Genomic DNA, 143037 nt, shown 5'->3' on the forward strand with positions numbered 1-143037 from the left:
AAATACTCATAAGAATAAATGCATGCTTATTAGCAAATGATCATTCACCCGTCAACCAAAATCATCACCATTGGGAAACGGGGGGCTGCGGGGAGAAGAGCTTCAGAGTAAGTTTTGTCCAATGACTAGAGGGTGTTGAGAGCTGGGTGGTAACTTGGAAGATACCAAAGTATCACCATATATTAGAAAAGGAAAGGATTCTTGGAAAACAGCTGTGGAATGAAAAATTCTGAGATCTGAAGGGGCACAGATTTCTGTAAAGCAGCATCCTTGAGTTTCTTTCCTATGATTCCATCATCCCTTTCCCATGACCCGTTTCTTATAACAAAATAGCATGGTGAGTGTTATGGCTTTTAAAAATGTTACACATGTGTTCCTGGACATTTATTTCTGGTTCAAAAATCAAAATGTACAAACGAGCAGGCAGTGGGCCCTGCCGTCCTCTCGCCCCGCCCCCGCCCAGAGACACCCCAGGCATGTTCAAGCCGAGCGTCCCCCCCCCCCCCCCCCTAGTCTCGCTCCTCTTTTCATACACACAGAAGGCAGTGCGGTGTAAACATCGTTCTGCCCCTTGCTTTAACAATGCAACAACGTGTCTCCCCTCGCTGTTCAACAGGCCTCCAGGTTCCTTTTCTAGAGCTCCCTGGTAATTGCATTGCAAGGGGAGGATGGCATTAATTTAACCTGTCCTGCCTGGTGGTTCGCTAGGTTGTTTCCAGTCTGTTGCCACTACCAGCCTCTCTGCCCTGAATAAGCCCCTATATTTATCCTTGTGTGCCCTGCCAAGGACAGGAGAGGACAGTGAGCCTGCATCTTAGGATGCCACTGAGCAGGGCTTTAGCAAGCCCCCAGCCCTACGGCCAGGAAGTCAAGATCAGGGGACATGAGCACAGAAAGAGTTGCTGTTCATTTTTTCCATTTCAAGCAAATGCCTCTCCGGGCCTCAGTCTTTAGGATAAAAAAAAAAAAGAAAAAGAGAAAAAGGTAATTAAATTAGAGCCACACACCCTGAGACTGGGTTCTCACAGTGAATTATGGAATTTTTTTTAGAAAGAGAGAGGGAGGTGAGGTACTGAATTTATCTTGCTCGATTTAAAGTTCATCTCCGGGCTCTGATTTGGGTGCTGGCGTGCACAGGCAGCGTGACTGCGGTGGCATTTACGGGCCTGCCCCGGTCCATCCGTGTGCGGGCTGCTGTCACCTCCAGGCTGCCGCCCTGCCTCCTGGCCCGGGAGCCTTGCCAGGGCCCAGGACGGTCTTATGGGGCTTGTGGAAGGACGCGGGGGCTCCCGGGTCAGGCCTGAGCGGGGGGCCGTGACTCAGAAGCAGCGACGCGGCAGCCTGGCTCGGGCGCTAATGGAGCCTGGCTCGGCTCTGAAATCCTCTCATTAAAACACCAGGCATGTCCGAACCAGGGACACTGCTGGGCCCCACGAGGCTTTTGTCCGTGTCTGGAGACATTTTGGGTTGTCACGACTGCTGGGGGGGCGGGTTGCTGCTGGCCTCGAGTGGGCAGGGGCCAGGGATGCGGCTGAGCGCCCCGCAGGGCCCACGACGCCCCCAGCAGAGGACCATCCAGCCGAGGTGTCACAGCGTGGCCGCAGCAAGCGTGCCCTGCCCCCTGCTGAGGCCGATCCTCGTGCCCCGAGAGCAGGAGGCGGCCGGCCCCCGGGGACCCCAAGAGGCCCATCGCCTAAGCCTCCTTGCTGCGCAAACGTCCACAGTCCCCCCAGAGGGAGACTATAGGGGAGCAGCAGTAGCTCCAGATTCTCCTCCGAGCTCTGAGAGCTTTTCTAGGACAAGGTTCCTTTATGTTCCTCTAATATCACGCAAGAAGGATTGCTCTCCTCACTTTCCAGATAGACATATTTTCCGGAGAGCTGTTCCTGACAGCTCGTTAGGGAGAGAACTGGATCAGAATTGATAAGTCCTGAATCGCTTTTTTATTTTTACAAAATGGAAACAGCTTTTCTTCTGATTATAAAAATGATGCATACACATTGTTTTGTTTTGTTTTTAAAGTTCAAACAGTACGGAAAAACATAAGGAAGAAAAATAAAAGAATTACCCAAATCTTTTCACCAGGAGATAAATAAACGTCGCCATTTCAGCACTTATCTTTCCAGCTCTTTCTCTGCGCGTGGGGAGGCACACGTTTTACCTCAGCCACGGGCCTCTTAACATTTTGGACGCTCAGTTCTCTGAGTGGGGGTGTCCTGTGCAGCACCCCCGCCTCCACCCTTCAGATGCCAGCTCTTAAAGTTGTGACAAGGGAAAATGTCCTCGGACATTGCCAGAAGTCCCCTGGGGGACAAAATCAGTCCAGTTGTGACCCCCTGCCGGGCACAGCATCGTGGGCCTACTGTTTTGTGTAAACGCAATGTTTGGGGAGACAGAAAAGAGCCAATATGTGCCTTTTGTGGCCTTTGGTTCTCCGAGTCAGAGTTGGGGGATCAAGGGAAGGCTTTGCTCAACCTCTCAGAGCCTCCGTTTCCACGTCTGCAAACTGGGGGCGCTGAGGGGACCTCTGTTTGCGGGTCGTCCGGCCTGTCCCTGCAGCACCACGTGCCAGGCAGGAGGCCAGCGCTGGCGGTGGGGACACCGGCCCTCTGTGTGCCGGCCCTGTGCTGCTGCGAGGGGGGCTGCAGGCCAGCGGGGAGGAGGGCGGGCTGAGCGGGCGCCGGGGTGACTCACACCAGACCCGAGACACGCGGGCGCTTCGTGAGCAGAGCGTCGTGCGCGTCTGTTGGTGGGCTTTGTTTTTTAATTCAATTCAGTTGGAAAACAGATAAGCATGCTAGGTTTTTTTTTCCTTTTCGTGTAAACTTTGGTTTCTTTGGAGCTTCGGATATTAAGAAAACAAACACACAAAAAAGACAAAAAGACAAATGTGTGCGATCCGTTGGAGGTTTAGCAAATTGGTTTATTCTGTGGTGGGGGAAATTAGGGTTGATGATTCACAATGCAGGTTTCTCTGTGTTGGAGGTTTTAAAAGCAAACTATGGTTTAAGAACTTGTGAAAAGGAGGGGGCTGGCAGCCTCGCGGCCCCCTCCCACCACGGCAGTGTCCGTGTGCTCGCCGGCGTCCGGGGTGAAGCCAGGCCCTGGGTCTGCGGCCCTTCCTTTCCCTCTCTGGACTCTGTGGCCTCATCTGTGAAATGATAATCTGATTTTTGTCCTCGACATCACTGGCTCTGAGGCCAATTCTCTAATTCTTAGAGACCCACAAAGCCTGGCAGATGTGGTCCCCGCTGCCCACTCACCACTTTGCTGTCCACTCGAGCCACCTGGCCTTCCTCGGGTCCCACCTGCTCCCCAGGCCCCCGGCCACAGGACCTTTGCTCACGCCCCCTTCGCCTGGTGCGCGCCCCGCCATCCACAGACCTTAGCCGGGCATCGCTTCCTGGGGCAGGCCGTGTGCTGCAGCGCTTATTCTAGTCGCCCTCTCCCATCAGGCTGCACGGCCTGATCCTGAGGGCTGGGAGCCGCCCCTCTGCTCATGTCGGCACCGCCTTGTCCCGCACACCACAAGCCCCCTCAGCTGCCACTTGGCAGGAAGGAGGGGGACCCTGCCCTCTTTTTAAAAGTGTTTGTTGTTGTTTTTCACTTTCCACCCCGGTGTCCATGTGCACCTGCTCTCTGCTGCCTCCCTCCTCCTAGTCTGGGGCCCAGGACCACTGCCCCGCTGTGGACGGTGGAGTTGCCTCCGGGAAGCCCCCTGCCTGGTGGCCCAGGTGGGCTGCCACCAGCCCGCCCCCGGGAGGAGCGATGACTCAGCGCGGCCGGGCTTGAGTGACCACGCGGCCCCTTCCCAGGGAGCCAGCGTCCGCCCAGCGCGGAGAAACATTGTGAGGCTTAACTTAGACTAAAAAGCAAATGAGCCCTAATTCTGGTGAGTCACCCTCAGAGAGGGCGCTCTGCGGGAGGGGGCGTGGGCCGCAGGGAGGTCAGCTGCGCGCTCGGCCAAGGGCCAGGGCAGGGGCTGCGTGTCAGGCCTGGGGACCCCGAAGCCGGGGCGGAGGGCGGGTGAGGGGCCGGGCCCCTCGGGGCTGCAGCACACTCGGCCTCACCGTTTCGGGGGGATTCTGAGCGAGGCTGGGGACTTGGCCCGGAGCCCCTCAGCTCCCTGGTTTAACAAACGGGGTGCAAAGATCCAGGACACCCCAAACTCATCACTGCCTGCAGCAGCCGCCCCTGGCCTCCAGGTGCCATGGCTCTGGCGGGGACGCCTGCAGCAGCCGCCCCTGGCCTCCAGGGACAGGCTTAAGAAGGAACTGTCCCCAAGGCAACCTGCGCTGTGTGCCACTTCAGTGGCTCTTCCCTGCCTGGGGAAACCCAAGAGGAGGGAGGGGAGCTGCAGGTGGCCCCACCCGTGCCTGCAGCCCCAGCTCTCCCGTCCTCCCACCTCCACACAACACCGCAGGCTTCCAGGGGGCCCCCGGGCTTCTCCCCTGGGCCTTCCCATGTGCCGCTCCCTCCTCGTGGGTGCTTTCTTTCTGCCTTGCCACTTACCTACCTCTTTCTCATCCTTTGAGTTTCCACTCAGAGGCCACCTCTTCCAGGAAGCCCGCCCTGATTCGTCTGGTCACTCTGCTATTCTGCAGTAGGGTCTGTCTCAGGCTTGGGCGGTAAACTCCACAAGGGCAGGCTCAGAGTGATCTTGCGTCCCCTGTGTCTCCCCAGGGCTGAGAATGAGGCTATGTGTGGCAGGAGGTGCACGTGCCTCTTGGCAACCTGGGCGGGACTTAGCAGGAATGGGCGGGGACTTGCCGCAGGGACGAGGTCGTCACACTGGGGGCACCCTGGGCTTCTGGGCCTCTTCCAGCCCTTTCTGGGACTCTGCCCAGGAGGCTGGTCCACAGCAGAGCTGAGCAGGGGGGGGGCCCTTTCAGCCGCCCCCACCCCAGCCCCGCACCCCTCGGGCTGCCTGCGGCACCAGGCCGCCCATCGTGGCCCCTCCAGCCAGCAGGCTGTGCCCTGCTCCCACCTGGCCGCGTGGACCACCTTGCCCTGGGCCGGCATCATAGCCAGGTGCGAAGGAACAGGTGGCCCCTGTTCGCAGGCGACTGCAAAGGCCTGGGCAGGCACGTTCTTCTTTTCCCAGGGGTGGCACTGGCCAAATTCACCACCGATTACAACATCCTGCCTGCTAAGAAAGTGAAGAATTTTGGGGGCACATGGAGGAGATACTTTGGGGCAGACGGGGCCTTCCCTGGATCTCTTTCCTCCAAGAGAGTGCTCTGGGTTTTCTTCAAATTGTAGAGACCATCGCCAAGAAGAGGAAGGCCTGGTCCGGACAGACTCCGGGTCTGCGGGATGAAGCTCTGCCCCCCACCCCATCTTGAGCCCCCGCACTGCCCCCTCCCCGGGAGCAGGGCTTTCTCCTCCCATGGCCTGGAGCCTCCACCTCCCCTCTCCCTTGACCAAGCAAACTCTTCCTCGTTCAACCTGGGCAAGCAACACCTGCCCCGAGAAGCCTAACCTGCTCCCTGCTCCCTGCCAGTCCCAGCAGCCAGCCCCCGGACCTTCCCTGCTCCCTTGGAGAACAATTTGCAGTTTTGCCTTCCTAAATGTGCTCTCTCTCCCCCACTGGGCTGGAAACTTCCAGAGGTCTCCAGCCAGAGCTGGGGTGGGGAGAGGGGTAAGGAAAAGGAGGGAAGGAGAGGGAGAGAGATGGAGAGATGGGGATGGGGGGAGAGGGGAGGAAGGCTGGCGGCCCCAGCCTCCCATCCCTGCCCCTTCTTGCAGGATGGCTTTGTAGCTCAGAGACCCAGAGGTGGGAGGTGGACTCAGCAGGCCCCCAGGTAGGTCCCCAGGGGGGCCGGTTCATTCACCAGCGGCCTGGAGTGGGGCTGGGGTGTCTCCAGTACCATCGGGTTCCACGGAGGCTGCTCCGACCTCCGCCAAGCCTATGCCTGGCTCTCCGGGGGAGTGGGGGAGACCCAGAATAGGGCAAGCTCAGTGTGAACCCTAGAGAAGCACCAGGAATTCCCCGGAAGCTCCGGCTGGAGGCAGCTCTTCTCCTCGGCGAGCCCTCCTGGGGCCCTGAGGCTCGCGGGCTCTGTCCTCCCCACCCCCTCTGCATTCAGGAAGCAGCCTCCAAAGCCAGCACACATTGAGGAGAGAAAGGTAAGGACAGGAAGTGTCTCTGTCAGAGGTCACCAGAGCACAGGGGCCAGCGGTGAGGGTCCAAGTGCCTAGAAAGGGGCTGATGATGAGGGCTCAGCTCCCAGGGTCGTGGGGGGTGGCAGGTCTGTGTCTGGGGGCAGCTCAGAGGCTAGACGGCCTGTGAGGCCTCAAGCTCAGGCAGGGGCAGAGGGCAGAGTCTCTTCCGAGAAGAATTCCTTCTTCCGGGAAGCCTCCGGCCTTTGCTTTTAAGGCCAGCCACACGCCTGAGGGGGAAGTCCTCAACGTATATTTGACAAAGAAGAGCTACTAATTCCACCTACAAAATGGCTTTGCAGCGACCTCAGGGAAGGCATTAGAAATGAACAGCTGGACACCCCGGCCACGTGGGCCACAGAATCAGCTGTCACAGGGAGGGGCCCAGGGGCAGGTGGAGGGTCTGAGCTTAGCCAGGAGACCCCCGGCCTGACCTTGGCTGTGTGACCTTTTGAGGCCAGGCTGCACTCGCAGGGAGATTTGACTCGACTGATGGACCCACACTGGACCTCGCCATGAACGAGCATCCATCCTGCATTCACAGGCCTTGGTTTTCCCTCGTGTCCATTCCATCCCATGACCCTATCCAGAGCCCACGTCATATCTAATCGTATGTCTTCTCAGGCATGTGGCCGCTCCTTGGACTTTGTTTTTGATGCAATTCTTCTATGTCATAAATTTGTCTCTTCTCCCACCATTTATTGATTTCTTCAGTTATTTGTATCAGTATGGACTCATTCACACTCTGAGTTATAATCCGGTCCTGCTTCATTTTGTTGCTCAAGGTTGTTCCAGTTTGGTCACTGGGTGCTCTTTTGGAGGACTCCTGTGTCCCTTTGCTATACCCCTAAAGTTTTGTGTTTTTTGTACATTTCCTTATTTTCTGGGACTATAGAATGCCCAAGACTCATCTTGTATATACCTGGCACCAGTCCCCAAATTAGCTACTTTTCCCAAGGCATCCTGGTTCCTTTCATTGGAGAATGGTATTTAGAAACCAAGATCTGGGTGCTGAGGGTGCTTGTTGCTACTGGTGTCACTGCTTCCAGGACCTCCAGGCAGACAGAACTGGGAAGTACCTGTATATACACACTTCAGCCATTATTCCTCCATCTGTATATTGGTGTCTCTGCTACGCTACGCATGAGCTTGCACTGATGCCGACGAACCCAATGCCACATGACCCCTCATGTTGATTATTTGTGTTCCCAGGCCTAGAACAGTGTCTGGCCCTCCAGGCCCTCAAGGTCCTCTCTCACTCCTCCTGTTGCTTTCTCCTGACTGCCTCCCCACCTGAAGGACTGAGCGTGAAACCTCAGCTGCCTCTGAAGCCCCACCCTTGGCTCACCACCTGACAGATCCTCCTTCCTGCCCTATCTCCCCCAGATGGTTGAGAAAAGTTTCCAAGTGGACACCATCTGTCTGGAATTTTGGAGGTTAAGGAAAGGAGGGGGCGGTGGGCCGAGGGAAGCCTAGGATGGGGGATGATAGCCGTGAGGAAGAACCCAGGGAGAAGGGCAGGGTGCAGGTTCAGGGGAGGCCCACCTTACTGGAGCCACTATGGAAGCAAAAATCCTCCCATTGCCAGAATTTTCTTTACATTTCAGCTGCCCCAAATCAGTAATATCTACTGTTTAAAGAAGTCAAAGGGTGATGTGCTAAATATATATTTAGCCAGGGAGGTCAAGTTAAAATTTGTGAAAGGTAATTGCACACCAGTGGTCCTCAACCAAGGGTGGTTTGTAGAAACCCAGGGGACATCTGGCAATGTCTGGAGAGGTTTTTGGTTGACACGACAGGGCATGAAAAGTGGGTGCTACTGGCATCTCATGGTAGGGAAGCCAGGGGAGCTGCTCAACACTCTGCTAGGCACTGGTGAGCCCCCATAGCGAGGTACCTGGCCCATTGTGTAGAGGCTGGGGTGCTGGTGTACACAGACGCCGACGGAAGGGAACCTCTGTGGAGGGAGGCCTCTGCCTCTCTTTCCACGCCCACCCCTGACCCTCATCCATTTTCCCAGTGAACTTGGCACTTTCTATCAATAATGTAATTTGCTTCCTTGTTTCTGTTCTTTTCCCCAGTGGAAAAGAAACTCCCCGGCAGGGATTCTTGCCTGTTTTGTGCATGGAGGAACCCAGATCACCAACTCAGAGTCTGGTACATAGCAGACGCTCAGTACAGCTTTGCTGAATCAATGGAGAGTGAGAAAGGGAGACAGGAGTGGGGCGGAAGCCATCAGAAGGAAGGTCAGCCTTGGGAAGGCCAGTCACGCGTCTTCCTGAGACGGGAGATATGGGGATACAGGTGAGAGGTATGAGTGAGTTATTACAGGCAAGGCAAAGCTGGGAGCAGGGCTGGGGGGCGGGCAGCGAGAGAGGCTGGGCCTCGAGGAAACACTGGAGCTTTGAGCAGTGACATGGTGGACAGGAGAGGGAGTTGGCTATGGGGCAGACAGGCCCCCCGCCCCGGGCTGGGTATGTGAAGGGGGCAGGATGGGGGCAGGGTGGCCCTTCCATTACTGCCTGGCTGTAATGTGTGCACTTGAGGCCAGGAGGCACCGATGGGATGGGAGCAGGTTGGCAGGCACCTAGGAGGCCAGGGCACATGGGACCTCCAGGAAGGATGGGCCAGAGGGGCAAGAGCTGGGAGGAAGGAGAGGGGAGCAGAGGGCCACGGTGGGTACAGCACTTCACCACCAAAATCCCAAGCCCACCGAGAGCTGCACCAAGCACGCCCCCCCAACCCCTCCCCCAGAGCGGGAGGCAGAGTGGGAAGGATCACACAGAAAGGGGGAGACCAGGTTGTTGGTCTCACTGCAGAATGGAGCAGGGAGGCTCCTGTGTCCTCGGTACCCCATCCTCACTGCCCACAAAGACTGAGCAGAGCCCAAAGCCTCCTGGCCCTTTCCTGCTACTGCTGTGTTGGATGCTGACAGAGCCTCACTCTTAGCTCTCATTTCTTGGCTGGAGGCAGTGCCCTTGGCCCCCTTACCCCATGCGCCCAAGGCCTGCCTGGGACCTTGATTTGGGGGGAGCCACCCAAGCCTGGCTGACATAATTCATGGGGCCCAGACTGAGGGGAAGGGCAGCGGTTTCCTGTCCAGCCACCTCCCCGAGCCCGGGGCTCACAAGCACTTCCAATGGCACACTTCCAGAACAGAGCCCCCGGGGCCTGGCCCCTTCCTGCAGGGCTGGGCACCACGCGGCTCCCTGCCAGCCCCAGCCCAGCCCAGAGCAAGGCCTCAGCATTCCTGGAAGCCCGCCTAGAGCGTGCATGCACGTGTGCAGCCCCGGGGTGGGCAGGGACTGGCCCTTCACCAGGTTCCCAAGGGGCTCGTTTTGCTGAAATGTGAAGGTGTCTTAGCCTTGCTGGGCTCAGGACCAGCTCCAGGCGTCTTACCCACCCTCCCCTCCCCCTGCCCAGGTGCTCCCTCTAGGCGTCATCTGTTGGAAGGAAGCCACTTCACTTTGGCAACACTTAGTTGCCTTTTTCAGGTCCTGGAGTGTCTTTGAATCTTTCTGTTCCCCCTGACTATCTACATACCCACCCACCTCCATGCCCACCACCCACCCTCCATCCATCCATCCATTCGACCATCCATCCATCCTCCATCCATCTATCCATCCGCCCATCCACCCACTCCCCCACCCACCCACCCATCCATCCACCCACACACCCATCCATCCATCCACCCACCCATCCACCCAACCATGTGGCAATTACGTGAGTGCCCTCCCTGTACTAATTATATGAGAAAGACACCCCCTGCCCTTTGGAGGTTTACTAGTGGGGGTGACGGGCATTAAGAAAATAAGTAGGTAATTCCATGCTGTGATGAATGCTGTGAAGGAAAAGACCAAGCTATAATGAGAAGTACAGAGGGCACCTGACTGGGTCCAGGGTGGTGGCCGAGGGTGTCAGGTTTCCAGAGGGGTCCCCAGAGCAGCAACCCTGAGCAGCACACTGAGAAAGTCAAGTGAGCAACGACTCTAGCCAGCACTGAACTAGGCAATATGAAGCTTGAATAAAAGAGGAAGACATCATCCACTCATTCTACACCTGTTTATTAAGCACCCACCTACTGTGCACCAAGCAGGGAGAACACCTAGAGAGCGTAATAAGGCAGCGATGGTGCTTGCCCACTGGAACTCCCAGTCTAGAAGAGGTGGGCAAAAAAGAAGTCATCCAGCCAAGAGATCAAGAAAACCAGGGGTGTGCAGGCAGGGGGCTTCCCTGAGGAAGCAGCAGGTGGGGTAGGAAGGGCCAGCCAGGGTGAGTGGGAAGGAGGGGGACCCTAAGGAGCAGGCACGCAGCCTGGGCACATGAAAGGCCTGTGGGACCAAGGGGGTCCTTGAAGGCCAAGGTTGGGAGGGCTCCATATTTCAAAGGGTCATGGGCAGCCTCTGGAGGTTTGCAGCAGAGGAACGACACGGTCTGGTTCTCCCTCGACACCCCCGGCCACCACGCAGGGAGCGAGGCCGTGAGTGAGGGCACTGGGCAGGGCTGACCTGCCCCTCCTGCCGATGCCCCTCTGCCTCAGGTCTGCCCACCTGGCCAGAGGCAGCGACTTCTCAGAGCCCTTCAGGAAAGCCTCCACCCAACCCTCTGAATCAAGCACAACAGGGTTGAGGGGGGCCCTCCGGAAGGGTCCTTCTCTTCATCGTCATCTCCTGCAGAAGGCCATGCCCAGAGTGCCTCCTCCCCAACTTGGTACATTTGACCTGGGACCTCTCACCGCCCTCTCTCCTGCCACAGTACGCCCCACCCCTGCCCAGCCCCATCAGGGGCCTTTGGAGGACCCCAGACAAACAATGTATATGCCCCAGACACTGGCCGTCGCCCTTTCAACTCCGAGTCTTCCAGACCTCCTCGTGGACCTCCTGGCCCCGGGGCGCTCGAAGCCTGCCCTCAGCGGCCTGGGTGCCCTGGCAGCACCCTGGCAGCGCATGGCAGCATGGCTGACTTGGAAGCAATGGCTCTTGAACGCGCTGTCGGGGGCCTTGGCAGCAGGCTCGGGGCACTGTGGAAAGAGCTGCCTCACAGCTCGGCCTCGGTCATACGCGCTGACAGCCGTCCTCGACATTCCATCTTCCGAAGGCTCTCCTCTGAAGGCCCCGACTGCCGCCTTGACTCGAGTGGCGGGGTCGGGCTCACAATGCCCTTCTGTGTGCAGCCCTGGGAGGGCCGGGCAGTCCACGAACGACTGCCCACCTCAAGTGTTGCAATGACAGAAAACCCTGCCCAGTCCTGAACAAAGCTGCAAATCAAGGAGCTTCCGCTTCATTCCTGAGCAAAGCAACAGGCTAGTTCTTCGTGGTGGCGGAGATAGAGCTGGGAGGAGGGCCCGGCTTCCATCCCAGGTCCGAGTTTCTTCTCTGATGTCCCCAGTGCTGACCCTACAGTCAGGTGACCCTACAGTCAGGTCAATATAACCGATTTTGAAGGGCTGAGGCTGGCAGGACTGGCCAATGGGCATCGTGAGCATGAGTCTGGACATTCTGCCCCAGAATGTCCGCTGTGGCATAAAGAACCAGTGAGAACCCATGAACTCAGCCGAGCTGGAGGTCGCCATCTTCGGGGAGAAGACAATGCGGGCGGGTGGGGAAGAGCAGCTGTGCTCCCGGGCCTGGGGACCATGCTGCTGTTTCGTGTTTCTCCCGGGGGGAGGAAGGCCACTGCCTGGCCCTACTGCCCGAGGGGTGGGTGCATGGACCCACGGCCACCTCAACCGAGTCACTGCGCTCAACAGGTGCATTGATTATGCAGCAGTACAAAGTGTATGGCTCTATGACTGTTCTGTTGTTATTTTTTTTATTTTTTATTTTTTTAACAACAGATGGTTTTGAGTTTCCCACCTATCACCCAACATGACATGGCTTGGTGGTAAACTGGTACAATAAATCCTCTCAGTTCAAAGGTGGCTTTGGGGTGATGGGGTCATCAATATGAATTAATCAAGCCATTTCAAAGAAGCCCAGCTGTGACTTCAAAGTACGTAAATAAACCTAGTTTACACAAAACTAGATCTGTGCAACTCTAATTGGCACGTGCAGATAAAATTATACAGAAACGCTTATGAGCAGCTGGCTTCTCATGGAGATGAAGACCAGTTCTTACCCTGGGGCTGGTCCATGAAAATAGACTTGTTAGCAAACCACACCTCCAGAGAGAAATGATTAAACTTCCACCCAGAAGAGCCCGAAGCATGACAAATTTCAAATCGAGGAGTTGGTGTGGATGACGCTCAGCTGTACCACGTAGAGGTAGAACTTCAAAGATGATACTGAGCTACTGAAGGCTCCACAGGCACTCAGAAGGCAGGAAGGCTTCGAGTAGGAAGAGGCGGTGGAGGGGTATATAAACTAGACAGACACACACACAGAGGGCAACACCCCAAAGTCACACTGAGATGACATGGCCTTCAGTGCGGTGTCTTTCTTCCAATGGCCAAAGCAGCCAGCCATAGCACTTAGATGTATGTGCAGTCTTTACGGTGCTGTGTGGTATTGATTTAAGAGGAAAGCAGTCATGGTGTGGAAAACGTGGCCCCTTTCCTGAGGAAGGCAAGCACACTGTTTGCAAGAAGGGTTTGAAGGCCCAGTCCTCAAGGCCTTCTTGGGTGAACCTGGGTCAATCGCCTGGCCAGACTCCTCTTCAGGGAGCTCAGCCAGGCAAGAACCGAGCAGAAGTCGCGCTTAGGGAAGTCTTCTCTGAAATCCTGCCTGCCTGGCCAGGGCAAGGAGATGGCCCCATGATCCTGTGCAGCAGGGCCAGGGAGAGGAGAACAAAAGGAACAGGGAGGGGACTGGCTTAGTGCTTCAGGTCACCACGAAGTGACAGACCTGGTGGAAATTCATTTATCTCTGGCCCCAATCTTTATTAGGGACAAATGAAATCCAGGCCCACAATGTTAAAGGACATACTGTGATGACACAGCAAATTAGACACCTGGGAAGGGGTTACCTGAAACAAGAGGTGGCCCAGGGCAAAGGAGGGGATATAAACCTGCACCCCCACCGCCAAGGCCCCGTCAGTCAGCACATCACTGTGGCTGCGCCACCTAGTGGTGAGGGGCTTGGGCACTGGGCACCACCACTTGAGGCTCTGGACTGCCAACCACCCAGTCAACGTCGGACAATGGCTGGGCTCCAGCTGGGGCCCCAGGAACCCCAGGGGAGCCCTGCACGGTGCACCAGGGAGTACCAGCCACCCGCTGCACCCTGCCTGGGACTGGAGAAGTGGCCTGAGGCGCTGCTCTCTCTCTGGGTCCCATTACCTCACTGGCAAAATAAAACGGGAAAAGCAGCAACACCCCACCTACTCCACTGAGATGTCCAGAGGATGCAGATGAGTTCATCTGTCCAGAAGTGCGCGCACCAGGCAGGGAGGGGTCCCTTAGAGGGCCACATGCTGCCAGCGCTGGCCGTCAGCGAACGGGGCGCTCTGCCCAGCTGGTCTCTCCAGAGCCTTTCACAGCCTGCTCTAAACGTGACCACGCCCCCCACCTCCGCCGGGGACACCTCCCCACCCACCCCCAGGACAGTGCTCTCAGCTGCCACATGGAGCTGTGTCGTTCTCCAGGCAGTGAAGAACCAGCTCTGACTATAGGCTGAGACCCGAGTGACGGAGGAAGATTCCAGAAGTACCAGGGACCCTTCTCCACACTGTCAAGGAAGAGGCCCCAGAGAAAATGTCTCTCCTACACTCTACCACCTCAGGCAGACCCCAGCTCCCCAAGAGCTCAAGTCCCCAATCCAATTAGAGTCACCTCTCAGCCCTTCCCCTCTCCCTCTTCACACCTGCACGCCTCCATCAGCAAGTCCTGCCCACCTCCCCCATATCCCAAATGCACCTCCTGCTGCCCGCATGGGAACACCCCTCACCTGGACCAACCGGCCTCCTGCTGCTCCTCTTGCTTCAATAACCCCTTCTCCGTCCAGCAGCCAGAGGGAACCTGAGAAACGCACGTTCTGACCATGGCACCCCCTGCTAGGACCCATCAGTGCTTCTCACTGCCCTTGGAAGAGCACAATACAGCAAGTTCCTACCTCCTTGTCCACCACAGCTCTCCCCAGCCCACTTCCTGCAGCCCGCTGCCTTCCTGCTTTTTCTAGTGCTTTCTCCCTGCATTGCTACACGGCGGGCTCCCAACTGGGCCCAACCACCACCTGGGGATACCTGCGCCCTCATCTCCTCAGAAGCCTGAGAGGGCAGCGGTTTGGAAGGTGACTTTGGAACCCAAAAGCCGAGTTCAAATCCAGGTTCTGCCACACTCCAGCTGATCTGTGTGTGCCTCGGTTTCTCCGTAGGGTGAAGACTAAACGAATTAATGTATTTCATTACCAGAGACACAAGGAATAAGAGCGAATGAGCACATCAGGAGGTGGAAGGGTGCCTCTTTGCCCAGGGGACTGACTCTGAGGGGGGCTGTGTGTGAAAAGCTCGTCCAGATGTTCTCCCTGATGCCCACAGCAAATGGTTCTCATCTCTTCAAAAGAGGAAGGGGACCTCCCAGGCCTTCACGCAGGCGGCCCTGAGGCATGGAGGCCTCCGCCCAGTCACTGCTGCCAAAGGTTCTTCCCAAGGGACAGCACAAGCCAGAGCACATGCTGAGCTGCAGAGGAAGAGGCAGAAATTCTGAATAGGAATAAGAATTAACTCCGGGGCTGTCTAACACCCCCCCCACTTAGGGCTCCCAGAGGCTCTGCCCCACCACAGCCCCTCTCCCCCATTCCTGTACTCGTGCTGGAAACCGACGCCTGGGTTTCAGATGGGCCCCTGGCCTCCCTGAAGCCTTCCAAAGCAACCCCCCCACCGAGGCCACGGGAGGCCCAGCAGACATAGATGTGGGTGTCCCCACGGAGACTGCCCTATCCCGGCTGAGTTTCTGTCCATGTTACTAAGGGGCCCCAGGAAGGAAGGCAGTCAGCCACCCCAGCACCCTGGGCTGGCTGAGGCTGGGGAAAGCTCACTGTCTCCTTCCCTCTGCCTCCCCCTTCCCCAGCTGGGCCACGCAGTGCTCATCCATGAGCTCAGGGTGTCCAGACCAATGTCACGGCAAAGTCAAGGAGGGCCCAGCCAGCATTCCAGTTGCTGGGCCTCTGCCTAATTCTGATGACCCTCATTCCTTCTACGATAATAATAGCTCCACTTTATAGCAGAGAGAACAAGTGCAAATGCCTCCCAAGGCCAGGCCCGACTCAGAGCTGAGTGAAGGGGCCAGGTGCCTAGCAGGCGCGGTGGCGGGTTTGCTGCCCACCAACAGGGGGCAGCCGCCCCTCACCTACCGGGGCAGTCCGCGGGCCCCAGCTGGCCAGAGCTTCTGAAAGGCCAAGAGAAGTTGAATATCCAGAGTTTCTTGTGATATCTCCCAATTTCTAAATGTTGGCAGCTCTCGTAATCCAGATAGAAAAGAAAATATTCTGTACAGCTGAAACAAAACATGTCTCTTTGTGGGCCGGGGCCTGGGTGGGCAGTTTGCAACCTCTCTCCTATAATAGCGGTGTTTTAAAAACAAACGTTCACTGGTCATCACGGCGGCTACCATTTAGTGACTCTTTTCTATGTTAGATGTTCCTTGTCTCGCTTAACCTTCCCTGGACACCCTGAGCCCAACAGCTGGGAGGACACTGGGCCTTAGCTGACAAATGAGGTTTTTTCTAGTGGGTGGGAAGTGGGCACTGAGGTTGGTGCTCAGTCCTGTTTGGTGCCAACCAGGGATCTTAACCACAGGCCTCCCCCTGCCACCCAGGCCTCTGAGCTGGAGGCTAGGCCTGGGCTGTCCAGCCCTGTCAGTGGTACTTCTGTCCACTTCCATCTGCCCCTGTCCCTAGCACCTGCTAAGATCGCTCACCTACCTCCTCTTTGCCGCCTGCCCCTGGCGCCTGCCACTAAGGCAGATGACCCTTCCCACCACCCTCTCTTTCCACTTGTACTTCACAGGTTGGACTTCATCCCTGGGCACTAATCCTACCCAGCGATCCTGACCATATCCAGATACGACTCCAAACGTCCTCCAAATCCCCCTGCCCCTCCATCCTGCTGCCAACTGAGTTTCCATTTGGCCCATGACATTTAAAAATATCTGTTCAACCCTGGCATATAGAACCCAATACCCCCAGCTGCTTAAATACCACCGCCTCTCTGGCCCCTGTGCGCCTGTGCTTCCAGTAAAAGCGTAAGCTGACCGAAGGACACTGGGGCCCTTGCAGCCCTCTACTCCAGTCACGCCAGCCTTAATTTGGCTCCTCTGTCAATGTGTTGTCAGCTCGCGCCCATTCCTGACCCTACAAGGAGAAGACGGGCACAGGCTCAGGGGGCTCTTGAGCAGCAGGGTGGGGCGCAGGCCATCCACGCGCCCATGAGCAGAGAGCACATGCCTGAAGCGTGGTGTGCCATCCGCCCAGCTGTCCTTCCCCTCGCCCCCGGCCCCCCACCCGCCGGCCTCATGGGCCTACTATTAATATAGTGGCAAAGAGGCCCAGCAGCTGGCCCCCGTCAGATCTTTCCACTCGACGGTGACAACTGATAGCACACTCCTTGGGGCCCTGTCCACTCCAAATGTGCATTCTTTTAGAAAGAGCAGCGCTGAGATCTGCCTGGTTGCTGCCTACCAAAAAATGCACCTGCTTCACTTTGGGAAATGGGGGAAGCTGCAATGATCAGTTTGGGGCGATGGGTCCAAAGATGGCTGATGGCTTTCGGAGATGCCTGGGGCTCACGGGAGTTAGGGTCTACCCCCTCACAAGGTCCTCAGCCTGCAGCTGAGTGAAAGCTCTCGGGTCACCCGGCTGACTGCCGCGGCAGGGGGCCGGGCCTAGGCCTCTCTCCTCTTCTCAGCTTCTCTTCCCAGGGTCTAGCACAGCTCCTGGCCCAAAGCTGTGACCAAGTAAATAGTGGTGAAATGAATTAAGACCTCACTGGGAAGAGAAGGGGAGAGTAGGCCCAAGTACCCTGATGTGCTCTCTTTGGGAGAGAAGGGTTTGGAAAAAGGAGATGACTTAAACATATCCCCAGAAGAACCCCAGGAAGTGTGGGTGGTTAGGTGCTACTGAGCCTCAAATCCAATGGCCAAAAAACACTAGGGGCGAAGTGCCATGACATGATTTCTAGGATGTGCTTTAAAATATCCCAGAGAAGTGGTGGGGGTGACAGAAGAACATGAGCAGCAGAAGCTGATGGCGACTGAAGCTGCACCGCAGGGTCCTTGGACTAGTCCTGCCTTGGTGTGCCTGGAAATTTCCGTAAGAGGTTTTTAAAAAATGCACATGAGAAAAATGGCCAGTCAGTACTTACTGAGGGCCTACGATAGGCCAGGACCTGCCTGGCACCTCTTGATCTGTACAACGAGGAGTGGGGAGTGATGCCCTGGGCCGTCGGTAGCAGCACAGCAGGACCTGGTCCCTGAGGCGGTGGGTTTGTTTAAACTGTCCCAGGCCACTGACCCATGGAGGCAGTCTGACCACACGCTTCTTTTGTCATTTATGATTTTAAAACACTCGCACGAAGCCCCATGACCCTCTACTCCACTCCCGAAGAGCCAGGCCTACCTCCTCTATTCAGCACGTCCTCTCCCCGGGCCTGCCTGCCCCACCAGGGGTTCCAAACACGGACCCCCGCATGCTCCTGTCCTTGCCTTAAACACTTCAGCTTCCTCACGTACCTATGGGCTTGGCTTTGCTTGCTGACCTTTATAAAGTTAAGTTTTCAACGGACATGGCTCCAAGAGGTGAGGGATCAGTTCCTCCAGTTTCCTCCTGGCCAGAACAGGGCTTCGGCACGTGCTGGCAGGAAGTCAGAAAGTGTCTTAGCTCATGCTCTCTGTTACGTGGGACAGTGCACCACTGAGGCCAAGGGCACGGGTTAAACTCTACACTGATAAGGCTGCTCCTTGGCTGCGCTGCAAACATAAACAAGTGTCAGCAAATGTCATGGTAAAGGCAGATCAAGACAACTACATCTGTCGATTTATTATTAGAAGGCAAATGTCAGGGAAAGAAAGAAAGAAAATATGCCCGAAGTAATTTATTCCTGTTGAAACTCAACAGGGTTTCAGCTGGTTGGAACCAGATACTTGCCACCACCCTTCGGCTAAGAATGGCAAAGCTAGACACTGGGATCAAAATCTGATCTGTCCCTTTGGTGGTAAATATTAGGCATTTACATTCATGTGCACTTTTTAAAACAGTGAAACAGAAACCAAGTAATATTGGTCATCTTTTGTCTAGCAGTGGTATGATTTCCCTTTTAAAAACAAACACGCTTATGTAGAAAAAAAAGAGTAAGAAAAGGAAGCGGTTCAGCACAGCCAGGTATGGGGCGCCGCACAACTCAAGAAGCGGGGGTATGCGAATAACTAAAGTTTCCGCAAAGGTGCCCTTGATATTTTTAAGGGAGGGTGATTTTTTTAAATTCCTTCGCTACCCCCCAGGCCAACAGCCCTGGTCAGCCATGTTGGCCGAGCTAGGCTCCGGGGGAAGCTGGCAGCTGCGTGCCCCGCAGGGCCTGCGCTGAGCAGCTGCAGGGATGAGGGGGTGTGGGAGGAGCCCAGGCCCCACTGCCGAGGGGAGCCCCCAAAAACCAGGGGCAGTGCTCACCGTGAGGGGCCCCTAGGAAAGGCTGCCCTTTCCTTTCTCCCGAGACAGCGCTTTTCCTTATCTTTCGGCACTGACGCCAGGAGGAAAGACAGACCACTTTCCAGGCGAATCGTTTACCCGATTTAACCAGCGATCTCCATCGCAGAACCGAAGTCAGCGTTCCAAAGAGCTGGAGATGGGAAGTTACTTTTCTTTTAAATGTGCTACAGAGTATTAATTAAAGAATCCTTTACAATTATGTTATTTCCATCTAATTTGCATAGTTATAATTATATATTTAATGAATAATCATGTATAAACAGTTATATATTCAATTCTTCATAATTATACAGTTATAATTACAAATAGTATCGATAGCATTGTTATTAATAATAAATAAGGAAACACCGCCTAGCCCTGCCGTTTCAGCAACCCCGCCAGGTAGGAGCACTGCCTCTCATGGTTGCAGATATCCAGGCCGGATGACAAATTAGCCTGGTCAGACACCATGGCTAACCCATCATGAGCAAGGTGGGGGGGGGCGGGGACAAATGCCCGGAGAACCTTCTTTAGATTGTGGCCACTCCTAATATAAACTGTCTACACCTGAGAGGAGGAGAGGGCTAACATTTGGGTTTAAAATGATGAAACGATGAGGGGAAGACACACATGGCCAACTTACCATCAGAGCACTGCAAAGACCTCTCGAATGGTCGTCGTCACTGGCAGTTTGCACTATTTTGTTTCTAAGAGAGTTCAGTCACCTTCATGAAGAACTGAAAGAAACCAGACAGAGGCCTGGAGTACATGGAGCCTCTCTCTTCCCATCTCTTCTTCCAGTTAGGTGTTCCCTCAACCTCTCTTGGTGGCAAATTTCTGAAATACATTTCACTAAAGTTCAACTTTTTTTCTTGACTGGTGAGAGAAAAGGGCAACGACGCTAAGGTCATGGGTTCCACAGATGCCAGCGCCACAAGCAGAGCAGGAGAGCAGACCCCAGCCCTCTCTCCCAGCTCACGGTGGGTCAGGACACGTGGTTAGCACCAGAGCTCCCTTGGTCGGAAGGGCTGGTCGTGGTGTTTCAATAGAGGATAGAGGGAAGCGGATGTGGCTCAACGGATAGAGCATCTGCCTACCATATGGGAGGCCCAGGGTTCAAACCCAGGGCCTCCTGACCTGTGTGGTGAGCTGGCCCACGCGCAGTACTGATACACACGAGGAGTGCCCTGCCACGCAGGGGTGTCCCCCGCGTAGGGGAGCCCCATGCGCAAGGAGTGCGCCCCGCGAGGAGAGCTGCCCTGAGCAAAAAAAGTGCAGCGTGCTCAGGAGTGGCACCGCACACACAGAGAGCTGATGCAGCAAGATGACACAGCAAAAAAAAAGAGACATAGTATTCCCGGTGCCACCGAGAAAGCAAGTGGACACAGAAGAACGCAGTGAATGGACACAGAGAGCAGACATATGGGGTGGGGGGAGAGAGGGTAGAGAAATAAATCTTTAATAAATAAATAAATAACACCTTAAAAAAAAATAGAGGCTAGAGAACAAATTGGCGCATGCTAACAGCAGGGTCACATGCATGGCCTTCTTTGAAGGGCAGTTTAGCCGAAGTGCTGTGTTCACCTACTACCTACTCCACTGCTTGCTAGTCAACCCTAGCGAAACGCTTGCAAACGTGCCCACGGAGGTATGTACCAGGAGCGACATACAGGGCTGTGTGTCGTTGGAACAGAGTGGAAATGACCTAAATTCATGTCGGTAGGGAAGGGACTGACGACTGTCCTCTCTTCAGACCACAGATGACAGGGTGGCAGTTAAACAGAAGGAGGCAGATCTCACACGAACCAACATGGGTCTCCAAGATATGCTGTTGAGTGAAAGAGCTGCAAAGTGATAGGTCCCTACTTGTGTTTTAAAAAAAAGACGTTTTCTATGGAAATCAGCCACTTGAACAAGCTGGCTACCTCTGGGGACCCGAGTGGTGGAATATGGAGACTAGAGTTGGTGGAGGGCCACCCAAGTGGGCTTTAGTCTTAGCTTTCTTTTGTGTGTATATATTTTAATTATATAATACATGAAATTCATCTATTACATGTGCAATTAAAAATAAATTTAAAAAGTAATGGCTGGGGAGAGGCTGCTCCCATGTCCTAAGTTTCACATGGTTGACCTCTTGAACAAGGAGTCTTGAGGAAAATGGAACTGTCTAAGCTAGAGCATCGGGGTGGGCTAGCTTTATGTAATAACTAGTGCTTTTGGAGTTGCCTGTGTTTTGGAATAACCAGCAAAAGAAGAGAGTATCGCCAAATTATATTGGCCTTAATCCTGGCCAAGCCCTTCCCGGCTGCCGTGCGGGCTTTGCCAGGTGTGACTGTTAAGGGCATGGTATGGTTCTATTTCTAGCATCCAAACCGCTTATAGCCAGCTCTTGCTCTGCTCTATCTTAAATAAGGAAGCTGTGGAATCTCAGTTCTAAAGTGATCAAGAAAAGAATGTGAAGCTGTGAACTGTCCATCTGGATGATGACCAAAAAATAGATCTGCTATCAAGGGGGTTGACATCTGAGCTCTTGGCTCATGTTCCACCACCACAGAAAGATTTTCCACTTGGTGTAGTGAGAAAGAGACTGAACTAGGATTCAGGATTAAAAAAAAAAAAGGTCTGAGAGCTGGTTTACCACTAACTAGCAGGTCCTACCAGTCTCTCCAAGCCTTAGTTTCTTTTCTTGTAAAGTGAAGGGATGAAGACTCGATGCCCTCAATCTCTTCCAGCTCTGGAATGACTTCTGTCCCCAAGGACTCTAGTTGGAAATGCCGGCTTAGGGTGCTCCTCTCTTGCACGCTCCCTGGCACTAGGTGCTTTACGTCCCCACTGCAGCCTTCTCTGTGGAGCTCTGGGCCCATAACACCTTCTGCCTGCTGGACACCTCCTCGTGGGCAGCCCAAAGGCACCTCCAACTCAACATGTCAAGGACTACTTGGGGTCTCCTCCCACCCTGCACCTGGACCACTTTCTGCCTTTCTCTAGCTCAGGGAAAGGATCCAATGCCATCTACTTCCATCTGGGTGCCACCCTTGGCACAGCCAATTCCCTGTATCCACGCTCCACCAAGCCTTGTCCGTCTGACCGCCTAAATAACTCTTGGAGCCACTCTCACTGTCGCCAATTTTCTGCATCTCTAGAAGCAACCACCTCCCTAGACAGAGGTACTATCATCTCCAGCTTCCTTTCCAAAATCCATTCCCCCAACTCAGTGGGCAGGAAGCTCTTCAAAAAAGACAGCTTGATTATGGCATGTCCTGGCCAGCAGAACTATGGCTTCCCGTTGTTCTAGAGACATTTTAAGACAACAGAAGAGTGCATTTCCTCTTGCCAGGCCTGCCAGGTCCTTCATGGCAGCCCCTGCCACCTCTCAGGACTCATCTCTCTGGGGACCCCAGCTCTGCCCGTCCTGTCAGCTGCTCTTCTGCACACAGCTCTTTCCAGCAGGGGGCCCGCGAACGCGCTATTCCTCTTCTTGGAGCAGCACCAACCCTGTGGCAACAAGCTCAAGTGCGCACAGATCATTCCCTCGCAGGAGTCTTCCCTGACATGCTCAAATCTAGGGCAGCTTCTCTGCTGCACGTTCTGAAAAACAAAAAAACATGTTTCTTTCCTACAGTGCCCTTAGCTCAGGTCCTCACGAAACCCTCCTCAATTTGATGACTCATTTCCAGATCCCCCCGAATGCACCTGGAGTGGGAGACAGGCTTAGCTCACCATCACATTTCCGGTGCCTAGCAGAGGGCAGGATCCACAGTGGTACCCAGTGCCTCTTTGCAGCTCAAACTCTTCTTGCTTCTAAGACCTTCCATCAAGAGGTCACTAAGAGATAACTGGAAATCCATACAGAAAAACAACAACTTGATTGGCATCTCCAATTTTATTTTAGGCTCTTGTAACATTGCTCACCCACCTCTTGGCCTTTACCATCGCCATCACCGCCACCACCTTAACAGTTGTCATCGTCACTGCTACCACTACTGACAGCCATCACCAACTCAGCTACCGGCTTGCTATCTACTTACTACTGACCACTGCTGGGTACCTTCTCTACCCGTTCTCAGGTGACCACCTCTGCAGCCCTGGAAGGCAGGTACTGCCGCCTCTTTTGCAGCTGAGAAGACAGAGGCCAGACCAGCCAAGTCACTGGTCTGTTATGGAGCAGAGGGAGGCAAGATTTCCACCCAGGCCTGCCTGGCTCTGAAGTCAAGCTTCTCAGGAGCCTCGCACCCCGGGCTTCCCGCCGAGTCCCTCTCACAGGACCATTCTGACACCTTTAAAAATCCACCTAATTACTATGTGAGGAAAGACATTAGATAAAATCCCTTTAAAAACAGAAGCAAAATGAGGTACCTACATTTCATCCCTTTACTTTAATACAGTAATAAAGTTTTTTCTCTCTCACACATGTATGGGGAATGCAGCATGGCACAAATTAAGGATGAACAAATTAGAGAAAAATGAAAGAAATAAAAGGATCACTAACTAGGTGGCATGATTAACAAGAATCCAAAAGATTAAACCAAAAATTAGCTTAAATTTTTTAAAAGCCCACAATTGAAAGTATTAAAACAATAAAGTCCTAGATTTTGAAATTCCAAACAACGCTTACATTTTAAAAGAAATGTGGAGTACCAACATGAGGTGGCCAATTTTTTTTCCAGTCTGCTAAGGAAAGCCATTAAAAAAAAAAAAGAAACAAAAAAATTTTAAGGGGAGCGGATGTGGCTCAAGCAGTGAGCGCCTGCCTCCCACACGGGAGGTACAGGTTCAGATCCTGGTGCCTCCTAAAGGAAAGGAACGAGCAAAAACAAGCAAACAGACAAGGGCGCTGTCTTGGGGGACGGGGGCGGGTGAGGATTTTAACTCTAACTTCTTAAAAACAAAAATCCTCATTACCATCTGCTGTCGACATAAAGATAAATGACATTGAAATAGTAAAAGGTAGCAAGTTTATAAAGCCACAAAATCACGAATAGTCCCTTCCCTGAATAAATTAAACCCCATGAAAAACTACATCATCATTATTTTCCTGATTTCACTGTGGATTGTCATCTGGAAGTCATTGATTTAGTTCAACTCTCCCACGCAGGAATCCCATCTACAAAATCCTTGAGAAACACTCAGTGAGTGTTTGCTTGAACAGCCCAGGTTCCCTCACAAACCAGCCAATTCCAAAAGTAGCAGAAAATGGGAAAAATGCACAAAATCAATATCATCCCTATAAACATATAATAAACAGCTTGAAAATATAATGAAAAAAGGGGAGCCCATTCACAGCAGCAACAAAAATATCCAATACTGGGGAAATAACTTCAGATAGGATATATTAGAATTATATAAAGAAGACACAAATCCTTAACAGCAGAAATTAAAAGTAGCTCAAATAAATGAAGAGAGCAACCATATTTCTGGCTTGAGACTAAATGCAGAAAAGACAACAATATTTCTCAACTTAATTTATAGATGGAATGCAATTCTAGTCAAAATATCACCAAGGTCATTATAGAACTTGATAAAAATGGCTCTTAAATTCATACAGAAGAATAAATAGGCAAAACTATCAGAATTCCAAGACAGTATGGCACTTGCCCCAGCAGGTCTTCAGATGTAGTAGTCTAAAACCACAAGTGGGGAAGCTGGGAACCAATCACAGTGCAACCTGGGGACAGTGTCACCATTTAAGGGACTGGCCAAGACTGGACAGGAATAAACCAGCTATCACTAAAAATTTTAAAAATACATAAATCCACATTATGCCACAATACCCTGAGGACAGACAGATGTTTCTTACCTTATTATTTCAATTGTGGACAGGAGGTGTTAGGTTTTTTTATTTTTTATTTTAACTAATTAATATCAGAAATATGCATAGTGACAAGCAGTAAAAAAGCAAAAATTTCCTGACAGTGTTAAAAAAACAACTTCCCTAATTCCTATATATTGTTCAAGGTTCATTTCAAGTCCTAGAGGGCTTGTGGTCAAAAGCGCAGCTGGGCCTTTGGGTCCGCACTGTTCCCCCAGTGGTGAGCCTGAGTGTGAGCCTGAGTGTGAGCGCGCTGCTGGCTGGCAGGAGGGGAGGCGGGCGAGCACCCTCGCTCGCCCTCCTCCAGAGGCCCTGCCCAGCGCGGCCACCCCGCCACACCCCGGCCCCCTGGCTGGGGCAGCTTTCTAGGCCGATGTAGCGCTCAAAGGCCTTATGGGTCCCAACTCCTCGCTGGCCTCAACGCAAACGCGACCTGGGCGGCGGCGCTCGAGGTGTCTTCTCTCTGCTCTGCTTTCCCCTCTCCTCCAGCTTAGAGCTGGGAGGGGAAGTGAAAGCTGTTCTAACGGGAGGGAAATTCTAGACCAACACATGGAAGGACTCCGGACTTAGAGCGATTTGGGGCCAAAACAATGGGCAGGGGTGGGGGGGTCCGGAAGTCATTTCCGGAAGTCATTTTCGTTTTCTGGTGTCAGTCAGACCTGACCCGCCAACCTCCCAGCTTCCTGAGGTTTTGTTTATTGTGCAAGTTCCTCCCCACGGCCCCGTGAGGAGTCCTGTCAGCAGGCCTGAAGGGCACCTGGTCACCTCATAGCGCCATCTGACCCAGCACCTCAGGATTCTCGGGGACGGGAAGAAGGGGTGGAAAGAAACGTCTGGATGGAGGCCGCGCCGGCCTGCAAGGGCGGCAGAGGCGAGGTCAGCGGCGGCGCCCTTCGTGCGCCCCCCCCGCGCCCCCCCGCGACCCCCTGCGCCCCTCCCCCCGCGCCTCCCCTGCGCCCCCGTGGCCCCGGCTCCACTCCCCACACCTGCCGGGAAGCAGGGGGGAGCCCTCAGGCCCTAACAGCTGCCCGGGCGCCTAGGCGGAAAAACAAAGCCCCTGGAAAGTAAGCGCGAATACCCCAGAAGCCGCGTCACTCAACGCAGGCTGCCGCATGAGGCCGGTTTCCCCCAGTTATCTGGGTGGACTGATTACAGAGCCCAGATTCATTTGCCTGAAGATAATTGCCTCAATTCTCCACTTCACTCTGCACACATAGAAATAGTCCCAATCTGCCCGAGCCTCAGTGCCTAGACGTGGAAAATTGGTCTAATCATATTTTGAAGAGCTCACGCTGCAAGGGTTTCGCCGAGCGTGTGCCTGAACCGCAGCACCGCGGAGGCGCCCCCGCCCCGAGCCGCGCTCCCTCCCCCAGGTCTGAAGGGCTGAGTCAGAACCTCGGCAGATAGATGAGAGGAAAACAACTTGGAGGCTGTCTGTCAAGGCCGGGTGGGTGAAGGGAACGGTGGGATGACCGAGCGCTGGGCAGCGAGAAGGCCACGAGCTGGCGTGCACTCCTGCCGCTGAGTGGTCCTCGGCAATCAGCAGCGCTTCCGACCCCCGGCAGGAGTGGGCGGGCAGGGCACAGAGGGACAGCCGAGGCTAGGGCCATCTGGGCCCGGGGCACCTTTGGGCGCTGGGGTCTCAGCTGACCGCGGGAAAGAAGCAGACAAGGGCAGTGCCCAATACAAAGCAAGCGACTGGTCAGAGGCTGAAGGGCAGGGACCCCATGACAGCTAAGTGGGGTGGGGGGAGTAAAGCAGAGAAGGGGAGCATTGTCTCCCAGCCACCCTTGGCCTCACTGGGGGCCCTTTCAGGCCCTTCCTGTTGGGCCAGGAGCGTAGAAGCTGCCCCTCCCTTGGCAGAGGTGGGTAGGCAGGTGCCACGGCAGCGGCAGAACCCCACCAGAAGGCCAAGTGAAGGTAAAGGAAATGCAACTCCAAGAAGACAGCTCCTCACAATGTGCACACAGGAAGGCTGGGCATCCCTGGTCCCAGCTCATTTTCAAAACCAACGGCACAAATACGGTATTGTACTCTCGACAATGGCCTCGATGGAATCCAGCCATGCCAAAAAGATGATTATTTCCCCCTATTGTTTGCTGTTAGCTCTAGTTAGCATTCCCCCCAAATCACAAAATCAGGAGCTCGGGGTTTTCACCATTTCTACTGGTGAGAGCCAACTGATATCAGTGCAGTCTGAATAACAGCAAAATAGCCCTAGAGAAATGAGCCAAATGCTTTTGTACTGTATCCAGCCCCCTTTGGGGGAGGGTGGGGGCGGCAGGAGGGGCCCATGCCAAACTCTCAGTGGGGTTGAGTCTTTCTGGCTGATTGCCACAGTGAGGGGTGGGGAGCCCATCAAACTCCCTGAACTCTTCTACCCAAAGGAAAGTTTGAAAAGCTCTCCATCTCCAAAAACAGTCCTTTCCAATGATTGTCCAAAAGACATGTTCAAGAGCAATTACACCCACTCTTCCCAGCAGCACAGCCTTTCATTTTATGCCCCATCTTGGAAAATGTGTTGGTGTCCATGAGGCCCATGACAGCAGCCTGCTGGCCTTTTGCAGACCCAGGCTATTTATCCTTGACGACCCCAGAGAAACAAGCACAGCTTTGCACGTGCTAGGCAAGTGGGGACAGGCAGATTAAAAACAATCCTTTTTTAGACTCTGAAAAACTCAAAATTAGACCACACTAAACCTCTGTCGGAAGGCCATGGGATGAAGTCTACTGCTGATTCTAATCGAGGTTCCTGAATTTCCCAACCCCGTTTTACCAATCTGGCACGAAACTTCCTCTTTTGCACTCGCTGGCAGTCAGTGTTTTAGTATTTGGGGACATTTCACATTGTGGTGGGTCACAGGAGTTGTTCACCCTCAATTACTTCCATCTGCCCTCAATGCCAGAATAGTGTCTTGGTGACAGAAGCAACTTGATGTGTTACTGCTAAACAGTCAATTTCATTTTTAATTTCTGAGACAGCTCCAGGAGGGAAGGCAAAGAGGAGCAATATAATTAATAGATGGGACTTGGCTAATATCTGTGCCTCAAGAAGTTAGTTGTGGAGCAGAGGGCCTCGGTGCCCTGTGCTGGGTGGGAAAGTCCTCCAGCAGGCTGCTGGGTCCAGCCCCGCACACCTGTCTGCCCGTGTCTTGAAACTGCAGCCCAGACGTTTCTTCCACTCACACTTTCAAACGCTTCCAAAATAGAAGCCAAGTCAGAACACCATGCCCATCCATGTAGCCCTAAGGCCCTCTCCCACATCCCACAGATGCCTTTTATGGAACCAGACCCTGAGCTGAAAAGAGCACTGGCGGTCACCGCATTCCAGCTCTCCCTGGCCCCTTAGTCCATGGAAAACATCTCTAGCATGTGCTTGTCCTTCGTTTAACACCTCTTCTGACAAAGAGCTCACAACCTCCTGGCAGCCACTCCATCACAGAGTCCTAACTGTTAGAATATTCTGCCTGGAGCCGAGCTGAAACCTGCCATAGGTTCTAATTTTGCCCTCTGGAGCCATGTAAAATAAATCTGAAAGCCTGTTCCACATGACAGTCCTTTAAGGGCCTGAAGACAATCTTCTTCACAATTCATCCAAATAAAACCCTTATTGTATGATACTGTAATGAACTGGAAACTCTGCTTTCCTGTCCAACTGGTTTAGGAGCCTCCCTCTGGCAGAGCCCCGAAGGTAATGTATGGCCACACTTTATTTACCGGCAGGCAGACAGGGCCCCTTGTTCCTTAGCCTGGTAACAACCCAGGTCGTTCATCACCCACTTGCTCCTTTTTGAAATTCACTCTGCAGCAAGCACTTTTTAAAGTCATGCACGTAATGCATTTTAAAGAGCATTTTCTGCACAGATCCATTTGCTCGACCTCGGCACTAAGTGCGAGATGGAACAGTATTTCAGCAAGCTCCCCTGTTCCTCCCGAGCCTGCCTGAATGTACACTGAAATGTATTTGTAACTCTCCATGACTAGGGCTCTACAATGCAGTGCTTTCTTAAATGTCCGTTTGCTGATTAAAATGCATCTTGCAAAGAAAGTGCATTACTAATGCAGAATCTAGTCCAAAAGTATGTATTATGTAATGCACATTTTTTAATAATGCAGGCAATCTCAGTGTATCTATATTAGTGAATCGGCTCTGGGCTGCCATCCCCACTATAGGCATAAAGCGTTCCATCTGAAAAACGAAGTGCTTTCTTATGTACACTAAAGGATCATAATCCACCTTGTTGCTGACAGCTGGCATTAGTTTCTACTGAAAGGGCATTTACCAGCACCCACATATTCCTCGGTTTTCTTTCCACTGTGCCCTGAAATCCACTTGAATGACATCCTTATGTTCTGTACTTCTGCGGGGAGGGGGGGAGGGCGGGGACGTGTGCTAATCCAAAGAAAGCAGGTGGGTCTACATAACAGACACTTCAAAAAGTCCCCCATCCGTTTTCACTGAGACCAGAAGTCAGAATTTGAGAGGAGACAGAGCTCCAAACACCCCTGGTCCAGCGTCCTCTGATAATATCCACACAGTGATTGGAGCCATCCAAGAGCTTGTGATAAAACCCTTTCATTTCCCGGCAGAGGGTTGGAGTATAGCATGACTGGAATATGGGAGCTTGTCCTTTTATGGGGTTCACCAAATCAATCCCACCTTATTAGATGAATCAGTATTTTAATGCTACAATCTAACTGGCAGAACATGAGCTGCAAGATGGTCACAGCCAAGAAACCAGGTCAGGAACATTCAAGAACATCTACAGCCAAGACGCAGAAACAAGCTCACCACATCAAAAGCACTGACCAGACTCTCCATCTTCACCCACATTGGAGGGCAGGGCGGCCAGGGCATGAGGACGAGGTCGGTCAGGCTGAGTCACACTAGCTTTGGTGTCCATCTGGTCAGCCAAGAGGGAAAACCTCAAAAGGGAAAGGGGAAGAGGTCTAAGAGGCGGAACCTCTTTACATTCCCTCGGCCTGGCACAAATAGGAAAGAAGCCCACATGGAGTACCCCAAGCCCAGCAAGCTGACAAGTGTGCTTGTGGCTTTTGGGAAGGTGGTTTGGCTGAGTTGTATTGTCTTTGGACTTGTCCTTATGGCAAAGGGAGCATTCTCTATGTCAGCGGGTGATGGCAAGAGTGAGGACATGCATGCATGACCCAAAAGTTGCATTCAGGTTACAGATGGAAGGCAAGAGCTTCTGAAATAGTATTCTTTCCTGAGCAAGGATTACTGCAGGATCCATCTCCAGAAGGTCCTGGAGCACATCTGTTTGGGGTTCAACAACATGAGCAGCGGTGTCAGGTTGACCCCTGACCATAATGCTCTGATCCAGTAGTTTTCTCATGGAGAATTCAAGCTAGAGTAAACCATGTTGGTTGTAAGGAGGGATTCTTAGTCATTTAACCTTGTGATTAAGAGATGAATCCTAAAATTCTTTTTTTTTTGTCTTTATTTTTTTGTTACATTCAAAAAATATGAGGTGCCCATATGCCCCCCACAACCCTCCCCCCATTCCTCCCCCCATAACAACAACCTCCTCCATCATCATGAGACATTCACTGCACGTGGCGAACACATCTCTGAGCACTGCTGTACCTCATGGTCAATGTCTTAATGCAGTTTTTTTTTGTTCACTGCTCTACCTTCTGTACATGGAATGGAGATGGGGCTTGGCTCCCAGTTGTCTCTCAGTAAATAGCCGTTGAATGAATTAACTTTGCTGAAAACCTATCAAAGAATCTAAGAAGTAGCTATAAGGGCCCCAATGAGATTTCCTCTGCAACTGACCACCCTTGAGTTCTCCAAAGGAAGAGAGAGCCGGCAAGATCTACCGAACACCGAGGCGGGCTGAGGAGGTGGAGGGGACCACGGCGACAGCGAAATGGCTTCCCTTAACTGGCGTTCCAGCTAATTAAGGTCTAAGTTTGGTTGGCGGGGTTCTCAGCTAGAGCTCATGGCTGTCCGCCAAGTGCTTCTTAAGGAAGATGCTTATTTGCCCATGAGGTAATTAAGTGAGACTGGTTGTGGACTGCGTGTGCACCGTTTGGAAACTTCTCTAATTATGGTAACAGAGCTGCCAAAGGTGGTTTCATGATTGTTGACTGCCCAGGTTACCATCCTCAACTGGGGCAGGATCACGGGTACTCACCACTGAGCCCTCACCACCACCACCACCACCCCCCACCCCTCAGCCCCCAGACGATGGCAGCTTGAAGGTCTGGGGTGTACTGCTTTGTCCATAACCCTGGCCAGGCTGGGGTGGAGTTGGGACGCCCTGCAGACCCGTGCCCGGCTGCCCAAATCCTCTAACCTGTGGCTCACTCGCCAGGTCTCCCACCCCTCGCTTCACCCAAATCTTTCCAAATAAGGTTCCCTCCTGCCACCTGCCGGCCCACTAGGGTCTGAGCCACGGGCTCGGCGCCACGGCGCAGCCCGCGACCAAGCAGCCCCCGCCTTCCTACTGCACATGCCCGGCAGAAGTCCGGGCGCGCAACTTTACAGAGCTCTCCGCGCCGTCCTCCTCGCCTCAGTCTCCTCTCCTCTCCCTGGCGAGAGGAGCAGCGGAGGGACCTCTCCCAAGTCTTAGACTGCAGAGTCTGAGACTTAGCGAGAGGAGCCCCCGAGGAGACAGGCTTTTCCCCAGCCCTTCTTTCTGCTCAGAGGCAGGCAAAGGCACGGGGCTTTAGAAGGTTCCCAAGTGACCGGGAAGGTCGCGGTTTTCCTTGTCCCTCCTCACACCGAGGTGGAGCTGGGAACCTGCGGACCCAGCTGCTCACCTCGCGAGGTGCACCTTTCCTCGGCTGGGGCAGCCAATGCGCATCGGAGCCGTCCTCTGCAGAGCCAGGGGGCAGGTCGGCTTCTCGGTGTGCGCCTAAGAGGATGGATCGGAGGTCCCGGGCTCAGCAGTGGCGCCGAGCTCGCCACAATTACAACGACCTGTGCCCCCCCATAGGCCGCCGGGCCGCCACCGCGCTCCTCTGGCTCTCCTGCTCCATCGCGCTCCTCCGCGCCCTTGCCACCTCCAACGCCCGCGCCCAGCAGCGCGCGGCTGCCCAGCAGCGCCGGAGCTTCCTGAACGCCCACCACCGCTCCAGCGCCCAGGTGTTCCCCGAGCCCCCCGAATCTGACCACGAGCACGAAGAGGCCGACCTTGAGCTGTCCCTCCCCGAGTGCCTCGAGTACGAGGAGGAGTTCGACTACGAGAGCGAGACCGAGAGCGAGACCGAGTCCGAAATCGAGTCCGAGACCGAGCTCGAAACCGCCCCAGCCACTGAGCCGGAGACCGAGCCCGAGGACGAGCGCGGCCCCGTGGAGCCCAAGCGCCCCACCTTCGGCCAGTCTCTCACCGAGCGTCTGCACGCTCTCAAGTTGCGGAGCCCCGACGCCTCCCCCAGCCGAGCGCAGCCCAGCACTCAGGGGCCCCAGAGCCCCACCAAGGGGGAGGAGCCCGCGCCTGAGGACCAGGATCCGAAGGACCCCGAAGAGCCCCAGGAGCCCAAGCAGGAGAAGCAGCAGCAGCGCCGCTGCAAGCCAAAGAAGCGCGCCCGCCGCGACCAGTCCCCGGAGTCCCCTTCCAAGAAGGGGCCCATTCCCATCCGGCGTCACTAATGGACGACGCCGTCCAGATTCTCCTTGTTTTCTTTGATTCAGGTTGGTGGTCCCCCGCTCAACTGGGGAGCCCGAGGGCGGCGTGCGAGCGGTGGGAAGATGTGAGAAGGAGAGCTAGGGGAGGGAGGCGGGAGGAGAGCGGGCCAGCCAGCCCGGGAGGGAAGGGGCTTGGGTGCGGGGTGCGGTGGCGAGGGTACCCTGAATCTCCCCCCAGGGCGCTCGGGTGGCCACGGGCTTGTTGGACCGCGGGGCGCTACTTGTGCCCCGCTGGAAACAGCTCGAGGTACCTGGAGCTGGTGCCCCGGGCGCCCAAATGCTGGGCGCGCCCCGGGCTTCGCGCTGCACCGCCGGATGCACCGGTAAGTCACTTGTTTCATGCGTTTTCTTCCCTCCTAGAAGGAACAGACCGCGAAGAGTTAGCCTCCGCGCGGCCCGAAACCTGGCTCGGAGATGCGCGCGCAAACTTTCACAAAGGGCGAGCGGCCGCGCCGTAGCGACACTGTTGCAACGTACGGGAAGGACTCAGGCGGGGATTGGGTGAGCCCCGGAGGCCGCTGGCTCCTGGGGCAGCCGCGCGTCGCGCCCAGCGGGAGGCTCGGAGCTCGGTGCCCGTGTCCCGACCACGGCGGGACCGTGGCGCCGGGGTCCCCCGCGGCGGCGCGCCCCTGCTGGCTGTGCCAGCCCGGCCTCGCCTGCCGGCGCTCCCGGGGCCCGGGACCTCTGCAAAGAGCGCGCACACCTGCCCCGGCCGCCCGCCGGGGGCTCCTGCAGAGCCGCGCGCTTGGAGGGCAGGCAGACGAGGTACGGGGGACTTAGGGGGATCCCCTGCGGGCTCCTGGGGTGGGAGGCGCGGACTTGGCGGCGGCGGGGCATAGCTAAGCTTTTGGCGCAACTGCTCAGGCGGCGGGGTTTGTGCCGCCGGACTGGAGAGGTCCCCGGCGGTTTACGCCGCGGAGGGGTCGTGCGCGAGCCGAAAGGTTCAGCGGACCAAGGTACCGGCTAGGGTGCGTCGATCAGTCGGGACACCCTACGGTTGGTCCCCCAATTGGGCCGGCACCCGCTGAGCCGAATAAAGATGTTGGATCCGACGCTAGTCTTCGGGCGGGCGACCAAGAGGGGGCAGGAGGCAGGAGCCGGCGGCTAAGGCGGCCTCGGGGAGGGAGGCAGCGGCCACCAGCCATTTTCAGCTCCAGTGGAGCAAAGTTTGGAGTCTGTAACCAGGAGGGGAAAGTACTCTGATGACCAAACACGAAAACCGGCGGCGATCAGGTAACGCGCCTTCCTCGCAGGCAGCGGGCCGCCCTCGCCAATCCTAGGGGAAAAGATTGATAAGTGAAATACACACGTGCAAAACCACACCCGATCTGGAAATTGGTCTTGTCTTGGTGCGCTCGTGCGCGCGTCTCAGCTTACAGTGAATCTAATAAGGATGACTTGCAGGGAAAAGTGCAGCGTTTTGACAGTTTGAAATGAAAGAGGGGTTGGGTGCTTACACTCCTAATTAGGAAGAGGATGCAACTAGAAGGAAAACACTTTAAAAGGATCAGTCTGCCTTGCTGCGCCCCTTCCCTAGGAAAGGCGTCACCGCGTCCCCCCCACTTCGTTATCTTGGGCTGTGGCGCCGGCTAAAGATGCTGGATGCCTGCTGGTCTTCACTAGAAAATACCGAGAAGGCCATTTGTTAGCAAGGGGCTTCCCTCGGCAGCGTGGCAGTGCCTCGATGCCAGGGGGCTGCAGAGAGTGTGCGATGGAGCTCCCGAGGTTCAAGTGTCTGCTTCATGGAAAGAGTGATGCCGCGCTCCTCTCTATAGCACTAAGTGTTCTGTTTTCCTCTGGGAAGGTCTCAGCAGCCCGAGTTCAAGTAAAATGTCTGCAAGGAACGGCAAGAGAAGGAATGGTTTTTGTTGGACTTTCTGGTGTGTTTTTAAGTGTGGGATCTAGCTTCAGAGACTGGGTGGTCTTTGGGACTGGTTTCCAGCAGTTAGGTTTTTCCTTTAGAGAAATTAGCATGTTACCTGTTGCTGGGTGAATAAACAGGTTTTAAAATTTCCAAAAAAAAAAAAAAAGCCCTCAGTGACTAACCCACACCTCTCACCCCACCTTGGGCTGTTTTAAATAAAAGCCTGCACAATCTGGCTTTCTTCACTCTAAGCGATGCGTCAATTCCCCTATATAGTGTGGGTGTGGAGAGAGGGGGCCCTTCCAGAAACACACAAATCCAGCCTGCTGCCTTCCAAACTCCCTTTCTTCTAGAGATTACCTCTGAATCCAAGTAGAGGGTATGCATATTATGGCCCAATTGTGAAAACCTGTTACCCCCAGCGCCCCTCCCACTGCCTCCTCCTCCTACTGGGAAGCAGGGCCTGGGTCCAAGTTGGTAAAACCTTTAAGGGACTGTACAGGGCAACTGAGGAAGAGAGGAATACACCGAATCCCCTAGAGAGCCCAGGCCCACCTCCAGGAGAGGGAATTTTGCTGCTTAGATCTTCAAACCCTCTGCCTGAGGCACTGGCATTCAGCTGCCCGGCTTTTTCTAAGGCTTTTCTGGCAAGTTCCCCAAGCATTCCCAACTCACTAGAGTCTCCCAACCGGCCCTTCTGTCTCACCCTGCTAAACTGAGGTTAGCATTTGAATGGGGTTGCTGGCCTTTTCTCGTAGGTGGGGTCAGTCCCACAGGGAGCTCCTCAAAAGACCCGAGTTGACCACAGGCATCCATGAATTACCAGCCAATTATATTCCACATTGGGGGGAGGGGGTCAAGGAGGAGAATAAAAGCTGGCTAAATATTACGGTATGCCTCAATATTTAGTCTTTTTTCCCTTTACTCCATTAATCATTTGCTTTTGTATGGACAAAGCTGGTCCTGTAACTGAGTTTTTCATGTGGGGATTATACAGCAGTGCTCAGATCTTGTGTGGAGCCAACAACCTGGCATAAAATTTTTGAAAACAACATTTTTAATCTATGTTTATCGGAATTCAAGAACTGGGAATTCTAAGGTTTGGACATGGTTTTAAAGGAATGTTACTTTGCCCTGGAAACTTTCCCTCCCTGGAATTACTTACCAGTCCTTTACTCTTTAACCCTCACTTTTAGCAGCTGTGATAGAAAGTTTAATGAGGATACTTGAAACATAAGTATCAGTAAGAATAAGGGTCTTTTTTTTCTTTTTTCTTAATCTGCATGAATTTTTTTTATCAATATGATATATAGAGATATCATTATGAAATAAAGATATATAGATATATCTTTATGAAAAGAGATGCTGTTGAGAGGAAACTTAGCAGAAACCAGTGTTGGAGAAAGCATGTCTCTTAACAGGAAGGTGACCTATAAGAAAAAACAAATCACTAAAATCAAATTAAGCTTCCAGAGGCCAGTGATGTCATGTCAGCTCAAGTGCTGCCCATCTCAGAAAAATTGCCTGTCGAACGGGATGAGAGTCTCAAATTATATCTTTAATCCCCATGTTCCAGAATGAAGGATGAAATTCCTTGTCCTGCTCTGTGGGGTTTTTACTTAATGACTGCATTTCCAAAATCTTGACACCCCAGAGATAGGCCGCAGAATCCAGTAGAGAAACATTGGGCTGCCTCTACCCCGATCCTGCCAGATGGCCTCTGGTCCTGTCTAGCACCTCTCTGCCTCAGTTCCTTCATATGGAAAATTAAGTGGCTGACTGAGACTTTCTGTTGTCCCTCTCAGCTCCAAATGTGTACAGGTTGATAAAAGAAGCCTGGAGTTGCCCAATTTGACTCTATTGATGATTTTAACACTAATGAATGAAGGAAAAAAACAGCAAAAGTTATCAAATAAAAAGCACCAGCTGGGAAGAAATCTTTTGTGTCAATCTGATATTGATTTTTTAATCAGATCTGCTTTTTGAATTGCTGGGAAAAATGGTTTCAAAAGACAGGTTGGAGAATGAAGAGGTCCACAGCATCCTACCACTAAGAAAAAAACTGGGCATCCTTTGGAGAAGATATTTAATGTTTGCCTTATGTGTTTGTTTTTCCACTTTCTCTCTCTGATCTTCATGTCTGGAAACAAGCTTTTCGTGGTGGGAGCAGGCAAAGGGCAGTGATGCAGTTTGGAGGAGCTAACTGCTTGGGAGAACAGACTGATGGAAGGGACACTGGTTAAGTGACCACAAGGGTTGAATATGATTATTAGGTCCAACTTTTAAGTGTCCTGATTAGGCTCAGAGGTTTGCAGCTAGTTAGGTTTTTTCTTCACTGCTCCCCACCCCAGGAAATCTTAATACCCTGGATAACCTGTGTATCTATTTATATATTGCAGGACTTTATAATAGCTGAGGTTTTCCACCCCTCCCAGCCTCATGCCCTGCCCCACCCCTCCGTTTGAGAATGCAAAATAGTAGACAAAATTTTTTTAATTGGCTTTGGTTAAATTAAGTGATTATCTCATTTCTGTTCTATACGTAAGCTCTTTTTTTTTTTTTTTAGCCACTATTACAAGGCTATAGATAAGGTGAATCACTGATAATTGTTTTCCTTTTTTTTTATGTCTCAGTGGTACCTATGAAGGGAGGAATGCCAGCTAGTTAATTTACACTTCTGGTGGCTAAGGGAACAGGGACTTCCTTTCTCCAAGGCCAGGAGTCTGCGGGACAGGGGCAGCCACCTGTTGACAGGGCTCATGCAGCTGGGCTGAGGTAAGACCCGTGCGAGGAGCCCTGCCCACACCTCGCCTGCCTGCTGCCCAACTTCACCTGGGGACACAGCCCGCAGCTTACTTTAGGGTGGGCTCAGTGCACATGAACAGGGGGACTGGCTATCAGAAAAGGGAGGGCCAGCCAGGCCGTGGGGACAGGCAGGCAGGTGGGGGACAGGAATGGGACAGAGGCAGGCCAAGAGCAAGAAGGTGTGAGGAAGAGGAAAGGAATAGGTTTTGAAGGACCACAGGAAAAAAAATTGAAGATGGGGGCAAAAAGAGAATACTTGGGAAGGAACAAAGAGATGGCTGCCCCCCCCCACCAAGTCCATTTTAGAGATATGAAGAGAGACAAGGCTTAGGGGAGACTCAATGGCAGTCTTCAAATCTGAGGGGGCTAGGGGGCAGCAGGGGCAGGCCTCAGCTCAGTGTGAGGAAGAGCATTTTTAGTAGCCACAGTACCTTGAAGCACCTAATGTAATCTCAGATAGCCAGCCTCAGTGCCACTTTCCAACAAAGAGTCTCTTACATACCTTGCCCAGAAATTTCCATTTCAGAGGGGCAGTGAGATTTTCCAACAAGTACTTCAGTTACTGTAATCAAATGGGACAATTAAAAACCTAAGGAACAGGAGTGGATATAGCTCAAGTGGTTGGGCGCTTGCTCCCATGAACAAAGTCCTGGCTTCAACCCCTGGTGCCTCCCAACAAAAAAAAAAAACAAAACAAAGCAAACTAGGGAATTGGAGCCAGTGTAATTCAGTGGTTGAACATCTGCTTTGCATGTATGAGGTCCCAGGTTCAATCCCTGGTACCTCCTAAAAAAAAAAAAACCTAAGGACTATAAATTAGTTCAAATCTAAAGCCTTGCATTTGGGTCCGAGGAAAAAGTGGACTTCTAGGCTCCTGCTCTGACTTGAGAGGTAGGGGGTGCAGAAGGAAGGGGGAGATTGACAGTCAGATGAAAAATAGACAGATTTCTCCTCCCCCAGGCAAGACCTGGTTCCGGAGTGCCTGGCTTATGTTGCTGTCTTCAATTAGACTTCATTAGGAAAATTTGCTCTGGGTAATTGAGGTTGTGCTAGAAGGTGAAGTATACCATCCCCCTTAAATTCAAATAGTGTTGCCCAGAAGCCCCCGGGGTGCCAGGAATTCCTATCATAAATTACAAGAATTTTAAATAAAGAGTTTGCACTAAATCCAAATTTATCTTCCGGGATTCCCTCTTGCCCTGCCAGCCCCCACTTCCGCCCCTCTTTCAGTACCCTTCCTACAGCACTGCCTCTGTGCTGTGCATCTTTTCTAGAATGGCCGCTTTGTCCCCTGTAAATTCTCTGCTATAGCATCAGCTAGTCTGGACAAGGAGTCACACCCCAGTTCAGGCAGCTGGGAAGATAATGCCCTGTCCCACACTGACAGTGTCATTCCGGACCCAAGCAGAATCTGGTGGTACTCTGAAAAAAGGGGCAGCTGGCAGGGGCTGGCGAGCTGAAGGAAGGGGGCTGACATCACGGTGGGCGTCCGCTGCCTTTGTGGCTGTAGCATGGGGTTTGTTCATTTGAGAAGATGAAGTATTTTCAGAAATACAGTTTCGGCTGTTTTTAATATGGGCCCTGCATCTGCTCCTCACCTGGGGTCTCGCCTCAGCCATTTGAGGCAGTTTTTCCTTTAGTTGGAACTTGCCTGCGATAGTCTGGTCACGCAGAGCCTTCTGCAGAAAGCAGCAGGCTAGTGCTGCCTCCATCGGCCAAGGCTGGCAGAGGAGATGCTACAAGGTAAAGGGACAGGGGCAGCCAGTCCTCACTGAACAGCAATTACTACCTAATACTTTCAAAAGCTTACGGCGGTCAGGCAGCATTCAGAAAACATTTGCCACTGCGCAGCCGAGAAACTGAACAGTTGGCTGAACTCCCTTTCCTCTCTTTTCTCCTTTCTCCTTTGGCATTTTCCCCACACCTGGTGAAAAGATCCCCCCTTTTCCTCATTCGAAAGAAATCTGTCAGCTAACCACAAGTGGGCTCCAGAGAAGGTTTCTGTGAACGGCCCTCAAAGCTGTGGGCTGGAAGCAAAGTGACTGCTGAAAAAGCTGGGTCTTCCTGCTTTGTGCTCCTGCCCTCTTCCCCACCACTCTTCCTTCTCAGGGGACCTTCTACTTTGCTTTCTCTTCCTTGGCTACAGGAATGAATTCAGAAAGTATACAGGCAGATACTTAAAATTTGGATGTAGCTTATGTTTTCAGCAATGAATCAGAATCCCAAAATGTAAGTATAAACACAATCACTTGTTGATTCTAATTTATGCTGTCAGGGAGGCACTTCTGCTATAGTGAGGAGTTTGGGAAGCCCCAGGGCAACATGGGGGGCTGCCAATGAAGGAGGCCACCTCCCTACTGGTATGTGTAGGTCGCGCTTCTGTCTAGAGCCAGCCTGCAGCAGGCTCGCTGGACTACCAGACCCGTTTGGGTGCCCCCAGCCAGCCCACCAGCTGATCACACATAGCTCTTATCATACCACATGCCTCGTGTCCCAGCAGGCTACCTTTCTGATTACTTGGCTCCTCAAACATCCAGCCATGCTTCCGGGGTCTCTGCTTGAGCTGCACTGATGTGTGGCAGAGTTTTCGTTCTTCACCCCACTCACCCAAGTAATAGGGGAGGGCTTTGACTTCTGATAGCCAGTCACTACAGAAAAACACACAAAAGTGAACAAAAAGGGAAACATCAGAGTTGTTGCGTGCTAGGGTTTATTCTCCCTGCTCTCAATTTCACTTTAAGGTGGTTCCTATTCAAATCTTATTGTCCTTTCTCATCCTGCAGCAGTGGTTCTTAACTGGGGGCAATTTTGCCCCTGAGGACATTTGGCAATATCTGGCGATATTCTGGTTGCTGCAACTAAGGGGATGCTACTGGCATCTAGTGCGTACAGGCCAGGGATGCTGCTAAGTCTCCTTAAATGTACAGGATAGTCCCACAACAAAAGAATCACCCAACCCCAAGTTTCAGCAGGGTGGGGCCAAAGACACCAGGTTCTAGATTACATATGGTGACTGCTTCCTAGCATCTTCCCTCTGGGGTGTCCCCTCCAGCCCCTTCTTAGCCTTCACTGCCTTCCCGTGCTCTCCTTTTTACCCTCTCCAGGGGCCAAATATTGGTTTTGTTCAGGCTTCTATCACCAAATGTATTTCTCCCCTTGAGAATATTTTCTGAGCCAGTGATTTCATCTCCCAATAAGGATGATCATCAATTTGAATTTATGGACTGTGCCCTTCTTTTAAACTTAGTCCCATCTTCCTGAACAACATGCATCACAGGCCCATCCAGACCGCCCATCCTCCCCTCAACTCTGCAGTGTCTAAAACTAAGCACTGCATTGCACTCTTGGCCAGTCAGCCAGGTGCCATTGCCTGCCACCCCCACCCCCTTTTGTGCACTCTGAGAATAGACTTCCAGAGGATCTTGCTCCCTTCACTGTGCGTGATTTGTTTCGAGAGGTCGCGACCAGCCACAGCTTCCTTTGCGCGTGCGCATGCACACACCCCTTTGTTCTCTTCATCAGGGCCATCCTCCACACTGCTTCAATCCTTCCTAAGACCTGGCTCAAATCACCAGTTCAAAAAAGAACTTTCAATGTCCTCTCCATTTCCTACCAAAGTAGCCACAAAAGCACTTGCCCTGCTACTCCATGGCATCCTGCCTTCTCTCATTGCGCCTCCAAGAGCCAGCCCAGATGGCCCATTTTGTTACCCGGCCATGCCCCATGCTTCCTACTATTGGATCTTTTGTTCATGGTAGGCTGGCTCCCAAACCCCACTTTCCATTCATAGCCAAGGCGTCTATCCTTGCACGGAGGCCCATCTGAAACGCCCTTTCCTCCGTCATGCCTTCCCAGATTCCCCACCCCCAACCCCAACTGTAAGTCTTTCTTTCATTTTTATGCTGCTATTCCCTTTAGGATGGGAAGCTGGTCCCTGCCTACCTTTATCCCTTTCCTGGCATGTGCCCCTCTGTCAAAGAACCAAGAGTTCCAAAAGGACGTTTAACAAAGAGGTCCCAAGTGCCCACGGGAAAGTTGAATAAAGAGGGCCCATACCCATTCCTTGATGGATGGTGGCTTGTGAAAGAGCTCTCGCGGCCCTACATCCCAAGTGATGTGGGCTGATTGCAAGGCTTGGTGAGAGCAACCCGTCCCTTTCGGGGTCGCGTCGCGCTCCTCCTGAGGCTCAACCGCGTCTACTGACCTTCCACTTTCGCGGGGATCAGCATCCCTGGGGCCTCATCCCCTTATCTTCCTGGGCTGCTGCTCTGCATCGAGGCACCGAGCCCTCTCCTCAGGGTCCTCACCCTCTACCTCCAGGCCCTGGAAATCTTCTTTCTCCTCACCTCGCCCCAGTGGCGGCCCTCTCTGTTGGGTAGATTCGCCCACCGCCATCAATGAGCCCAAGGGTAGGCCTCTTGGAGCCCCTGGCCACCCCATCCAGTCTTTGTGACTTGTGGCGTCAGGAAGAGTGACCCCACGGCGCTAGCCGGCCTGGTGGCCTCTCAGGCCTGGCCGCCATACACCCACCCACCAACGGCCACCAAACCACCCCGGCGGCACAATCTCTTCGGGTGTTCCAACGCGGCGCCCCCTATTGGACCTCCCACCCATATCCGGTTTCCGGTCGGATGCCCCCTGTTCATTCGCCAGGAGGCCTTGATTGGCGTGACCCCAGTCCAATGGCCGACTCGGCGCTGGGGTCGGAGGGGGAAGAGTCGGCTTTGGGGACTGAGTTGGCCCATTCAGTGGATTCCCAAATGGCTAAGCTGTTGTGCGTTGGAGGTAGTTGGCCAAAGTTTGAGCCAAAGTTGAGGGTTAGCATTTAGAAGTGTGTAGATCCATGGGGGCGGAGGCGATGCGCCTCTGGAGGGGCCCCGAACCTCACTAAGGAGTCTAACTTTGTCAGGGATCCCCCTCCCAGGGCAGCCCCTAGCCCCGGGGGTGCGGTGGCGTTGATGCGCGGTGGCGGTGTAACTCCTAAGCCAGAGGGGCGCGCTCGACTTAACAGGGTCGGATTGTACTGTGGTTCGCCCGCGGGCGGCTCGTGGATCCAGCGGTCCACAGACGTAGCAGTCATCCGGCCACCTGCCCCCGTGGGTCCACAGGCCAGGCGACCACCTGCCACTGCCCAGCTGCCCAGCACCTACAGGTGCTTGCCAGCTCGTGCTACCCGCAGGCAGGTTTTTACCTGCACCGCGGGTAGCACTTTTTCCCGGGGATCAGATCTCTCCGCAGAACCCCAGACCCGGAGCGGTGCGCGTGTACGCGCTGCGCCAGCCCAGGCGGGTCCGCGTGTTTACCCCAGCTGCCTCTGAGCAATAGCGCAGCCCCGCGACCGTGGTTTCGTGGCCAGGCTTCGTGCTGCCTCGGCGCGCTCACGCACTGGGAATGTAAAGCGGCTGCCCTGGGACACCTATAGTAAGAGGAGAGGGGATGAAAGGGTGCCGCGGAGGGACCAGACAGACTGGTTCGACCCTGCAGTTAGCCTTGGAGGTTGGGAACTGTGCGCCACCGCGGCAAGATGTGTGCCTTTAGAGTCAGCGCGCACAGGGGGGTCCAGTCTCTGAAATCACCCCAAACCGGCCATAAACGCCGACCCCAATCGCCTTTAACCCTAACCCAGAAGGGAGGGACCCGCGGAGCTCCCAACCTGCACTCTGAAAGGTCCCCATGTGCGCCCCGCGTGCCCCGGAACTGTGCTGCCGTCGCTGCCACCTGGGGGGCTTTGCCTGGCATTGCGCTCCCAAGACCCTCTTATTCCTTTGCCTCACCCTGTACAGAAAAAGGGAAAGACGCCTGCCCGCGCCGCTCTAGGCCACTGTAGAGAACGGGGAGGGGGGACTTGGAAATGCTTCACGGAAGCCAGCCTAGGCAAGCAGCAAAGAAAAACTGCAGGAGCGGTGGAAAGTGCCCTACGGCGATTGAGAATCACCTGCAATCACTCGGCAGCCCCTCGCTTCCCCTCCACCCTTCTTCCGGTGGGCTCACGACCACCTGTCGCATCCCTATGCGCTCGCGCCCCCTTCCCAGGTACCCAAAGCTTGGAGCTGCCCGAGCCGTGGGGCCCGGGACTGGGGGCTTTCTGGGGCTGGGGTTGCGGCTCAGGGGTGTCTTGGGGTGAGAAACCCTCCTGCAGTCCCCCCTCCCTGAGGAGGAGAGTCAGGTCGGGGAGGGAGGGTTTCAGCTCCTGCGTTCAAGCTGCCCGGGACCCACGTCTTCAGTCACGTGTCCCGTAACGCACGGATCGCCTTCTCTCTGGCCCCGGGAGAAGCGAGTAGAAAGACTCCAAATCAGTCAGGGAGAGGAGTGGAAGGAACCAAAACGTCCCTGCGAGGCCTGCGCTCGCTAATCAGCCCCTTACCCAAAGTCCGGGGTTGCTGGCGCCAGGAGCCGGCGTCCCCTGGTGGCAGAGAGCGGGCACTACGGACGATTTTCGAACCGAATCGGCACGCTCCTCAGATCCAAGCAGGCGGAGCTAGCCTGGAGCAGAGGGAGAAAGAGAGAGGAGGGGAAAAGGGTAGGCCGGGGGGGTGAGGGGGGACACACAAGGAGCAGCTTGAGTAGATAAAAAGTGACCAAGCAGGGACCAAGGGTCCACCAGCAACGGTAGAGTTGCCTCTGCAATGGTCTAGGGTTTGAGGCCTCACCAAGGTTGGACAGTGAGGTTGGAGAACTTTCTAACTGGAACTTTGATTTTTTTCACCCTAGTTTGGTTGGGTGCTCCCTCTTAAGGGGCCCCCAAATTATTTTAAAAGGCCGCCACCCTGTTATGGGCTTGCGCAACCGCCTCGACGGCAATAATATGTCAGGACAACGCGATATCCCCCTTGACTTCGGGGAGCAGCCCCAGCAGCCGCCTTTGGAGGCCCCAGGGGCAGTTGCCCCCAGTGCTGGGCCTAGCCCAGCCGAAGCGATGGAGACCGAACCGCCTAACAGCAAGCCCGTCGCCGTCGAGACAGACGGCAAGGCCTTTGGAACCCCGGAGGTCTCCGGGTCCTCTTCCCAGGGCCTCAGCCTGGTCTTCGAGAAAGCTGGAGCTCGTGGAGGCCACAGTCCACCTCCCAAGGAAGCCATGCCCTTCCAGACCGAGGAGCCCAGCTTGGGAGGCCTCTGGCCTACCTTGGAGCAGCCTGGAGCCCTCGCTGGGGCCGGTGCAAGCCTCGGGGCCTTCGGCCCAGCAGCCATGGAGCCTCAAGCCTTCGATGGTGCCAGAGCAGGCCTGGGAGGCTACAGCCCTCCACCAGAGGAAGCTATGTCCTTTGAGTTTAAGCAGGGAGGCTGCAGTCCACCTCCCTTGCAACTCGGAGCCCTCGCTCCGTCCAGCCCAGGTTTGGGGGTCTCCAGCGCTTCCCCAAAGGAGCCTGGATCCCCCAGCCCTGCAAACCCAGGCTCTGGAGATTCCAGTCCTCCCCCTGAAGAGACTATGCCATTTCGGTTTGAGGGAGCAGAATCTGGGGGCGACAGCCCACCCCCTGGGCTCTCCCGAGTCATCCCAGGGATCGGCAGCGCCGGCGACCAGTTTTCGGCAGTCGCGGTCCCGGGTGCGGTCCACCTCACTCCCACCGCGAACACGCCCCCCTTCTGGGTCCCGGGCGCCATCGACAGTCCAGCCCGAGAGGCTGTCAGACCTCTTCCTCACTTCGCGGGCGACAGCCCCCCGTTGGAGATCGCCCGACCCCAGCTCAAGATTGGCAGCGCCCCCGTTGGGGTCTACGACGCTCCCGTCAACATGGACAGCCCCCCAATCGCGCTTGACGGCCCGCCCATCGAGGTCTCCCGAGCCCCAGTTGAAAGGGAGCGAGCAGAGGCAGAGAGACCCCCAGTTGAGGGAGAAGCAGCTGAGATGGAAGGAGGTTCAGCCACTGCACCCGCCGAGGGCGGTAAAGTCCCTTCTCCAGGGGACCGAGCCCCTGGCGCCGGGGAGAGAGCCCCTGCAGCCCCTGCAGCCCCTGCTGCCGGGGACGGAGCCCCTGATGCCGGGGATGGAGCCCCTGACGCCGGGGAACGAGCTCCTGACGCCCCTGACGGAGCCCCTGCAGCCCCCGACGCCGGGGACGGAGCCCCTGCAGCCCCCGACGCCGGGGACGGAGCCCCTGCAGCCCCCGACGCCGGGGACGGAGCCCCTGCCGCCGCTGACCCCGGGGCCGAAGCCGCTGCCGCCCCGGACCCCGGGGCCGAAGCCGCTGCCGCCGCTGACCCCGGGGCCGAAGCCGCTGCCGCCCCGGACCCCCCTGCCGCCCCGGACGCCGGGGCCGGGGCCGCTGCCGCCCCTGCAGCCCCTGCCGCTCCTGTCCCCCGGGCGGCTGCTGCCACCAGGGCCACTGCCGCCACCCCTGCAGCCAGGGCCACCCTTACTGGTCGGGTCACCCGAGCCGACGTCCCTACCCGGGCATCCAGCAGGCTCAAGCTCCAGCACCTTAGACCCCCCAGCCCCGAGATTCAGGCTGCTGACCCGCCTACTCCGCAGCCTGGTCGCTCGGCTTCCCGCCGGGGCCCCGGGCCCGACCCCGGCGACGACCAAGAGTCTATCAGCAGCGATGAGTACCCCTCCAGCAGAGACGACCCCGAAGAGGGGACCTCCGGAGGCCGCCGCTGGGGGCAGCCCCGGAAGAGCCGCCGCCGCCGAAAGCCCCGGCGCAACTTACTCCGCAACTTCCTCATCCAAGCCTTTGGAGGCTGCTTTGGCCGATCCGACAGCCCCCGGCCCAAAGCTCCAAAGCCTCCCAAAGTCAAGAAGGTGTCGCTGGCCGAGAAGCGCAGACAGATGCGCAAAGAAGCACTCGAGAAGCGGGCTCAGAAGCGCGCCGAGAAAAAACGCAGCAAGCTCATCGACAAGCAGCTCCAGGCTGAAAAGATGGGGTACATGTGCACGCACCGCCTGCTGCTTCTAGGTAATGCGGCGGACGCTCCCCTCCCGGGAGCAGAGCCGCCGGTGGGACCTGGGAAGGGGAGGCAGGGCTGCCCCGTGAGGCTCGGGGTCCGGTGGCCGAGGAGGGGGTGTGGGCAAAGGCAGGAAGAGCCTGCAGGGAAGTTCCAGCAAGGGACCCGAACTTTACCTCGGGAGCGGGCAGGGGTTCGGTGGGCCCGGGTGGCCGAGGTGTGTGCCCTCCAGGGAGAAAAGTGGCGCAGAGCGACATTGAGGGTCGTTTCCGGCTGGACAAGCCAGCACCAGCGACTGTAAGCTGCCCTGGAGCCTTGGGGTGGGGGCCCGCAGGACAGGCGGGGGCTTCAGGTGAGCCAGGAAAATGCTGGGGAGGGGGCCGGGGTCTTCCCGGGTGAGGCTGGTTGGGGCCGTGGTGGACCCGGGTCGTTGGGAAAGGAGCGCCCCCGCCTCGCCTGGCACAGCTGCTTGGACTCGGAAAGCTTGTGGCTGGTATGTGTTGGTATCCATATTCTGTGGCCGCCTGTGCATGATCAGCTCAAGTGTCCCCCAGTTCCCCAGCCCGGAACCCCCAAGTTACCGCCGACTGTGTATTTGTGTTGGAGAACTGGCTTTCTGTGTTTTGCGCCGTGGCGCGGTGAAAACTTTCGGTGTTCGCCCACTCTGGTGGTACCTGTACGCTGGCGCTCTGCAGCGCGAAACTGCGGCGGGGACGGTGGCGGCCGCTGGGTAAGCTGCTGAGCCTCCGGCCCGGGGCGCGGGGCCGCTGCTGGCTGGCCTCCCTAACCTCGTCTCTGTGTGCTTCTCTCTCTTTCCCTTTGCGCTAAGCGTTTTCCTCACTTCTCGTTCGTTCGCCAAACCCTCCCGCCTTTACGGTTGAAAAACCAGACACACAGGTATCTGGGGCGTCCAGAACTGCGCCCATAGATTTGGCATTCTGCACACATTCAGCGCAGCCGGTGGCGGGCTGGGCGGCGGGTAGGGAGAGGTGGCGGGCGCGGGGGTTTTACTTAATCGGCTCGGGGAGGCTAGCTTAAAAAAAAAAAAAAAAATACCACACTGGGCTACTGCCAAAGGGGTGGGTGTGGCTGCGATTTTTAAAATTTGATTTTTTTTTCCCCCAAGGAAGAGCCCAAGGTAAGCCAATCATTTACATTTCTACACTGAATATAGCAGGAGGGGCTTGATTTAAAAAGAGGGGTTCTGTGTTGGGAGTGAAGTGCCATCCTTGTGTTTGAAATGCAGTGAAAATAAAATGCTCTTTTCAAATAAATGCTCCGAGTATATTTTACCTGTGTGGACAAAGTGGTGAAACAGTGAATATGACTTGTGGAATATATCAGTGTTTTCATGTCAATTTTTTCTAGCACTGGGACCACAGGGGCTCAAAGGTAAGGTCCTTTGCTGCTCAGCTTTGAAAGCAAAAAAGGTTTCAAAAGACTTGTGATTAAAGTTGCAATAACCAGAAGGGTACCTCAGGCGGCCCTTCCCCTTCCCCTCCCCCCCTTCGTATGCACCTCCCAGCACTCCCTTCCTCACCCCAAAACAGGACCCTCTTCCACATCTCCAGTTCCCTTTGCCCATCTCCATTTCCCCCACCCTTCCCAATTTCTCCTCTTCCCCTTCCCAAATCTCCTTTCCTCTTAAATCTGGGACATTAATTAACAGTTAATCAAAGCAGCAATTAGCAAGGGTCTGAATCTGTGGCTTAAATGAAAAATCCCTAAAATGAAGCGCCACGATCTGAATTTCTTTCTTTTATTCTCTAAGACCTTTAAGGGATTTCAGGATCACGATTGCTAAGCCTGTGCTACATTTGCCTGTTAAATGTCTTACAGTGTGTGATGGTTTTTATTAATGACATAACTATGCTGTTGTGATACTTCCTCCCATGAATCCCATATTTAAGTGTGACTGTCATTTTAGTTTTGCCCACCAAGGGAAATAATGACCTTATAATTTTCCCAAAAAAACATATAGAAGGAAGTTAGTTTAAATTTCAGATGTTTCAACTGCACTAAAGTCACAGAACTTGTATGAAAATGCACTGGTTTCCCTGCAGACAACTGATTTTGTCCCAACAGCCCCATAGCAATATTCTAAGCAGAGCTCTGGGAAGCAAACCTGTAATGGAAATGGGGTGGGGGTACAACTGGGCACAGACAGGAGACCCATGTGACAGTGTACCCCTGGCTTCTAACTGGCAGCCCCTTTTCCCATGCTAAGGCCTCAGTTGCCTCATTTATGAAATGAAGGTTTTCCACCTCATTTAGCTCCGTGGCTTGGGTCCTCTGTTCTGGGGGGGATTGGGGGGGGTGGGGGGGAAGAGGAGGAGAGCACAGGCCACTTAAATTGGGACCAGAGGCTTAGACTATAGAGTATGCAAACTTAAGTCTTATAGTAAACTGACTATCTCTGGGCCAGGTCTTAAGAATATTAGGGGTTTCCCCTGCTTCCCCCTATTTTGTACCCCACGGGAAAAATTAACCTTAACAAGAGGAGATTTGCTGGGGTCACTTTACCATTGCTCTGGCTTTACTCACAGGTGTTTGTTCACAGGAGCCAGGCTGGTAAGCATCGGGCCATGTCTAGCATGAGTATGAACTAAGAAGGCCAGTGTTACATCCCATGGCAGAGCAATTTGTCAGGCCAGGCTACTGTTTCTGGACAGGCTTCATTTTGCCTGAGTGACCAGAGAAGACCCCATCTAGGTCTGAGTTACTGATTAGGGAGGGGGCGAGGAGCTACATATTATTCACCTTTAGGACAAGACTTTACCAACTCTAGTCCCAACACATAAACCAACTTATACATTCCTTCCACTAAAAATGCAGATCAAACACCATCCCTTGATAGGGTTCCTGATTTGTAACATGCAGATTCATCTGTTGCTTTAAAAATGTATATATATGTGTGAGTGTATATATATCCTTTCCATTTTTATTGCCCAAACAGTATACCCATGTTACAGGCAATTTTGAAAAGAAAAAAGATAGATAGATCCAGTCAATAACATGGTTAAAATTCTAGAATAGCTAGAGTTGAAGCCTGCTTTTTCTTACTTAACATTATCTACTAATAGACTAGTTCCATGTTTCTGTTGCCCTTTTCAATAATTTTGTTGGCTTAAACATGTTTTCCAAAACCTTACGGTTCCCCTCTGTTCTTTAAGAATCAGAGGGGGCTGTTACATCAGAATTTTTCAGTATCTGCTGCACTTATTGAAGTTGTGCAGGCAAATGTTGTATATAATAATGACCATTTTGCTGTGACACTTTACACAGTAAATCACAATTAACTGTATGATTATTTATGCCACCAAGTGCAACAGTGATATATCATATCCCATCCTCTAGGAGAGCCTTTTTTTCTTTTCTTTTCTTTTCTTTTCTTTTTAATGTAGGCATATTTCCATATTCAGAATGCAGTCTACTGAGCTGTTTGATGCAGTGGGAATGGCACAGCTTATCAGGCCATAGCATTTTAGGATTAAAAGAGACTTTTTATATTTTCCCATTACTGTCTCCCAGTAGTATTTCATGCTTTTCAAAGGTTGAAATTCAACCTTGCCTTTTAAAATCCAATTTTTCATAAATTTCCCTCAAATTTTCCACATACAGGTGGGTTAATTTTTATAATTTGCCCACATGGTATGGAAAGCCGGCATTAAGCAAAGAAAATTGGCATTCATCTCCCTTCTGCATATCCCATCCTGTCTTGCTTCCTCGCCCTCAATGTTACTAGGCATCAGTAATAATGATAACACATCTTACTCTATTTTATATCCTTAAGAGCCTTTCATCTTGTCACATTTGTTCTTTGAAACTGTCCTGGGCAATAAAAACGTTATAAGTAGGACTCCATTTCATAGTCAAATAACCCAAAAGCTCAGAGGTGAATTTTTAGAGATTTTTGCTCAAAGATCACAAGGTAAGTGAATCTCAAGTTTCTAATTCAGGTGAGATGATGCTTACAAAAATATATATAATAAGCTTTAAAGTATTATTTAAATGTAAAGTATGATTACCATAAGTTTCCTATGTGTTCTGAAAATCCCTTACTGAAATGACAGGTGTCTGGTCATTTCCAGTCAGTCTGCTGCTTTCTGAGTGATATAGCCAACCCCAACAGATCTCCTGTCATAAATGTCCAGTGAGTGAACATGACACGTGAGTCCCCCTTTTCTGAGGTACCTGTCCTTGCTGCAATGATACTTAATTTCCACATTTGCTTTAACTTGTCTGCCAACACTGCAGTCTTATTTGGGGTGCTTTTTTATGCAGATTTTCTTTTTTTAAACCCTCTAGTAGTTTTCCTTAGCTCAGGATCTGAAGCTTTTCTCCGTACTCATGTTTCCACTAAATATTTATAATTGCTTTTGTGCATAACTCCCTACATTTTTAGTGTTAGAGTATAGCAGGCCCTCGGCTTTGATCTCGTGGTCTTATTACACTACTCTTGCCCAATATTCTTCACAGTGATTACTCTTTTTTGAAAGTGTTCCTTGATTGTAGTACGGGGCTCATTCCTATGTAAAAGAGTCAGTGCATATTTAGAAGCCACCCTCACATCAGCTTCGGCTTTTATGTGGAAAGGTTGATATTAAGCAAAAAGTAAATCTTTTTTTTTAGAGAAGGCAACCTGCTTGACTAGATTTGAAATACCCTATGCCAGCCACCTTCTTTCTGTGCTTTTAGAGTAAATTTCCCCACCATATACCGTTTTTTCCCCACCCCCAGCAAAACTGTGGCTTTCATACATGGCAGGCATGGAAATAGCGAATGGGACCTGCTCCCTACCTTTCCCGACTCCTTGAACCTGTGTCAAAGATGGAGGTCTCCCCAACCCAGCCTTGCCCTTGCAGGCTTCCCAAAGAAGTGTGACATTAACATGCCATCTGCCCCATTTTAAAATCAGGTTTCTCAGCAAGAGTAGCAATTTTCAAAATGGAAAGGGCAGGGCCAATTGAGGGGATGAGAGAGCCGGTTGGTCTGATTGACTGTCTCCAGCCTGGGGGCCCCTGGGTCCAGCAGGGACCCCGGGACGGAACTGCTTCCATCAGATTCCCGTTCTGGCCGGCGGCACCCCTGGCTGCAGATGGGCTCTCTTCAGGGAGCACGAGGCAAGTGAGCAGAGTCTGCTTGGGAGTCCGGCTGAAGGCCCCAAGAGGCCTTTATAAAACTTCAGACCAGCGGGAAGCCCCAGATCCGCACTGGTGGGGGTGGGGTGGGCGGCCAGGAACCTCTGCCCAAGGAAGGGAGAGAAGGGCATTTCAGGAGGAACCAGAGGAAGAGACTTAGTTTTTCTTAATTCCTCTAAAAAGAGCCTCAGAGATGAGTGATGAGGTTAAATTCTAGAAATTAAGTGAGAGAAGCCAAGTAAGGGGAATTCTCGACCCATTGCCTGGCACATAAGGATCCAATAAATGTTAACTATTATTAGAAATTTACATTTTCTCTTAGTCTTTTCACTCCCTGCTCCAAGTGAGGTAGGTTGGGTTTTTTGGCCTTTTTTCTTGTTTTTTTACTTTTCTAATTTCCATATTCTTGAACCTGTTAACTTCAACACTCTAAAAGTCTTAGGCACCTGCTCTATCTCTGCATTTCTGAGGACACTCTTTGTACACATTTTATAAAGGAAGATCAACCCAAGCAGTAGACAAAAGGCATCTTGCCAAATTTACAATTGTGTGAAGTCACTGTCCTGAAAGCAGCATGCCAGGGAGAGAAGATGGGGGGTAACTCTGTCTTACTTGTCCCAAAGAATTGTCACCTATCCCCCCTGCCTCTCCATGCCCTTCCCCCCCCACCCTCCACTTCCCCACTCCCCCACCTTCCTCTCTTTTTATTTCCCCTACAAATCAGTCCGGTACTATGGCTTGGTAGGGATTGTTCTGTGGTTATTATACATGCAAAGAAAAAAAAATGTCTTTAGTTTCCCTCCGTACAGCCAGATGGTGAAGCAGGCCAGCCGGTGGGAATGGAAGACCAGGAGCCCTTGGAGAAAGAGGTAGGGAAAGACCTGAAATCCTCCTGTTTGACTTGTAATTATCATTCGTCACCATGTGCTTCACTAAGACATAGGGTGCTCTGGTCTCTGACAAACAGCTTGATCACAGGACACACACACCTTTCGAAGTAGAATTTTGGGCACAGTTTTACACTTGTAACAACTGGGAACAGTGATAAGGGAAGACTGTTAGGCAACTTACCTGTGACTGCAATGAAAATTAAGGGAGCGTACTTCTGTTGTACTTGCGTAGAGGTAAAATCCCAAATTGCATTGCAGAGTAATTTTTTAAACCTCGGGAGAATTCATGAGTATTTTGACTCGTTGAGATCTGCCCACAGAACTTGAGTGTTGGATCTTGCTACATGTTTTTTAATGATTCAATTTTGGGAGAGTAGAGAGGTATTATACATTGTGATCCAGTCCCGATTTTTATCATGAGTCATTCAGTGTCTCAGATACTGTCGCACACATTATGTGTGTGGGACAGCGTCAGTACTTTAAATTTCCTCTAATGAGTTGATAACAGAGGAAAATCTCTCATCCCACTTTCTAAGGCGTAGCATAGTCAAGCTTCCACAAGCTGTCTCCACTAAGTGAGCATCGATTTCTATTTCCTTCCTTGGGACACCGAAGAAGGAAATTTATCCAGCTTTTGCCCCTCTCTGTCAATCAAAAGACCTCACTGCCTCTCTCCTCTTCCTTATTTGAACAATTTTGCCTTTCATCAAACCGATGGCTAATGTACATATTACCATGAAGGTGTTTTTTTTTCAGGGATGCTGCATGGAGGTAAGTTGAAAGCTATGGGATTTTTTGAAACAAAAGAATAATGCTTATGATGATATATAAAATTGGAATCCAGTTATTACAATACAGCTCAGGGCCCAAGAAGGCTGCAGCCAGAGGAAGCAGGAACAAGGGTCCTTTGGCTAGTGTCCTTCCAGACTCCCGGGGGCGGGGACTCAGAAGTCTAGACCTCAGTGTCTTTAGCTATAAACCCGAGAAAGAAACAACTGTCGAGAATAGATGGCATTATTTAGAAGTAAACGGGTATTTAAATTGCTGGGACCACTTGAATAAATCCTTTTAAATAGATGCCATTTTCTTATCCATGGTTATATAAAGTAACTCCTAGTGTCTAAAGGATTTAAATAGCAGCCCTTTGGGGTCCTCTTTAATATTCAAACCTTCTTTGTAATCCGCCCCTTCATATATATTTCTTTTTCTTTTCTTTTTTTTTAATGTCCTGGGATGGCTTCTGAACTCTTAGCAAATGTCCATCTTAATTCCCTATAGCCACTCTATGTATAGCTCTGCTAGGCCTCCAAGAGGCTGGATTAACTTTTCGATAAAATTATGTTCATCATTCAGGGATCCTTCCACCTGCTTTTCCCCCAAATATGAATTTTCTCACACCTGACTTTAGAGGGCCTGGAGATGCCGCAGGTGAGCTGATAGGTCAGGTGACCACTAGATGGGGAGTTGACTTAAGGCTAGAAGAAAGTGTTAAAAGTGAGGACAAAAATGAGGAAGGGGCCTGCTGCACATCCCTGCATCCGCCTCCCAGTACAGAGCCCTGTTTTAAACCGGCTCCAAAGCTTGTGTCAAATCCAGCTCTTTATTTTTAAGCTGTTACTTCCCCCTGTTGGCTGTATGCTGGAATTTAAGGAGCATTTAGAGCGGCTCTGCGTAACAGAGGGTTTGCAACAGCAGCTCCACTGACGCTTTGTCGTGGGGGGCTGAGCTGTGCGTGCTGGATGTCTAGCAGCATCCCCGATCTCTACCCACCCCACGCCAGTAGCAGCCACCCCCATCCCCCTCCCCCAAGTCAGGACAACCAAAAATATTTCCAGACATTTTCAAATGTCCCCTGGAGGGCAAAACTGCTCCCAGTTGAGAACAACTCTCTAACATTATCAATATTTAAACCTGGGGAAGGTAGAGCTCATTTGAGACATAACTTGACTACCTAAAAAAACGTTACCTTCCGAGAAAAAGTCATCAGCTTCAGTTGCTGGTAGCCAGTCGGAAAGGTTCATACCAACTTTGGAGATTCTGAATTCTTAAGTAGAGGTGAGTTCCAGAAGTTTCTGTAAAGAAAGGTGGCACAGATGAACTTAAAATAGAATCGAAAAGGGAATCATTCCCAGAAATTACAATAATGACTTGGTATGAGACTTGGATTAACCAGGTCTGTCGGTAGCTTATCAATGAGCCAGGCTACATCAGGACTCGAGGGTATTTAATCCTTAAAAAAAAACCCTTACCACTTAGGGGTTCTTTAGGGACCTTGGGAGCAGGCCGGGGATTCTCCCACTGTCGGGTGTGCACTAAATTCACTCCGCCTTGTGGGAATGAGGCTTGCCGTATGCTGCCTCTGGGGTAACATGTGTCCCCCAAAATGCTTACGGAGCCTTCCCCACGTCTAGCGGGTTTGCTGGGGCACCTGAATCGCAGGCCCGCAGCCCTCTGGAGCTGCTGCTTCTAAAGGGGAAGTTACACGAGGAAGGCCTCAGAATAATGGAAAGGTAAAACAAGCCCTTTGAGAAAGAAAACATCCTTTTGTCAATAGAAATAACAACCTGAGGCTATTTCCAGGTCAGGGGTCTGCCCTTGGTATTGGAGAAAATTGTTGACTCCTCCTCCCCCAGCCCTAGGGCAGATTCTTTGAGCAGGATGTCTTGGAATAAGAATAGCAGACTGAACTATGATTTTATTTAGAGAGAGTGGTCCAAGCCCTGAACCTGCATCTAATCAGCCTGTCTCCCAAGAAACCAGGACGGGAGGGGACTTTATTGCTGTACTATTAAACATTTCTGTTTTTGCCCCCATCTGATCTTTCAGTAGAGCTTTTGGATCTTACAGATTCATCAGGGGTTTGATTTTTTAAAATAAATTTGTTTTCTTAGAGGGGCCTTTAGGTTAATTGCTAAGGCGGAGTAGGGGTGGGGAGTGAGGCAACAGCTGCCCACTCCAGGCGTGTATTTGCATTTAGAAGCTAAACTATTAGGATTGATAGAAGGGGTGGGAAGTAGATTGGTAGTTGGATAAATTACATATCTGGTTTATAAAATTAAAAATATCATTTGAACTATAAACTCCTGGAGACTAGCTTTAAATGTTCCAAGTTCAGCCAAGTGGAGCGCCCCCTAACTATAATACCTCCTTACTGCAGGAGCCTGAAAATTAACCAGGGCATGTTTTTTGAATGTTGATCTTGACTTTTTGCCTGGGACCAAGTGCAACGTCTTTCCAAGGAAATGCTTAGAAGACTCAGGCAAACCCAAAAACAAAACAAATGCCAGGCGTTAGGAGAAAATTTTTAGAAATTGGACTGCTAGAAAACCTCTAGCTATTTATAATTAGGCAGTTTATGTGATTTCATTTCTGTTTCGCTGCTAAAAGGGAAGCATATTAGCTATTTTTGTTTTGCAGAACAAATGGCCAGGGTGGGTTTTAAGATGGACACTCAAAACAGGCCTCGCTTTCCAAGTGGGAGTCTGGAAATTTGCCAGGTGGAACTCCAGAGGTTCTGGAACTCTCCTAGGGCAGTGTGGCAATGTGTGATTACTCCACTGGCTTCCCATGTTCCTCTGAAGGAGGAGGTGTTTTGGGAGGGGTGAGGTCAGGGAGAGGAGCCTGGGCATCGCTAGAGGGTCCTAGGATGGTAGAGGGAGAGCACTGGCCTAGAAGTTAGGGGTTCCCATCCCTTGAACTTGTTTGATTCTAGTGCTCAATTCAAGGAGTCCATGAATTTGCCAAGTGATACCCAGAAAAGACAAAAGTTGATTCTTGAAACTGTTGTCAGTGCTCCATTTTGTGGTGATTCTGCTGAGTAGCCCTGGGACCTGGCCGTAAGCAGCCTGGGGGATTTAAATTCCATGAGTTGTTTCAGACAAGGCTAGCAGGCATCTCTGTGCTCAACTTTCCATAGAGCAGACAGTGACCCAAGGTTGTGGGGGGAACAAATGCAAGACCTTTGCAGATATCTTGGCCTAAGCCTTACATTGGCAGGCCGTACAGGCTTTTCTTCTCTTTCCTCCCCACCCACCCCCACCCCCCTCGACCCCCCTACCCCCTGAACCTTAAAGCCTTGATTCCCCAGAGGCCTGACTTCAGAGGTCAAAGCCGGCTTGAAATTGGGCAACTCACTTTCATTCTGCCAGGAAGTAAAGTTGGAGGTCAGGGAGGAAGGAGCCAGAACCAAGACCATTAAGGCTGCCTTAGATGAGAAAAGGGGCTCCCCCCTTCCCCCTTCCCACTTTTCCCCAACTCAGAAATGGGGCCTCTGAATCAACCTCCTAAAAAGTTCTCTAATTTATTTCTTGCTTTCCTTTTTTTCCCCCTTCTCTCTTCTGAGATTTTTTTTTAAAGTAAGGATTCTTATTTTGGGGGGTTTTCTGAGTAGAAAATACTTTTTTTCTTTTCTTTTTAGGGAAAGAAATGAGAATACCAAATTATTCAGGGATGGGAAATGGAGACAAAAAAATAAAACCAGTGTGCTCAGAGCTGCTGCCAGATGGCGCTCTGCTTTTAGTATTGAGAGCTTGGCTTTTAAAAATGCACTTGTACCTGAGGCAGAAATCCACTTCCTCCCGCTTAAGTCTCCAACCCAGGGACACAGCCTCCCACTCCCACCAAGACCTGGGGATATTTTTTTTAAAGGTTTTTCAGTTGAGCAATTGACATCTGAGGACAAAGACTGTCACTTTTAAGTAGTAGCTCTGTAGACCTTAGGAGAGCAGGAAAGCACATTATCACACTGACCTCCAAACCCACAGCCCACGTGCCCTGGGCCTGCCAGGAACTGGGTCTGAGACCTTGGGCAAATCACTTTATCTCCTGGGTCCCTGCTTACGTCATCTGAAAAATGACAGGGGTGTCCTTCTCACTTTAAAACATTTTAAATTCTCATTTATAAAAAGTTCCGACAGGTATCTCACACACACACCTCTTTCAAGTGTCTGTTTCAAGATGACAGACTGTACAGGAAATCAACTTCTAGGGCGTCTTTTATCCTTTGTTAAATCGTTAAGTTCTAGGTGCCCATCACTGGGAAATCTTTGCGGGAAGCCAGGATAGCAAAGATGGGCGGAGCCTTCATTGCCAGCCCGGTCAAGGACAAGGAAAGATATTCAGAGGTGGACAGATGTCCAGTGTCCACCAGGGAAATCCAGAGAGCCTTCCTGGAGGAGTTAGCATTTTAGACAATAGGTACAGATGCAGGGAGGTGAGGGATGGGACTTAGGGTAGAGGCTCAGTGCCTTTTTACTGCCAGGAGGCACCAGTGAGGGAGAATTCTTACTGTCTTTTCATTCCTGAGAGCCATCACTGGGTTTTTCAGGGTCTAGTTTTCCTGTTTTCCTGTCCTCCACACCCCCTTACCCACACTGCCCCCCACCCATAGGAACTGAGGGGCATCGCCTGTTCATCGAGGCTCTTTAGCCTCCTGAGGATGGGCCACCTTGGTGTCAGACCGAACCCCAGCCCGGAGAAGGTCACCTCTGGCTTCTTTCGGCCCAGTTTCCGGGCGAGGGGAAGCGGGGCCCGGCGGGCCGTCCCGAGGCCCCGGGCACAGGCGCCCCGCTCCGCGCCCCCCGGCCCCGGGGCCCTCGCCGCGCCCCCCGTCCCCGGGGCCGTGGGTGCCGAGGGCCTGGCGCGGGCGGCTGGCGAGCAGGGCCTGCGGCGCCCGGGGCAGGGGCGCCTCCCCCCCGCCCCTCCCTCCTAGGCACTTTCTCTCCCTCGGTCTTTTAAAGCCGAAAAGTCAAAGGAACGGAATAAAAAACATTAACGGAAGGCAAGAAATCCCCCCCGGCCTTCCATTAAAAAGGAAAAACAAGTTTTTGGAGTTCACTTCACCACGACATTCCCCTCTCTCAGGCCGGCGTTCCCGGGGTTCTCGAAGAGGTTTCCTCGCGCCCGCCCCGCCGTGCCCGCGGCCCGCAGCCCGTCGTCTCGGCAGTGGCCGGGGCCCTGCGGGGCGGCTCCTTTCTGAGGAGCCGGGGGGCAGGCGGGCACCCCCTTTTCTAACTGCTTTTCGGGGCCGTGAGGCTCCTCCCCCACCAGATGTCAGCAGAGAGCGCGGAATGGCGCTCGAGCGGGATGGCGGGAACTCTCCCCAGAAGATGCGGGAAGGAAAACCGCCGGGTCTCTGGCCTGTCTGTGCCGGGCGTGGGTGGTGGGCTCTTTGGCACACACTTTCAGTGGCCCCTCTTAGGGTGCAGTGTCGCCCCTGGGAGCCGAGCCGCCCCTGCCCTCAGGCCCTGGACCCCCCGAGAGCTCTCCCCCGCCCGGGCTCCTCTCCCCTTCACCTCCAGAAGTGGTAGCTAGTGTTAAAATGACATGCAGTATCGAGGGAAATCTTGCCACCCGCCCTCATCCTGCCCTGATTTCATTTCTCCTCGTCTCCTCCTGCTCTCTACCCAGATGTTTGGACATTTTCAAAGCACCTGTTAACCGTGGCGTGCAAGCGGTTTTGTATTTCGCTCCCAACACTCCCTGAGAGGTTTCCGTGTCCCCACTGTGTCTTTTCACCCCCCTTTTCCTTGCTGGGCCCTTTTGCTGAGGTGGGAAAAGGGGAAAAAGAATCTCAGCTCCTTCCCTTTGTTTTTCCTTCTGCACTTTTGAAATCCCCAGGTCCTTGTGAATTTCCTCAGAAGTTAAAACTCTTACCCTTAACCAGTTCCTTCTTGTAAAGAGAGAGAGAGAAAAGAAAATATAAAAGGAAGGAAAGAGCTAAGGAAATCGGAACTTACACAGGTTTTTTTTTTTTTAAGTGAGAGAGGGAGAAATAAATAAATAAAAGTAGCTTTCACTAAATTTAGCTCTAAGCGCCATCTGGGGTCCCTGCCCGCTAGGAACTTCCAGTCGGGAAAGGAAGGGAGGGTTAAGCTGCACCTGGCCGAGGGTGGAGAGCAGCCTGGGCCTGCTGCCAGCAGGCTGAGAGGTGGCCAGCGGTTCCCCAAGGGGCCGGACGGGCTCTCCTTGGGAGGGGGTCCTCCCCACTGCATCCACCTCCCCCGCCCCAGCTCTGTCCCCCAGGGGCTGGGAGGCTGGGGGTGTTGTCTGGGCTAGGGTCACCCCCCTGACCCTTCCAGCCCTCCCCTATAGCTCTCAGCTTAGGCCCTTGTTTTCTTGCCCAGAACCGGGCCTTTTTGCTTTCTGGAAAGTTCTTCTCCTGATCCTAGAGTGACTGTTGAACTTTTTTTTTTTTTTTTAGATTATTGCTAAAAGCCCCCCTCCTGGCACAATCTGCTTTTCCAAGTGTTCTCACATGTCTTAGCCCATTTACTTATTTTGTTTTAAGGAATCTGGCACAAATCGGACTTTTTTGTTCTGAAAAAAATCTGATCATCATGTGTACTTTGATTCAACTCATTATCCCAAACAAGTCCTAAAGCTGAAAGCAAGCACTCTGCACATAGAGCATACATCTCAGATGATTAGGAAATCCTTAGGCTTTTATAGGTTGATGCCCTTGACGATTTAGGTCCCAGCCAGCCAGTGTGAGTCAGCCTCCAATCCCTCCTTCCACCCCTCTTTCTTTTTTCCCTCCCTTTTCCTTCCCTCCTTCCTCCTTCCCTTCCTTCTTTCCTTGCTTCCCTCTCTCCTTCCTTCCTTCCCTCCCTCCTTCCCTTCTTCCCCCTCCCCCCTCCTTCCTTCCTTCCTTCCTTCCTTCCCTCCCTCCTCCCTCCATCCTTCCCTTCTCCCTCCATCCTTCCCTTCTCCCTCTCTCCTCCCTCCTTAATTCTTCTCCCTCTTTTGCAGGTTTCACTCTCTTGGGTACTTTCATTAGAGAGAGAAGACAATTCTATTTAGTAGGAAAGAAAAAGGGAAAGATTCTGCAGAAAGCCTTTGTTCTGTGCTGGGGGCAAGGGAACTAAGAACAAAATCACACCCAGATGCGAATCTTTCAGGCTGTAGAAACCTCAGGCTGGAGCAGACCTCCAGCCTCTGCCCCTCTGTTTCCTGTGTTTTATTCATTAATTAACTCAAGTGAAAAAAATAAAATAAAAATCGTCCCCTCATCTGTTGTGATAGACCCATTCTCCCAAGTTTTTGCTTAAAAAAAAAAAAAGCCCACAGAGGCGACGCGGCTCCCTAGGCTGACCCCACGTCACTTCCTTCTCTCGTTTAGCCTCTTCCCGCCAGGGCAAGTTCACACTCTTCCAAAGCGCCAAGAGTTAGAAATGTGCTACTAATTGATTTGAGCTAAATTTGCAGGCAAAATGGCCAAGTAGGGGCCAGTGGGGGGGGGGGGGGGGAGGGAAATAATTGCTGTTCTCATGGCCAGGGAAAGGAGCTTGACACAAATATGTTTATAAAATGGGCCTTCTGTGAATTTAGGAATTGTTAGGGTTGGGGATGATGTGCTTCAGGAAAATCTAAAGATGGTGGGATGTGTTTAATGGAAATTTAACATAAGATGACACCTGATTTAGGAACACAGTAAGTCCATCTCAGTGCCAAAATGAAAACAGTTGTCACAAATTGATTTTTCAAATTGTTGACTATTGGCAGATCTGAGGTTTCCCTCGTGAGTAAGCTGGCAAAACCTGGTAAAAGCATGGACTCCTGATTTATCCTTGGTGAACATGTATCCATTTTTCTGTATTGATGAGTTATTTCCTAATATTTGGGTTAACTTGTTCCTTGAAATAGCCTTATTTCCATCTTGCCCTTCTAGTAGCCCTCTTTAGCTTCCAGTATCTGCACATGTGTCTGCCAAGCCTCTCCAAAGAATGAATCCTTGCTGGGTCGGTGAGTTTGCCCTGCTTTGGGCATTTTCTTTATTCATTCATTCATTCAATGTATATGTGTTGAGTGCCTAAGATGTATGTACCCTTCCCCATGGGGAAGACAAAGCTGTAAGACATTGCTGGAACCCCCTGATGGTCTGACCATCTTACGACAGCATAAAAACAACTCAGGAAGTTAACAATAGTGAGCAACCTCACTATTAACAATAGTGAGCAATGCTTAATTGGGAAATAGAGGTAGAACAGCTAAGAAGAGATGGAGACTGAATTGTTAAACAAAAAAAACAAAATTCAAAAAAACTTTAGAGTTCTCCAACCCGGTTGAGAGGAACAAACCAAATCACTTGCTCACATAAAATTATTATGAGTACTGATAATTAAACTGCAGAAACCCCAGAACAATCTGCTTGGGTAAAACAACAGTAGTATCTAGACGTTTGACAGGCATAACCATTCAGAATTCCACGCCAGCCCAGGGCTGACAGTGTACATGCCAACAGCAGTGGGCGAGCCTTCTCTAGGCACAGGTGGACTTGGTGTTGATGGCTTGTCAGGTGCAATATTGAACAAGGTGTCTTCAGAGTTACTGGCCAAGTTGAGGGGGACAGGGCTTGCTTGCAGAAGGAGCCCCAAAGGCCTGGCCCAGGGTGGGGCTGAGAATTTCCTTTAGCCAGCTCCCTTCTCTTGTTTCTGCTCTGTCAGGAGCTAAAAACTCTGCCTTGTGGGATGTTCCAGGACTGAAAATTCTCTTCTGGGGCAGGACCAAATTCTTCCACCTCAACCTAGAATCTTCTGCCTGTGTCGAGAATTAGTGTTCTGAGGTTGGAATGGGAAAGTGTTCGTCATCTGCAGCCAGAGGTGCTGATGTACTGCAGAAAGTATTTACCTCAGCCTCAGCCTCCATCTTACCTCCCCGGCTGCCCTCCATCTTAGATTCTGAACTGCGTGTCTCTTTTTTCTATTATCTAAGTAGACAGAAATAGTCTATATTCAAGGAGTATAATTAATTCCCAGTCTTTGTAGAAAGAAAAACATACTTTCAGTTTTCAGAATTTTTCCAACTTTGCTTTCCCAGATACTTTTCATTTCTTCTATTCATTACCCTTGGTAATGAATTACTACAGGTAATTCTCCTGCAGTGCTCAGCCACCATGTGTGATCTTTATATATATATTAAAATATTTGTCTGTGTGGATGGATGGATGGATGGATGGATACGGGTTAATTCTTTTTTATATTAGATATAAAGCAAGGCAAGTTCTTTTGTATAAATGACTAAACCGGAGGGACCTCCAGATGACAGGGAGTCAAATTCAGATTTAGGGACGTATTAAGTTCTGGTTTCTTCTAGTTCGTGGCACTTTGATACTATGCACATGTGAAGCACACAGAAATCGATGAGGGTGAAAACCCAATTTCAGGACATAAACCGAAGCCTGTTCGCCAGCCCCAAATCTGCCTCTCTTTCCACCTCCCTGGGAAAACCAGACCCTGCCCGAGTCACTTTAAAAGAGTGACTGCTTCTGAGAATGAGTTAGTTAGGTGTTGCCGGATCTTGCCTCATGGGAGCCATAGATTACCAATTACCTTCCCACGTCCAGCCTGACGCCCCTGTCCTGAATCCAGACCATTCTCTTGGGATACATTGAAAGCTTTAACCATTTTAAGAGAAATTATTTGAAAGAGATATGGAAGCCAAGGTTCAGAATTTCAGGAAGCAGTTGATCCCACGCAGGGTCTCCGGCCATTGGGCCCAGGCCTCCTTCCCTCCCTGTAGGTGGCTGTGTCCCATTAGTGGGCAAAGGCTTAGGGGGCTGCTCTTAAGGGACATGTGCGGTTTTTTAATTAATTAAATAATTTACTGGTTTGACATTTGTAATTTAATAAATAGCTCCAGGAGGCCACAAAGCTGGAAGAGACACACTCTCAGCTGTGGGGCTCCACGCACGTCATCTTTAGAGAACATAGCCTTCGGGGCACATGCCCTGTCCCGGCTCAGGTCAATAAAGATAAGCTCTGCCACTTTTCTTTCTTTAAAAGAGAGAGAAAGAAAAGTGGGGTAGAAAGAGCAAGGAGACAGGAGGCCAGGACAACAAATAAGCAAATGGGGAAAGCAGTCTTGCTGTTTGCCTATCCTGGAAACAGCCCCTGGCTATCCTGCTTAGAGCCGGAGAAAGCCGGCGCAGGGCTATGGGATCCCACACCTTCCCTTCTCAGGGGTGCTGGCAGCCGAGGAGGGAGGCCCAGATCACTACATGCCAGATATCAGCATTCCCTTCTAGAAACCCATAATCCTGCCAGTGAAGTTCCCTGTGTAATTTAAGAGGGGTCTTTCCAAAATGCATGATATTTAGGGAAAGGAAATCAAGCTAATTTTGAAAGCTCCTGACATGTGAGTTTCTTTAAGATGGATGTTGTTGAAGGCTGAGGTGAATATTATGAATTCCTTGCATAATATGTTCTTGAATGTATGTCATGCTTCCCAAAGGCAGAGCTCAGTGTCCTTTGCCTTTTAAGGTTGAGGCGTTCCCCACCTGAAATGTTCTTTGCATAAAGTTCTGTGATGGCTAACAAGGACTTAGAGGGACATTTTCACAAAAATGAGAGGAGACGCCACTGTCAGGACCTGAGAACCCCTAACCCTAAAGGCCTCAGCCCTCCTCACAAACAGCCGAGTCACCAGGTGTGGCTTGGGGACACTCGGCTTAGGAGGCTGGCGCTTGATTATGCATGTGAGTTCTAGCTCTCTTTCGAACACAGCAGCACGCAGGCCGGGGATGATATTTCAAAGCGCAGCCATGCTTTTCCTTCTGAGCACGGAAGGCGTTTGGATTTTATCTTCCCAGGTCCAGAACCTGCTTAATTCCTTCCAGATAGCTTTCCTCCATTCCCCAAGATAAGTCAATGTGGCGATTCAGCCTCCAGATTTTTCTCAATTGTGTACCCTGACGATGCCTTATCATCAGGAAACCTTGCACAGGTCCAAAGACCAGAGGTAGCGGCCGCAAATGCAACCGTGCCGCCTGCTACGATGGCTTGGCGGCGTAAAACCGCAGACAGATGCCGGCATCAAACCTCGATTTCTTCCCGAACCCTCCCGAGGTTAGGATTCTGCTTAAAACTCTGCTTCGAGCTACAATTACCGTCACCGAAGGGCCTGATTTCAGGCAGAGAAAGACCACTTTAGCAAATGAGAGAAGAGGGGGAAAGGAATGGAGAGGGTCGTTTCAACAGCAGCAAAAATCAGCTGTGCCATTTTTACTGACAGCACTTTAATTATGATGAAAGGACAAGATGTTTTCTGGGTTTTACCGAGGAGGCTGGAGGGTGAGGGGCGAGAAGGGGGGACCACTGCACGAGATGTTAGCCTGGCTGTCGCCTCCAAATGATGGATGCGCTTGGAGAACTGGAGTCAGGCCCCCTCCCTGCCCTCCTGTGTCCCACCGTCCTGGTCTAGCAGGTCAGGGCGTACTATTTTTTTTTAGCCAGGGGTGAACCCTAGCAAGCTGCCTGGTGTTTGCCTCTGTGTTGGGGGGGATGTGATTATAAGCCAAGGGGAGTTCTAGCTTGTGCTTTCTGCCCCGCTGGGCTCGAAAGGAGCGAGGGATTTCAAGGGGTCAAAGAGCAGGTAAACTCAAGTTAGGCGCTAAACCGGACGGGTGGTGCAAATGGCCATTCAGGGGCCTGGGAGCCCCCGCGAGGTGGAGAGAACCTGGGAGCCTGAGCACCTGGCGATGCCCCAAGCTTCCCAGGGGTGTGTTCTAGGGCTGGAGAAAGAGAGAGGGGGAGACAAAGTTGACAGTCAGCTCAGGTGGGAATAAAGGAAAGAGCCGCCGTTCCCCCCTTCCACCGTCCTGGGCTTCTGGGTAATCTTTCCCATGCCCTCAGCCCCAAGTGGGAATGGATTGCTAACAGTCCCCCAAAGTGGCCTGGGGATTTCAGGCTGACCTCAAGGAAGAGTTTAGAAAGAAAGTGAGGCCTAGTCTCGCAGAGCTAAAAAGAGCTGAGAATGGGACTCTAAGAAAGAGGGCAGCAGACTATGTCCAGGGTAGCTCTGGGACCCTGGAGACAAAAGGAACAGAGAGAAAGAACCAGAGAGGGAAAAGGAAGGCACGTTCTTTCCGGTTTCCGTCCGTGCACCTCCTCCGTTGTAGGACTCTTTGGTAGCATACAGCCACAAGTACAGACCGTTTCGAGGCCCCTAGCACAGAATTACACCGAGGGCCGACAGATGACTTGAACCTGTTTGTTTCAGCTGCTCGCGTGAAACTGAATTGCACAGGTCTGTGTTCGCAGTGATGTCGCCGCCAAGAGACCCCTGTGGTCTTGAATTAAATATTGACGGGCCTGGTCTGCCGGTCCATTATTTTCCTGAGGGGACACCCATACGCAGCAACTTCCTCAGATAATTTGCGATTTTCTGGGGGTCCTTGTCCCCCCTCACTAAATTGTCATTCGACTAGAGACACTTACCATTTTGATGATTATTAACGGGCAGCTGATAATGAAGCAGCAGGGACTTAGGGCTTCCGGGCAGGTAAATTATGGGCTGTTTTTGTGATCACATTTACGAGGAAAACCACTTTATTTCCTTGCACTTAGCAAGAGGACTAACAAGCAAAATGCGACATCTGCAGACTCTTAGGGGAGGCAGCGGTGGGCTTGCGATGGTGAAACAGAACTGCAGGGATGCACTGAAATATCTCCTCTCCCCACAACAACTGCAATATCTCCATGAGCCCTTCGGAATGTGAATTCATTCCTTATCCAGAAAACACGGTGACACGGCCTGTTTCAGAGATGGGGAAAGGTGATCTTGTGACTTCCAGAGACCAGTTTAGGGGAAAACACTTGAAAAACATTTGAACCCGGAATGTGAATTCATTCCTTACCCAGAAAACACGGTGACGCGGCGTGTTTCAGAGATGGGGAAAGGTGATCTTGTGACTTCCAGAGACCAGTTTAAGGGAAAACACTTGAAAAACATTTGAACCCGTTTTTCTCGTTTCTACCTGGAAGGCAGTACTCAGAGTGGGCTGTTCAGTTTGGAAGGAGAAATATTTGAAGGCAGGATCCTGACTTAGAACATTCTGGCTGCTTAGATATTTTATTTTAGAATAATTTTAGCTTGAGAAAAAACAGATCAGATATAGAGGTCTGCAGAGTTTGAGGTTGTGGCAAACCCGATTTACAGATAGTATGTATTTTCAGAGTAACAATAAGCAAAGAGGGAATTTTGTCCCTTCTTAGGAATAAATAGGCACTTTGGAGAAGGAAAACATGCAGAGTTCTTTGAGAAGGAGAGTGAGGCGACCAGTTAGTGCCATGCAGCGGATCATAATCCTGTCGGGAGAATTGCTCTCATTTTTCATGTCAGAATTAATATTGGGTGAGATTCGATGGCTTCTTAATTTAGACCATTTACATTTTGTAGAGTGCTAAAAATGAGGGCTTGAAGCCACTTTGTGGCAGCAGGAGGGCCAAATAAATTGAAACAACATAATCTTAAAAAAATATATCTGTTCTTCCTATCGTAGCTTTGCTCTGGTAAGTTTTGTCATTCAAAACAACCTGAAAACTCCTATTCTTGCTCGCTAGAAAAATGCGGTGCTTTTTACTCTTTATCGGGCTTTTCATAGCCCACCAATTTCCTATTCCAGCGACCTTTTTGCCTTGAGTCTTTGTGTTCTTGACACTAAATCCTCCAATCAATTTGGTCAAAAGTTCAGTCGTGAAAGAACATCTGGATGTTTTGTCTACAAAGGGTTTGCCTGAATTTTCGAGTGGATGACATCATCTGACCTGCCCTGTCATCGCCCCAGCACAGCCTAAAGGCGGTGGAAAAACTTAATATGGCTGGATCGGAGGGGGCCTGTGTGAACAAGATGTTGGGGTCCCTCTCTTTCCCCGCAGTGGCCCCCTCTGGGCAGGCACCGGGGAGGACTCTTTATGTCGAGGCTGTCTGCAACATCTTTATCCGAGTCAAGATTCGTCTGGTGCCTGCAGCCATCTTAGAATCTAGAGAAAGCTGAAGCCACCTGCCTCGTTTTGTCTTAGGTTACAACCAGCTCAGCCTAGCCAGGGAAAAATAAGGATGAGAAATGTTGTTTTTATAGAAAATACCCACGATTCGGTTTCTTTCAGGAGAATAGACTTCTCCCCACCCCACCCCCAAACCCTACATCCTTTTATCTCATAGTCACCAAATCTGGCACTTGATGATCAATAATCTTTCTTTCTTTCTTTCTCATGTGGATAGCCAACTTAAACTCTTGGCTAGAATTTTTCTCGATCTTGCAATGTAGCAAAAAGCCAGGCAGGTGGGGGAAGAAGGGGGCAAGAAGAGGTGGGAGAAGGAGAGATGGCTCCTCAGCACAGCTCATTTCCTTAATCTAGCCTCCAGTAGTTTGTTTCTGTTTGCAAACAGCTCAGCCCAAAGGGCGGTGTTGATATTGCCCCTAGATGCTATTCCTAATCAATCTTACTTATTTTTCCCTCTGGGATGCAAAAGAGCCCAGATGCAATCAGATCAAGCCCTGCCTTTGCCTTGATTCTTTATTTTCATATCACAGTCACAGAATCTTAAAAAAGTGTTTTCAGCAACTTGCCACATACCGAGAATTTCAGGGGGAAAAAAGTCAGGAATTGACGACTTAAGATTTATTAGTGGCCCCATTAAACAGATCTCAGAATTCTAATAATGGGTTCTTGCTAAACAAATCAACGTTACCTTCCCAAAAGGAAAAGAGTGACAGCTGGACGATTCCACTGAATGATCAAGTGTTGGGAGGAAAGCTAAGCAAGGATTCAATTACTCTAAATTAATGATTTTTGTTTTTGTTTCCCTGGGGTTTATGTGCTGCTAGTGACTTTTTGTTTTATTCATGGATTTGCTGGTTGGTTTGTTATTTACACATTTTAGAAATTATGCATATATCTTTCTTTCAAAATCTCTTCTATTTTTATTGTAGAGCTCTATTTAGTCTTTTCTTTCTCTCACTCTCTCTTGCTTTCCTCCTTGCCTTCTGTAGCCACAGTAAATCTAGTGGCTTTGTAATCATGCAACATTGAGGAAAACATAACATTTTATTTAGTATCTTTGAGAATGTGTAAGGTATATGAAGTATAAAGGTATTTATAGTTAAGATTAAAATCTTAGTTATAACCCCAAAAGTTAGACTTTTCAACCCCAAGAAAAAGTCAAATAGTGAAAAATCACAATATTAAGTCTATTTAGGGACGGCACTGGTTGGTCAGCAACTTGGGTTTTTGTATTTTGAATTCAGCCAACTCATGGCATCCCATTGAAATGATGCACTTCTTTTAAAAAGTAGGCAAAGTTGTGTTAGAATCATGACTGTGTACTCCTTTCAATACCCTCAGGTTATTAGAGTTTTCCAACTATCAACAGATTTTTCTTTCAGGAAAATAATGGAGGGAAATTTAAAAAAAAAACATAACCACCCCATAAAAATAAATATATGTCAACAGATTATCAGATATCTCTGTTTCATATTTGGAGACTTGAATATTTATTAGCCACCAAGAAAATACTAAGAATGGTGGACTCTTACAACTCAGGGTAACTTGGAGCAAAATCATTGCCAACTTAACTAATAGAAAACAATCTAAGAAACTCACTTTTAAGGCTGAAAGTGACTTTAAATTGCCCAGCTCTGGGGCGTCCCCCCTCCCCGAGGCATGGATTAAATGACGTCATGGTATGAATTTGGGGTCAGAATTTTCTAGAATTAGGTATGCTTTTAATGGTTAAGTGTGAAGCTCATTTAACTTGGGTCCCAGCTAAGTTTTATATTAAAATTCTTTTGTATGGTTCTTTAACAGGTAGGCTTTAAAAAATAATAAATCTAGAGGTGTCCAATTTAATCAATCCCGGTACTCAAAAGGTAGAATTTTTTTTTTAATAAGGAAGTAAAAACTCTAACACTATGTCAGATTGGTTGATGCCTCCCACCACCATCTTAGTGAGAAGGATCCGATGGGAAATGGTCTCAAGAGCAGGAGTGAGGGCTGCCTCTGAGGCCCCATCCTGTCCCCATCTCTGAAACTGTTTCAAGGCCCCCAAGACCTCTTCAGATAGTTCTGGTTCTTTCTGAGCCTTTCCAGTGTAACACTGGTGCCTCGTCAGATGGTCCCTGACTATGGAAAAGCAAACCGTAAGATCCTCCCAAAAATAGCCCAGCAAAAGCATATACAATCGATTTTTGCTTTTTGGAGCACCGTCATTTTGCTCTTGGACCCTTACCATTCACTCAATAGAGCAAACAGGAGGTGCAGAGGCCTCACCAGGGGCTGATCTCACTGGTCAGGGGAAAAAAAGGCTAAAGTCCTAGAAGCTTGATTTTATTTATATTCCTATTTTTTTTCCCTTTTGCTGCAGTCTGCCACAGTCCCCTGCAATGGAGAGAGACCCCCACCTTCCTCTAATCTCCTGCAGAGCAAAATGGTGGGTCTTCCCCCCACTGCCAGCAGCCCCAAGATTTCTGAATAGGTTAGTTAGCTATTATCATTAGTCAGCAAGGAGGCATTACTTAGTAGGCAAGGAAGCTCATGAGACATTCCTAGGGAGAAAACAGGACTGAATTCACAACGTTATTTAAAATTTGCCTTAAAAAAAAAAGCGCATATGCACGGCCACAGAAGGCAAGCTGCTTGGCACGTATGAAAAACACATGGTGGTCAGCTCCCCTCCTTGTTCATTTTCTCACGTAGTCCATCTGTTTCTCTCTCCTTCCCTCTCTTGCTTTTCTTCCTTCCTTTTCCTTTTTTTTTTTTTTTCCCCAAAGTTTGTTCTGAAATGTTGAGCCACCTGATCAGGTATCTTCACCTTTAATCTCACCTTCCGAGAGAACATGCTGTCAGCTGGGCCAAGGCCCTTAGGGGCTCTGTGTATTCTTCATGACCCTCTGGCCTTCGGAGGGCAAGGGCAGGTTAATTAACAACAGGGGGCAAAGCCAGTGGAAATACTGAAGGCTAGCTGACATCCTGCAGCCTCAGGTCAGCTCCACGATGGGCGCCTTGCACACCACCACCCTCAAGAGGCACCCAGAGGGGCGGCCTGGATGCCGGCGGGGAGCCCTGGAGCTGCAGCTCTTAGCTGGCTCTCTGTCCTGCAGCCATGTGGGCGCCATCTTGCCCATGTGCAGGGATCCCCAGGGTCTTCGGGTGGTGGAATGGTCCAGGGGAAGCTTCTGTGTGAGACCCATCTTGCTTGACCAAGCATGGCCTGGCCTTCTCCCTCCTCTCTCCAGCCTCAGGCCAGTTGGCTCAGGCTGGCCTTTGACTGCTCAGCCTGCTGCCCTGAGGCCAGGGCCCCAAGCGTCCACCTAGAGAGCCCCATTGGCCGGCCTGGACTGTGGCCGAGTGTCCTGGGCCATCAGCTGCCTTCCTGGGTGACTGCTGGCTTTCCACCCCAGGGTCGTGTCAAGGGACCAGCTGGAACATTTGCCCCGTGGCCCCCACAGTGTCCACGTGAAGGTGTGTGGAGGGCTACTTTCCCAGAGTTTGTATTTCGTGGTGTTAGGTCACTGCAGGGTTTGTATTTCGTGGTGTTAGGTCACCTGGGATAAAAATAGGTATAATTAGTATGGTACCGATTAGACTGCATTTCTAGCTTTGTGCCACTTCCTCTAATAATACCAGTTTGGGTGACACATTTCCTAGAATTCTGGCCTTGCTTCGATTGCTAGAATCCTCCAAGAGCCCAGGGGTAGAACAGACCCGTCTGCCCTGGAACCTAGAAGGGCTTGGTTGTGCGCCTGAAACCCTCGACCCCTGGAGTGCTCCCCCCGCCCCCTCCCTGCCCAGACACTGGGCCCGGCCCAGGGTCCTCGGTCTCTGACCAGGGAGCAGGGCCTCCATCGGCAGCCAAGGCTGGCGGCGACGTGTGGAAGCCCAAGTGCTCGCAGTCCCCCCTGCCTGTGGCGAAGGGCCCTTTCCTGGCTGGCTCGGAGGCCGCGCCACTTAATCCGGGGAAATCTCGAGCTCGGTGTCACCGTTTCAGCCCAGCTGGGCACACAACAGAGCACACCTGTCACTGGAGACAGTGCCCAAAATGCAGCCCTGAGGGTCACAGCTGTAGCATTATTTCAGCATGAGCAATTCAGTATTTAATGTTCCTCAGAAAAATATAAATCATTCCGAGCAGCTACTGTGCAACCGTTAACCCTTCGGGGATTTCGGGGCGGGGAAGAGAGGGGATAATTCATAATTTGCGTGGCTAGTAGGACTAGCACCCCCTTCTCAATTCTGCCTTTTTGAGACCGTTTCTTCCATTATGGAGAACGCCTTGTGGGGTGAGGAGTTAGACTTTCTTTCCATTTGCATTTCATTCGTATTTTTACCTGCATAGCATGGGGACTGCTTTCTACAGAGCAACAGCTTCCATTTTCTTTCTACAAAGGAAGCTTAAATTAACCAACCCCCATCAGCGAGTCAACAACTGACCATTAAGTGCCAGGGGAAAACAAGAGTTTCCTTCGTGATCAGACCTTCTCATTTTATGGAAGTGGTCTCCAAAAGTGACACTCATTTTTAATCAGTCCTGGTGGCTGAGCCCCTTCTGTCACCCGGGTCTTAATAAATCATTTGGCCCTCTGCAATTAGTCCACATTGTACAGATAGTTGGAAGGTCGCATCGTCTGCCTTCTGAAAGAAATGGGCTATATTTAGTATTTAAGGCAAGTCTGCTTTGGGTTCTTTGTAAAGTCAGCGACGGACATTCTTTCCATTTTTTTCTATGTAATTAGCACAAAAGGAGCCGTAATCTGAGAAGGTAGTAGAGACTGAAGCAACCGAGGGACAGGAATTTACAAGAAGGCAGGCAGAGGCAGGCTTCCCACTCCTGGGGGGGGGGCCGGGGGAGGTCTGTGGCTCATCAAAACATCTTCTTTGCATCTGGCCCCCAGACTGGTTCCAAATACTCCATGCTTTGGTTGAATAATTCCCCCCTCCTTGTACCCTCCAGAGGCTGGCAAAGACTTTAGAAAGCTACAGTGCCATCTGGGCTCTGCTGCTGCCCAGTGGGCAACCCTCCCCTAAGTGTTCTCAGTCAACAGCTGAGTGGGGGACAGGTGGGCGCAGCCTCTGGGCTCCCCGGCCAATACTCAGTTTTGACCAAATGGAGGCTAAATGGGAAATTCCGTGCAGGGGCAGGCTGGGGTGGCAGCAGGGAGGAGAGCTGGGGCTTGTGCCCAGCTGGCCTGCAAAGGGGAGGCAGTCCTCCCCGCCTAGGAGCCATGCAGGTAGAACCTGATGGTTAGTTCCCAATCAACGTAAAAATCCAGGGAAGTAGGTGGGGCTAGGGCATAATTACCCATTTTCCGATTCCAATTTAAACATGCGTGGGCAAACACAAAAAGATGAAAAGCTACCTACATTTCTAGATGAATTAAATGTGTGGCTAATTATGTCACATTAATTGCTTAATTCAGGGTTTACCAACAGCAGATGGAAGTGGGACTACAGAATGGGTTTCATCTAAGAAGGCAAAATGGCCCCCACAGCCTTTTCAAGGACCCAGTCAGAATCTCAGTTGTCCCAAACTGAGGCTATCGACTAACTGCAAGCCTGTTTTAAAATGATCACCTACATTTGGTTGGGAAGTAAATACAGTAAAAACCCAAGACGTAAAACTTCTATTTAGCTATTGTTTTGTTTGTGTATATATCCACAAAGCAGCATTTAACTAAAATTTACTGCCTGATTAATCCAGAGCTTTAACTCTCTAAGTTTTAATTATATGGGGTGAATCTTGAAGAATTGAATACAGTGGAAAAAATTAAAATCTTTACAATAAGAATAAGTAAAGGGCTTCTTTTCTCTAAGGTAATTTTATTAGGAGATTAGCGATCTCCCTTGCCGCTCTCAGCCTTGCATCTCCATCTACACCAGCGCTTTTTCCCTCCGTTTTTACTTTTAAATAAGATGCATGGTCAAAATGTTATTTGAATAAGGAGCCTTGTAAATAAAAACAAAAGTTAGCTGACCTGTGCCTATTTTTAACTAGGCCTTTCTGCATTATTCCGCATCCTGATGAGGTGCCATCTTCCCAGCCAAATTAAAAGCCCAGAGCAACAGGTTTTCCTGTTACCCAAGTTCTCGTGAAATCCCCCCTACCCCAAGGGACATGAGGGACATTTCAGTTCAAGAAAATTCACTTTCCTGCTGCGGAGTAGCAAAAACTCTTAAATATTTTTCAACTCAATTAAGATCTTCAGTAAGTGAGACCAACCATTTGTGCCGACGACTCCACCGAATTTTACTGTTAGTTTGGTAATGAATTGTAGGTGCTGCTGCTTGTCTCTGAAGATGGGCTTCCCTTTGGGTTTTGTTAGTATTTCCCCCGCTCGCTCTTGGTATCCAGATTGCCGGGTCATCTAGAATCTTCAACCAGAGTTAACCACATGCATTATGTTATTTAGGTTTGGGTTTTTACTAACTTGAACATTTTGTTTCGTTTTGAATGCAGGGTTAGGGTTACGTTGTGGTCAAAGATAAGTTCTTTAGTCACTAACTTGTGAATATGACAAGAAAAAAAAATGCTTTAGGTAATCACAACAGTAGATTTTTAAGGACGTTTGAACGGAACCCCCCTCCCCCATCCTCCCCACCATGCCCTTGCAATGAACTAGAGCTATCACCATCAGTCAGTGCAAGGAGGAGTCCTGGGGTGGGTTGCCATTTATTCAGGCACAAGTGTGGCAATGAGGGGCCTCTGGAAAAAATAAGGAGGGATTTATGTTTCCACGCAAAACAGAAGCATTTCATGAATGTTGCCAGAAGGCAGAGACAGCCAGTCTCCTTCAAAGCTGCTATCTGATGGGAGAGAAGAAAGCAAGCTTTCCCCAAGTCTTGGGTACAGGGTGCTGATGTTTGCATTAGTGCAATAGTCTGGTAGCTGAGGACAGGGGGGACATTCTTGGGAGTCTTGTCCGGGGACCTGAGGCAAGACAGCGACAAGCCTCTGCAAATAGGGGGCTAGGAATGCAGCTTCCTCCCTGACTGCGCAAGGTACATGTCATGAACAGCTTTGAGAGCTTGATAAATAACAAGAGGAAAAGGTGGGCTAGTAAACCTCAAAGGCTTCCAGGGACGAATGCATATCCCTGGGGGTGCAAAAGACATGACTGTTCTCTACTAGTATGTTTCTAGAAGCTTCCTAATCAAAGTTGAGATAACACTGCTGGATTCCTGGGACCAGAAGGGGCCATATTCAACAAGTCTGGCCCCCTCTCCATTCCGTGTCATCTTCACTCCCCTTGGCCAACTGGCCACCTCCCCAGGCAGGCTAGGAGGGGAAATAAATACATATTGCTTGACTGATTGCTCTCCCATCCCTTGTAAGTCATATTCCAAACATATAAAGATATTTTTGCAAAGCATAGGCCTAAACCATTAGGCTTGATTGTCTACACAGACCAGATTAACTGTCAAAGCAGAGGCCTCCGACCAGTATAGAGAGAAGCAGAACATTTGACCTTTCAGATTTATTTCAAATTTAGAAGGGCAAATAAGAAGTTACTTAGTGATTTGAGAAGTGATGGGAAATCAAACATAAAAAGGAGAGATTATTATCTGCTGCCAAAGTGGTAAGTAAATGTGTGTGCTTTGTTTAAAAAAAAAAAAAAAGACATCCTGTAACTGAAGAAACCATTTTTAAAAATACGTAATTCACAGATATGCAAAATTATAAAATTTACAGGGATTAAGCAGGGCTTTTTAAAAAAATGCTTTTCTATAATACCTGCTTTCATCATCTATATGGCATTACCTTCAAGTAACATTCATTTGCAATAACAGTTTCAGTCATTCTAGTTAATTAAAGTGCAGAAAGTGCTTTGAAGACATAAAGCACTATGGAAGCACTAAGTACTATTATTAAAACCTTACAGCTAAAGTTTCTGTTTCAGTGGAAACCTATTTATTGTTTCCTAGGCTATTAAAATAATACCATAATTACATTTTCTCTGGGCTCTTGGAAAATAATTTACAATGACCCCAACTAATGAAAGGCCAAGGAGAATTACATCATTACGTTTAAGAGTATTTTCAGGATTCTAAGCTGTAGCAAGTCCATTGCTTCTAAAAGCAGACAAGGCATTCTTATTCAGAAAGGAAGGGGCAAAAGTGCCAAGGAACACAAACTCCATCCATAAATATAGAGCTTACAAGACCACAAAATTCGAATTCCTACCTATGAATCAATCCATTGTTGTAAACTAGGGACTGTTGCTAGGCCATCCCTCACTCTAGTGTCGTGGTCTGTTTGACCAAGTTGAATCGCCAGGGGATTTTGTGTCTTAGGTTAGGGGTGTGCAATTATCCCAACTTTCTGGCATTGGCAAGAAGCAGGCAACCTGAGCCAGGAATCTGTACCCACCCTGGGTATTTTATACACAGGGTGTTCTGGCTCATTGTCCCTCTCTGGATTCTGAAGTTTCCGTAACTTCTCTCCCTGAGCCAAATGAGGGGCCCCTTCCACTGGGAAAACTTTGATCTGAACTGTTCCAACAATTCTGCCCTATCCTTGGCGCATAAACCAAGTACTTAAAACAGGAACAACATAGTAAGATAAATTAACTCAGATGAAAATGTCATATATGGGGGAGCCGGTGTAACTCGGTGGTTGAGTGTCTGCTTCCCGTGTACAAGGTCCTGAATTCAATCCCTGGTAACTCCTTTAAAAAAAAACAAAAGGCCACATATCGCAGCCTCCAAATCTTTAAGGTTTTTTGTTTGTTTTTTTAGGGCCCAGGTAGGTCAAATGGTAGGCCTAAAACCGTAGATGGTGTCAGCTCACCACACCAATTAAGTAAAAAATCTCATCTTTCACTTTGTGTCGGGTGATAACAGAAAACGGAGCAGACCACAAATCAGCTTGTGTTTCAGAGCTCTTGGTGTAATTTGCTTACCTGTAAACCTTTGATTCCACCTGCTGTTATTTATTTACAAAGTAAATGCTTTATTTGTTCATCAGTGGTTAGTCATAATAAAATATAGGAGAAGCCTACACTTTTTAAAAAAAAAAATAGCATTTCAGGCTTGGCCTGCTAGGTTAGAAGTTGAAATGATTAAAGCCTTGACCTTGCGTTCCACCTTTCTAGGACAATAGTTCTGATTGTGCCTTGTTTAGAATATATGTCAGTATATGACATGGGACAGTTTCACTCCTTTTAAAGTTCAGGTGTGATATTTATCTCAAAGGGGAGAATGGTAACCCAACTCAGGGATTTCCCGATAAGGAACACCTCTTTACTGTAGGAACTGTGTAGCTGCTGGCCTAAGTGTTAACGTTGTATTGGTTACTGTTTCTCTTATACCTCTGAAATACAATGTATTTGTGCTTTGCCTTAGAAACAGGAAGGAAGATGCTTTTAAACAGCTGGAGAATAACAAACATTTCTGGCCAGTTCCTCACTCTTAAAAACTTCTCACCAATTTTTAAGAATGACATTCAAGTAATCCCACAAGTACGTTTTTATTTAAGAGCTGAAGATAGAAAACATGAGCCCTCTCTCCAAGTGATTTATGATCCAGTTGGTGAAAGATAGTGAACTGCAGTCTATTCAAAGAGCCAGGGAAGTCACTGGTCGTCAGGCCTGGCTGCTGAATTTGCTCAAGAGCATGTTGTCATCTGGGATAATTTTTTTTTAATCCCCTGTTGTTTTGGTGAGAAGTGTCAACCTAGGACAGTGGTTCCTCTTGACTTTTTTCCCAAGAAGGTGTATTTTTTTATGGGATAGAGGGCATTATCACATGACAGAGTTGGCTTATGTTTGGAAGGGAAGAAAGGGCAGTGGCTTTTCAAGAGTTGGAGAAGGTTGGGGTCTGCGGTGAGGGGTAGGGGAGGCAGGGGCTGCAGGTAGGGAGGGTCCAGTGTCCAGCTTTTCTTCCCTGTTCTTAATGTTAAGTGCTCCTTGGTGACTTTGAATCACCCTCTGTTGTCCTTTGAGATCCATGAAGAAGAGGCCTTGTAGACTAGGTGGACCAGAAGGGGCCAAGAAAAATAATGGGTGACATCTTCATCTGTCACACCATCTCTTACTTGGCATTGAGCAAACCGGGGGAAGGGGGGGTGTTCAAAGGGCTGTTGAGTGTGCAACAGCGCCTTTCTCTTTTCAAAGATGGCTCAAGACTATACACAACAGCAGTCTGCTCAAGGCCCCTGGGAGCGTTAACCCCCCCCACCACAAGTGTTTTGGACTCCATTTAGAAATCATAGAAGGTCAAAGTTGGGAGTTCATGATTCCTTGGCAGATGTGGGTCTTCCTGCTGGTAGGCCGCGTTCCCACCCAGGGTAGGCACCGGGACTTAGCTTCGCCACTTTGGCTAGGCCCCTGCTGGCTTGAGCACATGGTGGGTGGCTGAGGCCAAACATTGATTGAATGAATGAATTGTACCCAAGCAGACACTGGCATGGCAGCAAGTGACCCAGCGAGGTCCCAGGAGAGGGGAGCAGCGGCCAAGGTGTCGAGGACTTCGAGTTGGCCCTCTTAGCCCAGTGCTCTCGCTCTGCTATGCTTCTGTGGGTGATGAGGAGGGCAGGGGGCAGGGAGCTTTTGAATTCTTAAGCAATCCTCACAAGTTCATGTTCAATAAAATACTTTTCCTTCTGTTCCAGATGCTGTCCACCACCTCTCCCAACTGGGAGGATGACGGGTCCGCCGACCCACGGCCACGGCTCCTGCCGTCCGCGGCGCCACCCCACGCGTCCTCGGGGAAGGCTCGCTTTGCGCTCACAGGGCACCTCTGGCCCATCCGAAAACCCTTTCCAGGCGTCGCAGTTAGTTAGGCTTGCTGACCCACGCCTACCCCTGCGGGCACGCGCCGCTGGGAGGGAGGGGTGGGTGGCAGTCCCCGCGTGCGCTCACCGGGAAGCTGGAGGTAAGAAGGCGCGCGGCCGGGGTAAGCGCCGCCGTCGCACACTTTGCACGCCGCCCAGGGCTACACCACTCACCGAAAATTGGGAGGCAGGTCTGGGAGGCGGGGTCGGGCGCCCACCGCCTTGGGCGCGCCCGTGCCCCCCGCCGCTGCGCCCCCCACGCCTGGCGCCCACGGCGATGCCGCCCCCAGGCCCGCCCGTGCCCCCGGGGCGCGCGGCGGCCAGTTTGGGCGCGTCCTCGGCGGGCCGATTTTTTGCGCTTCCCCTTCCGTTTATAGGGGCCGCCGTTGTGGGTCGGTCCTCTTGAAGAGGCTGGGGCGTCATCGGACCGGTCAGGAGCGCTGTTCCCCGGCGGGCACTCTCAGTCGCGTCGGCGCCGCGGAGCGGGCTGCGTCAGGTGGCTGGCCCAGGGCGCTCGAGGGCTCGCCGGCTCGCGGCTGCGGCACCGCGGCTGGAGCAAGCCCGGGTCCCCGGGTCCCCGTGCCTGGGCGCGGCGGCGGCGGGCGGCACTGCCTTGCGTGTGAGTGCACCTCACTCACATGTAAGTCCCGGGGCGCCGCGGCCTCCCGCGGAAGTGCGAGTCGCCCAGCACGGGCCATTGCCACCGGCGCCGGGACGGGGACCGCGGCACCCGGGCGCTGCCGCCCTGCCCCGCGCGCGTCCCGGGCACCCCCCAATTCTCTCTCTTTTCTCCTCTCTGCTCTCCACTGGCCGTCCCCAAGAGCCAAACCCAGGAGCGCCGCAGGGTAACTGGCAGGCTCGTGCCATCGCGCCTTTGCACTTTTCTTTTTTGAGTTCTTTGACATCTCTCGGTGCTTTTTGGTTTCTCACTGTCGTTGGGTGCTTTTTGGTTTGTTCTCGCCCCTTTTTCTTTTGCTCATCCTTTTTGGCGCTAACTCTTAGGCAGCCAGCCCGGCAGCCCGAAGCGCGGGCACCCGTGTCCCGCGGTCCCGGGTCTTCACAGCGGGGACCTCGGCCGATCCCCGACACGGGGCGCACAGGGTCCGGGCAGAGCGAGCCCGGGGGCAAGCAGGGCGCCCCGGCCAGGCGTGAGCCGGGCCCCCCGAGTTGGCCGAGCCACCATGCTGAAGATGGCCATGAAGATGAAAGCCCGAGTGGCCGAGAGCGAGAAGAAGACGGCGGCTGCGGCCGCCGAGGTGGCCGAAGTGGCGGCCGAAGCGGCAGCGGCGGCCTTGGTCGAGCCGCGAGAGCCGCCGGCCCCGCGGAGACCCGCGGATGCCCCGAAGCCCCCGAAGCCCGGGGCGCACGAGGCGCCCCCCGGGAAGCTCCTGACCGAGAAAGAGAGGAAGAAGTTGGAGAAGAAGCTGCTGGAGCAGAGGCGCAAGGAGGAGAAGAGGAGGGAGAAGGAGAAGAAGAAGTTGGAGAAGATTCTGAAGAAGAAGAAGAAGAAGAAGGTACCAGAAGCCCAGGAGGAGGCTCGAGGCGCGGCCCCGGAGGCCGCCGCCGCCGCCGCCACCGAGGGCGCCGCCGCCGAGGGCGCCGAGGAGGGCGCCGCCGGGGGCGGCGAGGGCGCCGGCGGCGCGGGCACGAGTAGGGCCTGGGCGCCGTGGGACGCGGGCTCGGAGGACGAGGACGACGCCTACTACGCGGCCCCGCGCGTCGGGGGCATCGTGTGGCGGCCCGGGCCGCTGAAGGCCGGCGCGCTCAGCGCGCACCTTCCCCTGGTGGTGTTCCTGGTGTTCTCCGTGCGCAGCCCCTCGTGGGTGCTCAACTTCCTGCTGCAGCGGCGCACGGAGCAGGGCCGCGGCTGCGGCTTCGTGTTCGGGGCGACCTGCTGCTTCCGAGTGTTCCTGGGCTGCGCCTTCTTCTCCTTCCTGGGCGGCCGCGCCAGGCGAAGAGGCCGCGGGCGCCCCGGGAACGGCGGGGCCTGCGGCGCGGGCCAGGGCGCCCGGCGCCGGGGGCGCGAGGAGCGGCTCATCTAGTCAGCCCCCCGCCCGCCCCCACCACCGCCACCACCACCACCACCACCACCGCCACCACCGCCACCACCGCCACCATCGCTGTGTAGTGTGGGTTTTTATTGAGTCTTTGTGCGTGTGTGCGGACACATTTTCCTTTTCGGTTGCTCTGTCCTTTGGTTCGTGCTCGCCTCGCTTTTTCCACACGCCCTGCGCTCTGGGTCTCTGTGTCTCTCTTGTCGAAAATTTTCCGAAGTCCGGGCCCGCGCGCGCCCGCCCCTTCCGCCCACCCCGGCCCCTCGGCGGCGCCCGCGGCGGGGGGGGCCCGCGGCCTCGGGGCCCGCGGGGCGACGCGGCCCGGGGGGTGGAGCGTCCGTGTCGTGCGAGGGGTCGTCACAGGCGCGGGGACGCCCCCTCTCCCCCCGCGGCCCGGCGCACCCCGGGCCCGGGCCGCGGGGGGGCGCGGGGGCGCGCGGCGGCGCGGGCCGCGGGCGCCGGGCGGCCCCTGCGCGGGCGCCCGGCGGGGGGCGCCTCCCGCCGCCGCCGCCCGCCCGCCCCGCCGCGGCCGCCGCTCGGCCCTCCTCCCCGGCCTCCGCCTCCCGCCCCCCGCGCCGCCGCCGCCTCCGCCTCCCCCCGCTCCCCCCGCCCGCCGCGGCACTTTTGGGTCGGGGCGGCGGCGGGGCCCGGGCCGAGGCAATAAGAGCGGCGGCGGCGGCAGCGGCGGCAGCAGCTCCCGCGGCTCCTGCTCCAGTCCGCCTCGGCCCGGCCGCGGCCGCCATCTGCGCCCTCGGCCTCGGCTCGGGGGGCGGGGAGCTGCGCGCGCCCCTCGGCTGCGACCGACGCCACACGCCCCCCGGCGCCCGCCCGCGGCCCGCAGTCCGCCCGGCGCGCTCCCCGCGAGCAGCCGAGCCCGCCCCGGCCCGCCCCGGCCCGCCCGCCCGCCGCTGCCCCGGCCCGCGAGAGGCCGCCCGCCCCGGCCGCGCCCGCGCCCCCGCCGCCGCCGCCGCCGCCATGGGCTGCCTCGGGAACAGCAAGACCGAGGACCAGCGCAACGAGGAGAAGGCGCAGCGCGAGGCCAACAAGAAGATCGAGAAACAGCTGCAGAAGGACAAGCAGGTCTACCGGGCCACGCACCGCCTGCTGCTGCTGGGTAAGGGCGGGGCGGGGGGCGCCGGCCGGGCCCGGCGCGGGGCTCCCGCGGGGCGCCCCGCAGGCCGCGCGCGCCCGGCCCGCCCCCCGCCCCGGCGCGCGCCCCCTCGCCCGCTGGCGGGCTCGGGCCCCGGGGGGCGAGGCCGGAAAGGGGGGCCCCGGGCGCGGGCTCGGCGGGGCGGGGGCGCCGGGCGGCGGCGGCGCAGGGCCCCCTCCCCCCGGCCCGCGCCTCCCCCGCCCCCCGCCCGCCCCTCGCTCGCCCTGCGCCTCTGTCTCTCCCTCTCCGCGAGGCCTACGCGACGCCAGGGGTTTGGGTGCGTGTGCGGAGCGGGGGAGGGGCCCGGGGCTCGGGAGACTGCGGCAAAAAGAGGGTTTCGGGGACAGGAAATGGGGTGGCGGGCACGGGGAGGGGGACCCGCCTCCGTGGAGCGTGCGATCTGTCGGGAGAGGGGGAAGACGGGGCGCAGGGAGCCAGGCGCACCCAGGAGAGGGGTGCCGCTGGGGGGGCCTCGTCGCCGAGGGGAGGCTTCGGCGGGGGAAGTGGCCGCGGGGGGGGGCGGCGGGTGACATCAGCCCCTCGGAAGGGCTCCGAGTGGTAAAGGTGGTGCAGTGGGGAGGGAGGGGGCGCGGGCGAGTCGTGGCGCTGGAGGGAGGGGGGCGAGGAGGGAGCGCGGCGGCCGCTGGGCGCGACCCGGGGCGCTGCGGGTACGACCCTTGGGGTGTGCGCGGAGCTGCGAGCAGACGTGGCCCGGGCCGGGCCGGGCGGTGAGAGAAAGAGAAGGGCCTCGAATAAAACCAGGCCGAGAAAGAAAAGAGAGCGAGAACGTGTGCGTTCGTCCGCGAAGTGCCCTGTGAAGCCAAATGACACGTCATTTTTACAGTATGACCTTTTTTTCCCCTTCCAGATATGCAGGCTTTTTGAAAACGCAAAGAAGAGAATTAATTGTAGCAGCCCGCCCCCCCCCCCCCCAGCAGCGCTCCCCCCGGCCCGTGCAGTAAACCGTCACACACGCACACACACACGTTTTCCTGTTAGGTGGCCCCACTGAGAGTGCTTTGTGGAAAACGGGGGAAATAATCCACAAATTAGATAAAACTGGAAAATGACATTGGTCTGGAAATGGCTTCTTGGTCTGGAAATGGCGTTTTCTGTCCTTTTCAAGGTGGGAGGGGGCTTATGGGTGCTTTAAAGCGACTTTCCCGGGTAGAAGGAGATGCAAGGATGTTAATAAGTTGTTTGTCAAGTGACATTGGGTTGTTTGGCTTTGGGTTTTTCGTCTCTCTTTTTTGATTACGGTTTTTCCTCTGGCAAAAAAACCCAAAACACATATATATACACACGGATAAGGCCTTTCCTTCTTTGAAGGTGCTGCTTGGGGGAGGCGGCATAAAATAAATTGTTGAAAGGACCAGAAGAATTACATAAGCATTAATTAGAATGGAAGTTTTCCACTTCCTTGGTAATTTGGCTATCTGAATGAATTTATGAATTTGCTAGGTTAAGACCTAGTTCGTGGTCACATTTCAACAAAACAGCTCGGTTGTAAAGAAGAAAATGTAAAAGACCAGATTTTTTTGCGGTGGCGTTTTGTTTGATTTTTTTGGATGGGTCATGTCTTTGTTCTCCTGGGTCCAGATTTATATAAAGTGAAAAATTATTAAGTGAAAATAAGTCTTTGGTGTTTATTTGCATTTCCAGTAATTGCATGGTATGTGTATGGAGGCCCTGACTAAAACTTCTAAAGGTAGAATTACGCTATGTCAATATTAATCCACATACGTTAATTTGATTTCAAAGCAGAAACCTGGAAAAGTCTCGAATCTCTCCTATGAATGCTACCTTGCAATCTGAATACTAATTTAAGTCAAGTGTGATGCTAATGGTACCTTAAATTTCTAACACCTTTTGGGCAATGATCACAAAGTCACCACTTAATTTGAGGCTGTTACTCTGAACACACCTTGCACTACTGTAGGCTAATCTTTATGAGAGAGTCTAGATGGCTAAATTTTATTACATTGTATCGATAGCCTGTGACACATGTGGCACTTTTAAACAGTGATTCTTACCAAGTAATGCCTCCCAGGAGGAAAAACAATGCTCCAACTCCTCTTTTTTTACTGCATCTTAATTTAATGATATAAATGAGTGAATTAACAGAACCACAAAAGATCTTGCAGTACTTTTTCAGCCCAATCCTCTCATTTCATAAATGTGGAAACTGAGGCACCGAGCTCTTAAAACAAGCTCCAAGTTTTCACATTTCTATAATATTGGAGATTGCGACTGGCATCGTTTATTTTCTTCATGAAATCTCTCACTAGTGCCCTTTATATTTTAATGTATGAGTTAAGCTGATTAGGAGTGTTTGCTTTGAAATCAATGTTTCTGTGGAAACTAATTTTAACTTTTACAAATATTGATTACAGCCTTGCGAAAAGACAAGAGAAGGAGGAATGCCTTGCTACCTGGGCAGTAAAAATACAGTGAAAAAGAAGAGGGGGCACAGCTTTGTGTGGGAGGAGGGCAAAAAAAAAAACCTGTTCACATAGGACATAGGGATCGTTTGGAGAGTGAGTTAATTTACAGGAAAGACAATGAAGAACAGCGATCAGTCCTTCTAAATGGGTGGAATTTAAATGCGCTTGCTTGGTATATAAAATGTGTTTTTACAATCAGTGGAAGGTGACTTAAAATGGAGACACGCGCTCCCTACTATTGCAGTTGGGAAGGGCTTGGAATCTTTCTACTTGGGATTGAAGCCGGGTCGGCCCTCGGGCTGTAGCTGCAGTTGTTCTCAGGCACTTTATTTGGGGTTCAGATGTCTTTTTTGAAAAGATGACAAATAACTGATGGCCTTCCATTTTCATCTGGAACCTGATTGTTGGATCCAAGAGAATTTCTCTTTCGAAAGATACAATTAGGGGGAAAGGAGGGCAAGGAAGTGGATACAATGTCGTGTAGTGGTTTCAGGGGGTAGATTTTGAGTAGCCCGAGGGAAGGAAAACCGCCCTGGGAACCTGCGCTGAGGCAGAGTTTGTGAACCCGGGTGTCTTAGTGACGTATCTGACCAACAGTGGATTGTGTGGCTCTATACATTGGTGTGTACATTTTACCAAAGAATGCTTGCATTCCAGAGCTTCCGTTCTGCAGTTTTAACTTGAGTTGTCCCTTTCCCCCTCAAATGGCAAGACTGCCCCACTCCTCTGCGCCCCTTTCCTTCTCCAGCCCAGTTTTTAAAAACAACCCCCATAATAGCAAAACCTTCCATTCTCGTTTCTTGCTCTGATGGTGAAAGACTCCAGGTAGACCTAGAGCCTGACCTTGACTTCATTTTCTTTGCGCCGAAATGTCAAGGAAAATCAAGGAAAATCGCCAGTCTATTGTTTGTGTTTGTTTGGTTTCTTGTTTTTTGGCTTTTTTTTTTTTTTGCAGTGTTGCTTCTATGGAAAGGAGAGTCCTCCCCCTGCCCAAAGTGTGTAAAATGCCTCCTTCATAACCTGAGACTTACTTTCGTTTTCTAGGTGCTGGAGAATCTGGTAAAAGCACCATTGTGAAGCAAATGAGGATCCTGCATGTTAATGGGTTTAATGGAGAGTAAGTGTCATATCTGCCTAAGGGCGCTAAGCCACTGGCGCAAGTTTTAGACTAACCTGTAGGAAGCAGAGGCAGGTTTTTGGGGTGGGGCAGCCAGTTTTCACTTAATTTTTCAGAGCTCGTTAGGGAATTTTTCCCCCTCTCTCCTTGTAATCTTTGGTGCAACAAATAATAATAATAATAAACCCAGCACTAATGTTCTTGTAAAACATGCCCCTTTCCAAGGAAAATAGTGCCTGGCTGCCGAGGGCAGTTAGCAGCACTTGGCTTGGCGACAGCGCCTCTGAGCCCAGGTCCTCTGCGGCAAGACCTGCCTGCAGACTTTTGCTGCAGTGATTCTCCCAACATGGCTGACACAGGCGTTGGCCGGCCCCTTGTCCTCCTCGGCTGACCACTGCCGCAGGATCCCCCGCCACCCCCCAGCAGATTTCAGCATAATTAACCAGAATGGGATGTTTTAAACTCTTAGGGAAATACTGTTTCCATAATCTCCTATGAAACAAAGTTGGAAGTAGCAGCCCTTGTTAACAATTCCCCGTGTTGTCCCCCCCCCCCCCCCCCGTAGAATTAACATTGTGGGCTAATCACTGTTTCTCTTTTTTTAAAAAAAAACACAACAAAACCAATACCCCTGCCTAAAGAAACTTGGAGGAAACGTTGAAATGGTGGAAAGACTGGCACTTGGGGCATTTTTTGCCTTTGGAAAGTCCTTCTCAGCATCCTGCTGAAGGACAGTGCAACAATACTGCAGTGAGAATAAAGACGAAAAAAAGAAAAACCACACAGAAAACCCATATACAGTACAGACACACAGATAGGTTTGGAGTCTTACTTGCCACAAAGAACACCACTGGAAGGAGTTCTGTATAATCGTGGAATTCCCTTTTCTCCCCAGACCCCAGATATGGGTCCTTTGTCTTTTTCATGTAACAAAATGTGTGAAACAAAAGACAAAGTTTACCAGCCTCGCTTGGCTGTTGTAACCTCTCTAGATAGCCAACACCTGAGGGCACTAGTTGGCAATTACTAACAAGGTAGCAACCCCATTCTCTTTCTTAAACCTGGATTCAGGGAAAATTTTACCCCTTAGCCTCAATTCCCTTCAGTTTTCAAAAGGGGAGGTTGAGTCAGGTGACATCATTTAATTCAGCTATCACCAAAACAAACAAAAAATGCCTACTGTTGGGGAAATGAAGATGAATTTTACCACCTTTCAGAGGTAAAAGAACTGCCACCTGACGGCAGCTTGTTATGGAAAATTCTAGAATTTATTGCCTCAGATGATCAGGGAGAAGAAAGGATGACATCACCTATACAACTGGACGTTTTAGTTTAGAATGGTTGTTATACTTTAACCCTGAATTCAGGAAGACTAGTGCAGAAGAATGGGCTAGTTTACCAATTTTATGAATGACTCCCAATGAGTCATCAATATAAGCACACACATGCTGTTAAAGTAAGTCACCTTCACTTGTCACAGAATAATTCTGAAATTCTCAATTCCTGACACACCCTTCAATAAAGCCTTGCCGGCAGATATACTGCCATCAGGCCAATAAACAAACACCCCATGTGGGCTCCTGGCCATGAATTTATAATTTAAAGAAAAATTTATTTCTTGCCTAATTTCTGCCCTGCCCTTGCCAGAGAGTGCTTGCTGCTTCAGGAGACTCGTTAAGGAAAAATAATTTGACCATGTACCCTTCTAGACAAATATTTTGATTAAAACTGGATATGGCCAGCATTTCTAAAAGTCTGCAGCGGCCCCTGTTTACCTTAACTTGAGCCCCATAGAAAATGGAACTTCAAGTCAATTATTTCAAGGATGTCTTATTACTCTACAGATTGCCCTGTGTTTTTTAATCTTGACAGAAAGGAGTCTCCTGTCCCTTTAAGTGAGCCAGTCTGTAATGCAGACGAGGCATTTATACCAGAACTTAGCTTTTCTATTTTCTTTTGAAAAGAGGAAGCGACATTCCCAGTTTGTCTCCTTTGTAGAGGAAGCCATAGGTAATCTCTGAGGATGTTAAATTTAGCTTGTGAAAATGACATACAGGGGAATTCTTCATGTGAGTCCTGATACCTTATTTTTAACTCGCCCAATGGAGCCTTTTTTTTTTCTTTCTCCTCACTGCAGGATCGCAACAAAAGCAGTTTCCTCCTTAGCTAGGAATTCCCTACGCAGTGGTGCCCTACGTCCCTTAAAGGCTGTCTGGGGCAGTCAGCCCTTTCCTTTGCAGCCCCCCGTGAATGCGCCCCCTCCTGGGGCCAGGCTGCCCTGCCAATTACTGTGTCGAATGATGTGCACTGTTCATTTGACCTTCAGGAATACAGAGGTCGAATGTGAATTGTCCTGCCTCAAAGCCAGCTCTTCCTTAGAGTAAATGCAGGGGCTGCTGTTCTGATGTTGAGCTAAGCTCATCAATTACCAAACCGTGTAGAAGGCTTCCCCAGAGCCCTCCCGCCTGCAACCAGGAATTCTTAGCTATGTCTGAGGACCGGGTGATTTGGTTTGGTTTTTGTAGTGATCAGTTTTGTTCTTTACCTTTCTGCTGCCTCATGTTTTTAACTGATGATGACAACGTATGGGGAGCCATTATTTATAAATAAAAATGTTGGCTGGCTACTTATTAAATCTGCACCAGGACGTTGCGAGCACAGCTCTCCCGTGTCCGTTGCTTTGTGTGTTGAGATGAAACGCATGGGGAAGCTTGCAGCCTGGGAGAATTAGGAGCCTTTTGCGCTGCCATAGTCTCAAAAGAATTGCAAGATAAATCACTGCTTTGGCTCCCTAACGCATGTACATTTAGTGAAAGCACAAGAAAATAATTATCGGTCCCTCTGTTTCCGACCAGAGTCTCAAGAGGGCCCTGCTAATGCTGCAGCGAAGGTGTGGCATTTTTCTCTCCCCGGCCTGCAGTCCCAATAGACCTTCCAATTGAGCCAGAAAGACGAGACCTAAGGAATAACGGGAGGCGATGGTTGCATTTTCTCTTGGCCATTTGTCTTAGGAATGTTAGAGAGGCTGTGTGGGGTTTTTGTGAAATTGCCGTGCCTTGCAGATTAGGTGAGCTTTCAATCTCTCTTTAAAAGGGGCGGCGAAGAGGACCCGCAGGCTGCAAGGAGCAACAGCGATGGGTAGGCACATTCAAAAACAGAAAAATTTTTTTCACCATCCAAACAAACATGAAGATCATACTGGGAAACCAAGGGCAGCGATCTGAGAGGAAAACAAGTCATTTCAGAGCCATCGGCCATGTTGGTATATGTTGCCACATGACACATAAGCCATTTTTTAGCCTTTCGGAGCAAGTTAAGTGTGAAACATAATTTTGGGGGGCCATGCTGAAAGTATAATTAGATCCAGCTGGGAGAAAGTTAAAGATTTCATCGTCCGACAATCAGTTTAGGATTTTGAGAACTGATGTTTTCCCATATGGAGTTTCTGTTTCCCCCCCCAGTTCTCTGTTTGAATCAGCTACTTGTTTTTAAAACTATCTATTAAATTCCATCCACCCAGTGGTTGGTCTGATTTTAAAATTTCAGACCTCTTTGGGGGATAAAAAATTTCCCTCTATTAAAGTACGCAGGGCCACACAATCCTTAATTTTGAAAGACGCCTTGGCACCTTGCGGAAGATGGTTTTTAAGAATTGGAAATCCTTTGGTCTTTAAAAAATGATCAAATTTCTTTTAATCCAAGGTACTTTACATTTCCTAATGGGTGAGGAAATTAACGATGGCATCTATAGTTTCCATTTATTTACAAATGGTGTTTTCCTTCGCTTCCTGCCCCCTCATGCCATCACGCTCAGACATGCGCATGCCAGGTGACCCAGTCTAGCCCCGCTTGCGTATTGCGCATGCAGGGACGGAGTAGCTATTTCTCATGAGAACATGCAGAGCCGATTGATTTAGCCTAGGTCATCTCAAAGAAATAGCTTCTGTGGCCTGGGAAGGGAGGGGCAAAGGATTTAGGGGTTGGGGACAAAGTTAACTGACACATGTTTGTTCATCTGTTTCTTTTAGAACATATTACCCCTAGATGATGGCTACCGTGTCCCATCCTCCCGGCTATGTCCTATCACTCTTTGCATGCTGGAATTGCTCATCTTTAGGAACTTCTAATAAGAATACTATTCTGTTGTGGGGGGGAGGGGTCCTACTCCCTGACCTTTAAAGGTAACAGTAAATCAACCTAAAATGAAATGAAATCCTTGACTGGCACATGTGTGGTCTAACAACAATCAAAAATGGCATCTACGTAAGAGCTAATGGACAGTCTACTGTACCAAAAGTTGGCCTCTGAGGAATATGAAGTCCTTATTAAGCAACCTACTGTGTACTAGATGTTGTGTTGAGATCCTTGAACCCCACTAATAGCCTGCCTATTCTATCTGTGACTTTGTTCTACAAGTGAAAATAAGCATTAACCACATATATGAAAAATAAAAATTCTCTGCATGTCTCCGCAGTCCCTGGGTCTTGCGTCTGTCTTCTGTCTTCCTTTTGTCTGTCCGTTCCCACAACAGTACAGAGATGAGGTTTAGACCTGGATAAGACAGAAGACTGCACAGCCTTCCCTTGCCACTTAGCTGGGGGGAGGGGGGACGATGACCCTTAAAAGCCAAACCCAGCTAATCGGCCTCATAGGAGAGCTAGAAGGAGCGGGCAACAATACCCTAAAAGTACTTCCTGCCCACCCCCACCCCCCATATTTTAGTCAGAATTCTATCAATAGATATATATCTTGGCTTACTTAAGCAGCTTAGAGACATCTAAGAAATTTTCTCTGAATTTCACAACTTAGTCTTTAAATTGATTAAGTGATAGTAAAAATGATGATCAACCTGCCAACCCCCAGGATACTCTCTCCATCTGCATAGTAATTGCTTCAATGGAAGAATTTTATGTTTTAGTGCTACACACCCGAATTAGATTTTAGATTTCTATTTTAGCTGTTTTATACTTGATATACTCCCACACCTATTCACATAACGTAGATGAATACTGAACACGTTCTCAAAATATCTGTATTTAAGACTGGAAGTTTTCCAATTATCATACTACTCCTTAGATCAAAATATCAAACTGAATGAAAGAACTTTTTTTCTAGAAGTACTTTTCTCCTGCCACTCGTGGATTTGGGTATTTAATACCCAAACATACCTGATTTTACTATTGTCAGGACCCTGGTAGACCAAAGGGTAGTGGATTTTCATTACCTAGGGAATGGAGTCTGTTTTTAATGAATGGAATGGGTTCATCCTGTGGGGTTTCAGGTAAATTCTTAATTCATCCGGGAGCAGGAGGGGCAGACACATGTCCTTTTCATCTCCACCGCCTAAATAACTAACACCAGACTCAACCCCAAGTCTGGAACCCCTTTGCAGCAGTTAATTTCAGAAACAAGCTTCGACTCTGCCTCTCCAGAGCAGAGCAGTCCCACCGTGCGGTCTGCACTCTGAATCCCTAGAGTACGGGCAGTCGCTTTCCGAGTTTGGGGGCCAGAGCCACGATTTGGGCACAGAATGCGCACCTCCATCCAGCTCGTGGCGTCTGTTGGACTTGCCCTCTGCCCCCTCCCAAAGCCTCGGACACCCTCACCCCCTGCCAGGGCAGCCGCTCTCCGCCTTGCTAGCCCTCACTCCCATTCAGGAGGAGGGGCGCCTCCGAGCCCATGCACGGGAGAGGCCCCAGCCTAGCAAAAGGGGGGATAGGGCCATTCGGAAAGGGAGGGCCTGCCACTCAAGAGACACAGCCAAATATTTATTTTGAAACAAAGTACTCAGTAAATGTGAGCCATTGTTAGAATTTGCAAAGGAAAGACCATGTCCTTTAGGGGAGGGGCTGATGGCAGGCTTGGGCAGGAACCCCCCCCCCCCACCTCCCCTACACGCGAGGCACCTTCCCCGGGAGGCACTGCTGACCGCTCTGCCCGGCCGAGGCCGCGCTTGGGCCCCTTTGCATTTCCCCTACGTTAATCTTCTGTCCCGTTCTGCTCCAGCGCATGTTTGTGTGTGTGTGTGTTTATTTCTCCTTCCATCCCATGAGTCTCGGTGAAACGACTAAGTAAATGCTTTAAAAACTGGGACTCTCAAGACCCTTTTTTAAAAATCCCAAATAGCAAGAAGAAGATAAGCCCTGACGCCCCTCCCCTACCAGTCCCTATCTCTGTGCCTCAGTTTCCTTAGCTGCAGCACGGGGGCGATAGCACCTTCTGTGTGGCACATGCATCCTGGCCCAGGCCCCAACGCTGAAGTTGGCTCCATCTGCCCCATTCAGAAGCAGGGACGATGAGGCTTGGACAACAGAACAGGTGCCTCAAGCAGGAGGTCCTTTCCTGTCCCCTGTAAGCACAAACAAAGGCCCGATTGCCAGTTTCTGTAAGACATGTGGCCCTTGGATTGGTGTCATCTGGTGAAAAAACCTTGGGGGTTAGGGGAGCCCCGAAGCTCAAGGGGTGTGGGCCTTTACTGAAATAGAAATCATGCCCCACACAAAGTGCAGGCTGTCCTCTGCCCGAGTTAACACTGGAATTCACATACACAAAAAAACAACCAAGCCTTGAACCGCTGCTTCACAGGGGCATGCCCCACTGGAGCTCAAGTCCCAGGTCCGGTAAGGATGCCCAAGGGTGGAATCCTACTGTGGCTCCCATTCATTCCTGCCATAAGCTAGCAGCTTCCATTCACTGCAGCTAGCCCCTCTGCCCAGGGCTGCGCCTCGCCTGGGAGAGACACCATCTTGCTTATAGAGTGAATGCATTTGGTAAATAAAGGGGCCCCAAAGCCCTGAGAGCCTCTATTTTGCATTAAAGTGCAAAATAGCTTATTAACTATTCCACATGCTGTCACCTGCCTTAGCTGGCTGTCAGTCCTCTACCCAGTGACTGAGGGAATCGCCAGTAAAACCACCAGCCTGTCCTCCCCTCCCCTCACCCCATACTGACATCAAATCCCCTACCACCACCACCACAGGGGTGGTGATAAGGGCCGACAGAAACCTTTCAGGAGGTGTCGGCGTGTGCTGTGGGGGTGTCAAGCCAATGGAGCCTCCCGTGACCTAGTAAACAGAGTCCAGCTTCTGGTACAGTAGCCTGGGCTGCTGCCTCACTGCCAGTCCGCTCCTCCGCCCCACCAGGGCGTGTCCTCAGGACACACTCAGGAGCTGATCATTGAAACGGCCTTGATTTGGGGGCCTCCAATCTGCACAGTTCTGAACCCATGGCTCCTCGAAGAACAGAATACTATGCTTTTAGTTGGAGTTTCTTGACTAAAGCGACAACGCTCGAGTGCACGTGGCGCTATATGATTCTTTCTCTCTTTTCAATCCCACTGTAGTGAGAAGGCCACGAAAGTGCAGGACATCAAGAACAACCTGAAAGAGGCCATTGAAGTACGTGCTCTGCCCCTTCCCCCCCCCCCGTAGCCTCCCTTCCCGGCGGCGCCGTTGCCCTGACCGCTTGCTGCCTCCTTTCAGACCATCGTGGCTGCCATGAGCAACCTGGTGCCACCCGTGGAGCTGGCCAACCCCGAGAACCAGTTCAGAGTGGACTACATCCTGAGCGTGATGAACGTGCCCGACTTTGATTTCCCTCCCGTAAGCAAAGCCCTGGACTAGGGTTGCCTTAGCCCCATTCATTGACCTGACTGGTGGTGCCTTAGCCCCATTCGCCTGACTGGTGGAATGCACAGGTGATAGCAAGCTGGGACTTGACCCCTGCTTTCATCCACCTGCACGTGGCCTAGGCACATCGGTGACATTCCGTCCTCTGGCAGGAGGGTGTTGAAACTACACTTCAGGCAAAACACATTTCAGTCCTTTTGATACCTGTATGTGTGTGTTGGGGGGGGGGGGCGCTAATTCCAGACAAAATCTGGTTTGTTCAAGATAGATGAACAAAATTCTACCACCTCACACTTTAATACTACAATTCTCATTTATTAGATTGTAAGTTTTTCTGAGGGAAAAAGTCATGAGCTGTGATAGGCTCAGTTATTCCTTCATATACATCTTGTGACAAAACTATGTTAAATGTGGTGCCCAGATACTAATTGTCTTGTTAATGAAATCTCACTTGGAAGTATCCTAAGATACCAAGAAATGCGAAAACGGGCACCAGTTCTGAGATTCATAATGGAAGACATTGTCATTTTAAACAAGTTACCATTTAACGTTTATTAAGGTTTTTCTAAAGTCAGTCTTTGCCTTAGGACAAAGGAAAACTTTTCTCATCATTAAAAAAAAAACAAAATCTCACCTAAATTATAACTCAGAAATAAATTACAAAGTAAAACTTCCAGAAAAAAACCCCACATTTTCTTTGGTGTGCTCTCCGATTGGCATGGATAACACTGTTGGCAGTGATTCATCAGCTCCATCAAGAACTATTTTTAGGGAATGCAGAAAAGGCTCATGCCCAGGCATCCACGTTTGAGCCCCTTGGTGGGGCAAGATTGATTTATGAGAGGGGAAAGGGAAATGAGGGAAAGATGTCCCAGTTTATAAGGCCCCAAAGGAAAAGACTTGCCTACTGTTACAACAATGAGTTATTGTTGCCTTTTGTTAGGCTTTCGTGGGAATTTGTGTTTATGTATTTTAAATGGGTTTGGCTGCAGACTTACATTACTGGGGAAACACCATTAATAAGTTTGTGTAGGTAAGTTTTTTTTATATAGCCTTTGTTCGGGAAGAAGATTCAAGCAGTAGGCACATATGGAATGCAAGGCATCGACTTACTCATGATATAGGATTCTTTATTTTTAATGGAAGAAAACATGGCAGCTGTTTAAAAATGCCTCCATGCAATAACCTTTGTTAGTTTTACCAGCATCTGAACTTTATGTTCGAACCTATTTTTAATCCTTTTCCTGAAAACTTCTCTTATCCTTCTGACTTGAGATGTCGGTTAGTGCCCTTAAGCCAGAAACTGCAAACGATTCAGACACTGAAAGACCAACTCAGACTCCTATGGGCCGGAAACTGATTTTAAAACATTTAAAAGTCATGAACTACAGGTGTCAATATCCCTTGAGTACGTCCTTTCCATCTAAGAACTCTCCTCACAAAATGCAAAATGTTTTATTGCTACATTCACATCGGAGAAAAACCTTCCCTTCCCTTGTAAGGGAAGATTGCCCCCTACGTGATTAAACCTATTTTTCTGTTGAAATGAAATTTGAATCATCACCTACTGCAATTTTGGAAGCTTTTTGCTGCTTTGTTTCTTCCTATTAACAACCTTCACCAAAATGGCAGGCACCGACGAGGCCAGATTTGCCAGGAATTACCAATGAGGATGGTTATTGGTAAAATTCAGATTTTCCTGGAAAGAAAATTGAGTCCCAGCACATCTTAAAATGAAGCTTCTCATTTTCACAACACTGAATCATTCATTGGCACATTCTCTTACAACAGATTAGTGTACTCTTCCTATACAGACAGTTCTGGAAAGAAACAAAACAGGGAAACGGACTTTGGCCCAGTGGTTAGGGCGTCCGTCTACCATATGGGAGGTCCGCGGTTCAAACCCCGGGCCTCCTTGACCCGTGTGGAGCTGGCCATGCGCAGTGCTGATGCGCGCAAGGAGTGCCGTGCCACGCAAGGGAGTCCCCCGCGTGGGGGAGCCCCACGCGCAAGGAGTGCGCCCGTGAACGAGAGCCGCCCAGCGTGAAAAGAAAGTGCAGCCTGCCCAGGAATGGCGCCGCCCACACTTCCCGTGCCGCTGACGACAACAGAAGCGGACAAAGAAACAAGACGCAGCAAATAGACACCAAGAACAGACAACCAGGGGAGGGGGGGGAAATTAAATAAATAAATAAATCTTTAAAAAAAAAAAAAAAAAAGAAAGAAACAAAACAATTTGGTAGTTTACTCTGTCCGCCCCCCCCCCAAAAAAATACAGGGTGGAGACTGCCTAAGACCAGTAATTAATAACAATAGGAGAGCAGTAGGAATTCACTTCTTCTACTTCCGAATCTGTTTAACACACTAAATGAAAGTGCTCTGTGATCATTAATTCATAAGTTGGGCTCGCAGGTGGGAATCCCGCCACGCGGGGGTCACGGAATTCCAAGGCCTGCAGCCTCGTTCACGTCTGTCTTGTGTTGCTTTCAGGAATTCTACGAGCACGCCAAGGCTCTGTGGGAGGATGAGGGTGTGCGCGCCTGCTACGAGCGCTCCAACGAGTACCAGCTGATTGACTGCGCCCAGTAGTAAGTGACACCTCTCTCTTTCCAGGTGGCAGATAAAATAGGCAGAAATGGGCAAAACGTTTAAACCCCCCACTGCAGTTATGTGCAAATGAATTATTTTCACAGCAGCAAAAGTTATTCCCACATGCAGTTAGAAAGTTCTAGTCTGATTTGTTTGTTTTATGAAGCTCTTAATTGTACTTTTTTTAGTGCAGTGACATTATTTTATGTAAACAATGAATGCCTGTTCGAGTAAAATAATTACTTGCAATAAAGTGATGTTCATAATTAATTAGCTTGAAGGAAGTAGTTAAATTGACCTCTAAACATTTGGGGAAATAGGGCAGCTCTTGCACTTTGGATAATGTAAAAGTAGTGTATTTTATGGCTGGAATTTAAACAAAAGAATGGTGAAGACACAACGCTACCTGCCCCTCCTCAGTAGTTGGTGATTGCTTTGCTCTTTCTGCTGTCAGGCAAGCTGCCTTAGTCCGATGTTATTAGTATCAGATCATCTAGGTAGAGGTGGTTTTGTGTTGTCTTGACTTTCGAACTCTATTTCGCATTCTTATTTATTCACTCACACCAGCCTCGATTCCAGGATGGTAAGTCGTCAGCAGATTTTCAGTCCTAAACTGTACACCTGAGCACACAGTACAGCAGTGGCGTTATTTTCAAACAAAACAAATTACTTGAGAGGGTGACAGGTTGGGGCTGGCAAAAGCGACGTGAAGGAGCGAAGGACATCCTAGTCCAGTCGAGCCCCCAGACTCATCCAGCACTTCTAGTGCTTTCAGGAAAAGAAATTAATTTGGGGCAGAAACTTTTGTCTTAGCCTCCCAGGCCCTCTTTCATACACTTCTTTCTCCTCCCTTCACAGACGTATTCTAGTTTTAGCTGACTGACTTTCCTTTATGAATTTAAAATTGTAAGCAAATCAGCCTTCATTCTGCCCTATATTAGAAAACATCACTAACTACTTCTCCAGAATCTACTAAGAAAGCAAGCGCACCTGGCCGAGCCCTTGAGGGGTTTGACGAAATTCCTAGCCAGGACCCCTGCCCCCCTGCCCTGTCTCTGGCCACAGTTGCCTGCCTTTCATCATTGATTTAGCTTCCACCTCCTTTCAAGTCTCTTCCTGGTAACACCTGAGCCACAGTTGCCGCTCAGGTGAAAGCCAAGGTGAAGCCTGTTAAATTCTAGGCAGATGCGCATTGTGGCACCTGGGTTATTCCAGAAGATGAGTGTGATCAGTCAGTGGGGAAGGAGAAATTTCAAGACTTGCTGCGTCCATCTGCCTGGTGCCGGAACGGCTACGCCCATTGCCTAAATCCTCTCCCAGTGGGGCCCTTGCTTCCTTCCTGGCCTGGCTGCCACCAGTACCCGCCGTGGTGTCTCTTCCAGTGGACACGATACACATCTGGAAAGTTGCCTTTTAAATATTTTACAACCTCCCTCATCCTGTACGTGATACAGCGAGCATATGGCAGTCAGGCACATACAAATATTCAGAGCACTTTTGTTGACGGATGCTGTACAATGTACAGAGCCATCTCAGCTGTGACGTTTTAAACTAGTCATGTCTTTTGTGACTCGGGGGCAGGAGTCCATGAGATATTTGTGATATTTCAGCCGAAACTCAGCAGCTATTTTGCTGTAGAAAGTACTAGCTAATGAGGATGAGAGGACCAGCGCCAAGGTTAGAGCTAGTCGTGCAACTTAGTCGCCCCAAGCCTGGGGCACTTACTGTGGAAATCTGCTGAATAAATAGGAAGGAGGAGGAGGTAGAGTGTAGTCAAACAGCAAGCAAGAGGCAACTTCTCTACAACTCCTGCTATCTGTGGCTCTCACAAGCTTATTTTAGGGTCTGTGAAACATCAATTTATCTTTCCCTGCCCTGCTTTCCCATAGGAAGTGCATTTGATTATTTTCATTTGTCACATACATATATATTTCATGGTGTCATACCCAAGCAAATTTGTATATTTTTTCAAGGAACAGAAAAATAGTCCATTTTGGCCACTCTGAGCCCACCCCCACCACAAAGTCCCTGATTTTCTCAAAAGTTTGAGCTAAAAGCTGGAAGCGCTAATTATAGTAATGCAAAACAAATGGAAATCCTGGAATTGTTTGCGTTTTGTATTTTGGACCCAAGTCAGAAGTTAAGTACAGGTACAAGATTAAGATTAGGAAAGTTTAGGCATCCCAGTTCTGAATGCTTTGGCGGTGGAGGGGGCATGGTTTTCATTAATTAAGTTAATTTAACCAGGGTTTTAGGTTTTTTTCTAGCACCGTTTTAAGTTTTGGTTTTGGTTTTTGTTTTTTTTTTAAAGAACACTGAATTACTCCTGCAGCTTTTTATCTTAAAAGAGCAACGTTTGCACAGATTGTGGAAAGTTTTAAGGAAACTAGAAAGAGAGAACAACGCAGCCTAAAACTTGTAAAATGTCTTTCCTAACTGGCTGATCGAAACAGGCCTGCCTTTGAAACAGCCAGTGTGTGCTTCTGGTTTAACCGTCTTTATGTTAAAGTTGAGCTCCTGGTACCTTGCCCATTTCTTAAGCTGCCGATTTTTATTTGTTGAGCTGGGGTTTGGCTGGCCCCACTCCAGATGTCTCTCTCACAAGATTTGGTGCTGATGATCTATTTATAGAACTGTGGTTCTGTTGTCATGACAACGGTGCTGGAGGCCAGGGCGGCTGGGGAGCTATTTCTGGACTGTAATGTAAGACTGATTGGGCAAGTTAGTATATCCTCCAGCCAGACTAACTCTAAACTGGTAAAAAGGAAGAGGGGAGAAAAAACTTACAGAACTTCTTTAAATAGACTTTTCTCCCGTTGTGATACCTTTTTATGACCAGCCGGCTTTAAAATAATGCCCCCCCCCCCAAGAAATCGGTTTTTACATTAATTTTTCTACATTAATTACCCCAATCCTTATTAATTTTCCTAACTGTGTATCTAGTCAGGCAGCACAAACAAGATACTTTTTGCTGGGGAGGAAAAGTTACAACTTTGGAGTTCGAGGTGGAGAAAAGTAATTTTTGTGTAAAACTTTAGTAATCATGAAAGCTGGTGGTATCTGAGACGCCAAGCCCCTCTGCTGCTTGTCCTCGGACCTCAAAGGAGCTGTAACCTGTGGCTGCAAGTGTTGTTTTGGTTTTTTTTTTTTTTTTAAACTAAAAGTTTAATATCTGGAGTGTTCTTTTTCTTGGACCAAGTAGAACGGAAGGGGACTTGGTGTTTGTTTCCTGCTCAGTGTGGTTAGGGCAAGAAGGGCCCCTTTGTGCCAGCCTCTTTTGTTCTCTTTAATAAATGAGATTCTTAAAAAGTAGAAGGAAGGGATACAGATTCTGAGTAACTAAAACAGTCTCGTTTTCATTAGTCCCTTGGGCGGAAAAAGTTGCTTCTTTTAAGTGTGCCATTTTACGTTTTTGATTGTTTTTTTAAAAAAACAGAATGGCGAGGACATAAACAGTGTTCAGATTATTTGCCATTTTAGTCAAAACCAAGCAATTTGAAAATTCTAATTTCTTGTCAGTCATTATCAAATGGCAAAATCCTGATGGGCCTGATTCGGGCCCTCTGCTGGTAGATGCGCACCAGAAGCAATCTTTGACAATTAAAAGCAAGCAAAGCCCACCACTGGCCTGTGCTCTCTCTAGTCCAGATGTGCCCTGGGAGTTTCTGGACTATCTTGCAGAAGTATTTTCAGTTCCCTGATTCCTAGATGCTGATTTCAAATTGCTACAACTTTTTTTCCTTGAAAAAACAATTTTTAACCTAAAGTAACGAATTAGCCAAGAACATGTCTAGAATTATTTATCTTAGATTTTGCTTGCTCTAACCTGTTCAAGGCATAAGCACTAAGCCACAAATGTTAATGCAAGCAGAGTTCCCACTGCTTTAGTGCTGTGTAGCTGTGGAGTAGTCATTTTCACTTAGCTTGACTTTGTAGAGGCACAGTCACTTGGCAGCCTGCTGAGCACTCTGAACGCCTCCATGCTTCTTTTTCTCCAGCTTTCTGGACAAGATTGATGTCATCAAGCAGGCCGACTATGTCCCAAGCGACCAGGTACGTGAAAACTTGTCACCATCCCAGGACCCAAAGCCCTTTTCAGAGCCATCTAAGAGTTTTGCTCCAGATTGGCAATTATTACCACTTCAGTTGGTTTGGGTAAGACCCATTGACCTGAATCTTGTTTTAGGACCTGCTTCGCTGCCGCGTCCTGACTTCTGGAATCTTTGAGACCAAGTTCCAGGTGGACAAAGTCAACTTCCAGTAAGTGAATATTTCACTTTTTAAAAAAAAAAAAAAAACCAGCTGTATGTTTCTTGATGGTCTTTCTGGCTGATGGGGTGGTAAACCAGGGTTTAGCCCTTTTGGAATGACGAGGTGTGGTTTCTCACTCCCCAGCATGTTCGATGTGGGCGGCCAGCGCGATGAACGCCGCAAGTGGATCCAGTGCTTCAATGGTATGGACGCTACAGACTTTGCTTCTCTTTAAGCACATTTTGTTTTTTTTTCAATTAAGGATCACGTTTGCTTACACTTACCCTCCCTTCTTTTTCCATCCCCTCGGCGTTCTTCTACTGCACATGGTTTTGCTTTTTCGTGGTTAAGATGTGACAGCCATCATTTTCGTGGTAGCCAGCAGCAGCTACAACATGGTCATTCGGGAGGACAACCAGACCAACCGCCTGCAGGAGGCCCTCAACCTCTTCAAGAGCATCTGGAACAACAGGTTTGTAGAGGGGACCCTGGGTTCCTCCCCACAGCTTACCCAGGAGCCCTGCTACAGACCTTAAGACTCTGCTTTTGCACTCTTTCAAGAAAAGAATCTTGCCCAAGTGCTTGTGCAAGCATTTCAAACTCCTTTTAAAAAGGTGGCCCTCTTTTTCTGGGAAGTAAACTTTCTCCTTCTTTGCCAGATGGCTGCGCACCATCTCTGTGATTCTGTTCCTCAACAAGCAAGATCTGCTTGCTGAGAAAGTCCTTGCTGGAAAATCAAAGATTGAGGACTACTTTCCAGAATTTGCTCGCTACACTACTCCTGAGGATGGTACGTATGTCTTCTTTTGTGTGACTGGAGTGCATTTCAGTTTATTGGTTCTGTGCAGTCATGCATATGTTAAAAGTTTACATTCTTGAGGCTTTTTTATCAAATGTTCTAGCTGTGTAACCAAACCTACCCCCCCCACACCAAACTTTAAAGACCTATAAAAGAAGCAAGACACACATATTTCCCTAAATTTTTGTATGAAGAAATAAAAATTCAGAGAAGTGAATGATGTTAGCACTCTAGCTCTGCTCTGACATTTTATTTATTTTCTTCATAGCTACTCCTGAGCCCGGAGAGGACCCACGCGTGACCCGGGCCAAGTATTTCATCCGCGACGAATTTCTGGTAAGTAGAGCTCATCTTTACCCCCCACCCCCTTTCTTGCTCATTCTCTTTTTCTTATGGATGTAAATTTGCTTAATTCTCAACATAGGGATTGAACACTCCCATTCTTCACTTTTGTTTCCAATGTGGCTTTTAGCAGTCAGTGCCCCTCAGCTTGGTTTTGTTTTACTATAACTCCGGTCGCCAGTCAGTATGGCCGTGGCAGGTGGTCCCCATGGGTGGCGGGCGTGTCCTTGAAGGGGTGTGGCTGACCGTGCGCGCGTGCTTGTGCCCACAGAGAATCAGCACTGCCAGTGGAGATGGGCGCCACTACTGCTACCCCCACTTCACTTGCGCTGTGGACACCGAGAACATCCGCCGCGTGTTCAACGACTGCCGCGACATCATCCAGCGCATGCACCTTCGTCAGTACGAGCTGCTCTAAGGAGGGAACCCCTAAATTTAATTAAAGCCTTAAGCACAATTAATTAAAAGTGAAACGTAATTGTACACGCAGTTAATCACCCACCATAGGGCATGATTAACAAGGCAACTTTTCCTTTCCCCTGAGTGATTTTGCGAAACCCCCCTTTCCCTTCAGCTTGCTCTAAATATTCCAAATTTAGCAGCTTAAGGCGGCCTAAAAGAAAAGAAAAAGACAAAAAGGCCACAAAAGTTCCCTCTCACTTTCAGAAAAACGACAGCAGCAAACAGAAATAAAGAAATAAATGAAATAAATATTGTTTTGTGCAGCATTAAAAAAAAAGTCAGAATAAAAATTAAATGTGGGCAAAAGATGTGACTCCTGTGAATTATTTGTGGCTTTGAGTAAATTCTCCACTAACACTTCCACTGGGCCCTTGTTGACCGTATTAAAGTGGTGGGCAGCCCCATGTTGAGGTGATAAGGCCCTGAGGTTAAAAGTAGGTAAGGAAGAAAAAGAAGAAAGGAAACAGAAAAGTGGGTGAGGGGAGTGGATATCCCGCAAGTGGTTGAGCACTTGCTTCCCATGTACAAGGTCCCATGTTTGATCCCCAGTACCTACTAAAAACAAAACAGCAAACAAAAACCCCTCAGGAGCCTGTGTCACTCAGTGTTCAATCCCCAGCCCTGGTACCTCACAAAAAAAGGAGGTGTAAAATCTTGGCACTATATGCTTTTGTCGACTTATTCTTTGGGTTTCTCAAAACAATTTGCAAACTATGTAAAGTCCACCACTCTCCCCTATCAAGTTTGCTTAGCCACTGCCCTCTCCCAAGTGTGTCTCGCCTGACACTCTTCCATTGTTATACATTGTGCCTGTTTATCCACAGTCTTCTGCCAAAAAGGTGTGATTTTTGCTCTCTCCAGCTCTTAAGATGTGGACCCACTCGTGGGGAAATCAGTAAGGGAAAGGGAAGGTCATTCGATAAATGGTGTTGAAACAACCAATCAGCCATTTGGGAAAAACTTAAGCGGATGCCCCCTTCATCCCATACCCCAAATAAAGTCAATATGGATCAGGCTTACTTAGAAGTCCTTTCTAAGCATGACCCAAACCTAAAAGCCATAAAGGGTGGAAAAATGACTATTGAAAAAAAAAAAGGATAAGGGGCGGGGAGTGGTAAAAATGTAATGCAACCAAGGTTGACTTCCCTAATAAAGAGTTTAATGGAGGGCGGGGAGGGATTGAGAAATGAGCAAAATATATGAATAGGCAATTTACCAAAAAAAATATATATATAGCCAATAAACATTGGGGGAAATGTGGAACCACATTCACAATGAAAGAAGCACACATCACCATTATTCGGGGGCGGGTGGGGGGGGCAGGGGTCAGCGCTCTCCTGGGTCCTCGTGTCAAGCACACTGAAGCCGGGTTGGAGTACGTGGCTCCCCAGTCTTACCTCCTGGCCTCTTCCCCCCCTTAAGGCCCCCATGACGTGGCTATCCTGGAGGGGTGGGAGAAGAGATGGCGGTACCCCCACGCATCACTCTGCTCTTTGCAACTGGCCAAAGAGGACATTACTCAAAATGACCCTAAGACCCTGCTGTAATCCAGGCCAGAAATCGTGTTCTGTTTCTCCCATCAAGTTGTACCCAGCCGCGTGACCACATGGCCATAGCTCACAACGTGTCCATAGCTCACGACATGGCAGGAGCACCAGCCATACAAACGTCTCCCAATAACCGGCCCAGTGTCCACAAGCCGTCCAACGCGGCTGTGACGCACCACCCACAGAAGCACTGTGTTCTTGCTGTGCGTGTTTAGTTTGAAGATGGTCCCCCAAAGTCCCCCAAATAAAAACCAGCACTTGCCATGCATGTGTAGCCAGCCCCCCGGGTTCCACAAGCTTCCAAAGCCCCCACATAAACGCTAATTCAAACCAGCACCAGTGATCAAGTGCACGTGAAGGGCAAGGGCAGCCCAGGGACAAACCGTACTCCCAATAAAAGTTGAACTGACTGGAAAACAGATTCAACCCAAGTCCCTTAGCCCCACTCCAACCGATGCCCCCGGGGGTCCTTGGAGAGCTTGGGCCCTCCACCAGCACGAGGCAGGCACCTATCCAACCTGGCGCCAATTCCCAGGCCCTGGGGCACGGAGCCCAAGGATAGGGACACCCCAGGGCCCCCTGGTGCCGGTCGAACTTGGCAGGGACTTTGTGCTCGCTCCAGAAGGGGTCGATAAAAACCACAGCTATCTGGCGCCAACTATGAGCCCGTCCCTGACCCAAACTCTTGAGGTGCCACTCACCCTTGCACCCCCAAGACCCCATCCTGCCGTGACCACAGACCAAGAGTAAAGACAGGCCTGGGGGACGTGCTGGTCAGCTAGGGAGAGGGTTCAAAGTCAGGGAGCTGAGCCCACTGCTGGCGCCCACACTACCCTGTCCCTCTAGGGGGTGCAGTGGACAGGAGGGAGGGCCACCTGGGGCTGGAGCCAGGAGGACGTCGGCGGGACCACAACTGAGCTCGAGGGGAAATCCCACAGGGCCCCTGGGATTTCCACATCTCTGGGTGACGTGGGGAGGGAGGGCGTCCTCGGACGGGCGAGCTGGGCCTTGGACACTCTCCTGCCTACCTGCCGGCTTAGAGATTTGTTCTGGTGGCGTCTCCAGTTACTCGGATGCATTTGAAGTTGGCTTCTTTCTCCAAGGAGTCATGCTTTGTATTTACAGCTTCTTCTGTTTGCACTCTCCCTTTGACCCCAAGTCCAAATAAAACTTCAATAGTTATTTTAAAATCTGGATTCTAGGATCTTCAGAAAGCCAAAAAATTATGAAGAACTTCATCTAAATGTTTGATTAAAAGAAGGTGTCATTTTGTAAATTAAAAGTTTGGCTGAGGGGAGTGGATGTAGCACGGTGGTTGAGCGCCTGCTTCCCATGTACAAGGTCCTGGGTTTGATCCCCGGTACCTCCTAAAAGCAAACAAACAAAAACAAATGAAACAACCAACTCCTGCTGGGGAGCAGATGTGCCTCAGTGATCGAGCTCCTGCTTCCCGTGTTCTAGGTCCTGGCTTCAATTCCCAGTGCCTCCTAAAAACAAACAAACAAAAATTAGAGGAAAAAAGTTTAGCTGAATGTTAAATCTCTATTCAAGGGCAAAACAACATTTTTCTACAAATAACAATTCATACCACACTTGATAAAGGGGTGTAGGTGAAATATTATAAATGACTATTCACTACCCTTTTAGAAATTAAAAAAATAATAATAAACCAGTAGACCCCCTCACAGTCTGAAGATTGTCTAGAATTGGGCACCAATGCTTATATTTAAATGTGCACAAAATTATACCAAAAGAAATGGCCACATCTGCATGACCTTTCTATGTCAAATGGCATTCTTTTTTTTTTAAGATTTATTTTTTATTTCTCTCTCTCCGCCCGCCCCCCCCCCCAGTTGTCTGCTCTCTGTGTCCATTCACTGTGTGTTCTTCTGTGTCCGCTTGTGTTCTTGTCAGTTGCACTGGGAATCTGTGTCTCTTTTTGTTGCGTCAGCTCTCTGTGTGTGCGGCACCACTCCTGGGTAGGCTGCGCTTTCTTCACATGGGGCGGCTTTCCTTGAGGGGCGCACTCCTTGCGCATGGGGCTCCCCTGATGCGGGGGACACCCCTGCGTGGCAGGACACTCCTTGTGCGCATCAGCACTGCGCATGGGCCAGCTCCACCACACGGGTCAAAGAGGCCTGGGTTTGAACCCTGGACCTCCCATGTGGTAGGCGGACGCTCTATCCATCGAACCAAATCCACTTCCCAAATGCCATTCTTATTCTTATATCAAAATGGTTTCTCAGACATTTTTGTTCACCTTCTTGTTCAACAAATGTATAGAGGGTATTTAATCAATGCCAGTCACTGAGAGTTGTGCTTGCATGGGGTTTATGTCCTGGCAGAGAGATTGACCTTTACCAAATCAATAATTAAAAGAATTACAGATGGTGACAAGTTCTTGGAGACCAAAATAAAAACAGAAAACAAAGCAGGATGAGGATGACGAGGAGTGGTGGAGAGGGAGGGACTCCACTTAGACAAAGCAGCTGGAGAAGCCCCTCTGAGGGGCAAATTCCTACAGGAGGATGGAGGAACGCAAAGGCACTAAGCATTCAAGAACTAAGAGCCAACAGCATTATTTTAGATAATTGTTACAACCCCCAAATAACTATCAGTGAGCACTTTACCATTTGCTAGACGCTGTCCCAGCCGCTTTATTGGGATGATCTCCTTTAATCCTTTCAAACCCGATGAGGGGAGCAAATGTAATTCAAGTGTTTGAGCACCTGCGTCTCATGTACAAGCTTTCAGGTTGGATCCCCAGTACCTCCTAAAAACAAAACAAAAAACAAACAACTCTCACTGGGGAGCAGATGTAGCTCAGCGGTTGAGTGCTTTCCATGTGTGGGGTCCCAGATTCAATCCCTGCTATCTCCTGAAAAAAAACCCTCACAAACAAAAAACCCTATGAGGTAGGAATTACTCTTATCCCATTGTACAGATGATAGCTCAAAAGTGAAAAAGTACATCAGATGTCTAAAACATTGTGATGTATGCAAACTATGCTCTTAGCAAGGGTTATGCTGAAAAGGCCGTTGCAATAAGCACCTAGTTTGAGTAATTGCTACTCAGATTCCCCTCTGAGGGTTGGGGACTCTGTGTCTAAGCATTCACATACTATGAACAACTAGAGTTTTCTGGTTCTGCTGATCTTATTTTCTGTATTAGGAATGTCTTCACCTGCAAAGAACAGAATTGTGACTTGAGTGGCACAAACAGAGACTCACTTAAAAATCTGGCAGGATCCAATGGGCTCAGTGGTTGAGTGCCAACTTTCCACACATGAGGTCCTGGGTTCAAACTCTGACACAGGTTCCTCAAAAAATAAAAATAACCCCAAAAATCTGGAGGTAGGTGGTTCCTAGTATTATTTCAGCAGCTCATCAACAGCAGGGCAGATGTCTGCACATTCTCCTGCCTTTGTCTCCTGGTGGTAGGATATTATCATGTTTTTGCCCAAGGCAGAAAGGAGGAAAAGGGGATAGCCAAGTCTCTCTATCAGGAATGCAAAGGCTTTCCTAGGCACCCTTCATTTACTGCCCACCATGGAAAACACACAAAGATACCTAAATAGATTGCCAGATAGTTAGGTGGGTAGATAGATGAGAAAGAATGAAATGACATGGAGAGAGAGACGATATATATAGACGAGAGAGAGAGAGAGAGACAGAGATGGAAAACTGATTATTCGGTAACACTCTTACACATACACACCTTACCCACAAGTCATTTCCTATCGCATGGACCTTGATGGAACATCTAGAAAAACATACCCAGTGCTTATAATTTTTAAGGATTGGAGGAGATGCCAGGTAAACAAACATTCAAATCATAAGAAACTAATTTGCACAATTCTATGTAAAATTTTTGAAATAGATAATTGTTCAGAAAAATACCACTTACCAAAATTGACCCCAGGTGAGACAAAAAGTCTAAGCAAATTGGTTACCATAGAAAAAAATAGTGTCGTTAAAAACTCCACAACAAAAAGGCTCCAGGAGCCCACTGAAAGAGCAAATAGAAAGTTTCTTGAGTGCTGGTAAGTTTCTGTTCCTTGATTTAGATGCTGATGAAACAAGTATATTCCATTTTAAAAAATTCAATGAGCTATGCATTCATGATTTGTTCACTTTCCATTATGTATATTATACTTAAAAACTTGGAGAAAAATGAAAAGAGGAAAAGGAAAAAGGCACCAGGCTCAGGTGGTTTCACAGGGGAATTCTATGAAACTTTTAAAGGTCAAATAATTCAGTGTTACTTAAATTATTTCAGAGCATAATGAAAGAAGGAAAACTTCAAAATTATTCTTATGAGGCAAATATAAGACTGATGCCAAAATCTGTCAAGTATTGTACCAAAAAAGGAAATTATGGACTATTACATGCATATATATATATCAATGCAAAAAACTTAAAATATAAACAAATACAATCCAATATTACATTAAAAAATAATACATCTTGTCCACGTGAGATTTATTCTAGGAATTCAAGATCGGTTTAATTTTAGGAAATATAATGTAATGCATTATATTAATAGAGCTAAGGAGAAAAGTAATAATGTGATCATTTCCATAAATGCAAAAAGAGCATTTTCCAAAATGTAATACCCATTCATATTTCAGAAAACCGCAAAATAATTAGTGTTTCTTTCTTAACATAATGACTATATATGCTATAAATAGCATATATTTTAAATGCAATCTAAATAATATATATACTATATATAGGACAGTGTGTTGGATGTATACCAAAACGCCAACACTTTACTTAGTGAGGAACCTCTAAAAGTTTTTCCACTAAAGTCAGTGTGGAGTTTGGTATTGTTTATGAATTCTAAAAAATAGATATTGGGTTGTGTTTGTAAACTGGTCTGTTCCTCTGGACGTATTTTTGTTTTAGATCAGAGGTTTCACTTTTACTTTATTAAATTAAAATTAGGGCTTTTATTTGACCGCATCTTTACGGCAACTCAGTTTGAGTCCCTGCCTGCAGCTAGCCTACAGCTGTGGGCTACATAAATGGATGCTCAAAGACAGGGAAGTAAATACACAGAGAAGGAGAACACAGAGTTTAGTTTTGGACACTGGAGCCTCAGGGAGAGAGCTGAGCCATTTGTCTAATAATTTGCAGCTGAAGAGACCAGAGCCCTAAGCAGCTGAGAAGGCCTGGAAAGAAACGAGCTCTGGGAAGAGAGATGAGTCTTATACCAACCCAAAGCTGAGATTGGAAGAAGCTGGGACCACAGAGCCGTAGGCGAAAGAGGAAGGCTGAACCCTCGTAGAGACCAGCAGCCATCTTGCTCCAACATGTGGCAACAGACTTGGGTGAGGGAAGTAACTTACTCTCTATGGCCTTGTGACTGTAAGCTTCTACCCCAAATAAATACCCTTTATAAAAGCCAACAGATTTCTGGTCCTTTGCATCAGCACCCCTTTGGCTGACTAATACAGTCAGGAACAAGAAAAACAGTGATGCCTCATACCCCTTTACTACTTACCATTATATTAGACATATAGGCCAATTTAATTAGACAAAAGAAAACAATTAGAGGTCTGAGAGTTGGAAAGGAAGAAGTAAAACTGTATCATTTATTGTAGGTGACATATCATTAAAAAATCCCAAAATCCACAGAAAAAAATAATTACTGAAACAGAAGAGAATTTAGTAAAGAGTGGGATTATAAAATCAGCATGCAAAAATCAATAGCATGTGAAAGGTAAAATAAAGTTCTTAAAAGAAAACATAAGCCTGTACCCTCTGGATAGGCCCAGACATTATAATTGGTTGATATGTCTCTTAAACCTTGTTTCATCTGTAGGTTTTCTCCCTCTTCATGCCCACCCCCCCCCCCCTCCCCTTATAGTTCAGCTGTTGAAGAAACTGGGTCATTTGTCCTGTAGATTTTTTCATATTCTGGATTTTGCTAATTGCATCCCCACAGAATAGACCTATATGGAATTCTGATTTGACAAAACCAACCATAAAAAAGAAATCCAGGAAAGTATAGGGGAAATTTGAACAGGGAGTAGATATTTGTTAATATTTAAAAATTAGGGTTGGGAAGCAAGTGTAGCTCAGTGGTTGAGCACCTGCTTCACATGTATGAGGTCCCAGGTTCAAAATTAGGGTTACTATTTTGAGGTATCATAAGGATATACGGTTTTCTAAAAGAGGTTTTATTTTGGTGAAACAATTGTGAATGAAATAACATGATGTCCCAAAATAATTCTGTGGGACAGTTGGAGGTTGAAGCAATGGTGTGCTGGTTTAACAGCTGGCTCTCCAGACAGGAGAAAAATAAAGCCTTGATTTGTAGCATTTGCTAATTTCTCATTTGTAAATACTCCCATTATGGCTTATTTCAAGCACCAATTAGGATGGAGTTGGAAAGAGATGAGCATAATCAGCTCTTGACAAACAGTGAAGGCTGGCTCCAGCACACCCCTGACATGGTGGCAGAGGCAAAACAAGGTTGGCTGTGGCCCCTACCTCACACCATATACAAAAATCAACTCAGAATGGACCAACGACCTAAGTGTGAGAGCTGAAACCATAAAACTCTTAGAAGGAAACACAGGGCAAAAGCCTCAGGACCTTGATTTGGCGATGGATTCTTAAATGTAACACCAAAAGCATGAGCAACAAAAGAAAAAAGAGATAAATTGGACTTCATAGAAATTAAAAACTTTTGTACACAGAATATTTTCAAAGAATGTGAAGAAACAACCCACAGAATAGAAGAAAGTATTTGGAAATTATATATCTGATAAGGGTTTCATATCCAGAATATATAAAGAACATCTACAGCCCAACAATAAAAAGACAAGCAATCCAATTGAAAAAAATAGACAAAGTGCTTGAATAGACAGTTCTCTAAAGGCCAAAAAGCCAACCGATTCCCAGAGGAAGCAAGGCTTCCAGCCTCTGAAACCAAGAGCCAATAAATTCTTGTGGTTAAGCCAGTCCATTGTATGATATTTGTTTTAGCAGCCAGAAAATTAAAACACCATAGAGTGGAATACTAATCAGCCTCAGAAGAAGTGATATTCTGATACTTGCCACCATGTGGATGAACCTTGAAACATGCTGAGTGAAAGAAGCCAGACAGATGTTGGCTGGCAGATATTGTATGATCTTGCTTATGTGAAATAACTAGAATAAGCAAATTCAGAGTCAGAAAGTAGATTAGAGGTTACCAGAGGCTGGGGGGAGGAAGAGTGGGAAGTTACTGCTTAAGGGGTAAACAGTTTCTGTTTGGGGAATGAAAAGGTTTTGGTAATAGATAGTGTTGATGGTAGCACAACATTGTAAATGTAATTAATGTCACTGAATCGTACACTTCAAAATGGTTAAAATGGCAAATTTTATGTTGGATATGTTACCACAATTAAAAAAAAAAAGATTGGGTTGATAGTTGTTAAAATTGGGTAATTGGTTCAAGGGGGTTGCATTATACTATTCTCTCTCTAATTTTATATAGACCTAATATTTTAATCGAAATTTTAAAAATAGGAAAAAAAGAAAAACCCCAAACTTTAAGATTAAATAAAAAAATTTTCTGATGCCATTGCAACCTTATGAAAGAAAATTTTATGTAATCATGTCAATAGCCCATGGAAGACTAGACAAACTAAAATAATGATAACAGCGTAAATATGTATTGAATTCCTACTATCTACTTGGCCCTGGTTTCAGGGCTTTTCAGGGAATAACTCAAGGGGCTGCTATTATTCTTGATTGACAGGTGAGGAAACTGAGGCATTGAAAGTTGACTTTCTGCATTGGACCTACTGGGGTTAGTAAGCGGTAGAGGTGGGATTCAGTGCAGGCAGTTGGGCTCTAGAGTCTGCAATTTTAAACTCCACAGTTTAATGCCTGACCCATTCATTCAAAACCCTTCATTGAGAAACTCTTCATTCAAAGAAATGTCTAAAATTGTGAGATTGAAAAATACACACAGTGATGTTGCTGAATGCTAGCTAATACCCAGTTTAGGAGATCCATTTCCTAACCACAACTTCTTGGAGTGCCTCCTTTGGGCCAGTGGCGAACAGAAGCATGGCAGCCAGGAGTTGGCTCTGCCCTAGAGAAGGGTCCCCTCTCCTGGGAGGCACATCACGTTTCCAAAACAGAATTTTGCTTATAGGGGACTTGGTGGGCAGGGCAAGAAATGATGGTTCAAAACTTCTGGGTTAGCCCTTTATCACCATGGTATTCTAGTAGTCTCTGGGCACACACCTGTTAAGGGTAATCTTCCTTATCTTTAAACACATAAATATTTTAGCCCTTTGTTAAAGCACAGACTACTTAATTCATTTGACCAGTATTGAGCATTCACTATCTACCAAGCGCTGTGCTATGACACAGCCAACAGGACAGATAACACACTCTCCCCCGAAAGGGATAACTCAGAAAAAATAAATAATCAAGACAATTCCAATGGCCACCAAGTCTCCATAAAACCATGTGATGGGGGGTGGTGGACTGAGAGGGAGGCCCAGCTTGAGCCATGGAGCACCACCTTGGGGGTACCCTGGAGGCAGGCCAAGTCATTCCATCACACATTTGGAGACATAAATGTGTTTCTGGAATTAAGGATTCTCCTGCCTCATTTCTTGGAGAAGTGGGCCTGTACCTTGCTTCCCTTTCCCAAGTGGGGTTCCACAGAAATACAAAGTAAGAGCTGAGATTTTTGTTACATGCCATTTCCAGGGAGGGGCTAGGACCTGGGGCATGAGGGTAGGAGGAGAGTGAAAGTGGGCAGGACTTGGATACCAGAATCTGGAATGAAAGGAACTGGACATCTGCTCCTGGCTGTGTCCACAGAGCCCAGGACCTGGCATAAAATCAATACTCATGCAAAGCTGTGGAATGACCCAGTGGGACACACGGGGACTGAGAATTAGGAGGGATTTCAATCCCTCCTCCCCTGGAATAAATGAACTCCTCATCATGTGGCTCATGATGGGTAGATAGGTCTAGGGCCTCCCCGACCCCACCCGCCTCCACCATTTTATACATTTATACACCAACGCCCCTGTGACTTCAAGTTTGAGGATAATTGAGACTGGCAGCTAAAAATAAGGATCTGTGAACCAGAGAAAAAAATCAGTTTTTCTTTTCTTCTAAGAGGAGAAAAATAATTAAAGGAAGGAGAAAATACTATGACCCTGTTCCTCAAGGTCACAGTGCCTCAAAGGAAATGGAGATCCTCCATTTAACTGGGCCTCTGTGAGCAAGGACTTTGAGAAATGGAAAATGGTTTGCAGGACTGGAGTTACCAATCAGCCCCTGGGGTAAAGGATAAGAACACTTTTTGTATTTTCTCATCATTCAATCCTCCATGTCTGGTACTTGCTTTAGTTTTATAGATGATTAGTAAACTGAGGGTCCTTGGAAAGTGTAGTAATTTCCAGTGATGGCATTCTAAGTTAGGTTCTTCAGGGTTTCATAATTTGATAGTGCACAACAAACATCTGAAGAACCTTTAAAAATCACACTGCATGTGGTAAGTATATAGTGACTCAATAGTTCCACCTCTGTTTTGTCTTTCCGTCCCAATTATCAAGTAACTTTGGTGACAGTGTACAGAATGACAAATTATTTCTGATGGCTCTCAAAGTCAAATACCTTGGGCTCCCAGAGTTTGAGGAACTTTTTGATCTAATCTCCTTTGGCAGACACAGGGCTAGAGTTTTCTTCTTCATTTCAAGCATAAAACATCATTAGTGCTAGATTGCTTATAATACTGCAGATCCAAGAAATAGAGGCTGCTAAAGAAAAATAGGAAAGAAGAAACTGAACACTTGGTACATAAACTTTTAAGGAAAAATTCAAATTTTCTTGCCTTCTTGAAGGGAATTATTGTCATTGGAATGACTAGAATAATCCTTATTAGTCTCCAGGAACAAGAATTGAATGCAGAAATGCCTGAATTCCACAAAAGAGAAGAGGCCTTTCCTTAATTAATCATTAGAAATCTAAAAATCAGCAGGTAATACAGATTAAATTAAAAGTGACAGTACATGATAACAAAGACATAAACTTTTACCCTTAAAATTATAGCTCATTGTACAACCAACTGAGAAATCACCCCATATGGAATTCTATAATTGATACCCTCCCAAACTATAAACATTTCCACTATCTTCATATAGAGGGTCAAATATTCTTATAATTGTTTCAGCAGTAAATTGAAGTTGAAATAGCAGCTTATCATTCATCTGAAGGCTTTTACGTTTATTAAGAAGTAGAGAAACTATAGGAGTCCTGGTGTGGGGTGGTGACAGTGGGAGTTCATTGGGCTACAGCGCAGGCCCCACACACAATTCGCTTCCTAAAGATAGCTTGTGTGCTGGAGAAAACTCTCATAGCATTGTGCTTCTTTCTATATAAAAGATGAAAGGATTTTTAAGTTTGGACATAGACTTAACTCACCTACACATCTGCTCAGGCTGAGGGCTTTTCTGGGTATAATTCAAGTGCATCTTCTGAAACCCCAATCTTCATTGTGAGCCTGTAAATTCATCTGAGTTTTGAGAGTCAGCTTCTATCACTGTTCTCAAAATAAGTGATTCTGACAAATTTACTCTTTTATTTCACATGGATTCATCAAAGCTAGTTCAACAACTTGGGAAAGATTGTTGTCATGTTTACTTGCTTCTTACTCATTTGGTTCTTCTAGAAAGACGTTGATGCTTTGAGTCTCCTTACTCTGATGCTTGACATGCTTCTTTACAAAGCAAGAGATGAATTAAACATAGGCATACCTCATTTTACAGCACTTCGCTTTAGTTTAGTGCACTTTGCAGATATCATTTTTTTTTACAAATTGAAGGATTGTGGCAACCCTGTTTCGAGCAAGTCTCTTGGTGCCATTTTTCCAACAGCAGGTGCTCACTTCCAGTCTCTGTGTCACAATTTGGTAATTTTCTCAACATTTCAAAAATTTCCATTATTATTCACCTGTTATGATGACCTTTGATCAGTGACCTTTGATGTCACTACTGTAATTGTTAGGTGGCACCACGAGCCATGCCCATGTAGGACAAGGAACTTACTCAATGCGTGCTGTGTGTGTTCTGACTGCTCCACTGACCAACCACTCTCCCAACAGTCTCCCTCTCCTCAGGTCTCCCTCTTCCCTGAGATACAACAATATTGAAATTGGGCCAACTAATAACCCTACGATGGCCTCTAAGTGTTCAAGTGAAAGGAAGAAGTGGTCACACATCTCTCACTTTAAATCAAAAGCTAAAAATGACTAAGTTTAGTGAGGAAGGTGTGTGGAAAGCTGTGAAATGCCAAAAGCTAGGCCTTTTGTGTCAAACAGCCTAGTCGTGAATATAAACATTTCTTGAAGGAAATTGAAAATGAAAGAGCCTCACTGCTGATAGGGAGAGTTTTAGTGGTCTGGAAAGATGATCAATCCCCTGAAACAATCCCATAAGCCAATGCCTAATCCAGAGCAAGGTCCTAACTCTCTTCAATTCTCTGAAGGCTGATAGAGGTGAGGAAGCTTCAGAAGAAGTTTGAAGCTAACAGAAGTTGGTTCATAAGGTTTAATGAAAGAAGCTGTCTCCATAACATAGAAGTACAAGGTGAAGCAGCAAGTGCTGATGTAGAAGCTGAAGCAAGTTACCCAGAAGATCTAGGCAAGGCAGCTGATGAAGGTGGCTATGCTAAACAACAGATTTTCAATGTAGATGATACAGCCTTCTATTGGAAGAAGATGTCATCCAGGACTTCATAGCTAGAGAGAAGTCCTTGCCCAGCTTCAGAGGTTCAAAGTACAGGCTAACTCTGTTGTTAGGGCCCAATGCAGCCTGTTACTTTAAGGTAGAGCCAATGCTCTTGTACCATTCTGAAAATCTAGGGCTCAATCTACTCTGCCTGTGCTCTAAAAATGGAAAAACAAAGCCTGGGTGACAGCACATCTGTTACAACATGGCTTACTGAATATTTTAAATCCACTGTTTAGACCTTCTGCTCAGAGGAAAAAGAGATTACTTTTAAAATATGACTGCTCATTGGCAATGCACGTGACCACCTAAAAGCTCTGATGGAGATGTACAATGAGATGAATGTTGTTTTCATGCCTGCTAGCACAACATCCATTCTGCAGCCCATGGATCAAGGGGTTATTTTGACTTTCAAGTCTTATTAAGAAATACATTTTGTAAAACTATATAGTTGGCAGAGACAGTGATTCCTCTGATGGATCTGGGCAAAGTAGATTGAAGACTTTCTGGAAAGGATTCACCATTTTAGATGCCATTACATTTTAAAATTCCAAATGTCCCTCTTCTCCCACTTACAGTTGCTGGAACAAGGGAAGTACATGAGGCTGAAATGAGGGCATCTACTGGCAGGTCACAAAGCAGTGAGGCAGTACAATCAGGTTTTTCCTTCAGCTGTGTGAGGAAAGAATGAGAGTGGTAGCTGCCATATAATGATGGGGGCTGCAGAGGAATCACCTCTCTGGACCAAGAGAGGGAGCTTGGGACCTCCACTGAAATGAAATTGTATGGGAGCAGAAACCAGAGCTCATGTGGGAAGCCAGATGGCCAAGACAGGAGCATGGTACCAATAAGCAGGTTGTGCAGGAGAGCAGCCTCCAGGAAAGAGGCACAGGCAGAAGCTTCTATGGTTTGTGCTGGCTTCCCACTTCATGTCCCTGGGACAGGTGCTTTATTTCCATCCCTAGAGTCCCCAGGGTCACCGCTCCCACTCCCCCACCACATTTTGCTCCAGCTACTTTGCATGGGTCTCCATGTCTTCTAATCTTATTGCGATAACAAATAAATAAAATTCGTATGTGTGCAATTCAGTAGTAGTAACTACAATTGCAATCCTGTGCTACCAGCACCATCATCCGTAACTAAATCTTTCCCAGAAACTGCATCCATCAAACAATAGCTCCCATTCTCTCCTCCTTCTGGCCCCTGGTAACCTCTGATCTGCTTTCTGTCTCTATGAATTTGCTTATTCTGTATGTGAATAAGTGAACCCGTACAGTATTTTTTCTTTTGTACCTGGTTTCTTTCACTTAGCATAATGTTTTCAAGGTTCACCCATGTAGTAGCATGTATCAGAACTTCATTCCTTTTTATGGCCATATAATATTCCCTTATATAAATAAACTGCATTTTGTTTAGCCATTCATCTATTAAAGGACACTTGGGATGTCTCCACCTTTTGACTATTGTGAATATTGGTGTACAAGTATCTGTTTGAGTCCTGGCTTTCAATTCTTTGGTGTGAGGAAGGGGATCCCTATTTTTTTGCAATAAATAAAGCCAGTCTAATAATCATGCAAGGTACTGAATAAATACACATACACACTTGAAAGTGGTTAAAATGGGAACTTTCTTTTTATTTCTACCCCCCCCCCCATTGTTTGCACTCACTGTCTGCTCTTTGTGTCTGTTCGTTGTGTGCTCATCTCTTTTTTTAAATGAGGTACCAGGAACTGAAGCTGGGACCTCCTATGCAGGAGGGAGGTACCGATTAGATTGAGCCATCTCTGCTTCCCACTTGTTGTGTCCCTCATGTTTCCTCACTGTGTCTCTTCTTCATCTACTTACATCATCTGTTACATTAGCTCGCCACGTCAGTTCACTGTTTTGCTTGTCTTCTTTAGGAGGAACCAGAAACTGAACCCAGGACCTCCCATGTGGTAGACGGGTGCCCAACTGCTTGAGCCACGTCTGCTTCCTGGAAATTTTATGTTGTATAAATGTTGCCACAATAAAACCCAATTTAATGATTTAAAAATTGGCTTAAGTGGCAAATTTCACATTATATATATGTTACTACAATTTAAAAAAAAATCCTGAAAGAATAAAAGACTGAAGAAGAAGTAAAGGAACAGCAAAGTAGTGCATCCACTGGTGTGCTCCCATTTGTATAAAAAGATTTTGTGTGTATGTGTGTGTACGTATACTATGTGTGTGAATATATATTTGAATATGCTCAAAACCCCTAGCATGATTCATAGTAAACTCCTATTATTGGACGCCTCTAGGGAGGAGAAGAAAGGGAATTCCTTGCCTTCTTACTAGATCTCAGGGAAAGAGAGATGAGTTGATAAAGGTCCTCGATTCACAGCCACTCCCGTCACTGACCCGGCGGGGCTGCCTCTTGTGTTGTCTATTCACTTACTCCCCTCTAGTTAGTTTCCTTTCCCCCATGGGCAGCTCCAATATATTTGAGGTGTATCCTATTTGTGTTCTTGAAAAGTATGTAAGTTGGGGCACATTATATTTTTTAAATGTTTGTTTTGAATTTTATTGTGGTAAAATACATAAATTTTGTCATTTTAATCATTTTAAAGTGTACAATTCAGTGGTGTTAATTACATTCATAAGATTGTACAACCCTCACTACTATTTCCAAAACTTTTCATCACCCCAAATGGAAACTCTGTCCCCATTAAGCAGTAACTCTTCATTCCCCCCTCTCCCAGCCCCTGGTAACTGCTAATCTACTTTCTGTCTCTTTCACTGTTTCCCCCAGAAAACAATGTATTATTTTTATCAGCTACATCTTGTCTCTCAGCTCTTTGGAAAAAAATGTCAAAGGACGATAGGCCCAGCTTGAATTGGGAGCCATTCCTGGGCCAGTCAGAGGTGACTAGGAAGGGAGCCTATAAAATGAAAGCTTCTATTCAAACCACAATGTTGGAACAGAAGTAAAAACATCCAGAAGTTCTTCTGAGCAAAGTAATAGATGATCCCTGGGCAAACATTTGACGGGAAAAATAAGGTCACCTACCTGTTAGCAGTCTTCTGATTGCAAATGACACCCAACTGGAACTAATTCATTTACACTTTTTTTCAGTGTGGTAACAAATATAGAGCACAAAATTTACCATTTTAACCATTCTTTTTTTTTTTTTTTTTAAGACTTACTTATTTTATTTAATTCCCCCCCTCCCCCGGTTGTCTCTGTGTCTGTTTGCTGGGTCTTGTTTCTTTGTCCGCTTCTGTTGTTGTCAGCGGCACGGGAAGTGTGGGCGGCGCCATTCCTGGGCAGGCTGCACTTTCTTTCGTGCTGGGCAGTTCTCCTTACGGGCACACTCCTTGTGCGTGGGGCTCCCCTATGTGGGGGACACCCCTGCATGGCAGGGCACTCCTTGCGCGCATCAGCGCTGCGCATGGGCCAGCTCCACACGGGTCAAGGAGGCCCGGGGTTTGAACCGCGGACCTCCCATGTGGTAGACGGACACCCTAACCACTGGGCCAAGTCCGTTTCCCCCATTTTAACCATTCTTAAATGGCATTAATTTCATTTATAAAATTATGCCACCATCAACCATTTGGAAAACTTTTCATCACCCCAATCAGAAATTCTGTGTCCATTAGTCAATAACTTCATGCCCCCTACCCCAGCCCTGGGGACCCTCTAATTTGCTTTCTGAATTTATGAATAGCACATATTTCCTATAAGTGGAGTCATGCAATATTTGTCCTTTTGTGTCTGGCTTATTTCATTTAGCATGTTTTCAAGGTTCATCCATACTGTAGCAGGTAGCAGAACTTCATTTCTTTTTATGGCTGAATGGTATTCCATTTTATGGAATCTACTCCTCTGTCAGTGGACACTTGGATTGCTTCTACCTTTAGCTGTTGTGAATAACGCAGCTTTGAACACTGGTGTATGACCTCGAGCCCTCATTTTCAATTCTTTTGGATATAGACCTAGGAGTGGACTTGCTGGGTCACATGGCAATTCTATGTCTAACTTTCTGTTTGCTACAGCTGCTGTACCAGTTTACATTCCCCCCAGCAGAGCCCAAGGCTTCCAATTTCTCTGCATCCTCACCAACACTTGTTATTTATTTTTTAAATAGTAGCCATGCTACTGGGTGTGAAGTGATATCTTATACTGGTGATTTGCCTTTCCGTAAACACTAACGACGTTGATCGTGTTTTCATATGCTTATTGGCTATTTGTGTGTGGTCTTTGGAGAAATGTCTGTTTAAGTCTTTGACCAATTTTTAAATTGGGTTATTATCTTTTTGTTCTTGACTTGTAGGAATTCTTTATAAATTCTGCATATGAGACCTTTGTCATATATGATTTCCAAATATTTTCTCTCATTCTGTAGGCATTTTCACTTCCTTGATGTTGTCCTTTGATGCACAAAAGTTTCTGTTTTGATGAAGTCCAATTTATCATTTTTTATTTTGCTGCTCATGCTTTTGTAGTCACATCTAAGAATCCATTGCCATACATAAGGTTCTGAAGATTTTCCCACCTGCTGTCTTCTATGAGTTTTATGGTTGATTCATTTTGGTTAATTTTTGTATGTGGTGTGAAATAGGGGTCCAATTTCATTCTTTTGCATGTGGATATCCAAATTTCCCAGCACCAATTGTTGAAGAGACTATTCTTTTTCTGTTGAGTGGATTTCTCATCCTTGTTAAAAATCAATTTGCCATAGATGTAAGGATTTATTTCTGGACTCTCAGTTCTATTTCATTCTTCTATAGATCTGTCATTAAACCAATATAAGGATAGACCTATAATTTTTATTTCTGTAGCTTTGTATTAGTTTTTAATTTGAGAGGTGTGAGTTCTTTAGCTTGTTATTCTTTTTCAAAATTGTTTTGGCTATTTGGGGCCACTTGCATTTCCACATGAATTTGAAGATTGACTTTTCCATTTCTGGGGGAAAAAAACTAGTGGAATTTTAAAAAAAATTTTTTTTATCAGGATTGCAATGAATCTGTCTAGCTCACTTTGGGAAGTACTGGCATCTTAACATTAGAAAGTCTTCCAATCCATGAACAAGGGATGTCTTTCCACTTATTTAGCTCTTCTTTAATTTCTTTCAGTGAGGGGTTTCAGTTTTCAATGTACAAGTCTTTTATCTCCTTTGTGAAATTTATTCCTAAATATTTTTGTTATTTCTGATGCTATTGTAAATGAAATTTTCTTGATTCCTATCTCAGATAGTTTATTTCTGGCGTATAGAAACACAACTGATTTTTTTTTCTCTATTTTTTAAAAAATGTTACATTAAAAAAAATAAGAGATCCCCATATACCCCCCACCCCCCTCACCCCACTCCTCTCACATCAACAACCTCTTTCATCATCATGGCAAATTCATTGCATTTGGTGAATACGTTTTGGAGCACTGCTGCACCACATGGATAATGGTTTACATTGTAGTTTGAGAGGTGAAGAAGGTCAACCACCACACCAGGGAACTGAGAGTGCCTATGACTGCAAGCAGGAGAATCCCATCCATCAACCATGTGGGATCTAAGCCCCCTCTCGATATAGAGGGGGAGTGGACATCACCATCCCAGGGTCCACAGGATGGAGGAATAGCGTATGGATTAGAGGGGACTTACTGCTAGTCTACTATGGAACTATTCTGATTAGTAATGGAAGAAATTGTACCAATGATGTGGAGAAAGTGGCCACAGTATCTGCTGAGTGTAGAGAGAGGGAAGAAGAGATATGATATGGGGGCATTTTTACAACTGATTTTTTTCATATTCATCTTTACCCCACAACTTTACTGAATTCATTTATTAGCTTTAATATTTTTCTTGTGGATTTTTTTGGGATTTTCTATATATATGATCATGTCATCTGCAAATAGATACTGTTTTACTTCCTTTCCAATTTTATTTCTTTTTCTTTCCTAATTCCTCTGGCTAGAACTTCAGCTGAATAGCAGTGGTGACAGTGGGCATCCTTGTCTTGTTCCTGACTTTAGGGGGAAAGCTTACAGTCTTTCACCCCTGGATACGACATTAGGTGTGGGTTTTTCATAAACACCCCTTATCATGTTAAGGAAGTTCCTCTCTATTTCTAATTTTCTGAAATGTTTCTTTTGTGTTTTGTATTTTTTTCAAGAAAGGTTCCAGAGTTTTTCAAATGCCTTTTCTGTGTCAGTTGAGATGAGAAGGTGGTTTGTTTCCTTTGTTTTATTAATGTTGTGTATTGCATTGATTGATTTTCTTATGTTGAACCACCCTTGCTTCCCTAGGATAAATCCCATTTAATTGAAATATATAATACATTTTTTTTGTTCATTTTCTGCTTCTTGTATTTTGTTTTTAATTTGATTTTTATACTACTTTTAACATTCCATTGGATTTGGATTTTATTGAGGATTTTTTTGCATTTATAAGGCATATTGGTCTGTAATTTTCTTTTTCTGTGAGTGGTGTCTTTGTCTGGCTTTATCAGATTAATCTCGGGCTCATTGAATGAGTTAGAAAGTGTTCCCTTCTCTCTGATTCTTTTGGAAGAAGTTTTAGGATTGGTGCTAATTCTTTGAATGCTTTGTAGAATTCACCCCATGAGGCCATCTAGACCTGGGCTTCTTTTTTTTTTTAACTTTGAAATAATTTCAAACTTACAGGACATTTGTAAAAATAATACAAACCCCATACAGAGAACTCCAACATACCCCCACCTCCCCAGATATCCAGATCCATGAATTTTATCATTTTGCCACATTTGTCATTTCCCTCCCTCCCTCCCTTCACCATCTGTCATCTACCTATTTCTGAACATTTTGAGAGGAGGTTGCGCACATCATACACCTTGAACGCATAGTATTTCTATGTACATTTCCTATGAACAAGGATATTCTCTTATTTAATCACCTTAACTGCAGTTACCAAGTTTCAAGAAATTTAATATTGAAATAAAGCTTACAGTATATGTTTCAATTTTTTCCTATGTTCCAATAATGTCCTTCTGAGCCTTTTCTCCTTCACCCAGTTTCATGTATTCTTTTAATTGTCATTATCCATATGGGAAACGGACTTTGGCCCAGTGGTTAATTGTCATTATCTCTTTAGTTCATTCTTCTTCCTTTTTTTTTAAATTGTGGAAACATAAATACAATGTAAATCTCCCCTTCCCAAGCATACCGTTCAGTGGTATTAATCATATTCCCAGCACTGCAGGACTCTCACCACCTTTCATTTTTAGAACTTCTCTTCGCTGCAAACAGAAACCCTACACTCATTTTGTCCCTGATAACCTGTCATCTATTTTCATCTCCATGAGATTGCATATTTTCTGATATTTCCCTTGCAGTTACCACGGGGCTTAAATTTAATATCCTAAATTGATAGCAATCTCCCTTACTTTGATATCAACTTAATGGCAACAGCAAAAGTAATGTTCCTACATGTCTCTGCCCCCACCTCTATGAAGTTCTTGTCACATTAAGACATTATGACTCCAAAACCACTGATTTTTCATTACATGTTACACATGTGCCTTTTAGAACCTGTAGGAAGTAAAAAGAGGAGTTACAAATAAAAAATAAAATAATACTAGTATTTGTATTAACCCCTGTCCTTATCTTTACTGGAGATCTTTATTTCTTCATGTGGCACAGTCATTTGTCTAGTGTCTTTTTCTTTCAACCTGCAGGATTCCCTTTAGCATCTCTCATAGGGCTAGACCAGTGGTGATGAATTCCCTCAACTTTTGTTTACCTGAGAATATCTTAATCCCTCCCTCATTCTTGAAAGACAGTTCTGCCAAATATAGAATTGCTGGTTGGCAAAATTTGCTCTCAGCACTTAAAGTATGTCACCCCACTGTCTTCTTGCCTCCATGATTTCTGATGAGAAATCGGCACTTAATTTTATCGAGGCTCCCTTGTATGTAATGCAGTGTTTCTCTCTTGCAGCTTTTTCCATATATATTGGCATTCGAGAGTTTGATTATCACATGGCACAATGTAGGTCTATTTGGATTTATCCTGACTGGAGTTCTTTAAGCAGCTTGGATGTGTATATTTATATATTCCATTAAATTTAGGACTTTTTCAGCCATTGTTTTTTTGGATATTCTCTCTGCTCCTTTTTCACTCTCTTTTCCTTCTGGGAACTCCAGAGTGTGTATTTTGGTAAACTTGATCGTATCCCACAGGTTCCTCAGACTCTGTTCACTTTTCTTCATTCTTTCTTCTTTCTGCTCCTCAGCCTGGATGATTACAGTTGTCTTATCATCAAGTTCACTGATTCTTTCTTCTGCCTGCTCAAATCTGCTCTTGAACTCCTCTAGGGGATTTTAAATGTCTGTTACTGTGATCTTCCACTCTGTTTGGCTTCTTTTCATAATTTCCATCTATTGATATATTTTGGGTTCATCTATCATTTTCTTGATTTTTAGATTTTTGTCCATGTTTTCCTTTAGCTGTTTGAGCATATTAGGACTATTTTGTAAAAGGCTTTGTCTGGAATGTCCCAGGTCTAAGCATCCTCATCAATGTTTTCTGATGCTTTGTCTCCTTTCCTGGGCCTTCGCTTCCTGTTACTTTGTATTTTTTGTAATCTTTTTGTTGAAACCTAACATCTATCTAGCTAGGTAGCTAGCTGGTTAGCTAGCTATTTATTTGGAGGTATCGGGGTTTGAACCCAGGGCTTTGTGTGTGGGAAGTAGGCACTCAGCCACTTGAGCTACATCTGCTCCCCTGAAACCTAACATGTTAATATTTAATGTATTATCACTGGAATTTATACTCTGAGGCATCTGTTTCCTTAAAATTTTATCCAGCTAATATTATGACAGTGTTAGGAGGTTTTTGATTACTGATTCAATCTCTTGTTTTGTTCTGTTGATACTTTCTATTTCTTCTTAAGTCAGTTTAGGTCATTTTTATATATCTAGGAATTTGTTTCATGTAAATTATCTAATCTGTTGGTGTACAACTGTTCATAGCATTCTTTTATAATACTTTTTATTTCTGTAATGTTCATAAGAATGCCCCAACTTTCACTTCTGATTGTAGTTATTTGTGTCTTCTTTGTCGATGTAGCTCCACCTTCTTCTAGGGCTTGTGGAGGCCTGTCCCTCCTTCCAAGGGCACATGGACCCTTGCTGAGTATCCACCAGCAGGTTTTGTGGGTGAGGGTGTGGACAGAGTATGGATGTGTGGGATAAATGTGAAATCCCTTGCTGGGTGGGACCCACCCAGGGAAACGAAGAAAGAGAAGATACTTACCCAGGAACCTCAATTTGCATTTTTACCTTGGACCCATATATGTTAGAGGAGGGAATAATTCAAAGCATTTGAGAGCCAAATTAAGGATTAGTGACATTATTCTGAGAACAATGGGAAGCCTGCAGAAGAACTTTTGGTAAGTTGAATTGATACGGGTTTTTATAAGGTCCCTCTGGCTATTGAATGGTGAATGAATCGGGGGCCAGGCTAGAAAGGAAGAATGGGAAATGATTAGGAGGATGCTGCAGTAGTTCAAATCCAAAATGATGGTATCTGTAATTGGCCATAAAATGTGAAAAAGTGAACAGAAAAAGTTAAGAGGCAAAATAAACATTGCAATGGACATGCAGGTTAGAGAGAAAGGGAGGGCTCAAGGGTCACTCTTAGGCTTTGAGCTCTTACGACTGGGACAGGGAAACAGAGAAGAGAACCAGCTTTGGTGGTGGGTCAGGATGAGAGCATGAACATGCTGAGTTCATTGCCTTTGAGGCATCCAAGTAGAAATGCCAAGCAGGCATTTGGATGACTAGGTTTGAGGCTCTGAGGACATGATGGTTTGGATGCACACTTGGAATTTTTTTTTTAAGATTATTTATTTGTTTGTTTGTTTATTTATTTCTCTCCCTCCGCCCCCTGGTTGTCTGCTCTCTGTGCCCATTCACTGTGTGTTCTTCTGTGCCCACTTGTATTCTTTGTCAGCAGCACTGGGAATCTGTGTCTCTTTTTGTTGCGTCCATCAGCTCTCCGTGTGTGTGGCACCGCTCCTGGGTAGGCTGCACTGTTTTCACGCTGGGCAGCTCTCCTTGTGGGGCACACTCCTTGTGCATGGGGCTCCCCTACATGGGGTCACCCCTGAGTGGCACGGCACTCCTTGCGCACAGCAGCACTGCGCATGGGCCAGCTCACCACACGGGCCAGGAGGCCCTGGGTTTGAACCCTGGACCTCCCATGTGGTAGGTGGAGCCAAATCTGCTTCCCCACACGTGGAATTGTGAGTGTACATTATCTTCTCTAAGACAAGTAGCAGTGGCCCAGTAGGACAGACATTCATTTCTCCTATATGTAGAAGTCTGAGAAGGTGCTGAAGGGCCCAGGCTGCCTCAACATGGCTATCATTCATTGTGTTACTCTTTTGCACACTGGCCAAATGGCTACCCCAATGGCAATGTTCCGGCAGCACCACCCAGAGGTTGCACACATGGCTTCCTTTCACTTCCTAAGGGCCAGAACTTAGACACATGTTACCCTAGATCATGAGTAGCTGGGAAATACAGACTTTCCCTTAGCCGCCAGTGGCCACCTAAAAACGGGGGCTCCTACAGTGGAAGGGGAGGGTGAAAATGGCAGTCAGTGACAGAGTCACCCGTGCATGGATGATAAATGACATGCAGGGCACGGGTCAGACCAGGTGACTGGGAAGAAAGGCAAAGCCAGGTGCTGAGGGCCTTTAACATTTAAGATTTAATGGAGGAGCACAATAAATACAAAGAAAAGCCATGAGGTATCTGTGCCTGGAAAGCCAAGGGCAGCCAATGTTTCAGGAGGAAGGCTGCAGTCACTTATGTCCAGTATAACCTATGTCAAGTAAGATGATATTGTCTACAAAATTGGGTGTACATAAAACAAGATTAGCATGTACTGATATTTATTGAATCTGGAAAGTGGACTGACATTAGTCAGTCAAAGGGGTGCTGATACACAAAAAAGAAATTTGTTGACTTTTATTTTGGGGTAAAAGCTTACAATTACAAGGCCCTAAAGAATACAACTCAAAGTTACTTCCTCACCCAAAGTCAATTGCCACGTGTTGAAGCAAGATGGCAGGTGACATCTACAAGGTTTTAGCCTTCCTCTTCCCTCTCAAGGCTCCGTGGGTCCAGCTTCTTCCAATCTCAGCTGTAGGCTGGCCTAGGGCTCGTCTCTCCTCCCAGGGCTCATTTCTTTCCAGGCTCAGCTGCTCTGTTCTCTTCACAAGGCCAGCTTTCAACTATCAGATGAATGGTTCATGTCCTTTCCCAAGGCCTCTGCCATGGCTAAGGAGCTGTCTCTCTTCCTCTGTGCATCTACTCCTGTGAGTGTCCATTTATATAGCCCTCCAAAGGGGCGGGACCCAACTCTGAGTCACCCTAATGACAGGGTTGAATCAAAGCCTAATCTTAATATAATTTAATCAAGGCATCTCAGCTGAATCTAAGACAATCAAAGGGTATCACACCCAGAGGAATAATTATTTTACAAAAAGAATCCCTTTTTGGGGTTCATAAATAATCTCAAACTGCCACAGGGTTCATTATATTATTGCCTCTACTTTTGAAGACATTTGAACATTTCCATATTAAAACATAAATCAAAACAAAACGTAACAATCTATTTAATTTATTACATGGAAATAATTTGTGATTTTAACAAGAGCAGTTTAAAATCAAAAGCCAGATTGGAAAGAAATGAGAAATTTGTGGAAGTTGACAAAATGGAGATTGTGAAAGTAGATGTGGAAGAGTACGTTTTTCACAAATGGCGACGGCAATATTTCTCTCTTTTAGAACATGGCCTCTCCCCATCAAGAATCTACAGTCCACAGTTAGCAGCAATGCTTCAATATGTGTCCATCAGTTGTAACAAATGCACCACGCTAATGAAATATGTTGTTGAATTGGGAAAGTGTGGGAAGCGGAGAGGGTGGGGCATATGGGAATCCCCTACATTTTTAATGTAACATTTATGTAACTTAGAGTTTCTTTAAATATATATGTATTTAGAGCCTATTCCCATCCTCTTGAATCTAGGCATTGTGTGATTGCTCTGACCTTCGGAGAAGAGTCAAAGTGATGCTAAGTGACTTCTGAGGCTGGGTCTTGAAAAAGATACAGCTTCCCTAGTCCTCCCTCTCAGTACACACATCCTGGGACTCCAGCTACCATGCTGTGGGTTATCCCAAAGTAGTCCATGAAGAGAACACTTGGAGAAGCCCATGAGGAGGGAACTGAGGCCCCCAGCTGACAGCCATCAGCAGTGGGTGACCTGCAGGTGACTCTAGCCCCAGCCATTGTGGGTCAGAGACAAGCTGTCCCCACTGTGCCCTGACTTCCTGATCCACAGAAACCATTTGCATAATAAACGTCACTAAGTTGGGGGGTAATTGGTGGTGTATCCATAGTAACTGGAACAGCAGAGAACTCTTTCCAGGAGTCTGTTTGTGAAGCAGAGAAGAGGTAAGGGCTAGTGAACAGGGGTGTTAGGTCAAGCAAAGTTGATTTTATGTTTTGCTTTGTGAGATGGAAACAATATGAGTATATTTCAATGTTGAGGGGAAAGATCCGTTTGGGGGGAAGACATTGAATATACAGATGAAAGAAGAGAGACAGACATGGGAGGCTCCTGAGAAGACAGAGTAGAGGGGAACTCAGCCCAGAGTTAGCCCAGACGTAAGGAGGGGTCACTTGTCATAGCAGGTGGGATGACAAGGCTGTGGGAGAGGCGTCCAGATGCTAACAAAGATAGACCTTTAGTGGTAGGAAACTGACGGGTGCTTTGATAACCTCTATTTTCTCTCTGCAGCAGGACACGTATAAGGTGATGAAGAGAACTGAGGGAAAAATAGGTCTGAAAATGTCTGCAGAGAATGGGAGAATGAGTTGACCAAAGGAAAGAAGCAGGATTTGATGGTAGGGGTTTGGTTGGTACTGAGTGGTTAGGGACTTATAGGAAACCAGGTTCCCATGTGTGTGCTTTTTCCTGCAGGACTTAGCGGCCCAGGGGTAAGCATGATACAAAGAGTCATCCAGGACTGGGGTTCTGCACCCATGATAAAAGGATAAAGGTGCATTAGCAAAGAGTAATTGGCATAATGGATCATGAAAGTTAAGCTGGAGAAGTGGGGGGCTGATATATAGTATTTGATTCAGTTTTTCCACTTCTAGGAATTTGTCCCAAAAGGGACATTGTGTTACTGCACAGGGCTATATTTGCAAGAATTTTCATCACAGAATCACATAGAATAGTGAGAGACTGGAAACAAGGCAAATAACTATAACTAGGTGATGGCTAAACAAGAATGGTAATTCCATAGAACTACTGTGTAGCCACCTCAATGATTTTGGAGATGGAGACATGTCAGAATGGAGATGGTAGGGCACAGACAGGCCTCTTCTCTGACACAGTGAGAACGTCTCTCTGCAAAGGGAGAGAATGAGGCCAAAACAGAGAGAGAAAAGAGATAGATGTAGGTGGGGTCCTGATGTCCTTTCACCCCTGGGTTCACTTCTGTGAAAAAAGCTCCTGGATTTCTAATTATATGAGACAATGAATCCTCTCTTTTGACTAATCTAGTTTGAATTAAGTTTCTGAAGCTTGAATTCAAAGAATCCTGACTAAAATAGAAGTTGATATTAGGAGAGGGATGTTGAAAGTCGCAGAACCTTAAAATGTGGAACTGACTTAAGTGAGATAAAGTGGATGGCATAAGATAAGAAGTAGCTAAAATGCGGCTGGTTGCTTTGTGAGAATTAGATCATTCGACCACTGAAGCTGAATGTTTAAGAAAATTAGTATGTCAGAATATTGGAGGACTGGCTACTTTATAAGGCTTCCCACCTTTTCTTTGAGATCTTTTTCTCCACTTATGGCATTCCTGATTGACCTGTCAACTGCAATGTCTTAAGGTCATCAAGAGGTGGGCTTACTAGACTATTTCTCCTGGGAATATTTCTTTATGTCTAGAAGATAAGGACTTTTATAAACCACAGTACCTCACCACATCTAAAAATATTAATAACACTTCCTTAATATCATCAAATAACCAGTCAAATTTTTTCAATTTTGAATTGTCTCAGAATTTTTTTTAACATTGAAAAACAATCCAGAGACAATTCCTTGATATGAATTCCAAGGCTCTTTGTAGGTTCCCCTTCTATCTCTTTTTCTTCCTGCTTCATAGGGGATACTGTGAACTTCCATCTTGGTTCTGTTGTCCACCGTCACTGATGCTCAAGGTCTAAATCCATTCATTCATCAGGAGCTTATGAGTATAACTTCTCCACGTAGTAGTTGGAATACTTGTTAAAAAGAAACTTCCTCTTATCTATAATTTAGTTACCCATTGGTACAGTTGGTAAAGGAAAAGCAGATAAGTGCTTGATTCTCCCCCTTTAAGTCTTCAAAATAACACGTTGATCCTTTAGCACCCTTCAACTGTGACTAATTAGTTTTTGTTAGCATTATTATCGTCATTGTTAATTCCAATCTATTTAGTATTATATTAACATACTTGTGCTTCGATTCATTGTGGCTTTATTAATATTAATATTTAAAGAGTCTCATCTTGGGTCATTTCTTTTCATGGTATTTGAACCTGAATGAGTTCACACAGGGCAGGAACAGTTGCACCTGTGGCATCTCAGCGAGACAGTCTGGGGGTCCCTGTTCCTGAGACCACCCGATCTCCCCAGCTTCCGGCCTCTCAATGACCTCCTTTTGAGTAGAATATTACAATTCTATTGTTCCAAGAATTCATCCTCATCTTTTTTTCTTTTGAGGGTGACTAGATTTGGTTTCTGTTGCTAATAGCCAGACTAATAATTGATGGAAATTGACACTAAAGAATAAAATTCAGGAAATAGGCACTCAGGGAAGTGTGGAATATTCGAAATTGGCAATTGAGGAAAGACAGGGGAAAAGAGAGCAGATGCTCATTGAGACTTGGGAATGGGGAACGAGAAGTACATGGCATGCAGCGGTTAAAACTAGCTTGATCATCTGAGGTCATCTGTGACCAACTGGAGAGAAGCTCTGACTGGCCAGATAGCTGCTCCTAGTCCCCAGGGGTTGGTAATCATACTTTTTATTGAGATATAATTCATTCTTTTAAAGTGTACAATTCAATGGTTTTTCATATTTACAAGGTGTGCAAAGCATCAGCACTATCTAGTTTCAGAACATTTTAATCACCCCTAAAAAAAAAAAACCCCATTTCTACTAGCAATCTCTCTCCACTTCCCTTACTCCTCGCCAATCAGCCTAGAGCAGCACTAATCTCCTTTCCGTCTCCATAGGTTTGTCTATTCTGGACAATTCATATAGATGGACTCATACGTTATGTGGTCTTTTGTGGCTGACTTCTTTCATTTAGCAGAATGTGTTCAAGGTTCATTCATACTGGGGCATTGTTAGTACTTCACTCCTTTCACTGGCTGAATAGTATTCCATTGTATATAGACCACATTTTGTTTACCTGTTCCTCAGTTGATGGACATTCATTTTATGGGCTAACTGTCCTGAGTAGAACTTCCAGGACAATGTTGAATAGAAGTGGCTAGGACGGCATCCTATCATGTCCCTAGGCATCAGGGGACCGTTTTCAGTCTTTTGCCATTAAGTATGCTGTTAGTTGCAGGTTTTTCATAGATGAGGAAGTTCCCTTTTTCAAGATGAGGAAGTTCCCTTTTAATTCTAGTTTGTTGCGTGTTTTTATCATCTGAGGGTGTTGAATTTTGTCATTGATTTTTGCACATGGAACCACCCTTGCATACCTGGGATAGATACCACTTGTGATGTCTTTATCTCGTTTTGATATCAGGGTAATATAGGCCTCATAAAACAAGTTGGGAAGTGTTCCCTTCTTTTCTATTTTTGGGGAGAACTTTTTCTATTTTGAGGACTAGTAATTAATTATAAGAAACCACTGATGAGCAATACAATGAATCACCAAAGGCTTTAAAAGTCTTACATTTTTATAACCTTTGTAAATTTGTTGAACAAAGCCTTTTGCTACTCTACAAAGACACTCATCTATTGTAATATATCGTAGTAGATTCCACTTCAGGTTGTATTGAATTAGTTTCTTCTCAACTTCTTTGAATATATTCTCACCCATAGATATTCCATGCAAACTTTTCATAGAGGCTAATTCTTCAGTCACTTCAAACTTGTACTAACTCTTCAAATAAAAAATAACAACTAAGCAGTAACATCTGCCTTGTTTCTTAATTGACTATTGAAGTTGCTTCCAATGTCCTAAACTCTTCAGATAACTATTCTTAGTGTAAGACTAATATTCTCAAACAAGTTTATTTTTTCTGGACACATTTCTTCAGCTGTTGCAATCAAATATGATTTAATTAATTTTACCATTTGTAAACAGCTTTCTTGCTTGACTAACAAATAAACCACTTGAAAACTTCTTTAGTTGCAGTTTTTTCCCCCCATTTTTTTTATTGTTATAAAGACATTCTCTCTTGAGATCTTCTGGTTAAATTTTCCTAAGTTTTCTGACCATTGCTTTCATGTGAGTAGGAATATTGTGTTGAGTGTTTAGTCTGGTAATGCTGTTGTTTACGGTATCCTTTTAGTACAGCTATAGTGTCATTGCACCATAAACACTAGGCTGTACTGTGTCATTTGATAACAAAATAATCCACACTCCATCATGTCTTACAAGAATGACATTCAAAGTCCACTTCACTCTTCTTTTCTTGTTTTGACATGAAGGCAATAAAACAAAAGTCACAGTATAGTGATTCGCGTGGCACTCCAAGTGCAGTTGAGTTATGACTGTGTTGCTGCAATTTACAGTGTCCAGCAGCAGTGCACAGCAACGAAAGTCCCATGTATTACTTCTGCCACAATTACTCCCTTCTGCCATGGTAGAAAGCATCCATAGATAGTATGTAAACACAGAGCATGGCTGGGTTCCAATAAAAGTTTAGGTATGGACATTGAAGAATTTCACCTGATTTTCACGTGTCAGGAAGCATTCTTTCTCTTTTTTTCAGCCCCCTCCCCGCCCCGGCTGGTGAGGCTCTTACGTATCGGTGTGTCCTTTTTGGGTGGTGGGAGGGGGGCTCAACACCAAGGCCTTCCTCAGACAATGCAGCTGAAACCTCCTCACTGGGGGACGGAAGGAGAGGACTTGAAGGCCCTGTCTCAGCTAACTCCACGTTCTGGACTTTTCCACTTAGGGCCCACCCCCTCCTCCCACACCCAGAGTCCCGTAAACTACAGGTTTTTGTCTGGTTCTCTTGGCAGTGAGACGACCCCGTGTCTGCAGTGGCCCATCTGACCGTTCCCTGTGCTGCTGGGTCATGAGAGAAAATGGAAAAGGGGGAGCTGGAGCATTTCCTCTGGGGGAGCCTTTTGCTTATGCTGTCACAGTAAGTGGTTAAACATTTACCTGCTCTCTTTATTTTTAAAAAGATTTATTTATTTATTTAATTGCCCCCCTCCCCCGGTTGTCTGTTCTCTGTGTCTATTTGCTGCATCTTGTTTCTTTGTCCGCTTCTGTTGTCGTCAGTGGCATGGGAAGTGTGGGCGGCGCCATTCCTGGGCAGGCTGCACTTTCTTTAGTGCTGGGCGGCTCTCCTTATGGGGCACACTCCTTGCGTGTGGGGCTCCCCTACGCAGGGACACCCCTGCGTGGCATGGCACTCCTTGTGCGCATCAGCACTGCGCATGGGCCAGCTCCACACGGGTCAAGGAGGCCCGGGGTTTGAACCGCAGACCTCCTATGTGGTAGACGGACGCCCTAACCACTGGGCCAAGTCCGTTTCCCTACCTGCTCTCTCAAACTTGGCTCGTTGTCTTAATCAGCTGCTTTTGACACCTGGCAGGTCAGCTCAACTCCCTCTCAGCCTAGCGCTTGACAGCCTCGCCCCATACCCACTAACATAGTGAGAACCAAAAAGATGGACAATAACAAGTATTGGCAGGGATGTGGAGAAGCAGGAAGCCTCCTACAGTGCTGATGGGAATGTAAAATGGGGCAACTGCTTTGGAAAACAGTTTGGTGGTTTCTTCAAAAGTTATTAAACTCCAAGTTACCACATGACCCAGTAAGTCTACACCTAGCTATGTACCCAAGAGAACCGAAAGCATATGTTCACACAAAAACTTGTACACAGGGAAACGGACTTTGGCCCACTGGTTAGGGCGTCCGTCTACCATATGGGAGGTCCGCGGTTCAAACCCCGGGCCTCCTTGACCCGTGTGGAGCTGGCCATGAGCAGTGCTGATGCGCGCAAGGAGTGCCGTGCCACGCAAGGGTGTCCCCCGTGTAGGGGAGCCCCACGCGCAAGGAGTGCACCCCGTAAGGAGAGCCGCCCAGCGTGAAAAGAAAGTGCAGCCTGCCCAGGAATGGCGCCGCCCACACTTCCCGTGCCGCTGACGACAACAGAAGCGGACAAAGAAACAAGACACAGCAAATAGACACCAAGAACAGACAACCAGGGGAGGGGGGAAATTAAATAAATAAATAAATCTTTAAAAAAAAAAAAAAGAAAAGAAAAACTTGTACACAAATGTTCATAGTACTTTTCATAATAGCCAAAAAGTGCAAACAGCCCAGATGTCTATCAAATGATGAATGGGTGAACAAAACATGGTCTATGCCTGCAATGGGATGTTATTCAGCCGTAGAGAGGAAAGAAGTACTAACACATGCTGCGGCAAGGATGAACCCCGAGGAGATGACGCTCAGTGAAAGAAGCCATACACTACAGCAGACCAGGTAATGTAGGATTCCATTTATGCGAATGCCCAGAATAGACAATTCCATAGATCCTGAAAGAAGGTTGGTGAGGGCCAGGGGCTGGGGGCTGGGAGAATGGGGAGTGACAGCCAATTGAAACAGGGTTTCTTCTGGGGTGAGGAAAATGTTCTGGAACTACTGAGTTGTGAATATACTAAACACCTTTGAATTGTTGCAGTGAATTATGTCTCAAAAAAAAAAAAAGAAAAGGCATCATACTATATGTGTCCCTCAGTTTTCCCTTAACAGTATCCAGAGGCCAACTTAAAGGGGATGAAAAATGCAGAAGCAATAAAAGAATGGTGGCTTCTGTCAGCATCAACTTAAAACTCAAGAACCAATCACCCAAATCTCAAAATGCTTGTGTTGGAGAAGGGAATAAACTCTCACAGCCTTTCTGCATCTATGTTTAAAAATTCTAACTAGGGAAGTGGACACGGCTCAACTGATAGACGTCCGCCTACCATATGGAGGGTCCAGGGTTCAATACCTAGGGCCTCCTGACCTGTGTGGTGAGCTGGCCCATGCGCAGTGCTGATGTGTGCAAGGAGTGCTGTGCCACGCAGGGGCGCCCCCACGTAGAGGAGCCCCACATGCAAGGAGTGTACCCAGTAAAGAGAGCCGCACCATGTGAAAAAAGCGCAGCCCACCCAGGAGTGGCACTGCACACAGGGAGAGCTGATGCAGCAAGATGATGCGACAAAAGAGACACAGTTTCCTGGTGCCTCCTGACAATGCAAGTGGACACAGGAGAACACACAACAAATGGACACAGAGAGCAGACAAGGGGTGGGGGGAGGGGAGAGAAATAAATAAATAAAGATTCTAACTAGTGTAAACACAATGTAGACTGTAATCCACACTTAGTGGCAATGCTCTGAAATGTGTTCATCAATTGTGAAAAAAACAAAAACAAATGTAGCTGATTTTAAGTAGGCCTAAGACCACTCACTGAAAACCAACCAAGCTTGCTGAATTAACACCGTGGGACTCACGGTCTACAGTACTTCTAACTGAAAGTTAGGGCAATGGTTGAGGACGAGAGAAAGCTTGACTAGAACTGGACTGGCAATCTCCAAAAACAGCCTGCGAAGTCCCCAGTCCCCACCACTCTGAAATACGCCTTCTTGTGCCTCTCCTCCCTTCCTCACAAGGAAAAAGTGACGTTTCTCTCGTGCCCCCCCACCCCAAATGCTGGCTTCACCGGTAAAACGCGAATCCACATTCAGTGTGGTGTAAGCGTGAAATGCAGACCCAATGTAGGAAAAAGAGTTATTCCTTGAAGGAAGAGCAGGAATTTTCAAATATGCGTTGTTGCACATCTTGGGTCCATTTCTGAGAATATACTTACGGGTCCTCGGGCATGGAAGGTGGTGTTCCCCTTTCAGGTGGGATGAAGTTCCAATATGAGTTCATGCCTTCAGGAGCTGCGTGGACTGGCCAACACTCTGAACATTGCTCCGTGCAAAATGACATGGAGAGGCCAAAACACTTTGGCGTAAGATAGAGGAAAGAATTCAAAGACTTCAGGAGGCAAGAATGCCGAATTGGAGCTACCCTATGTTTCCCACTCACCAAGCCCCGCCTGCCGGCCCTGCTGGACTCTTCATTTACCTTTGCCTTGAGGACTAGATTGATGAGGCTTTTATTGGTTCTTTGAGGCTGGGAATGATGGTGGGAGGGGATACAAGTGAATAGGCCTCACCAGTCTCAGCAGGGATGGGAGGAGCCAGGGAGGCTTGATCCGGGTGGCCACAATTACCTGCCAAACACAAAGGGGAACTAGTTATCGTAAGAGATAACAGAGCAGGCATGGTTGTTAGATTTCACAAAATGGTGTGCTGCCCATTCAGCCCACAGCTATTAGCTGTGGGTGCTTTATCGTAGGATTCCACAGTGACAGGTCACTCATCTTTTTGTAGGTGACCATAAAATAAAATAAGCAAAATAAAACAAAACAACTCCATGTCTAATGAAAATAGACCCAACTTAAGAAAATCAAAACACAAGCAAGTCAAGGACTTTGATCTAATTCCCAGAGCTGGATCATTTCCTTGATCCAAAGTCTTTAGTCTAGAAAAAAGTAGAAGCCAGGTAGCCTTGAGACTTATGTAAGCACCAAGCCAAACCATAGTCTTCTTTCTCACACTCCCCAAAGATAAATATACCCTGGGAGAAAGGACACACCCAAACCTTTAGTCTACTGGATGCTGGATCCAAGTGAGTGCTAATTATGGGGCTCCTGGGAACTCTGAACTTCACTACGGCCTGCCTTTGGGAGCAAAGGCTCTGTGGATCCAGAGGGGACGGCGTTCTGGCCAGTTCCACGTCAGGCAGCCTGTCCTGCTCAGGCATAAACAGCTGGGACGGATCTCCTCCGGGTCACAAAGAACTCATCACTGGCCTGCTAAGGCATGAGCAAGTGCCACTACAATCAGTGCAGCCAAGAGGAAGATACCAGAACTTCTCCTGCCCTCAGACACAGCAGGCAAAAGCAATACTGCCTCTCTGAGGAAAGCACAGATGATCGCCACCATAAAACACCTGCAAAGGGTACATTTGATGATTCCTGTCTCATTTGTCCTTGAATTACCACCCGCTCGGTTGGTTATATTCTCTAGTTGTGGCTTCCGTTCCAGTGTGTTCTCCTGCCTGGAAAACATCAATATAGAGCCAGGGGGCTGATATGCACTCAGGAAACTAGCAAATGCGTTTTTCTCTTCCAACAAGGAGAAAATACCAGAGGAGGTTTTCTTTTACTCCTTTACAGTCCTGCCTCCATGTTCACTCTCTACCAGGGAGGCAAATTGGTCAAATCCCTCCCAGACAGGTCACCAGGCCATGCATGGAAAGCGCCATGCCCACGGCCAGGAAGACAAGGAACAGCTGCCCTGGGGTGTTGGGTTGGGTGGGCTTTGTTTGGTTTGTAATGGCTTTTCCTGTACCAGGGTGTCCTGGCTGGGTAGGGGTGGGTTCATCAGTCACCCAGCTCCTAGATTACTGAAGCAGGAGTAGGAAACTTCAGTCATGATGGAAAGGAAGCTCTTTACCCAGACAACCTGGGCTTGAGCTGTGATTTAATTGGTGTGGCTTCACATTGTCTTCATTGGGAGGAGTGAGGCTTTTGGTTATATAGATGCTTATAAGGAGATGATTAACTTGAGACAAAACAGGATTATGTGTGTGCAGGTGTGCACACGTATGTAGCACATGCACCTGTGAAAACCAGGGGTGCACTGCAGCGAACATTTATTGGTTTTGCCTACGCAGGACCTACCATGCTTTGGGGGAACAGCCACCTAAGTAGATACGAAGCAGAATGTCCTGCACCTGGGGCAAAAGACCCCAAATAGGCTGCTAAGAGTTGCCACTTTATGACAGGCATAGAACACTCAACTAAAATGGCTTTTAAGTGAAAGAAACTAATTCACATTTATAAAACACTACATACCGCAAGAGAAAATTATACATCTTTTTCAAGTGCACCTGGAACATTCACTAATTTAGACAGCATATTCTGGGAAACAAGATAAACCTCAACAAATTTAAAAGAATTGAAACCATACAAAGTATATTCTCAGACGTGAAAGGAATTAAACTAGAAACCAATGAGAAAAAGATATTTGGAAATTAAACAACACACTTCTACATACCCTATGAGTCAAAGAGAATGTCACAAGGTCAGTAGGAAAATATTTTAAATGAAATGGAAATGAAATCACAACTTGTTAAAAGTTATAGGATGCAGAGCTTATGGGAAAATTTGTTGCAATTAAATACTTATATTAGGAAAGAAGAAAGTTATCAGATAAATTATCAATCTACTGCCTTAAGAAATTAGAAAACGAAGAGTAAATTAAATCCTAAGTAAGCAGAAGGAAGTAAATAATAAAGATTAGAGCAGAAGTCAATGAAATTGAAAATGGAAAAAATAAGGGAGAAAATCAATCAAACTAAAAACCAGTTCTTTGGAAAGATCAACAAAGCTTATAAACCCCTGGCCTGACAGATCAAGAATAAAAAGAGGGAAGACCCAGATTACATCAGGAGTGAAATATCTTAAACTGCAGATCTTAGACAGAAAAGGGATAATAAGGAAATATGTTAAGAAACGTTATTCCCATTAACTCGACAAATTAGATGAAATGGAAAAACTCCTTCAAAGACCCAAACATCTTAAGGCTTCTAAGGAGGAAAGAGATAATCAAAATATTTCTTTATATATTAAAGAAATTGAATTTGTAGTTTAAAACCTTCCAACCAAAAAACTCCAGGCCTAGATGACTTCACTGGTCAATTCCACCCAACATTTAAGGAAGAAATAAAACAAACTCTCACAAATTCTTCCAGAAAATGGAAGAGAAGAAATACTTGCCAACTCCTTCTATGAGATCATTACCCTGATATCAAAACCAGAAATGAAATTTACAAAGAAAACCTTCAGACTACAATCCCTAATGAATATAGATACAGAAATACTCAATGAAATATTCTCAAATGGAATCTACTCATACATAAAATATTACATCTTAAACACCACAACAAAAGGAGGGTAGTTGACAAAGGGAAATGTGAAGCTGATTCAACATTCAAGAATCAATTCATGTGATTCGACAGACCAGAGAAGAAACACCATGATCATGTCACAAGACTGAGAGAAGAAAGCTTTAGGCAAAATTCAACATCAATTCATGATAAAAATTCTCCACAAAGGAGAAAGAGAAGGAAACTTTCTCAGCCTGATAAAGGACAATTGCCAAAAAAATTACAGCTCATATCATACTGAATGGTGAAAGACTAAAAGCTTTCCCTTAAAATTAGGAACAAGGCAAGGATGTCCTTTTTCGCTATCCCTATTCATTGTCATCCTAAAGGGCCCAGCTACTGGAAGAAGGTAAGAACAAGAAATAGAATACAGATTGGAGAGAAAGGAATAAAACTATCTCTGTTCTTGGACGACGTGATAGTCTATAGAGAAAATACAAATGATTCTACAAAAAAGTTTCTAGAATGAATAAATTCATTTAGCTAGGTCATAAGATACAAGATTAATTCAGGTAAATGAATTTCTATATATTAGCAATGAACAATTAGAAACTGAAAATGTTTAAAGCACTTTTTTTAAAAGCACCAAAAATTATGAAATATGTAGGTAAAAAATCAAACAAGGGAAACGGACTTGGCCCAGTGGTTAGGGCATCCGTCTACCACATGGGAGGTCCGCGGTTCAAACCCCGGGCCCCTTGACCCATGTGGAGCTGGTCCATGCGCAGTGCTGATGCGCGCAAGGAGTGCCCTGCCACGCAGGGGTGTCCCCCGCGTAGGGGAGCCCCACGCGCAAGGAGTGTGCCCATAAGGAGAGCCGCCCAGCGCTAAAGAAAGAGCAGCCTGCCCAGGAATGGCGCCGCCCACACTTCCCATGCCGCTGACGACAACAGAAGCGGACAAAGAAACAAGACGCAGCAAACAGACACAGAGAACAGACAACTGGGGGTGGGGAATTAAATAAATAAATAAATCTTTAAAAAAAAAAAATCAAACAATATGTAAGATCTGTCTGTTGAAAACTACCAAGCACTGATGAAATAAATCAAATAAGACCTAAATTAATAGACAGAGAGTCTATATTCATGGATTGGAAGACACAATATTATTAAGATGGAAATTCTACAGAAATTGACCTGTAAAGTCAATGCAATCAAATAAAAATCCTGGACTGAGTTTTGTCAAAATAGACAAGCTGATTTTAAAATTTATATGGAAAGGCAGAGGAAGTAGAAATGTCAAAATAATTTTGAGGAAGAACAAAGTTGGAGGCATCAAACTACTTGATTTCAGGATTTACTACAGAGCCACGATAAGCAGTACAGGGTGATATTGGTTCAAAAATGGGTACATAGACCAGTGGAATAAATTAGACTGTCTAGAAAAAGACCCACACATATATGGCTAATTGAATTTTTTTAAATTAGAGAAGTTATAGGTTTACAGAAAAATCATGCAGAAAATAGTTTCTAAGCCTCCCTTCACATATAAGACAATTTTCCCTATTATTAATACCTTGCATTAGCATGGTACCTTTGTCCCAATTGACTAGACAATATTATAATTAAATTATTGACTATAATCCATCGTTTACCTTAGGGTTCACTATGTTGTACAGTCTTATGGCTCTTTCAAAATTTTTATTCTAGTAGCATATATACAATCTGAAGTGTCCCATTTAACTATTGAACCTCATTCAAATACATAATTCAATATAATTCAATGGTTTTTTAAAAGATTTATTAATTTATTTCTCTCCCCCCCCTCCATTGTCTGCTCTCTGTGTCCATTCTCTGTGTGTTTTTCTGGGTCTGCTTGTAATCTCCTTAGGTGCTTCAAGTACCAATCCTGGAACCTTTTGGAATGAGAGAGAGGTAATCATTTTCTTGCACCACCTTAGCTCCCTGGTATGCTAAGTTTCTTACTGTCTTTCCTCTGTGTCTCTTTTTGTTTTGTCATCTTGCTGCATCAGTTCTCCACATTGGCCAGCACTCCTGCGCAGCGCAGCACTCATGAGTGGGGTGGCACTCCTGCACGGGCAGCACTCCACATGGGCCAGCTCGCTGCGCAGTCCAGCTTGCCTTCACCAGGAGGCCCTAGGTATCAAACCCTGGGCCTCCTGTATGGTAGATGGGAGCCCAATTGCTTGAGTCACATCCGTTTCCCTAATTCAGTGGTGTTAATCACATTAACAATGTTGTGTTGCCAACACTACCCATAGATTACCAAACCTATCCAAAACCCCAGACAGAAACTCTGTACCAATTAAGTATTAATTCCCCAACACCAATTGACTTTTCTCTTCTTTTCTTTTTTTCCTGAGAGTTGGAGGGACTGGGTTTTAATTTCAAAAAGAAATTTGTGGGAAACGAATGTGGCTCAGGTGATAGAGATTCCGCCTACCATATGGGAGGACCCAAGTTCAATCCCTGGGACCTCCTGGTGTAAAAGAAGAGAAAGTGTGCTCAGGAGGCAAGCCAGTGCCCACACAAGTGCCTGTGCAGTGAGCCAGTGCCCACACAAGTGCGTCACACAGCAAGATGATGATGCATCAAAAGAGAAACAAGGGGAGAGTCAAGGTGAAGCGCAGCAGAGACCAGGAGCTGAGGTGGCGCAATTCACAGGGAACCTCTCTCCACATCAAGGGTCTCCGAGATCAAATCCCGGTGAATCCTAGAGGAGAAAAAATGAGAAGGCAAAAAGGAGAAGTAGATACAGAAGATCACACAGCAAATGGGCACAGACAGCAAAAACAGCAGGGCAGGAGGAAGGGTGGGGGGGATAAATAAATAAATAAATCTTTTTTAAAAAAAAGAAACGTCAATTTTCAGGCTCAGAACAGCGGCACTATTGGTTCCTCTTGCTCCCAGTCGGCCCCCAGAAAAGACCCCACCAAAACGGAGGACGTTTTAAGCCAATAAGCTGCAGACATCACAGAAACCTCACCAAAAAGGGGGAACCGGGTGTGAAAGGAATTATAAAAGATTAGCACCCCACCAGCCCAGACCGTAGAGAGCACTCGCAGCCAGAGGGGGTAGCCAGAGGGGGTGGCCAGCGTGCCCCAACTCCAAAGAAGCAAAGTTTCAAAATAATATATTAAAAAAAAAAAAAGTTTTGTCCATGAGCTATTCAAGATTTCTCCAGCACTGACTGATGCAAAGCACGATTTGGTACTTTCAGAGACAGTAGCTTTAGACCTGGAAAAGGGTGATGAGATGTTTCAGAAGGCTGTCAGTGGCAAAAACATAATTTTCTTTCCTTTCCTTTATTTAAAGGAAGGAGTAGAGTAAATCACTGGTGACCCAACATAAAGGGCACATGATACATGCTTTGAGCAGTTGGGAAGTGGGTAGGGAAAGGATGGCACAAAGGTACAATGATTTTGTCTCAGAGGACTTACCATATTATTTTGACCACTTCTGATGAGAAAAATAGAAAAAATAACAATTAACTTGCTCTAAAATACTATAAAGCTGAAAACCTGAAGAACTTTTAAAATTTTTTAAATTTTTACTAACTCCTGGATTCACCTCTCTGGTTTAGATGGTCCTTGTGTCGATGTACGAGGTTTCCCAGAGTGAAGTCTCTCCCTGGGGCAGCCCATGCCTCTTTCCCTCCTCTTTGGAGAGGGCAATACACATTACACTGAAAAGGTACCATCCTAAAGTAGGTCCCATACATCAACCCTCCACCAACACCTTGCATTGTTATGAGAAGTTAGTTACAAATTATGAAAGAATATTGTCAAAATTTTACTACTAATCATAGCCTTACCTTATATTTGGTGTGTTTTTCCTCCCAAACCACCCTATTATTATTTTTTAAATATATTTTTAATGACAGAAGTTGTAAACTTATTAAAAAATCATGCACATGTGCAGAATTCCCAAACAGTACCCCTCCATCAACACACCACACTATGGTGGAACATTTGCTTCAGATAATATCATCTGATTGTTACCATGTCCATAGTGTACATTTGGCTCACATTTTCCATACTGCCTCATTATTTACATAGTGTATCTTTCACATAGATGCAAGAATATTTTATTATTACTGCTAACCACAGTCCATAGGTCACTCCAGCTGTATTTTCCCCATGCTTCTCCACATTCCCAAAACCCTGCTGTAGTGATGTACATTTGCTCTAGCTCACAAAGGACACTCTTGCATCTGTACCATCAACAACAATTACATCCACCTCTTGGTTTACTGCTCTTCAGTTCCTAGATTATTCTCTAGCATATTGTCAATTGGCATTTACATACCTAGACTACCATTTTCAGCCACATCCCCATTTATAAACTAGCTGTTACTCATTATGTGTTACCATCCACTCTATATATTTCCACACTTTTGCAGTAAAGCTAATTAAAAGTTCTATATATATTAAGCATCAGTAATCCATCTCAGTCCTCATCTTATCTCCTTTAAGAATCCACCACCTACCACCAGGTCTTGAAGATATTTTCCTACAATTTCTTCTAAAAGTTTTATGGTTCTTGCTTTTATTTTTAGGTTTTTGATTCATTTTCAATTAATATTTGGATAAGGTGTGAGATAGTGGTCCTCTTTCCTTCTTTCAGCTATGGATATCCAATTCTTCCAGCGCCATTTGTTGAATGGACTATTCTGCCCGAGCTGTGTGGGTTTGACAGGGTAGTCAAAAATCACTTGACCATGCATGTGAGGGTCTGTTTCTGAACCATCAGTTTGGTTCCATTGGTCTATGTGTATGTCTTTATGCCAGTACCATGCTGTTTTTACCACCATAGCTAGGAATATCATTTAAAGACTGGAGATGAGGTTTCATTTTTCCTTTTTATGGTGTTTCTGGCTACTTAGGACCCCTTACCCTTCCAAATTTGATGATTGCATTTTCAATTTGTTTTTTTAATGCTGGTAGAATTTTTATCGAGATTGCATTGAATCTGTATATCAATTTGAGTAGAATTGACATCTTCCAATTCATGAGCATGGAATGTTCTTCCAGTTATTAGGCCTTTTTTTTCTTAAGATTTATTTATTTCTCTCCCTTTCCCCTCCCCCTCCCACTCTGGTTGTCTGTTCTCTGTGTCTATTTGCTGCGTCTTCTTTGTTCACTTCTGTTGTCGTCAGTGGCATGGGAATCTGTGTTTCTTTTTGTTACGTCATCTTGTTGTGTCAGCTCTCCGTGTGGGCGGCACCATTCCTGGGTAGGCTGCACTTTCTTTCGCTCTGGGCAGCTCTCCTTATGAGGTGCATTCCTTGCACGTGGGGCTCCCCTACGTGGGGTATGCCCCTGCGTGGCAGGGCACTACTTGCATGCATCAGCACTGTTGCGTGGGCCAGCTACACACGGGTCAAGGAGGCCCGGGGTTTGAACCACACACCTCCCATGTGGTAGACAGACGCCCTAACCACTGGGCCAAGTCCGCTGCCTGCAGTTTTCTGAATACAATTAAGTTTATTCCTATTTGAGTTTTATCTGTCATATTTTATTTTCACCACTCTTTTGACACTTTTAGTTACTTTTATTGATATGATCTTTATGTCTAGACTTTCTTACAGGCCTCTCTTTCCTGTCTTTTCTTTTCAGGCTCTAGCACACCCTTAAGTATTTCCTGAAAATCTGGTCTCTTGGTTCGAAATTCTCTCAGTTTCTGTTTATCTGTGAATATTCTAACTTGCTCTCATTTTTGAAAGACAGCCTTGCTGGATATAAGATATTGGTTGGAAGTTTTTCTCTGGTAGTATCTTAAATATATCAGACCACTGTCTTCTTGCCTCCATGGTTTCTGGTGAGTACTTAATCTTACTGGGAATCCCTTATATGTTATGCATTGCTTTTCTCTTGCTATTCTCAGAATTTTCTCTTTGTCTTTGACATTTGACATTCTGATGAGTATGTGTCTCAGAGTTGGTCTATTTGGATTTTTTCAGATCAGAGTACATTGTGCTTCTTGAACATGGATATCTATGCCTTTCAATAGGGTGGGAAATTTTCTACAATTATTTCTTCAAATATTCCTTCTGCCCCTTTTCCCTTCTCTTCTCCTTCTGAGACATCCATGACACATATGTTTGCATACCTTTTGCTATCATTTAGTTCCATGATACCTTGTTCAATTTTTTTCCATTCTTTTCTTCATCTGTTTTTTGTATGTTCACTTTCAGAGGCCATTTCTTCAAGTTCATCAATCCTTTCTTCTGCCTTCTCAAATCTGCTGTTATATGATTC

The 143037-nt window shown here is 48.0% G+C and overlaps 1 protein-coding gene and 1 long non-coding RNA gene across 4 annotated transcripts; one reads left to right on the forward strand and one right to left on the reverse strand.

Moving 5' to 3' along the window:
- Positions 1–11922: 11922 nt before the first annotated feature.
- LOC111764545 (uncharacterized) lies at positions 11923–41526 on the reverse strand. Of its 2 annotated transcripts, XR_011647384.1 has the most exons (4): positions 41113–41526; positions 39414–39556; positions 14046–19513; positions 11923–12919 (listed from the first exon to the last, which is right to left on the reverse strand). It is a non-coding gene; the product is annotated as an uncharacterized lncRNA (long non-coding RNA). The 2 variants fall into 2 exon arrangements; XR_002797134.2 differs by lacking the exons at positions 11923–12919; positions 14046–19513 and adding an exon at positions 32891–33515.
- A 2139-nt stretch (positions 41527–43665) lies between these two features.
- Positions 43666–100509, forward strand: GNAS (GNAS complex locus). 2 transcript variants are annotated; one of them, XM_058287268.1, is made up of 13 exons: positions 43666–45802; positions 84060–84132; positions 87226–87270; positions 91475–91529; positions 91614–91733; positions 94251–94348; positions 98348–98402; positions 98536–98609; positions 98745–98803; positions 98952–99072; positions 99260–99390; positions 99668–99735; positions 100013–100509. In XM_058287268.1, exons 1-13 carry the CDS (start codon positions 43681–43683, stop codon positions 100157–100159), a joined length of 3168 nt encoding a protein of 1055 aa, XP_058143251.1. In that variant the 5' UTR covers positions 43666–43680; the 3' UTR covers positions 100160–100509. The 2 variants fall into 2 exon arrangements, with proteins under 2 accessions (XP_058143251.1, XP_058143252.1); XM_058287269.1 differs by lacking the exon at positions 87226–87270.
- The last annotated feature ends 42528 nt before the right edge of the window (positions 100510–143037 follow it).

This window comes from Dasypus novemcinctus, chromosome 24, assembly GCF_030445035.2.
Source record: "Dasypus novemcinctus isolate mDasNov1 chromosome 24, mDasNov1.1.hap2, whole genome shotgun sequence".
Taxonomy (NCBI): domain Eukaryota; kingdom Metazoa; phylum Chordata; class Mammalia; order Cingulata; family Dasypodidae; genus Dasypus; species Dasypus novemcinctus.

Bases quoted from the DNA above. Each gene is read 5' to 3' on its own strand.
- GNAS (XM_058287268.1), top strand. From the start codon at position 43,681: ATGGGCTTGCGCAACCGCCTCGACGGCAATAATATGTCAGGACAACGC. The intron at 98,403-98,535 runs GTACGTGAAAAC...ATCTTGTTTTAG, and splicing joins ACTATGTCCCAAGCGACCAG to GACCTGCTTCGCTGCCGCGT. The intron at 99,391-99,667 runs GTACGTATGTCT...TTTTCTTCATAG, and splicing joins CTACACTACTCCTGAGGATG to CTACTCCTGAGCCCGGAGAG.